The sequence below is a fragment of the Pleurodeles waltl genome, chromosome 3_1 (assembly GCF_031143425.1).
Source record: "Pleurodeles waltl isolate 20211129_DDA chromosome 3_1, aPleWal1.hap1.20221129, whole genome shotgun sequence".
Lineage (NCBI taxonomy): Eukaryota > Metazoa > Chordata > Amphibia > Caudata > Salamandridae > Pleurodeles > Pleurodeles waltl.
The window spans coordinates 225,505,236-225,649,414 of record NC_090440.1 but is presented as its reverse complement, the minus strand read 5'-3'; the positions used below and the strand labels follow the sequence as shown (position 1 = coordinate 225,649,414).

The 144,179-nt window shown below is 46.4% G+C and overlaps 1 long non-coding RNA gene across 1 annotated transcript; it reads left to right on the top strand.

Moving 5' to 3' along the window:
- Positions 1 to 46,981: 46,981 nt before the first annotated feature.
- LOC138283181 (uncharacterized) lies at positions 46,982 to 128,585 on the top strand. The gene is made up of 3 exons (XR_011201112.1): positions 46,982 to 47,278; positions 127,893 to 127,993; positions 128,307 to 128,585. It is a non-coding gene; the product is annotated as an uncharacterized lncRNA (long non-coding RNA).
- The last annotated feature ends 15,594 nt before the right edge of the window (positions 128,586 to 144,179 follow it).

Below are 144,179 nucleotides of genomic sequence, written 5' to 3'. Positions count from 1 at the left end.
TTCCTTGGCACAGGAGTGATATTCTGTCATTCACAAATGATCATCCAAAATTGAGGGAGAAACCGGTCGAATGGTACAGGCAGAGAGATAGGTTTGCAAAGCTTTCAAAATGTCTGTGGGAAGACCTGAATACTTTATTGGAGGTGGTGGTTCCAGCTGATTTGTGGGCTGAATGCAAAAGAACTGTAGACTGGCCGACAAGTGAACCAGAAAGGGATAGAACTACAGGTGCACCATCACCTGATGTAATGAAGCATTATTATAAGGTGATTGAGTTCCTGAAGACAAGAATTTCACCTAAAAATATTGATTGGCAAAGGACTGACAGGACAGTGCAGCAGGTAAAAGGGTCGATACATGCATACTATGAGAGATTGTTGAAGGCGTTCAAGGAGTACAGTGGCAAGGAAGCGATCGAGCCAAAAGACATGTTGCATTTTGTGTTCAGTTTTGTGAAAGGACTGAGATCTGAAATAGGTCAGATGATTAAGAGTCACTTGATTTGTTGGCAAGATTGATGATGTGTTGCAGTATGTAAAATACTGTAGTGGTGAAATTGAGTTGAAGCAGAAAAAGCTGAAGGAGAAAGCGATGGTGATGCAGATTAAGGCAGCTCAAACAGGAGTGTAAGGGACTTTTGTTCAGCAAATACCACAGCAGCAGGGAGCTGTCATGTTCCAACCTCAGATGAGAGGTAGGGGTCGTGGAGTCAATATAAATCGTGGTCCGGATCTGAGTACTGTAGTGGTTCAGAATGATGTGCAAGGGATGAAGAAGATGTTACTGTGTCACATTTGCGGAGCCGTAGGACACTGGAAGCGGGAGTGTTCGACGATAGTGCAGGAAGGTGTTGTTCAGCAAGGTGGTGACGTCAATACATTTAAAAATGTACGAATACCAAGAATAAAAATCATGCAGTCATGCAATATAACGGTCGCCCATCCCTTGTTATACGGGGGGCACCCTTGGGAAGTAGCAGGCCGAAAGCGGTCGCTATTGGTCTGTACCGGCAGTTCGCAGGGAAACCTACTCTGGCGTGCTGTCCCGTATATACGTTATATTTTTTGACAAACAGTGAGCTTCAATGTAAGTGACTGCATGATTTGTTTGACGATCTAACTCCCGCAAACTTTCTTCAATATAGACAGGAGAAGTTTTGTAATTTGTTGGTCCTGAAGAAGCGTCATAGGATCTTTTTAGACCACTGTACGCGAAACATGTTGACCATGTCCTAGGAGACTTGTGATAATTTCCCATCTCCAACTTTAGGTAGAAAGTGGTTGAGCATGACTTCTCATTGTCCACTTTCCTTATGTTTTTAATCTTGGTCTCAGTCCTATCCTTTGACTAAATAAATTATTTGCCTCATCAGGACTGGGAACTAATTTTATAAGTAACTCTCCTGCCAGGAATAGTGCCTGACCGTGACACTAGGTCATTGTGTGTCCTCCACTACGGCAGCCACTTAAAAAGATCTCTGGCAAAGAGCCCCCTAACGGGGAGCCCGTCAGACATTGCAGCGCTGGTCTGACGAGGAGCTACCCGATGATGAAGCATGACATCCTCCTGGATGTGTGAGGGCTCTTGCTCCTATGGTACCTAGACAGCAAATGCAGATACCTCAAACCCAGATGGAGCAGCAACAGGTGATGCTTACTCAACAGGTCACTGGTCAGAGACAAGACAGAAGTAGTAATACCATGCACCAATTCCCATTACACAGTGAGAAAGAAAGAAATGGTGAATGGATGAGTGATAGTTCGGATGAGGAGCCATGCATGCTTGCAGCCTCCTTAGAGGTCGATCAGAAGGGACCCTTTGTGAAAGGAAGAGTGATGGGTCATAAGGTCTAATTTCTGGTGGACACAGGAGCTCCACGCTCCACAATGAGGAGTGCAGAAGTTCTGAATTTACCTCTTTCAGGAAGAACAGTTCAGGTTGTGGAGGTAGCGAATAAGCATTTGACAAATCTGATCACAGATCCAGTACAAATCGAGATTGCCAACTTCCAGGAACTGCATAGGTTTGTAGTCTGTGATTCAAGTCCAGTATCCATGCTGGGAAGGGACTTAGGCCTCATTACAACTCTGGCGGTCGGTGATAAAGCGGCGGTAATACCGCCAACAGGCCGGCGGTAAAAAAAAATGGAATTATGACCACAGCGGAAACTGCCCACACAGACAGCCACTTTAAAACACTGACCGCAACAGGGGTAGCAACAAGCACTGTGGCGGTAACCGCCAACAGCCAGACGGAAGACAGTATACCGCCCACTGTATTACAACAGGTCTATCCGCCACCTTTTCCGGGGGGGTACCAACAATATCAAAAGCACGGCGGAAACAGTACATAGAAGGCAAAGAACTCACCTCTGGAGACTCAAGGAAGAACCACAACGCCATGGAGCCTGAGTTGCACATCTTCCCCATTCTTGTATACCTCCTCATGCACTACGACAAGCAATGCCGGGAAGACTGAATACTGCCGCCTAGCACACAAGGGAGGGGGGAGGAAAGAGAGAGTGACACACACACACACGCAACAACCCAACCCCCACCCCCACCCCCAACACCATACACACAAACAAATGCAGTAACATTACATATAAACCCCATACCCCTCAGGAATAATGCAAGGACAAAAGGAATTGATTAAAATTAGTGTAATAAGATAAAATACTAGAAAATCGTGCTTCAAAATCAAAACAGCATATACATATATACAAATGGAGGGACACTGCCCAGTCCTCAATGTCTGTGGGACACAGGGCCACATTCACATAGGCAAAGACCCCACTTGACTCCTGCAACAACACAGAGGGAACACTGCAGGGGCATCAGGTCAAAAATACACAGGCACCTCAGGGGGACGAAGAACAGGGGGAACATCAGCCGTAAGATGGTACAACACCACTGGTCCTGGAGGGGGCTACATGCCATGTGCGATGTCCTGGGGAGTGCAAAGCCACAGTCTCTCAAGTCGGTGCTTTGCCCACTGCTTGGTCCTGGGGAGTGCAAAGCCACAGTCTCTCAAGTGGGTGCTTTTCCCACTGCTCGGTTCTGGGGAGTGCAAAGCCACAGTCTCTCAAGTGGGTGGTTTGCCCACAGGTGGGGGGGGGTCTTGTGCCCAGTGTGCTTCATCCTGGCAAGGACGGGGTGAATGGATGGCTTCTCCACTGGTTCTGGAGGGGGCCTTGTGCCCTGTGATGCAGCACTTGGGAAGTGCAAGGTCACAGTCTCTCACCTGGGTGTCATACCCACTGGATTTGCAGGGTCCAGGGCGCACTACAGCCCATGGAGGTGGGACTACACACTGCCTGCCGGTGGTGACGGCTGCTCAGTAGGGGCAGTGGTGGTGCTGGTGTCGGGGATGCCAGTGGTGGGGGAGGCTCCAGCCCTTCCCCTGCAGCCTCAGATGGCTGCCACCTGAGGCTGCTGCTGCTGACAGTGGTGCTGGTGGCGGTGGAGGCAGTGGTGGGGCGAGGCTCCAGCCCTTCCCCTGCAGCCTCGGACGGCTGTCCACTGGGGCTTCTGCTGGCAGTGGTGCTGGTGGCAGTGCAGGCAATGGTGGGGGAGGCTCCAGCCCTTCCTCTGCAGCCTCGGATGGCTGAACTGCCATGGTTGGTGGTGGGGACTGGATAGAGGAAGTTGGAGGGGGAGGCTAGGTGTAGGGACAATGGCTCCCATCAGGGAGGAAGCTGGAGCCTGGATTGATCTCTGTTGGGCCGCCATGCCAGAGTGAATGCCCACCAGGAATGCATTTGTTTGTTGCAAATGCCCTGCCAGCCCCTGGATGGCATTCACTATGGATGACTGCCCAACAAGGATGGATTGCAGGAGGTCAATAGCCTCCTCACTCAGGGCAGCATACTGACTGGGGCCGGGACTGAGTTGCCTGGGGAGAAGGAGATGCCTACCCTCCTGGGCGAGCGGGCACGGGAAACTCGCTGAAGGGCTGCTGGGAGAGCGGTGCTGGTACAGGGGTGGCAGCTGCACCTGTAGTTGGGGTAGGCACAGAGGTGTCCGAACATGCTAATGCACATAAGGACAGGGTGACAAATCAAAAAGGGGGGAGAAGAGACAAAGGAAACACTTGGTCAATGACAGCAACAACACCACCGTTGGCGTACACGACACACACATACACATACACACAGGGAACAGCGCTATGCACTAGGCAATGCACTACCAGTCACCAGCCCATGGACAGGAATACCTAACGCCAATAGCAGCATACCTGACACTCACAGACCCCTGCCCAGTAGTGGGTGCCTACTAGCTTGGTTGGAGGTGGTTCACATAATACCCTGGCCAACATGGGACCTACCCTGGCCTAGGGGCACCCACAGGCCCACATCCCCTACCCGGAGACCACCCCACCACGCGCAAGTAGTATATTGGAAAACTGTACTTACCATCGGGGGTCAGGGTTCGATGGGCACCCCTTCCTCGTTGGGAGGCCATCTCTAGCTGGGCCTCCGCCATCTTCCTTGCCCAGTGTCTCAGGTCCTCCCACCGTTTCCGACAATGGGTTCTCCGCCTGCCCTTGACCCCCAGGGTCCACACATCCTTGGCGATGACACGCCATATACCCTTTTTTTGATGAGCGCTGACCTGCAGAAAAAGAAACATGGAAAAGGGTATCAGTTATACCGTCCGGCTTGTTACACTCATGGCCCACCATAGCCCTCACATCCCCTTACGCACAGACATTGCCCACCATACATGCAGCACGCTGCCCAGAACCCTTCGACCAACCCCCCCCACACGAGGCCCTCACACACAGCACTCCATGCATCTATACCCCTTGAATTGTGCTCACAGTGTACTCACCTGTTGGTCTGGAGGCCCATACAGCATTCGGTACTGGTGGTAGGACCCCATCCACCAGTCTCTCCAACTCCACAGTGGTGAAGGCAGGGGCCCTTTCCCCAGTGACACGAGCCATGGTCAGTTCCAGACACAGGTCACAGCAGCACTTGCAGTGTAGGTCCTCTCTTGTTGAAGGTCAGGTAGCAAGTGAGTGAACAGATAGAAAATGCCAGTCACGTCCGCGGCGGTGTGTACCATCACCGCTGGCGTACATCACCATTGGCCACTGTAACCCATAGGGCCCAATGACAACCAATGAGGAGTTGCACGGCGGTACTCAACCGCCTCCCGCAATGGCGCACAAAGTCAGCAGCATTACATCATTTCCACATGTCGATCCACACAGGACAGGTGGACACCATTTCAGGTGGGGGGGGCAGGCCATGGCACCTAACTGCGTCACAGTACACATAGGCACCATTTGGGCCTATAGAACAACATACTCTTACAGTAAGAACATGCAATGCAGTTTAGTGTTTGGAAATGTGATATACTGACCAACTCCTCCCCGTTTTGCCCCTTATATTACAACCGCTGCAGTTGAATAGGAGATGGAGACATCCGCCCGTGTACAGACCCCTGGTGGGCTTGGCAACAATAGAGGACAGGCACTCCATACTCACCTATAGACTGGACAGGGCCACAATCAGAGAGCTGTGTGCCCAATTGGAACCTGACCTGATATCTGCTATCCGTCAGCCCATCGGGATCCCCCCTCTTGTGCAAGTCCTATCTGTGCTCCATTTCTTGGCAAGTGGCTCCTTCCAAGTGACAGTTGGCTTGGCAGCTGGAATGTCTCAGCCAGTGTTCTCAATAGTGCTGACCAGAGTGCTGTCTGCTCTAATTAAACACATGCACAGTTACATTGTTTTCCCCCAGGTGGAGGATTTGGCCACAGTGAAAGCTGATTTCTATGCAATGGGACATATCCCCAACATTATTGGGGCTATTGATGGTACACAAATTTTATGAGCCCCCCCCCCCTCGAGAAAATGAACAGGTGTTCAGAAATCAAAAGAGTTTTCACTCGATGAATGTGCAGCTAGTGTGCCTGGCGGACCAGTACATCTCCCATGTCAATGCAAAGTATCCTGGCTCTGTGCATGATGCCTATATCCTGAGGAATAGCAGCATCCCATATGTGATGGCTCAACTCCAGAGTCACCGGGTGTGGCTAATAGGTGAGCCCTGGTTCCCACCCAGTGTATATTGGTGTATGGGTATGGATTTGTCCCTTGATATTTGCAGGTGACTCTGGTTATCCCAACCTCTCATGCCTACTGACTCCTGTGAGGAATCCCAGGACAAGGGCAGAATAACGTTACAATGAGGCACATGGGCGAACAAGGAGAATAATAGAGAGGATATTTGGCCTCCTGAAGGCCAGGTTTTGTTGCCTCCATCTAACAGGTGGATCCCTGTACTACTCACCCAAGAAGGTGTGCCAGATAATCGTGGCATGCTGCATGTTGCATAACCTTGCCTTGAGACGCCAGGTGCCTTTTCTGCAGGAGGATGAGGCTGGAGATGGGTCTGTGGCAGTAGTGGACCCTGTGGACAGTGAAGATGAGGAGGCAGAGGATGAGGACTACAGAACAGCTATTATATGACCGTATTTCCAGTGAAACACAGGTAAGACACTGTGGCCCTCATTCCTACCAGGCGGGAACCGCCAATTGGCTGCTACGCGGTCAAAAGACCGCTGACGGCATTCAGACCTTCCCGCTGGGCCGGCGGGCGCTAACTATGTTAGCGCCCGCCGGCCCAGCGGGAAGGAGGGCTGCAACACAGGAGCCGGCTCCGAATGGAGCCGGCGGTGTTGCGGCTGTGCGACGGGTGCAGTTGTACCCGTCGCGCTTTTCACTGTCTGCTAGGCAGACAGTGAAAAGCTGGCTGGGGCCCCAGGACACCCGTTCCCGCCTGCCTCTTCCTGGCAGTGACAACCGCCAGAAACAGGCTGGCGGGAAGGGGGTCAGCATCCCCATGGCAGCGCTGCTTGCAGCGCTGCCATGGCGGATTCGCCCAACCGGGGCTAAATCGTCGGGAAACCGCCGGCCCCGGTTTTCTGACCGCGGCTTTACCGCCGCGGTCAGAATGGGCAAGGAAGCACCGCCTGTATCTTCACTTTGCATTGACAGTTTTGTATTTGACATTGTACATGGCAGGCAGATTCTCCCAATTCTATGGCCACTTACCGTACCCTTTGGCATCTCTATTTTCAGATATCTCTGCCCCACTTTGGCACCTGGTGTGTTGACTGCAGCCAACTACAGGTCATTCCTATGTATACATTGCCGTACAGTTGCACTGCAGTGTTTAAACCTTGTTAAACAAATACATAGTTAAATCATTTGACATACTCCATACTTGTATTGTATAATAGAGGGGTATGTGCAATGGGCTGGGATGATGGGTAGGGAAAGTCCAGGATAGAGTCCACTCTATTTGTATCACAGGTGCATTGTCCAAGGGGGCATAGGAAGGGAAGAAATGGCAGTTCAAAGTGGACAGGGTGACAGAGTGGGACACAAGGGTGACAATCAGGATAGTCTTATTTCCTGGCAGGGGCCTTGGCAATGTTCTCTGGATTCTGCCTGGATCGTAGGGACCGTTTGCGGGGTGGTTCTCCTTCTGCAGAGGGCCTGTTGTTCCTGTGGCGGGGCCTCCTGTCCACTAGAGGCAGCGGAGGTGGAGGGCTGTTAATCGGTGTGGCTACGATCAGGGGCCCGGTGGTGTGCCACTGCCTCCCTCATGGTGTTCGCCATGTCTGCCAGCACCCCTGCAATGGGGACCAGGGTGGTGTGGATGTCCTTCAGGTCCTCCCTGGTCTCCAGGTACTGTCCCTCCTGCAGCCGCTGGGTCTCCTGCAACTTGTACAGTACCTGGCCCATCGTCTCCTGGGAATGGTGGTATGCTCCCAGGATGTTGGTGAGTGCCTCCTTGAGAGTCGGTTCCCTGGGCCTGTCCTCCCCCTGTCGCACAGCAGTCCTCCCAGCTTCCTGTGCCTCTGTCCCTTGAACCGTGTGCCCACTGCGACTGACCCCAGGTCCCTGATCGTACTGTGTTTGTGGTGTGCCCTGGGGTCCCTGTAGTGTTGGACACACTGCTGATTGATGTGTCCTAGGGACAGAGGTATGGGCCCACTGGGTGAGTGCTGTGGTGGTGTTTCCTGATGGGGGAGGCTCTGTGGTGGTACAGGACTGGGCCTGGGTAACCAACTGTCCAGAGATCTCTGATAGGCCAGGTTGGTCATCCAGATCCATAGCTGCTGTCATCACTGTGAGCCTATTCGGGAGGGGGGCTGGATGTTGCTGGCACCTCCTCTCTGGTGACGTTGGGTGGGGGACCTGTGGGGATGTAAATGCAGTGTTATTGTTTCTGCGTGTGACATCTTGTGCATGGGTGTGTTGCCCTGTATGGGTGTGATTGCCCGGTCAGCTTTGCCTTGTGTGAGTTGTGATTTTGTGGGCTAGGGGATTGTCTCTAATGTGCATGCTTTAGTGATGGGTGTCCATTCAGGGCTGTGAGTGATGTCCATGCATTGGTGGTGCATGCAAGGCTTGGTATTGGGATGGGTGTGTTGTGATGGTGGGGTGTATGTGAGGTAGTGGAGTGATGGGGTGAGGATAGAGGTGGGGGTATGCGATGGCATGTGTTGTGATGGGGCCACTCACCGGAAAAGCAAGATGTCTGTAGAGGTGATGGTATGCCCCGACCTCCTGGAACACCTCTCGGCACTTCCTGGTGGACACAGAAACCCCGGCAGGTGTCCCAAAAGGAAAGTGGGAGTGAAAGAGAAAGAGACAAAACACTGCCACGCCTTGCCGGTCCAGCCAGGCACCCTGTATGTTCGGGGGGGAGGAGGCAGGTCGTTGTTGACAGAGTGATAGTAGAGTTAGTGCACTCAACTTCCTTGAAACTGAATCTCTCTTTCTGATATGGGCACGGGGCAGTAGTAGAACACCGGGATGCTCCAGCACTTTTCTTGGATAATAATAACTGTTGGCACAATTACTAACACTGCATTACCAAAAAAAAAAACCTGAGTACCATAACTATAAGTACTGCAACACTAGGGCTGGCTTCACAGAGATTCACTGTTGCACACTACAATTAGAACTGTGGTTCCACTTATCATGCACAAGAAATACAAACAAGGGCATTAATTATATCACATATAACTTTCCTGTGTGGATAGGGTTAAACTAAAAGGAACAAAAACAATCCAAGAAATACAAATGTCCACTCTGGGTTCAAACAGTTAGGGTGGCACAGTTTGGTTTGGTTTCACTCTGTGTGTGAAAAACCCTTCAAAAAGCAAATTCTTCAAACCTGAAACACACGCATGAATGACACAATTTAAATCCACAAGTTATGCTATTAGAGAAAGAAAAGTCACATAAATGCTCTTTTAAAATTGCACTGTCACTTTTTGTAGTACTTGAGCGCAAACAGATTTCCTGAAGCACAATTAGGCAAGTAACTACAATAATAATGTAGAATGTTCAGAAATGCATTTGTCTCCTTAAGATAAGCACTCTGCCAAAATATGTGGTCTGAAATACACCAGCTGTTCTAGGAAAGCGCGGCGCTCAAAGAACAAACTTCCTGGAGAATAGTAGTCACTTAGCTGCCGTCTTTTCTGGAGTGCTGGAAGAATGCCTGGTGTCAGCTGGTACAGGAACGAAGAAAAGAATTGCCTCAAAAGTCCTGAATACGAGGATGACAGCAGGGGCTGGACTGTCAAATCAGATGCTGAGATCAGGAAGCAAAACAAAGCCAAGCAGGCAGGCATGCTTCACTCTGCTATTTATAGCCAATCAGGAAAGCTGTTGAGTTTTCACATGTGGATGAGTCACCACACCCAATTAGAAGCACATGTCTACACCACACCCAATTAGAAGCACATGTCTACACCTGCTCACATTAGCAAACATGCATTGGTAAAAACAAGCATTGATAAAACCAATTGTGTAACACAGCATATTATGTTTACTTAGAAACATGAAGGTTTAACCAAGAACAGAGATATGATTTAACCCTAAGCCCTGGTGATGCTGACAGATAACGCAGGAGGCACTTTGGGGATTCCTGACAGTCCAAGCGGGACTTACCGACAATGTCATAATGTGGGCCTTAATGTATAAGACCAAAGTCGATCACTTGCTTAACTGCTGGGATAGAGATTCAGACAAATAGTGATGATGAAGAAGAACTAACTCCAGAAACTGAGAGTGAAACTGGCAATGAATAGTACCCTTTGATTGAGTTTTTCCCGATGTTTTCAGTAAAAGAGCTTCATTCAGATTTGCAGGGAACAGTACAAGAAAACGTGTGGGATCTAACAGGTAAAGAAGTGGGTTTGATTAAGGGAGTGGAGACGATTAAAGTTACTTTGAAGCCGAACGTAGTGTTTCCGCAACTTCCACAGCACAATATGCTACAAGATGTCCTGATGAAAGTAGCACAAATAATTGTAGACTTTGTGAAGCAGGGAGTCTTGAAAGAAGTGCTGAGCAGCCCATGTAACTCACTGATAATGGGTTTGAAAAAGCTGTGTGTGAAGGTGCGAATCGTGCAGGATTTGAGAAAAGTAAATGACATGGTGGTCAAATGTTGTCCTGTGGTGCCAAATCCAGCAGTAATATTGTTTCAGATTCCATGTGATGCAGAATGGTTCACAGTGGTTTACTTGTCACAAGCCTTCTTTTCTGTGCCTCTTCATGAGGATAATCAGTTTCTCTTTAGTTTCAAGTTCTTAGACAGAGTCTATAGTTGGTGCAGACTTCCTCAAGGGTACATGGAGTCTCCATCCTTGTTTAACCAGAGCCTGAAAAATGAACCTGGAGTCATTGGAATTGCCGTTTCAATCGACTCTGATACAATACATTGATGATTTGCTGATCGCATCCAAAACAAGTATGACCCGATTGCCCTATTGAATCATTTGGGAAAATTTGGTCATAAAGTGTCACCATTGAAATTGCAGTACTGTCAGAAGGTAGTGAAATATTTGGGTCACGAAACTGAGAAAGGGTCAAGGAGAATTTCTAGAGAAAGGATCACAATGATATTGCACAGAAGTCCCCCGACGTCACAGAGAGATGTCAGGATGTTTCTGGGAATGGTGGGTTATTGTCGTCAGTGGATTCCAAATTGTGCTGAGATTTCAAAGCCATTGCAGAAACTGACACATAAGGATGTCACTGATCCCATAACATTAGACCAGGAACAGATGAAAGCGTTCACTGAGAGTTTGTGCAGAGCTCCAGCACTGGGTATGCCTGATTACACGAAACCATTCACATTGTTTTTTCATGAACGAGATGCATGTTCTTTGTCTGTTTTGACACAGTCACATGGAGGTGCTTATCGCCCAGTAGCTTACTTTTCAGCTACCTTGGACCCAGTTGCAGTAGCCTTACCAGGTTGTTTGCGTGCAGTTGCCGCAGTTGGTCAAAGCCTCTCACAATGTGAGGGGGTAGTGATGGGATATCCCTTGACGGTAATGGTCCCTCACTCAGTTGAGATTTTACTGACAAGGACGAAAACTCAGTATTTGACTGGTGCAGGACTGACAAGGTATGAGACAAGCATTGTGGGTGCTCCAAATGTAACATTGAAAAGTTGTACAGTGCTGAACCCGGCAACTTTACTTCGAAGTGATACTTTTGAAATTGAAAAAGAGGAAGACATTGAGCATGATTGTCTCGAGGCAACTGAGTTGTGCACAAAACCGAGACCTGACATAAGAGATACTCGATTTGAAGAAAATTAGCAAATTGTCTTTGTTGATGGTTCGTGTCTCAGAGATGGTACAGGAACATTGAGAGCAGGCTATGCAGTGTGCAAAATTACAGGTACTTGGCTTCGAGGAGTATATTCTGCATAAGTAGCAGAATTGGTTGCTCTTACTAGAGCGTGCCATGTGTCTGCTAGACTGAGAGTCATTATCTATACAGGTAGCCAATACTGATTTGGAATTGTTCATGATTTTGGTCAATTGTGGTCGCAAAGAGGTTTCCTGACTTCTACTGGTTCACCAGTGAGAAATGGTGAAAGAATAAAAGAATTGCTGAATGCAATACAATTGCCTGAAGAAATTGCCGTGGTCAAATGTAGTGCACATATAAAGTCACAGGACTACGTGTCACTGGGAAATGGATATGCGGATCAAGTCGCAAGGTTTTGCGCATTGAACTGTATATAGTTCAAAGACAAGTGGGAATTGGGTGGTCATTCCAACCTTGGCGGTAAAATCAGCTTACCGCTGTCAGAAGACTGCCAACATACCGCCGCGGCTGCGGTAAACCGCCACGGTCATTCTGACCCACAACAGGCAAACCGCCAAAATACAGACATCCACAAAAGTCCGCCACACCAAAGGCCAGCGAGAAACTGGCGATGTCCAAACCTCCACCGTCACGCCAACAGAAATACGCCCACACTATCACGACACACAAATCCACGCGGCGGTCTTTCAACCGCGGTATTCTATTGGCGGTACACACCGCCGCACTCAAAATACACACACACTTACAAAATACAACCACATTGGACAAATCAAAATACACATACCTGATACACATATAAACACCACTCCCACACACCCAAGACAATATAAAACACACACCCACATCACCCTCAAACCCCCACTCCTCCAGAATCGGGACCACGCACAGAGAAATAGAGATCCGAGCACCCAGACGCGCATTTTACTTTCACCCAGCAATATTACCACGCACTTCACACAACACACCAATACACATCACCACACTTAGCACCACACAATCCACCCCATACATCACCCACACCACCCCATGGCACCGCAAAGACACCCCAGGTTTTCTGAGGATGAACTCAGGGTCATGGTGGAGGAAATTGTACGGGTGGAGCCACAGCTCTTCGGGACACAGGTGCAGCACACCACCATTGCCAGGAAGATGGAGCTATGGAGCAGAATAGTCGACAGGGTAAATGCAGTGGGGCAGCACCCAAGAAATAGGGACGACATCAGGAAGCGGTGGAACGACCTACGGGGGAAGGTGCGTTCAATGGTATCCAGGCACAACATCGCGGTGCAGCGGACTGGCGGCGGACCCCCACCTCCTCCCCCAGAATTTACAACATGGGAGGAGCAGGTCTTGGCGATCCTGCATCCTGAGGGCCTCGCAGGAGTATCTGGAGGAATGGACTCTGGTAAGTCTCATCTTCACAACTTCATCCCCCCCACCCCACCAGCATGCCAACTCATACCCCCACCCTCACCCTCACCCCCATCACACCTACTCCTTGCAAATGTCTCACCATCACAGCCCACCCATCCCAACCCCAAGCCCTGCATGCAACCATAAAGCAGGGAAACCCATCACCAAAGCATGCCCACTGCACATCCCAGTCCCCCCCCAAACCACCGTCACAAAAGCCCCCACACAGGAATGCCAGCACTGGGGTACACGGGTACTCACCCATTGCACGCTATGGCACACACAGATGCAATAACCATCCATTTATACCCCTGCAGGACCCGAACGCCACGTCACCGCGCAGGAGGGTCCACAAATGTCCACTCCACCCCCAGAAGAGGCCCACAGTGATGACAGCACCTCTGTCGATCTGGATCTAGATGACCAGCCCGGCCCATCGGGGACCTCAGGACAGTCGGTTCCCCTCAGACAGCCACAGGCCACAGCAGACCTCCCCCCTCTGGGAACACCAGCACAGCACCCACCCAGCGGGCCCATACCTCTGTCCCCAGGACACGTCAATCAGCGGTGTGTCCACCACTACAGGGCACCCAGGTTAACCCACCACCCCAACAACAGGGACCTGGGGGCAGTGGTAGGGGACAGAGGCCCAGAGAAACAGGGGAACTGGGAGGGCTGCTGTGCGACAGGGGGGGGACAGGCCCAGGAAACCCACTCTCCACGAGGCCCTCTCCGTCATGGGAGCCTACCATCATTCCCAGGAGACGATGTCGACGGTCCTGGCCAGGTTTCAGGAGGTCCAGCTCCTGCAGGAGGAACAGTATTTGGGGTTCAGGGAGGAACTACGAACCATCAGTTCCGCCCTGGGCACCATTGTAGGGGCTCTGAATCAGGTAGTCACCACATTGCGGGACACTGTGGCACCACAAAGGGCCCCTGACACTAGCATGGACCAAGAACTGCCTACCACCTCTGCAGGCGCTAGTGGACAGGAGGCCCCGCCACAGGACCAACAGGCCACCAGCACCCCACCCCCTGCAGAAGGAGAACCACCCCGCAAGCGGGCCCTGAGATCCAGGAAGAAGACAGAGTAAGATGCCAAGACCCCCGCCAGCAAAGGATACCTCCCTGATTGTCATCCCACTGACCCACATTGTCACCCTGTCCATCCTTAAACTGCCCCTGCTCCACTTCCCACAGCCATTTGGACAATGCACCTGTGATAATACTAGTCTGGACTCTGCCATGGACAATCCTCCACCATCACCCCTCACCGATTTGCAATCACCCACCAATATAGAGCACTGAAATAAACACAGTTATTGCACAAAACAATCAGGAGTCTGGCTGTGATTTAGTACAAATGTATTAGAGATTACTGTGCCAAAATGCATATTTACATTGTGATGCCAACATACAACTGTCACACAGCTGTAGTCCATGGGGAAACAAAGCAGATGTCACGCAGTGGGGCCCACATCTCTGAAATCGGAAGGGAAAGTCACAATTCAGTTACCATACACTGGGGGAAAAGGACAGACAGTAGAGACGTAGTAGTGGTTAAGTATATGTAATATGCCGGTGTGGATTCTTACCTGTGTGTCACTGAAAATACTGCTGTATTACTGTGTTCCTGTTGTCTATGTCGTCCTCTTCGGCTTCCTCGTGTTCACTCTCCACAGGCTCCACAGCTGCTACAATACCACCATCTGGACCATCCTCCTGCAGAAAAGGCACCTGGCATCGCAAAGCCAGGTTGTGAAGCATACAGCAGGCCACGATGATATGGCACACCTTCTTTGGTGAGTAGTAGAGAGAACCACCTGTCATATGGATGCACCGGAACCTGGCCTTCAGGAGGCCGAAGGTCCGCTCGATCACCCTCCTAGATCGCCCATGGGCCTCATTGTAGTGTTCCTCTGCCCTTGTCCTGGGATTCCTCACTGGGGTCAGTAGCCATGACAGGTTGGGGTAACCAGAGTCACCAATTAGCCACACACGGTGCCTCTGGAGTTGACCCATCACGTAAGGGATGCTGCTATTCCGCATGATGTACGCGTCATGCACTGAGCCAGGGAACTTGGCATTCACATGGGAGATGTACTGGTCTGCCAAACACACCATCTGTACATTCATGGAATGATAACTCTTCCTGTTTCTGTGCACCTGTTCACTCCTGCTGGGGGGTACCAAAGCCACATGTGTCCCATCAATGGCACCTATGATGTTGGGGATATGTCCAAGGGCATAGAAGTCACCTTTCACTGTAGGCAAATCCCCCACCTCAGGGAAAACGATGTAGCTGCGCATGTGTTTCAGCAGGGCAGACAACACTCTGGACAACACCTTGGAAAACATAGGCTGAGACATCCCTGATGATATGGCCACTGTTGTTTGAAATGACCCACTTGCAAAGAAATGGAGCACTGACAGCACCTGCACTAGAGGGGGGATCCCTGTGGGTTGGCAGATTGGTGACATCAGGTCTGGCTCCAGCTGGGCACACAGTTCATGGATAGTGGCTCGGTCAAGCCTGTATGTCAGTATGACATGTCTTTCCTCCATTGTCGACAGGTCCACCAGCGGTCTGTACACGGGAAGATTCCTCCATCTCCTTGCATGTCCCAGCAGACGGTGCCTATGAAGGACAACAGCGAGCACAGAGTCAATCAACCCACAGGTACGTAACCACAGCTTGCACATAACACGATTCCCAATGCATTGAATGGCTTGTATGAGTGTTGATGCAAGGCTTAGGTATGTGTGACGCAGTAGAATGAAAGCCATGTGGGCCCCTGAAATGGCGGCTGCCTGACCTGTGAAGTGCGACAATGGGCTGTGAGGTAAATGCGCTGGCGTGGCACACCGTGGCGGTAGGCGGTCAAAGACCGCGGGGCTAAGCACCATTGGTTAACATTGAACCCTATGGGTCTCAGGAGCCAATGAAGATGTGCGCCGGCAGTCGTGGTACGCACCGCCGCGGTACGCACCGCCGCGGTACGCACCGCCGCGGGCGTGACCGCCATTTTCTATCAGCTTAATCACTCGATACCCGATCTTCGACAGGAGAGGACCTACACTGCAAGTGCTGCTGTGACCTCGGTCTGGAAGAGACAATGGCTCATGCGACTGGGGAAAGGGCCCCTGCCTTCACTGCTCAGGAATTGGAGAAACTTGTGGATGGGGTCCTCCCCCAGTATGCGCTACTCTACGGTCCTCCAGACCAACAGGTAAGTACACTGGGACCATGCTTTGTGGGCAAGGCCTGTGTTGAGTGGGGTGGATGAATGATGGTGGGGAGGGGAGCGATTGAGGCATGCATCAAACGACGGTGAGAGCATGTGCCACATTGCAAGGGTAGGGATGGGGGGCCACTCACATTGAGCATGCAGATGGTGATGACTATTTTTCCCACCCTGTACATTTCACATAGGTCAGCGCCCACCAGAAGATCGATATTTGGCGTGCCATCGCCAAGGACGTCCGGACCCTGGGGGTCCACCAGAGACGGGGCACCCACTGCCGGAAGAGATGGGAGGACATCCGACGCTGGAGCAGGAAGACGGCGGAGGCTCAGCTGGGGATAGCCTCCCAACGTGGGAGGGGTGCCAGTCGGACTTTGACCCCCCTGATGTCCCGGATCCTGGCGGTGGCCTACCCCGATTTGGATGGGCGCGTGAGGACATCACAGCAGACACAAGGGGGTGAGTACACTCTCATTCTGTTGACTTTGCGCGCAGTGGAGGTGTCTGGGTGGGGGAGGAGGGCTGTGGGTATCCCTAGGCCAGGGCGATTTCTGTAGGCTAGGCCCCTCCGTAAGGCATGGCCCTGTGCCCCCGCCCCCCACCTCTGTAGGGTGCCAAGTACAGCTAATCAAGGCCCTGTGTCATCTATGTGTGCAGATGTCTTCCATAGGCTTGCAGGCCATGTTCCACGGATTGAGTAGTCGACCCCAAGTGCGCGGCGTAGTGCAGGGGGCTTCTGTGTCTGTCCTGTCCGCCAACGGTGTCGCCAATGCATGCACTTAACATGTCTTTATTTCCCCCCCCCCTTTTTTGTGGTCTTCCTGTTCATGTGTGCATTAGCATCATCAGGCGGAGGAGAAGTGGCATCGGAGCACGAGGGAGCTGCATCCCACATGGCCATGGAGGGCCATGCAACGGACTCCGAATTCACCAGTGGGACGGAGGGCGAGGGGAGCTCCACAGCGGGGACTCGGGCAGACATCAGCGACACGGACTCGTCCTCTGAAGGGAGCTCCCTTGTGGTGGCGGCAACATCTGTGCCCCCCGCAACAACAGGTACAGCCGCCACCCACCGCACCAGCACCGCCCTCCCAGCAGCCCCTCAGCGTTTGCCCCGTGCCCGCTCACCCAGGTAGGTGGGCATCTCCTTCGCCCCAGGCACCTCAGGCCCTGTCCCAGTCACCCCTGCTGCCCTCAGTGAGGAGGTCATTGACCTCCTGAGGACGCTCACTGTTGGGCAGTCTACCATTTTGAATGCCATCCAGGGTGTAGAAAGAGAGGTGCACCAGAGTAATGCATACCTGGAGGGCATTCATTCTGGTCAGGCTGCCCTACAGCGATCGTTCAACACTCTGGCCTCAGCACTGATGGCAGCCATTGTCCCTGTCTCTAGCCTCCCCCCTCCAACTTCCTCCACCCAGACCCTATCACCTGTACCTCTGCCTATCCCTGACACACCATCAGACCAGCCTGCACACACCTCAACACCCAAGGGAAGCTCAGGCAGACATAAGCACCACACATCACACAGGCATTCACACAAGCAACATCCACATACAGACATACCAACACCCACTGCCTCCACTGTGTCCCCCTCCTCCTCGTCTCCCTCCTCCCTCCCTGTCACATCTCCACTCACACCTGCATGCACAACATCTTCAGCCACTACGTCCATCACCAGCACACACACCAGAACCCCCCACACACGTGCAGTCACCCCCCCACTACCATTTACACATCCCCTGTGTCCTCTCCCAGTGTGTTTGTGACCCCCTCTTCCAAGATACACAAACGCAGGCAGCCACCCGCCCAACAGCCATCCACCTCACAACAGCCTCCAGCCCAAGCACCTGCACCCAAAGACACCAGACTTCATACTCCTACAACCACAACCTCTTCCTCCACTCCCATACCCACTACACCTACCCGTCCCACTGCTCCTAAGAAGCTTTTCCTGTCCAAACTCAACCTCTTTCCACCAACTCCCCCACCCCGTCCATGTCATAGCACTATAGTCAGCACCTCAGCCACGACAAAACCGGGCCCTGTCATGACAGTCTGCCATGGACTGTGGAGTCCACCACCCTCCAGGGCAGCAAGTTCAGTACGGAGCCAAGGCACGGGCAGCCCACCCCCGGAGAAACATCCAAAGAAAGGCAGTGGCCGGCACGAGAGGGTGAAAACAGCAGGGACTAAAACCCTTACCATGGCTCCGGCAGGAAGTGTGGAGACAGCTGGCACACCGCCCAAGGTGGGGAAGGGCCACAGGCGATCAGGGAAGGCTGGGAAGGGCAGAACGCCCGACAACACCGCCATCAGCCCAGCTGGCCAGGAGGGCCTCGCCAGCCCCATCCCAGGTGGGCAGGAGGCCACCAACAGGCCCGGCACTGCAGCCCAGGAGGGCCCCGCCAGCCACAGGACAGATGGGCAGGAAGGCTCCGCCAGCCACAGGACAGGTGGCAAATGACCTCCACGCCATGGCCAGATCCGCTGCACTGGGCACCGCCGTCTCAAGCACCGCTGAACTGGGCACCGCCGTCTCAAGCACCGCTGAGCTGGGCCCTTCATCTCAAGCACCGCTGAACAGGGCACCGCCGTCTCAAGCACCGCTGAACTGGGCACCGCCGTCTCAAGCACCGCTGAACTGGGCCCTTCATCTCAAGCACCGCTGAACTGGGCCCTTCATCCCAAGCACCGCTGAACTGGGCACCGCCGTCTCAAGCACCGCTGAACTGGGCCCTTCATCTCAAGCACCGCTGAACAGGGCACCGCCGTCTCAAGCACCGCTGAACTGGGCACCGCCGTCTCAAGCACCGCTGAACTGGGCCCTTCATCTCAAGCACCGCTGAACTGGGCACCGCCGTCTCAAGCACCGCTGAACTGGGCCCTTCATCTCAAGCACCGCTGAACAGGGCACCGCCGTCTCAAGCACCGCTGAACTGGGCACCGCCTACTCAAGCACCGCTGAACTGGGCACCGCCGTCTCAAGCACCACTGAACTGGGCCCTTCATCTCAAGCACCGCTGAACTGGGCACCGCCGTCTCAAGCACCGCTGAACTGGGCCCTTCATCTCAAGCACCACTGAACTGGGCCCTTCATCTCAAGCACCGCTGAACAGGGCACCGCCGTCTCAAGCACCGCTGAACTGGGCACCGCCGTCTCAAGCACCGCTGAACTGGGCACTGCCGTCTCAAGCACCGCTGAAATGGGCACCGCCGTCTCAAGCACCGCTGAACTGGGCCCTTCATCTCAAGCACCGCTGAACAGGGCACCGCCGTCTCAAGCACTGCTGAACTGGGCACCGCCGTCTCAAGCACCGCTGAACTGGGCCCTTCATCTCAAGCACCGCTGAACAGGGCACCGCCGTCTCAAGCACCGCTGAACTGGGCACCGCCGTCTCAAGCACCGCTGAACTGGGCCCTTCATCTCAAGCACCGCTGAACTGGGCCCTTCATCTCAAGCACCGCTGAACTGGGCCCTTCATCTCAAGCACCGCTGAACAGGGCACCGCCGTCTCAAGCACCGCTGAACTGGGCACCGCCCTCTCAAGCACCGCTGAACTGGGCCCTTCATCTCAAGCACCGCTGAACTGGGCACCGCCGTCTCAAGCACCGCTGAACTGGGCACCGCCGTCTCAAGCACCGCTGAACTGGGCCCATCATCTCAAGCACCGCTGAACAGGGCACCGCCGTCTCAAGCACCGCTGAACTGGGCACCGCCGTCTCAAGCACAACTGAACTGGGCCCTTCATCTCAAGCACCGCTGAACTGGGCACCGCCATCTCAAGCACCGCTGAACTGGGCCCTTCATCTCAAGCACCGCTGAACTGGGCACCGCCGTCTCAAGCACTGCTGCGCCATGAGCGGCAGGGGCTGGCCCGCATCTGTGTTGGGCAGGGCTGCACGAAGCACTCTGGGCACAAAGCGCCCTCCAGAACCAGTGGAGACTGTTATCCACTTGTGAGACTGTGGCTTTGCACTCCCCAGGATGGTCCAGTGGGCAACCCACCCACTGCAGAGACTTGTGAGACTGTGGCTTTGCACTCCCCAGGATGGTCCAGTGGGCAACCCACCCACTGCAGAGACCTGTGAGACTGTGGCTTTGCACTCCCCAGGATGGTCCAGTGGGCAAACCACCCACTGTCTGGTCTTGTGAGACTGTGGCTTTGCACTCCCCAGGATTGAACAGTGGCCATGGGGGCCCCTCGTGGATCTGGCGTCGTTTACTCATCTGGCTGAGGTGCCCCCCCTTCCCTTCCCCCTGAGGTGCCTGTAGTTTTGCTATCTGATGCCCCTGCAGTGTTCTCTCCGTTGGAGTCAGATATCTTGTGTGGGCTTTGCCCATGTGATTTGGGCCCAGTGGTCCACGGACAATGCATGCTACAATGCTCGGACTTGTACATTTATGTATATAAGATTTTTTGATGTGTAGTTTTATTTTTAAGCCAGTTATACAATATATTCCAATGTTTAGAATCATTTCCTTTTGTATTTGCATTCTTCCGGGGTGTTTGGGGGGTGTCACTCTGATGTGTTGCTATGCATTGATGTGTGTGTTGTAGTGGGTGAGGGTGGGTGTGTCGCGTATGTGTGTACCCGTAATATTTTCTTCTCCCCCCTCCCCTGTGTCGTAGGTGCTGTACTCACCGTTGTCTTCTGCGCCGGCGTTCGTGCTCCTGGTAGAGGAGTAGGAAGACTATCGCTGGGAGTATGTGGAGTTCGGGTTCCATGCTGTCCTGATTCCTCGTGGGGTATATGGAGGTGGGCGTTTTCCCTTTGAAATGGCTGTTTCCGCCGTGTTTTTATCAGCGGGGCTACCGCCCCGGAAAAGGTGGCGGATTGGTAGTTTGTGATACAGTGGGCGGTACATTGTCTCCCGCCTGTCTGTTGGCGGTGACCGCCGCGCTGTTTGTTTGTGCCACCGTGGCGGGCGGTGTGGTAATGTGCCGGTCTCTGTTGGCGGTTTCCGCCAGGGTCGGAATTCCATTTTTTACCCCGCCAGCCTGTTTGCGGTTTGGCCGCAGGTTTAACACCGACCGCCAGGGTTGGAATGACCCCCTTGATGTCTGAAGAAGACACTACATGTACAAGTTTTGCATTAAAAGTCATTGACGCAATGGAAGAATTGAAGACTTTGAAAAGTAATGTTGACAAGGAGAAGAAAAGGTCATGGCTTAAGATGAAGTGTGTCCAGACACACGATGAGCTATGGGTATCAGAAGAGGGTCAAATGGTTTTGCCAAATAGTTTACTGTCACTAATGGCGAGGTACTGTCATGGTCAGGCACACATTGGGAGGGGTGCCATGGTTAGTCTGTTTAAAATTGATTGGTTTAACCCTAAGTTTAGACAAGCAGCAGAAGCAGAATGCCATTGCTGTGTTATTTGTCAGCAATTAAATGCGGGGAAAGGGACCGTGGTGAACTTGAGCCACATTGGAAGAGCAGGAGGTCCATTCAGCAGAATGCAATTGGATTTCATTGAAATGCCTGCATGCGGAGGTCTGAAATATGTGTTGGTGATTGTGTGCATTTTTAGTCACTGGATTGAAGCGTACCCTACAAGAAGGAAGGATAGCCTCACAGTAGCAAAACTGTTGCTTAGAGAGTTGATACCACGCTTCGGATTTCCGATCTCTTTAGAATCAGATAGGGGAACACACTTCAATAACGAGGTGATTAAACTTTTGTATGCAGCACTAAACATTGAGCAGAAGTTGCATTGTAGTTACTGTCCTGAAGCATCAGGACTAGTGGAGCAAACAAATGGTACTTTGAAATCAAGAATTGCCAAGATGTGTGCAGCTACGAATCTGAAATGGCCAGATGCATTGCCTTTGGTGTTGATGTGAATGAGAAATACACCTGATAGGAAGACAGGACTGTCGCCCTGCGAGATTCTTATGGGCAGAGCAATGAGGTTACCAGCAGTTCCAGCCAATGCACTTGTCAATATTACAGATGATATGGTGTTGGACTACTGCAAGGGTTTGTCTTATGTGGTTCTCTCTTTCTCTCAGCAGGTGGAGGACACCACACTGCCACCAATTCACGATCCTGGGCACAGCATGAGAGCCAGCGACTGGGTTGTTTTCCGCAAGCATGTGCGCAAAGCGAGTTTGGAGCCTCGTTGGCGGGGACCTAACCAGGTGATCTTGACTACAACAGCTGTGAAGTGGGCAGGAATCCCGAACTGGATTCATGCAAATCACACGAAGAAAGTACTCCTCCACAGAACTCCATGCCCTCAACCCAGGCCAGCACCTCGCCTGCGCCCAGGCCAACCCCAAACGCACACATGGACCATTCACATGCCACTCATGCCATTTTTCCTGCACCCACATTAACACCAGCAACACCAACAAGCACCGCAATTACACCAAACCCCGCAACCACCTTAACTGCATCCTCCTTAACACCCGCTCCGTCCACAAGCACACCATCGAGCTTTGGGACCTGTTCACAACATACTCTCTTGACATCGCCTTCCTCACGGAAACATGGATGAACCCCTCATCAGAACCCAACATCGCCATAGCCATCCCAGAAGGCTACTAAATCACCTGTAGGGACTGCATAAACAAAACAGGAGGAGGTATAGCCATAATACACAAAAACAACATAAAAATCTCCACCAACACCAACAATATCCTAGACAACGCAGAACACCTACACTTTCTAATACACATCAACGCCAACACCACCCTTAGAGGAACCCTCATTTACAGACCACCAGGACCCCGCCCCCCATTCTGCGACGCCATTGCAGATACCATCAGCTCCCACGCCCTCAGCTCCACAGACTACATACTCCTTGGTGACCTCAACTTTCACCTGGAAGGCACCCACGACTGCAACTCCACAGTCCTGCTGGACAACCTCACAAACCTCAGCCTCAAGCAACTGGTAACCTCACCCACTCACTCTGCGGGACACACGCTTGACGCCATTTTCACCTCCAGCAGCCACATCACCTTCAAACACACCACCGAGCTCCACTGGACTGACCACCACTGCGTCCACTTCTCCTTCATGAAACCCACCACCAAGAACACTCTACACCCTACTGCAAGTGGAACAAGATCTCCAAAGAACACTTGATTGCCAAGCTCACGCAAGCTCCACCTCCCATCACCAACGACCCCAACACCGCCGCTCACAACCTCACACAATGGCTAACAACCTGCGCAGACTCCCTCGCCTCATTGAAAACAAACAACAACATCCACACCGTCAAAACCGCCCCCTGGTTCACCACAGAACTTCAGGATTCCAAACGAGAATGCCACAAAATTGAGAAAGCCTGGCGCCAAGAACCCTCAATGAACAACTTCTCCGCTCTCAAAACAGTCATGCGCAAACACCAGCAACTCATCCAGACCACCAAACGGTCCTTCTACAAAGAACACACAGGAAACAACACACACAACAGCAAGAAGCTCTTTGCCATCGTCAAAGAACTCACCAAACCCAAATCCAGCACCATTGACCCTCCACACTCCCAAAACCTCTGCAACTCCCTCTCCAACTACTTTCACCGAAAAATCGCAGATATACACAACAGCTTCACATCATCAGCACCCACCATCACCACCACCGACACAACCAATAACACAACAGCCTCCCGCACCAACCAACTACACACCTGGACCCCCTCTAACGATGAAGAAATAGGCAAAACCATTAACTCCATCCACTCAGGCTCCCCAACAGACCCTTGCTCCCACCACATTTTCATCAAGGCCAGCCAAATCATCGCTTCCCAGCTCTGCGCCGTCATCAACAGTCCCTTCAACACCGCTACCTTCCCAGACGTTTGTAAGCACGCCAAAGTCAACGCTCTTCTCAATAAACCCAAAGCAGACCCGGAAGACCTTATGAACTACCGTCCCATCTCTCTTCTCCCCTCCCTGGAAAGGTCGCTGAGAATATAGTTAACGCTCAACTGTCTCACTACTTAGAAGAAAACAGCATACTCAACGTCTCCCAGTCTGGATTCCGCAAGAACCACAGCACTGAGGCCGCCCTCATCGCCTGCACAGATGACATCAGGACCAGAGTGGACAATGGCGAGACCGTCGCCCTCATCCTCCTAGACCTCTCTGCAGCTTTCAACACTGTATGCCACCAAACCCTCTGCGCACGCTTTTTTGACCCCGGAATTTGACACAAGGCCCTGGACTGGCTCACCTCCTTCCTAGCTGAAAGAACCCAAAGAGTTTGCTTCCCTCCTTTCCGGTCTCCAGCCACTAATATCATCTGCAGGGTCCCCCAAGTATCCTCCCTCAGCCCCACCCTCTTCAACATCTACATGGCCCCCCTCGCAAACATCCTCCGCCCCCATGGAATCACATCATCTCATACGCAGGTGACACTCAGCTCATCATCTCCCTCACCAGGGACCCAGCAACCGCCAAGATATACCTGCACGCCGGACTCCTCGACATCGCCAAATGGATGACAGCAAGCTACCTCAAACTAAACTCAAACAAAACAGAAATAATCATCTTCGGCCCCAACAAGACGGCATGGAACGACTCCTGGTGGCCCACCACCCTCGGACCACCCCCAACACCCACCTCCCACATACGCAACCTTGGCATCGTTCTAACTCATTTCTCTCCATGACCCAGCAAATCAACGCCATATCATCCTCATGCTTCAACACCCTTTGCATGCTACGCAAGACTTTCAAATGGATTCCTTTAGCAACAAGAAGAACAGTCATCCATGCCCTCATCAGCAGCAGACTGGACTACGGCAACGCCTTCTACGCAGGGACCACAGCTAAGCTTCAAAGAAAACTCCAGCGAATACAGAACGCAGCCGCACGTCTCATCCTCAACCTCCCTCGCCACAAACACATATCCGCCCACCTCAGATCCCTACACTGGCTGCCCATCAACAAAAGGATCATCTTCAAAGTCCTTGTCCACGCTCAAAAAGCCCTCCACAATACTGGACCGGCCTACCTCAACGAACGAGTAAACTTCCACATACCAACTCGACAGCTCCACTCCGCCGACCTCGCCCTCGCTATAGTCCCCCACATCCAACGCACCACCTCCGGTGGCAGATCCTTCTCCCACCTCATAGCCAAGACCTGGAACTCCCTCCCCACCTACCTACGCAAGACCCAGGACCTCCTAACCTTCAGAAAGCACCTTAAAACATGTCTTTTTGAGCAGCAACCGGCAACCCCTATTCTCCCCACACACCCTCCCCCAACAGCCCTTTGAGATCCTAACGGGTGAGTAGTGAGCTTAAGAAATTATATGATTGATTGAATGATTGATTGAAAGTGGCATGTCCAAGGGATCATGAAGAAGCGTTGTTGAGAGCACCAACAACTGCAAAGCAAGATGCAGCACCTGAATCAGAAAAGGAACAAGGAGAACCTGAAATCAAACAAGAGCTTGTGAAAGATGGCTCTATCACCCCTGTAAGAGACGAAAGTGAAGAATTACAGGAGGGTGCTGGAGAATCAATCTCGACGGATGCAGCAGGAGAGCTTAGCACAGCAGGGGTTCTCCCAGAAGTAGACGGTTCTGAGAAACAAACAGAGCAAGTGCCAGACCAAGAAGGGAAGGGAATAGAGCTGGATCAAAGCCAAAGTGATATAACTCCTCCTGAGCCTGGTGCAAGTCCATCAAGAGGAAACACCATAGAAAAAGAGAAAGAGACAAGTCCAATCCTGAAGAAAATATTGACAGAAGGATTAAGAAAAGGAGATAATTGGCTTGAGTCACAAGTAGAGAAAAAGAAGGAAGTGGTTGTTGACCAAACAATAGAGGAAGAAGTAGATACTACGAGAACAGAAAAATTAAGTGAAGGAGAGTTAAGTGGTGATTGAAAGTTGAACAGAAAGAGAATAGCAAGTCTAAGATACGCAGATCCTGAATGGGCATATGCAACTACAAACGAATGGCAACATGAGTTTATGTCTTTTCGTTTTGATAGGGAAGTTCTGAGTCAATATTTTGATGTAACTTGAAGATGAGCAGGCAGTTGATCTGTTGAAACTAATCTGAGATTTTTTTTTAGAAAATAGTCTGTTGGAAGTAAACTGGAAAAGACCTTGATAACTAGATTTGACATTTGAAAACCGGATGTGACAAGCTGCTTATCGATTTTGACAAACAAAAGGGTTCCTGGATGCGAAACTGAACTGCTGAAAGCAGACTTGTCCATTTTTGATTTTCGCCACACTTTTCTGAGTTACTTCTACTTTCTGATTCTTTACAGATCATGGCTGAGTTCAATAACCAGGTTAGAGATGCTAAGCGCTGTAAATATATGAACATTGGGTTGGCAATTATGTGTGGGATTTTTTTTTATAGTGGTGATTGTGGGAATGTCTGTTCTTGATGCGAAAGGGGCCAACCATACTTCTGCTTCTGAGACTACTACACTAACAGCTTTGGAGAAGTTTAAGTTAGATGAGAAATATTTGCATGATTATACTAATGCTCAAGGAGAACTTTCTGCTAACGTCTGCTATCGCTTGTTGAGTGCGTATGTTGAGACGATGGATGCAAGGGATTGTCTTGTGTGTACGCAAATTCCTTTGTCAGTTGAGGAAGGAGTTACGTACCATAGCCTTCCACTAGTCTGCTACTAACAAATGTTTATATGACCAGGAATATATTCAATATTTTTACTCAAATCACGATGTAGTGTATTAGTTTGTTCCTATTATTAGGTATTTGAGTAGAGTAGCTAAGGATCATGACAAAGTATTGGTTAGAGGATTCTTCGAACCTACACTAATGTTTAGGAAGGCTTATGCTCATAAAATTAATCTAACATGCTTGCTTATACCTTTAGAGAAGAGCTTCTTAGGTCATACTGATGATAGGAGAAAAGCATTAAAAGAGAAATTAGAAAAAGGCATAGAGAAAAGGACTTACAAGAATGATTATGCTTACACTGCAATTAAAACACAAGGTAAACTAGCTTTAGATGCATTACACGTAGGGAAGCCTTGTATTAATAGGCCAGAATCACACACTGACACTTTATTTGTGGGTACGAGTGAATGTAGACATGTGTTTCTGTTTCAGAGTAAATGGACTTTTATGCTGAATGGTCTGGACCCTGCGATTCCGGGTATCTACTATATTTGTGGACTTAATGCCTATTACCATCTTCTAAGAGGATGGTATGGGACACGTTATTTGGAAATAGTGTTCCCAAAGATTTACCAGATAGAGGACCTGAAAAAGTTTCAGAAATTGACAGAATTACATCACAAGTGACAGAGGAGAGAATCCTCTTCTGCGATAGTGGGAGATATATTTGGTGCGGTGATTCCTTCACTGGAAGTCATCCTGAACTCTATCAAGATACGAAAGTTGTATAGTATTGTGGATAACATGCTGACAAATTTTACAGGGGCAATACTCCTGATAGATACTGAATTGGCTGCGGATAGAGCTATGACTCTTCAAAATCGTCTTGCTTTAGAAATCCTTCGAGCAAAGGACGATGAAGTCTCTAAAATGATTAACTCTTGGCATTGCTGTTCATACATTCCTAACAATAGCAAGGAGATAAGAGACTTACTTACTAACCTGACTAACTCAAGTAGTGATTTGAAGGAATTGAAGGAACCAGGTGTGTGGGAAAAGGTAGGAAAAGGTTTTGTTTCAGTGGGAAATTGGCTTAATAATATTTGGAATGGGGTACTACTAAAAAACATACTGGGAATATTGATTGTAAATGCTTGCATATTAGGAATGTGGGGATTATGTAAATTGTGTCAAAAGATTAAATTAAAAAGGTCTAAAGATAATCAGAGGAGGGAAGAGCGAATTAGGGAAAGAATCTATAGGGAAGATTTAAGAAGAAGACAAAATGCTGAGGAAATAGAAATATAAAATGGTAGAGGGGAAAAGTAGAGTGATGACATATTTAGTCATCAGAGGAGGGATTGTTAACGCAAATGACAAAAATTATTAATGAATGTGTATTGTAAGGAAATGGCTCCCTGTTTCAGTTACCCCCCAGTTTTTTGCCTGAAACTGATGCTGACTTGACTGAGAAGTGTGCTGGGACCCTGCTGACCAGGCCCCAGCACCAGTGTTCTTTCACCTAAAATGTACCGTTGTCTCCACAATTGGCACACCCTGGCATTCAGGTAAGTCCCTTGTAACTGGTACCCCTGGTACCAAGGGCCCTGATGCCAGGGAAGGTCTCTAAGGGCTGCAGCATGTCTTATGCCACCCTGGAGACCCCTCACTCAGCACATGCACACTGCTTGCCAGCTTGTGTGTGCTGGTGGGGAGGAAATGACTAAGTCGACATGGCACTCCCCTCAGAGTGCCATGCCAACCTCACACTGCCTATGGCATAGATAAGTCACCCCTTTAGCGGCCTAAGGCAGGGTGCACTATAACACAGGTTAGGGGATAGGTGCATGAGCACTATGCCGCTACAGTGTCTAAGCAAAACCTTAGACATTGTAAGTGCAGGGTAGCCATAAGAGTATATGGTCTGGGAGTCTGTCATACATGAACTCCACAGCACCATAATGGCTACACTGAAAACTGGGAAGTTTGGTATCAAACGTCTCAGCACAATAAATGCACACTGATGCCAGTGTACATTTTATTGTGAAATACACCCAGAGGGCATCTTAGAGATGCCCCCTGAAAACATACCGACTTCCAGTGTGGGCTGACTAGTTTTGTCAGCCTGCCACACACCAGACATGTTGCTGGCCACATGGGGAGAGTGCCTTTATCATTTTGTGGCTAGTAACAAAGCCTGCACTGGGTAGAGGTGCTTCTCACCTCCCCCTGCAGGAACTGTAACACCTGGCGGTGAGCCTCAAAGGCTCACCCCCTTTGTTACAGCGCCACAGGGCATCCCAGCTAGTGGAGATGCCTGCCCCCTCCGGCCACGGCCCCACTTTTGGCGGCAAGGCCGGAGGAGATCATGAGAAAAACAAGGAGTCACTGGCCAGTCAGGACAACCCCGAGGTGACTATGGGGGTCATTACAAAGGGAATTATGACCCTGGCGGAAACCGCCAACAAAGACAGCCACTTTAACACTCCGACCGCCATGGCGCTACAGACAAGCAGCGCGGCGGTCACCGCCAACAGACAGGCGGAAGACAATGTACCGCCCATAGTATCACAACCCGCCAATCCGCCACCTTTTCCGGGGTGGATTCACCGTGGGGAAAAACACAGCGGAAACAGCTTTTGCAATGGGAAAACGCTCACCTGAACACATCCCACGAGGAACTAGGACTTCATGGAGCCGGAATTACAAATACTCCCTGCCCTTGCGTTTCTGCTCCTCTATGACCAACATCTACGTAGGCGCCGAAGACAACGGTGAGTACTGCACCTACTACATGGGGGAGGGTGGAGGCAAAAGTTAGGGGGACCCCCACCAAACACCCCCACCCTCGCATAATACAACATACACCCCAATGCATTCACAAAAATCACAGTAACAACCCACAATACTCCCGGAAGAATGAAAAGACAAAGCGAAATTCAGTCAAACATTGTAATGTGGCAATATACATGTCATAAAAAAATATACAAATATATATGAAAATCAGCCATAATTATATACATTACGAGAAGTAGTGCAGATTTGTACATAACAATGTCCGTGCACCAACAGTCCAAAAATGCATGGGCGAGGCCCACAAAGGATACCTGACCACAATCGGAGAGAACACTGCCGGGGCATCACATAGAAATACTACAGGCACCTCAGGGGGAATGGAAGGGGGGCACCTCAGCCAGATTACTGCAAAGCCAGATCCACGACAGGGCTCCATGCCCATTGATGTATCCTGGGGAGTGCAAAGCCACAGTCTCTTAAGTCTCTACAGTGGGTGGGGTGCCCACCGTGCCATCCTGGGGAGTGCAAAGCCACAGTCTCTCATGTAGATGCAGGTCTCCACTGGTAATTGGGGGGGGGGACTGGTGCCCAGACTGGATGAGTCTCCACGTGAAAGTTCCAGTCCTGTCAATGTCCCACCTGTACATGGGATAAGGATGCCTGATGTGGCGGTCTATTCATTCCTACCCGGTGCTTGCCCTGTTTAGCGGTGTTTTGCCATGGCGGTCTTTGCCCTGTTCGGCGGTGCTTAGCCATGGCGGTTCTGGACTGTTCAGCGGTGCTTAGCCATGGCGGTTCTGGACTGTTCAGCAGTGTTTTGCCATAGCGGTCTTTGCCCTGTTCAGCGGTGCTTTGCCATGGCGGTCTTTGCCCTGTTCAGCGGTCTTCACCATGGCGGTCTTTGCCCTGTTCAGCGGTGCTTAGCCATGGCGGTTCTGGACTGTTCAGCGGTGTTTTGCCATGGCGGTCTTTGCCCTGTTCAGCGGTGCTTTGCCCTGGCGGTTCTGGACTGTTCAGCGGTGTTTTGCCATGGCGGTCTTTGCCCTGTTCAGCGGTGCTTTGCCATGGCGGTTCTGGACTGTTCAGCGGTGCTTTGCCATGGCGGTTCTGGACTGTTCAGCGGTGCATTGACATGGCGGTTCAGGTACGGACATTGGTGTGTGGCATGACGTTCCCTACACTGGGCATTGGTGTGTGGTATGACGTTCCATCATAGCCCACCTGGGCTGTGGCAGCCGGGGCCCTCCTGGGCACTGACTCCGGGGGTGGCGGTGGTCTCCTGACCAGTGACGATACTTGGGCCCTGCTGGGCTGTGACTCCGGCGGTGGTCTCCGGACCAGTGACGATACTTGGGCCCTCCTGGGCTGTGACTCTGGCGGTGGTCTCCGGACCAGTGACGATACTTGGGCCCCCCTGGGCTGTGACTCCGGCGGTGGTCTCCGGGCCAGTGACGATACGTGGGCCCTCCTGGGCTGTGACTCCGGCGGTGGTCTCCTGACCAGTGACGATACTTGGGCCCCTGGGCTGTGACTCCGGCGGTGGTCTCCGGACCAGTGACGATACTTGGGCCCTCCTGGGCTGTGACTCCGGCGGTGGTCTCCTGACCAGTGACGATACTTGGGCCCTCCTGGGCTGTGACTCCGGCGGTGGTCTGCTGACCAGTGACGATACTTGGGCCCTCCTGGGCTGTGACTCCGGCGGTGGTCTCCGGACCAGTGACGATACTTGGGCCCTCCAGGGCTGTGACTCCGGCGGTGGTCTCCGGACCAGTGACGATACTTGGGCCCTCCTGGGCTGTGACTCCGGCGGTGGTCTCCGGACCAGTGACGATATTTGGGCCCTCCTGGGCTGTGACTCCGGCGGGGGTCTCTGGACCAGTGACGATACTTGGGTCCTCCTGGGCCATGACTCCGGCGGGAGTCTCAGGACCAGTGACGACGGTGCTGGCGGTTGTGTCTCGACCGCCGGAAATGATGGCGCACTTCTCCGCCGTGACACTCACAACAGGCTGGGCAGACTTCCTCTGGCCCTTCCCCACCTTTGGTGGAGTCACAGCTGACTCTCCAATCCCCTTGGAACCCATGTCAGTTGTTTTCCCACCAGGAGTCTTCACACGGTCCCGTCGTCCACTCTCCAATTTTAGAGCCTTTACAGGGGGTGGGCTGGTGGCCGGTGCACTCCACAAACCTTGAACAGGCACCATTGGTATTGGAGGCTTTTTGGCTGAGGCACTATGACGGGACTGATGAATTGGAGGGTTGGGGGCAAAAAGGTCTACTTTACAGAGGGACAGTTTCTGACGAACACTGGGATGGGTAGTTGGAGGGGGTCTGGGAGTGGAGGAAGAGGAGGTGGTTGTAGGAGGTGTCACTTTAGGTGTTTTGGGTGCAGGTGCAGGTACTGGAGGCTGTCGTGAGGTGGATGGATGTTGGGTGAGTGATTGCCCGCGTTTGTGTACTTTGGGAGGGGGCGTCACAGACACACTGGGAGAGGACACAGGGGACGTGTAAATGGCAGTGGAGGTGGTGAGTGCAGGTGAGCGGCTTGTGGTGCTGGGTTTCCTTGTGCGATTCGTGGTGCCTGTAGATGTGGTGCATGCAGGTGTGTGTGTAGACAAGACTGGGAGGGAGGAGGGAGAAGAGGAGGAGGGAGACACAGTGGAGGTAGTGGATGTTGCTGTGTCTGTACATGGGTGAGGCTTGAGTGAGTGCCTGTGGGTTGTGTGGTGCCTATGTTTGCTTGAGCTACCTGTGTGTGCTGACTTGTGTGCATGCTGGTCTGCAGGTTTGCTTGGGATGGGCTGGGGTACTGGAGATTGGGTCTGGGTGGAGGAGGTTGGAGGGGGGAGGCTAGACACAGGGACAATGGCTGCCATCAGTGCTGAGGCCAGAGATTGCAGGGTTCGCTGAAGGACAGCCTGACCAGAATGAATGCCCTCCAGGAATGCATTACCGTGTTGCAACTCTCATTCTAATCTGCACCCTGGATGGCATTCACAATGGTAGACTGCCCAACAGTGAGTGACCTGAGGAGGTCAATGGCCTCCTCACTGAGGGCAGCAGGGGTGACTGGGGCAGGGCCTGAGGTGCCTGGGGCGAAGGTGATGCCCACCCTCCTGGGTGAGCGGGCACGGGGCGAACGCTGAGGGGCTGCTGGGAGGGCGGTGCTGGTAGGGGAGGTGGCGGCTGTACCTGTAGAAGTGGGGCGCACAGATGGTGCGCCCCCACAAGGGAGACCCCATTGGCAAACTAGTCCATGTCGCTGCTTGGTGATACGGTGGCCGACATGAAGCTCCCCTCGCCCTCTGTCCCACTGGTGCATTCAGAGTCCGTGGTGTGGCCCTCCATGGCCATGTGGGATGCAGCTCCCTCGTGCTCCGGTGCCACTGTACCTCCGCCTGATGATGCTGATGTACAAAAGGACAGGGAGAGCAGAAAAAGGAGGGGAGACAGAAGAAAGAGAGTTTTAGTGTATGGCATACCGCTACCGTTGGCGGACAAGACAGACACAGCAGCCCCCTGCATTACGCCATGCTCCTGCCCTCTGCCCATGCAATTTCTGGGATATGGCCTACATGGCAATGTTGGACATCTGCGCACATGGATGCCACAGGGACAACTATACCTCGACTTGGCACTCTGCTGAGGTGGGGTAGAGTGCCACATGGCCTACATTACGGAGGGGCCTTGCCTACCGAACTCGCCCTGGCCTAGGGACACCCACAGCCCACCTCCCCCACCCAGACACCTCCACTGCACGCAAAGTCAGCAGAATGAGAGTGTACTCACCCCCTTGTGTCTGCTGTGATGCCCTCAAGCGCCCATCTAACTGCGGGTAGGCCACCGCCAGGATCCGGAACATCAGGGGGGTCATGGTGCGACGGGCACCCCTCCCACGTTGGGAGGCCATCCCCAGCTGAGCCTCCGCCGTCTTCTTGCTGCAGCAGCGAATGTCTTCCCATCTCTAATGGCAGCGGGTGCCCCGTCTCTGGTGGGCCCCCAGGGTCCGGACCACCTTGGCGATGGCACGCCAAATGTCCCTCTTCTGGTGGGCACTGACCTACATGACATGCACAAGGAAAGAGGAACAGTCATTACCAACTGCACCGTCGTTGTGAGTGGCCCCCTCCCTACTCTGGCCCATTCATTCCCATGCATTAATGTTCTGTGAACTGTGCCCCCTTCCCTCTTTCAACCAGCCCTCTCCACCCAGGCCTAGCCCATACAATGTGCTCCCTGTGTACTAACCTGTTGGTCTGGAGGACCGTAGAGTAGCGTGTACTGGGGGAGGACCCCGTCTACCAGTTTCTCCAACTACTGTGCAGTGAAGGCAGGGGCCCTTTCCCCAGACGCAGCAGCCATCGTCGCTTCCAGACTGAGGTCACAGCAGCACTTGCAGTGTAGGTCCTCTCCTGTCGAAGGTCAGGTATCTAGTGATTGAACAGATAGAAAATGGCGGTCACGTCCGCGGCGGTGCGCATCATCACCGCCGGCGCACCTGTTCATTGGCTCCTGGGACCCATAGGGTCCAATGTTAACCAATGCAGCATTGCGCCGCGGTCTACGACCGCCTACCGCGACGGTGTGCAACGCGAGCGCAGTTACCCCACAATCCCATTGTCCCAGTTTAGAGGTCAGGCAGCCGCCATTTCAGGGGCCCACATGGCTTGATTTACCTCAGCGTCACACATACCTAGGCCTACACTCAACACACATACAGGAAGGGTTTTGTGAGCGGTGTAGTCTTGTGTGTAACTGTGGGTACATACCTGGAGGAATAATGACTGATTCGTCGCTGTTGTCCTTTGTAGGCACCGTCAGCTGGGACATTTGAGAAGATGGCGGAATCCTCCGGTGTACCGACCGCTGGTGAACCTGTTGACAATGGAAGAGCGACATGTCCTCGTAACCTACCGGTTTGACCGTGCCACAATCCAGGAACTATGTACCCAGTTGGAGCCAGACCTGATGTCACCAATCCGCCATCCGACTGGAATCCCCCCTGACGTGCAGGTGCTGTCAGTGCTCCATTTCCTTGCAAGTGGGTCTTTTCAGACAACAGTGGCCATGGCATCAGGGATGTCCCAGCCTATATTTTCCAACGTGTTGTCCAGAGTGCTGTCTGCCCTGCTGAAACACGTAAGGAGATACATAATTTTCCCTGAGGTGGCAGATTTGCCTACAGTGAAAGGTGACTTCTATGCCCTTGGACATAGCCCCAACGTCATAGGTGCCATTGATGGGACCCATGTAGCTCTGGTCCCCCCCCACAGGAGTGAACAGGTGTATAGGAACAGGAAGAGTTATCATTCAATGAATGTCCAGATGGTATGTTTGGCAGACCAGTTCCCAGGTGAATGCTATGTTCCCTGGCTCAGTGCATGACGCCTACATCCTGCGGAATAGCAGCATCCCTGATATCATGGCTCAACTCCAGAGGCACCGTGTATGGCTATTGGGGGACTCTGGTTACCCCAACCTTTCCTGGCTATTGACCCCAGTGAGGAATCCCAGGACCAGGGCAGAGGAACGGTACAATGAGGCCCATGGGTGGACTAGGAGGGTGATCAAACGCACCTTCGGCCTCCTAAAGGCCAGGTTCAGGTGCCTCCATATGACAGGTGGATCCCTATTCTACTCACCGAAGAAGGTGTGCGACATCATCATCGCCTGCTCCATGCTCCATAATTTGGCTTTGCGACGCCAGGTGCCTTTTCGGCAGGAGGATGATCCAGATGACGGTGTTGTAGCAGCTGTGGAGCCTGTGGAGCCTGTGGACAGTGATGAAGAGGAAGCTGAGGAAGAAGACAACGACAACAGGGAGTCAGTCATATAGCAATATTTCCAGTGACACACAGGTGAGAACATTTTCATGTTTAACATTACATTAACTTTCACACGTCTACCTCTATCCTGTCTGTCAGTTTCAACCACTATTTGGTAACTGAGTTGTACCTTTCAATAACTGTTTCACAGGTGTGGTTACCAACGTGTTATCTGCTTGCATCCTTCAAGGACTTGTGATGTGTGACATGGTATGTTAGCTTTACAATAGGTAACGCATTATCACACTATCATTGATAATACATATTTTCTAAATCACAGACTGACTCCAGATTGTTTTGTGTTTCAAGGGTGTTTATTGAAGTGCTAATTATTGGAGGGGGTGGTAAAATGGTGAGGGGTGATGGTGGAGGAATGTCCATGGCAGAGTCCAGTCTATTAGTCTCACAGGTGCACTGCCCATCTGGGCATAGGAAGTGGAGCTGGGGCAGTTTAAGTATGGACAGGGTAACAAAGTGGGACAGTGGGAGGACAAAGAGGGTGGTCTCATTTCCTGGCGGGGGTCTTGCCATCTTGCTCTGTCCTGTTCCTGGATCTCAGGGACCGCTTGCATGGTGGTTGTCTGTCTGCAGGGGGTGGGGTGCTGGTGTGGCGTCCTGTCCACTAGCGCCGGCGGAGGTGGTGGGCAGTTCATCGTCCTGGCTCGTGTCAGGGGCCCCTTGGAGTGCCACGGTGTCCCTCAGGGTCTGCTGTATGTCCTTCAGCACCCCTACGATGGTGCCCAAGGCGGAGCTGAGGGTCCTGAGCTCCTCCCTGAACCCCAAATACTGTTCCTCCTGCAGGCGCAGGGTCTCCTGCAACTTGTCCAGGACCGTCGCCATTGTCTCCTGGGAGTGGTGGTATGCTCCCATGATGGAGGATAGGGCCTCGTGGAGAGTGGGTTCCCTAGGCCTGTCCGCCCCCTGTCGCACAGCAGCCCTCCCAGTTCCCCTGTGTTCCTGTGCCTCCGTCCCCTGGACCGTGTGCCCACTACCACTGCCCCCAGGTCCCTGTTGTTGTTGGGGTGGTGGGTTCTCCTGGGTTCCCTGTAGTGGTGGACACACCGCTGATTGACCTGTCCTGGGTAGGGAGGTTTGGGCCCGCTGGGTGGGTGCTGTGCTGGTGTTACCAGAGGGTGGAAGGTCAGTGCTGTGCCTGTGCAAGGGGAACCGACTGTCCCGAGGCCCACGATGGTCCGGGCTGGTCATCAGGATCCAGTAGGGCAGAGCTGCTCTCGTCACTGTGGGCCTCTTCTGGGGGTGGAGTGGTGTTGTCTGGACCCTCTGGTGTGGTGACGGTCCTTCGGGTTCCTGCAGGGGCATAAGAGCATGATTATTGAATGTGTGTGTGTAATGGTGTGCAATGGGTGGGTGTTTGTGTACCCCAGTGCAAGCATTCCTGTGTGTGGGTTTGTTTGATGATGGTTAGGGGGTTGTTCTGGGTATGTGCAGTGAGCATGCTTTAGTGCTGGGTGTCCATGCTTAGTTGTGTCATGTAGGGCTTGGTGTTGGGATGTGTGGTTTGTGTTCTTAGTACATTAGTGAGGAGTTGGAGTGATAGGGGAGGGGCTGAGGGTGGGGGTGTGTGATAGCATGCAGGTAGGGTGGGGGATATGATAGTTAAGATTTGACTTACCAGTGTCCCATCCTCCAACGACTCCTCCAAGGCCCTCTGGATGCATGATGGTCAAGACTTGCTCCTCCCATGTTGTTAGTTGTGGGGGAGGAGGTGGGGGTCCGCCGCCAGTCCGCTGCACCGCGATGTTGTGCCTGCAGACCGTTGAACGCACCTTCCCCCGTAGGTCGTTCCACCTCTTCCTGATGTCCTCCCTATTTCTTGGGTGCTGTCCCACGGCATTGACCCTGTCCACTATTCTGCGCCATAGTTCCATCTTCCTGGCTATTGATGTGTGCTGTACCTGTGAGCCAAATAGCTGTGGCTCTACCCGGATGATTTCCTCCACCATGACCCTGAGCTCCTCCTCGGAGAAGCGGGGGTGTCTTTGGTGTGACATGGGGTGGTGTGTGTGATGTGTGGGGTGGTGTATGTGGTGATGAGTGTGGTGATGTGTAGTGGTGTGTGGTGTTTGCTGCGTGGATGTTGTGTGGGTGATGGTGTTGTGTGCCTCTGTGTGATGGGGTTGTCTTTTCTGTGCTCTCTCTCTGGCCTTCTTTCTCAATTTTGGTCGTAGGGGTTTGTGGGTGATGTGGGTGTATGTTTTATATTGTATTGGGTGTGTGGGAGTGGTGTTTGTATGTGTATCAGGTGTGTGTATTTGGAATTGTCCAAAGTGGCGGTGCTTTGGAGATGTGTGTGTATTTTGAGCGCGGCGGTGTGTACCGCCAATGGAATACCGCAGTTGAAAGACCGCAGCGTGGATGGGTGTGTCGTAATAGCATGGGCGTGTTTCTGTTGGCGTGGAGATGGAGGTTTTGTTATCGCCAGTTTATCACTGACCTTTGGTGTGGCGGAGTTGTGTGGGTGTCTGAATTTCAGCAGATTCCGAGCTGTGTGTCTTAATAGCTGTGGCGGAATTCTGCAGCCTCGGCGGTGTATTGGCGGTCTTCTGCACGGCGGTAAGCGCCTTTTACCGCCAATGTTGTAATGACCCCCTATGACTTTTAGAAATCCTCCATCTTGCAGATGGAGGATTCCCCCAATAGGATTAGGGTTGTGCCCCCCTCCCCTCAGGGAGGAGGCACAAAGAGGGTGTAGCCACCCTCAGGGCTAGTATCCATTGGCTACTAACCCCCCAGACCTAAACACATCCCTAAATTGAGTATTTAGGGGCCCCGAGAGCCAAGCAAGATAGATTCCTGCAACCTGAAGATGAAGAAGGACTGCTGACCTGAAGCCCTGCAGAGAAGACGGAGACACCAGCTGCTTTGGCCCCAGCCCTACCGGCCTGTCTCCCCACTTCAAGAAAAACTGCAACAGCGAAGCGTCCCCGAGGGTCCAGCGACCTCTGAAGCCTCAGAGGACTACCCTGCATCTAAAAGGACCAAGAACTCCCAAGGACAGCGGCCCTGTTCCACAAAGACTGCATCTTTGCAACAAAGAAACAACTTTTAAAGACCACACGTTTCCTGCCGGAAGTGTGAGAATTTCCACTCTGCACCCGACACCCCCGGCTCGACCTGCGGAGAACCAACACTACAGGGAGGACTCCCCGGCGACTATGACCCTGTGAGTAGCCAGAGTTGACCCCCCTGAGCCCCCACAGCGACGCCTGCAGAGGGAATCCAGAGACTCCCCCTGACCGCGACTGCATGCTTCAAAGAACCCGACGCCTAGGAAACACACTGCACCCGCAGCCCCCAGGACCTGAAGGATCCGACCTCCAGTGCAGGAGCGACCCCCAGGTGGCCCTCTCCCTTGCCCAGGTAGTGGCAACCCCGAGGAGCCACCCCCCCTTGCCTGCCGGCATCGCTGAAGAGACCTCTGGGTCTCCCATTGAAACCTATTGCAAACCTGACGCCTGTTTTCACACTGCACCCGGCCAACCCTGTGCCGCTGGGGGTGTACTTTTTGTGCTGACTTATGTCCCCCCCGGTGCCCTACAAACCCCCCCCCCCGGTCTGCCCTCCGAAGTCACGGGTACTTACCTGCTGGTAGACTGGAACCGGGGCACCCCCTTCTCCATTGAAGCCTAAGCGTTTTGGGCACCACTTTGACCTCTGCAACTGACCGGCCCTGAGCTGCTGGGGTGATAACTTTGGGGTTGCCCTGAACCCCCAACGGTGGGCTACCTTGGACCCAACTTTGAACCCTGTAAGTGCTTTACTTACCTGAACAAATAACAAATACTTACCTCCCCCAGGAACTGTTGAATTTTGCACTTTGTCCAATTCTAAAATAGCTTATTGCCATTTTTGCCAAAACTGTACATGCTATTGTGATGATTCAAAGTTCCTAGTATACCTGAGTGAAATACCTTTCATTTAAAGTATTGTTTGTAAATCATGAACCTGTGGTTCTTAAAATAAACTAAGAAAATATATTTTTCTATATAAAAACCTATTGGCCTGGAATTGTCTTTGAGTGTGTGTTCCTCATTTATTGCTTGTGTGTGTACAACAAATGCTTAACACTACCCTCTGATAAGCCTACTGTTCGACCACACTACCACAAAATAGAGCATTAGAATTATCTCTTTTTGCCACTATCTTACCTCTAAGGGGAACCTTTGGACTCTGTGCATGCTATTTCTTACTTTGAAATAGTACATACAGAGCCAACTTCCTACATTGGTAGATCAGCGGTGGGGTACAAGACTTTGCATTTGCTGGACTACTCAGCCAATACCTGATCACACAACTAAATTCCAAAAATTGTCATTAGAAACTGATTTTTTAAATTTTAGCTATTTTTCTAAATTTGTAAAAGTCCTGCTAGGGCCTTGTGTAGGTCCCTGTTAGCATTTCTTTTAGAGTTTAATGTGGACTGTAACAAAATATGAAGATGGTGATGATATCACCAAATGGTTCACAGCTTTTAAAAGGGCTTGTGCAACCAGAAAAGTAAACAGATCTCACTGGTGAGCTCTCCTTTGGGAAATGTTGATTGGAAAGTGTAGGGATAGACTCCTCACACTCTTGTGTAAAGATGCAGAATCCTACGACCTCATGAAGGCTACCCTGAATGAGGGCTTTGGATTCTCCACTGAGGAGTACAGGATTAGGTTCAGGGGGGCTCAAAAATCCTCGAGCCAGACCTGGGTTGATTTTGTAGACTACTCAGTGAAAACACTGGATGCTTGGGTAACTGGAAATGAAGTGCATGACTATGTTGGGCTTTATAATTTGTTTATGAAAGAACACATTTTAAGTAACTGCTTCAATGAAAAGTTGCATCAGTATCTGGTAGACCTAGGTCCAATTTCTCCCCAAGAAGTGGGAAAGAAGGCAGACCACTGGGTCAAGACTAGGGTAACCAAAACTTCCACCGGGGGTGACCAAAAGAAAGGGGTTACAAAGCCTCCCCAGGAGAAAGTGGGTGACACTAGAAATAAAGTAAAAGAGTCCTCTGTATCAGACCAGACCAGGTGGGTGGGCCCCAAGACAGAACACAAAACAAAGGTGGGTACCCAGGTAAGAACTGGGGTGCCACTAAGGTATGGTGCCAAAACTGTAGACAGACAGGGCACCACACCAAGGACACTTCTTGTCCCAAAAACAAACCCCCTAGCAAAATCCCAGGGCTGACCAGTGTAGCTACTGGGGATGACTCCTCAGATGAGGAGGTCTTCATAGCCTTCAACTGGAACAGGTGAGTTGGAGATTCCAGAGGGAAGTAGACACTTCCACCACCTACTGGTGAATGGAATCCCAGCCACTGCTCTGAGAGACACTTGTACCAGTCACACTATTGTGCATGACAGGCTGGTGTTCTCAAACCAGTACATCCCAGGTGAGACTGCCAGAGTAATAGTTAGCCCAGACAGGGTCACTGATAGGCCTGTGGCTTTTGTGCCCATAGAAGTCGGTGGGACTTTTAGCTGGAGAAGGGTGGTAGTCAGTATAGACCTCCCCCTTGATTGTCTCCTTGGAAATTACTACCCAGAGGTTAGTCAGAGCCCAAGAGAGGAACTGGTCCAGTGCCAGTCCTCTCCCAAGGATTCTGGAGATGCTCCCCCTGTAGTAACTGCAAGCAGGCCCCAAAAGAAAAAGAAAGGAAAACAGAGTAGGAAAGGTGGACAACCTTTAGCCAAGGTTCCAGCAAGCCAGGGAGATTCTACTCCAGTAGGGGAGAACTCCAAAAATAGCACGGGTAAAGTCCAACCTGACCCACAAGAAGTCCTGGCTAGTCAGGCAACTGTTAAACCTGAGTGGGTGGCTCCTCAGTTAACAGAAGAAAGAGCGGAAGAAGGGTGTTTACTACAAGATGTAGTAACCCCCCACTCTTACACAGCAGACAGGCACCCTGAACCCAAAGAAGCCTCTAACTTAGCTCCTTCCCTTGCAGGTGAAGAGCTAAATGTGTAGTTCTGGGCACTGACAGCTGTCAGTGGCCTCTGCTGGGTGTTAGCCTTTATGGCTGCACTATCCTTGGCATGGTGGTCTGACCCCATGCCAAATAGCAAGTTAGGTCCCCTGACCCTGTTGGTCATGGTGGGGTTACTCCAGCTCTGGGTAACCTCTTTGGGTAAGCTAGGGGTGACCCTGGCTAAGGTAAGATTAGCAGAGGTGGATACCTCTAACCCCAAAATAGAGAGAATGGGTGAAGACATTAAAAGCACAGACAAGAAGCAATTCAGACTAGGTCCTATCACTGTGGAAGTGGGTCAGTTCCCCAGGGGGAATGACCTCAACAGGAGGATGTAAGGCAGAGTAGGCCCTGCAACAAACCAGCCTATTTCCTCTACTCTTCCTCGCCTGACAGACTAGGAAGACTCTCCCAGCTTTGGCTGAGTCTCCTGGTCTGTGGGCTGGGGGGGGATCTTGTGTAAGGAAATGGCTCCCTGTTTCAGTTACCCCCCACTTATTTGCCTGATACTGACTTGACTGAGAAGTGTGCTGGGACCCTGCTAACCAGGCCCCAGCACCAGTGTTCTTTCACCTAAAATGTACCATTGTCTCCACAATTGGCACACCCTGGCATCCAGGTAAGTCCCTTGTAACTGGTACCCCTGGTACCAGGGGCCCTGATGCCAGGGAAGGTCTCTAAGGGCTGCAACATGTCTTATACCACCCTGGGGACCCCTCACTCGTCACATGCACACTGCTTGCCAGCTTGTGTGTGCTGGTGGGGAGAAAATTACTAAGTCGACATGGCACTCCCCTCAGAGTGCCATGCCAACCTCACACTGCCTATGGCATAGATAAGTCACCCCTTTAGCAGGCCTTACAGCCCTAAGGCAGGGTGCACTATACCACAGGTGAGGGCATAGGTGCATGAGCACTATGCCGATACAGTTTCTAAGCAAAACCTTAGACATTGTAAGTGCAGGGTAGCCATAAGAGTATATGGTCTGGGAGTCTGTCATACACGAACTCCACAGCACCATAATGGCTACACTGAAAACTGGGAAGTTTGGTATCAAACATCTCAGCACAATAAATGCACACTGATGCCAGTGTACATTTTTTTGTGAAATACACCCAGAGGGCATCTTAGAGATGCCCCCTGAAAACATACCCGACTTCCAGTGTGGGCTGATTAGTTTTGCCAGCCTGCCAAACACCAGACATGTTGTGGCCACATGGAGAGAGTGCCTTTGTCATTCTGTGGCTAGTAACAAAGCCTGTACTGGGTAGAGGTGCTTCTCACCTCCCCCTGCAGGAACTGTAACACCTGGCGGTGAGCCTCAAAGGCTCACCCCCTTTGTTACAGCGCCACAGGGCATCCCAGCTAGTGGAGATGCCTGCCCCCTCCGGCCACGGCCCCAGTTTTGGCGGCAAGGCCGGAGGAGATAATGAGAAAAACAAGGAGGAGTCACTGGCCAGTCAGGACAACCCCTGAGGTGACTATGCCTTTTAGAAATCCTCCATCTTGCAGATGGAGGATTCCCCCAATAGGATTAGGGTTGTGCCCCCCTCCCCTCAGGGAGGAGGCACAAAGAGGGTGTAGCCACCCTCAGGGCTAGTAGCCATTGGCTACTAACCCTCCAGACCTAAACACACCCCTAAATTGAGTATTTAGGGGCCCCCAGAACCAAGCAAGATAGATTCCTGCAACTTGAAGATGAAGAAGGACTGCTGACCTGAAGCCCTGCAGAGAAGACGGAGACACCTACTGCTTTGGCCCCAGCCCTACCGGCCTGTCTCCCCACTTCAAGAAAAACTGCAACAGCGACGCGTCCCCCAGGGTCCAGCGACCTCTGAAGCCTCAGAGGACTACCCTGCATCTAAAAGGACCAAGAACTCCTGAGGACAGCGGCCATGATCCACAAAGACTGCATCTTTACAACAAAGAAACAACTTTTAAAGACCACACGTTTCCCGCTGGAAGCGTGAGACTTTCCACTCTGCACCCGACGCCCCCGGCTCGACCTGAGGAGAACCAACACTACAGGGAGGACTCCCCGGCGACTACGACCCTGTGAGTAGCCAGAGTTGACCCCCATGAGTCCCCACAGCGACGCCTGCAGAGGGAATCCAGAGACTCCCCCTGACCGCGACTGCCTGCTTCAAAGAACCTGACGCCTGGGAAACACACTGCACCCGCAGCCCCCAGGACCTGAATGATCCGACCTCCAGTGCAGGAGTGACCCCAAGGTGGCCCTCTCCCTTGCCCAGGTGGTGGCTACCCCGAGGAGCCACCCCCCTTGCCTGCCTGCATCACTGAAGAGACCCCTGGGTCTCCCATTGAAACCTATTGCAAACCCGATGCCTGTTTGTACTCTGCACCCGTCCGCCCCTGTGCCACTGAGGGTGTACTTTTTGTGCTGACCTGTGTCCCCCCCGGTGCCCTACAAAACCCCCCCTGATCTGCCCTCTGAAGTCGCGGGTACTTACCTGCTGGCAGACTGGAACCGGGGCACCCCCTTCTCCATTGAAGCCTATGCGTTTTGGGCACCACTTTGACCTCTGCACCTGACCGGCCCTGAACTGCTGGTGTGGTAACTTTGGGGTTGCCCTGAACCCCCAACAGTGGGCTACCTTGGACCCAACTTTGAACCCTGTAAGTGCTTTAGTTACCTGAACAACTAACAAATACTTACCTCCCCCAGGAACTGTTGAATTTTGCACTGTGTCCAATTTTAAAATAGCTTATTGCCATTTTTGCCAAAACTGTACATGCTATTGTGATGATTCAAAGTTCCTAAGATACCTGAGTGAAATACCTTTCATTTAAAGTATTGTTTGTAAATCTTGAACCTGTGGTTCTTAAAATAAACTAAGAAAATATATTTGTCTATATAAAAACCTATTGGCCTGGAATTGTCTTTGAGTGTGTGTTCTTCATTTTTCTTGCTTGTGTGTGTACAACAAATGCTTAACACTACCCTCTGATAAGCCTATTGCTCGACCACACTACCACAAAATAGAGCATTAGAATTATCTCTTTTTGCCACTATCTTACCTCTAAGGGGAACCCTTGGACTCTGTGCATGCTATTTCTTACTTTGAAATAGTACATACAGAGCCAACTTCCTACATGTATGTTTTCTTAATAATGAATTTGATAGAAAATGATTAACGTAGAAAAATAATGTGCATGTTTGAAATTGGGACCTTGGAGAATGGCCACCAGATTTCACGAAATGTACTAAATGAGTGATTAACAAATTTGAAATATGGAAAACGTATTAAAATTATGTAGTAATATGTCATATTGAGAGTTATAACCTATGTCTTGCAATAATTGTAGGCCTTAACTTAGCAAGTGTCTTGGCCTAGTCTTGCCAAGTCTCATGCAGAAAGCTGAAAATTTCTTAGCGTCTAATAGGAAAATGCTGAAGCAATGAACTGACCGTGAACTGCTCATTGTTTTAACAAAATGCTTAACTAGACTTTCTGTGAGAACCGACGGACAGGAGAGGATGTTCTAGTAAATGTAACCAATAATGTATAATCTGCATGAGGTGTACTTTCCCAGGACTCAAACAATGAAGGCACTGACTGGAGAAGAAGGTGCAACATTTTTGATACCTGACAAGCCGGATGATGAGGACATTGTAAAGCAGACCAATCAACGACATGTGAACTGTGAAATATTAGAATACATAGATTTGGAATAGTACAACTATTGGGTAGAGTCAGAGCTTGTGATTAATTGACCAACTGAAAATTGGGGGATAGTCTGGGTAACTTTGATATAACAACGTGACAAAGTGACGAGAGCTCATATGTTAGATGCTAGGGAAGCGAGACTGTGAAATTATAGAGGTGATTTGAGATTCTGTCGTTGGGCCCAAACTCTTTGATCAAGAGCCTGATGTGCTGCTGATCAACTGATGATCTGAAGATGAAGACTGACTCGGTTGCTGATCCATACCGAGGATAGGTAGATATAACAATGTGACTGAATTACATTTTTGTGCCTTTTCTTTCTAGGTACCAACTGCGCTGTCTGCTGTCTAAATAGTCTTCTTAGCTAGATGTTTTCCAAAATTCTTGTTCAAAATTATTTTTGCATGAAGTCCCACATGCTGATGCTAATCTGGGTTAGATGAGGGTTTTTCTTATATGACGAATGACAGATTCAGAGACAAATGGTTGACGGACTGTTTTGCTGAACTCCATGATTAGAAATTATCTATTGCCTTTGTTTCTTCTGTTGACCTAAGCTAATGCTTTAGAATACACTTTGATGCAAGTTTTGATTAGGTTACGTTTTTGGCGCCTTCTAATAAATTAATATGGATTTTGATTGAATTGAATTGCATTTGAATTAATCTCATGATTTAGTATTGTAACTAATAGGGAAATAAAATCACTAAAAAGTATAACGAGTGGAGGTTATTCATGACTGAAAGGTCATGGTGTGATGTTTATTAATTCTTATTAATTATGACTAATGATTATTGAGTTTTGTGTATTGACTATTGGGAACACCGACCATACCCTAGCTAGGATACTCCATGCAAATCAAAAGGTTCATCGACCCATGCGCGTCCCCTTGTAAGTTTTCTTATTAAAGACCAGGCGCGCTAACAGGTATATGCATAATATGAACCTCTGTGTCTTTAATAAAATCCTGATTTTCTGCCCATTGGGCCGTGGAAAATCTACATTGTCTTCCCTTTCATGTGCGATAGCGAGGTCTTACTGGGTGACCGTGTGAAGTGAGACAATAATATGTGACATAGTGGACCTGTGGGAGTTGACAGGTCTGGCAAAACAGGGATGGGATGTTGGGAGCACGCAACGACAATGGGAGAGAGGGAAGGTGGGTACAAGTATGAAGGAGTAGGAGGGAGGGAGTACACAAGGGAGAAAGCTGAATACACACTATAGAAAGTGCTTAAAGATAAATAAAAAAGGAGACGCCTACATAAATGAGAAGGGGAAGGACACAAGAAATAGTTCCATGCTCCAGTGGAGGAATAATTCACACAAGAAGGAAGCTGTGCAGCTAACAGAATTAGAAGCAAGCAAATATGAGTGCCAATAAAGCCAACCAATTGTAAGCAATGGGCCACTGAACAGAAGACAAAAATTTCTTTGAAAAGAGGCTAGACCTAGACCTAAAAATGTGACTATAAGCAACAGGCACTCTACTTCCAGCAATGCTTTGACATACTAACATTTCGAAACAGAAAACTGGGAGTAGATTTAATTTCCACACTTACTTGAAAACTACGTAGTTTTACGCTAGAAAAGCCTAAAATAGAGTTGATGTGCACGAGAGTCCAACAACAATTCCACGAACACTCCATCCTTATAGTTTCCATCAAGTTTCCCAACCCGACAGACCCCTGCTTATTTTTCGTGTCCTCGGAAGACGCGCGTGGGCGTCACCTGACAAAAGACGCTGACGTTTTAAGGCCCCTCACGCGAACGTGCTTCATGCAGCTCCCTCACTAGTCGCGCATTCGCGCTTGGTTTCTGTGGTTTCAGGTTCTCCGACTCGGACTGTACGTTGCACTTTTCACTGGGTGTCTCCCGCACTCGTGCCCCGCTCGCTTTTCTCTTGGGGATGGCAGGCGAAGAAGTGGCATTACCTCCTGTGCCCCTCAAAGAAACTACAGAACCTACAAGTCATCTTGGCCTCCGCAGCTTCGAGTGGTCCCTTCGACGTTATGGTCGCTTTGAGCCCGCCAAGGACGCGCGTCAGGGTAGCGAGACAACAGGTTCCACTGGCAACGCAGCCTCTTGGAAGGTGAGGGAGAACACAGCTAGAGGATAAATGGCGAAAGCAACTTGTTTTGTTTTCTCTTTTAATTTTAGACTCGCCTTGGGTGTTTTAAAACGTGACATTAAAAAAGGAGGACTTTTTTTGGTTTCGTTTGAACCTTTCAGACGCTGAGCCCCAGTGACTGCCAGCCAAGGCTGTAAGTGGGTGGGGGGTCCCTTCGGTGCTCAGCACCGGCAGCTCTTTAGGAGCAGGTACTGAGACGGGTTCCTAGCGATCTTTCCATTTTTACCTTCACCCTCTGGGTGAAAAAAATCTAGCTCTGAAGCAGTACCATCCTGTGCTGCTTTTGATGTAACTTCGAAGACACTCGTTATACTTCTATCACAGTCTAATCATTTCAGAACTGAAGCATTTTCAATGTTCTATACAATGAAGCAGTGCTTGAAATGGACATTTAGAAGTACAGGTACTTGCTTGTTTCTGAGAAGTGCCGGCGCTCTCCAATTAAAAGTATTACGTTTTTTTTTGAGAAGTGCAGGTACTCTGCCTCTCAAAATAAAAAAGTTCCGGTACTCAGTACCGGACAGTACCGGGCGATTTAAGGCATTGCAGCAAAGCCATTGTAGTACTTGTTTATGTTATGCAACTAATAACCACTGACAAAGCCAATAGCCCTGGCTTGTTCTAGTGTACTGGCAGTTGGTGCATTATATATCTTGATGGAATGACCGAAAGAAGCAGCAAAATACTGGGCGGGCTGCACACTAAGGTAAACAGATGTTTTTGGCTGAAGTGCTTTTAAGCCACACTCTTAACCCCTTAGCTGCTGGGCCTCAACTGCACCCCCCAATGCTGAGCTCTTTTTTGGCTATTGGGCTAGTTTACGGTTAGACCTTCATAACTGTTTGTCCACATAAGCTAGCAATGCCAAATTTGTGTCCTTTTTTCCAAATCCTAGGGATTCTAGAGGTACCCAGAGTTTCTGGGATCCCCTGGAGGAGACCAAGAAATTAGCCAAAATACAGCTAAAATTGCATTTAAAAAAAAAAGGGGGGGGAGGGCTGTAGAAAAATGTTTCTGCTTTTTTTTTTACTTGAAAATGGAATCAACAAATGGTTTGCAGTGCTAAAATCACCTTCTTCCCAGAGCCTGTAATGAGCTGCACCTTGCAATGTATTTTCATTGTATACCGGGTATACAGCAATTAATTTGGTGAAATATAAAGAGTGAAAAATGGGTATCAAGGAAACCTTTGTATTTCCAAAATGGGCACAAGATAAGGTGTTGAGAAGCAGTGGTTATTTGCACATCTCTGAATTCCCACCCCCATACTAGCATGTGAATTACAGGGCATTTCTCAAATAGACATTTTTTTTTACACACTCTTACATTTGGAAGGAACAAATGTAGAGAAACGCAAGGGGCAATAACACTTGTTTTGCTATTCTGTGTTCCCCCAAGTCTCCTCATAAAAATGGTACCTCATTTGCGTGGGTAGGCCTAATGCCTGTAACAGGAAACGCAATATAGACACATCACATTTTTATGTTGAAAACTGATGTGTTTTTTGGAAAGTGGCTAGCTATGGATTTTGATCTCTAGCTCAGCCAGCACTTAGGAAAACATACCAAACTTGAGCATTTTTGAAAACTAGACACCTAGGGCAATTCAGAATGGGGTGACTTGTGGGGCTTTCACCAGATTCTGTTACCTAGAATCCTTTGCAAACCTCAAAATTTGGCCAAAAAAAACCCAAACTTTTTTTCCTCACTTTTCGGTGATGGAAAGTTCTGGAATCTAAGGGGAGCCACAAACTTCCTTCTACCCAGCGCTCCCCCAAGTCTCCTGATAAAACTGGCACTTCACTGGTGTGGGTAGGCCTAGTGCCGGCCACAGGAAATGTCCTAAAACACAACGTGGACACATCACATGTTTCAAATAAAACAGACATGTTTTTTTCAAAGGGCCTAGCTGTGGATTTTGGCCTCTAGTTCAGCCAGCACCTAAGGAAACCTAGCAAACCTGTATATGTTTGGTAACTAGACACCTAGGGGGATCCAGAATCCTTTGCAAACCTCAAAATGTGGCCAAAAAAAAGAATCACATTTTGGTGATGGAAAATTCTGAAATCTGAGGGGAGCCAGAAACTTCTTTCACCAAGCGTTCCCCCAAGTCTCCTGATAAAAATGATACCTCACTTGTGTGTGTGTGGCCTAGGTTCCTGCAACAGGGAGGAGCCCCAAATGTGTATAGATTGAGGGGATAGCACAGTGAGTTGATAAACACAAGTTTTTTTTTTTTTTTTTAATTGTACATTTTTAGGCTGACTCTGCTTTGGGGACCCACACAAGTGAGATATCATTTTATGTGGGAGATTAAGGGGAACGCTGGGGGGTAGGAAATTGCTGCATACAGGGTGATCCTAAAGTGAAATGTGAGGGAAATAAGATTTGTGTTTTTTTAAATTTATTTTTATTTTTATTTTTTAAGCAAATTTTGAGGTTTGCAGAGGAGTCTGGGCAAGAAAATGTTGAGGGATCCACACAAACCACAACTCCTGCACTCCGCCAGGTGTCCAGTTTTCAAACTAATCTAGAATTGGTACTATTTCCCCAGAGAAAAAGTAGGCACACTACCAAGACTCTCACTTCTGTGATGATCCAAACACTAAAATTGTGAAAAGAAACGCACTTAGGCTATGTTAAAAACGCCTGCACCCACCAACAAAGTTGGTGGCATGCTTCATCATCGGGGTCCCACCCGAGACACCTAGCATTTCATGGTGTGCTTCGATGCCTGATTACAGCGGAGCAAGTTTTTTCATTTTTACCACGTATACTGGTTGGATTTGGCACAAGGGTGAGTGATGGTTCAGTAGATCAAATTTTATTGGCAAGAGATTTCACAAAAAGGAAATGCACTGTTAATAACCAAAAGGCCAAAAAAACAACCAATGACTCACAGCTAATGAGCTGTAAAGCCACGTTAAGGCACCAACCGCTTTATAGTCCATTCATGCACCTTTCATAGGAGACATGCACAAGACCATTCACGCCACCAGCCGCGGGCCCAGCACATTACAACACTCACATCAACAGACAGCACCATTTAAGCGCCCACCCCTTTCATACACCCGTATGCATGATACAGCAATCACACCAGCTGATGGGAGTCTGTGAACTAGCGTTTGCCTAGCAGTGTTGTAGTGGCCAGCAGCAAGTCACTATTTACACCGCCAGCCAAGCGCCACTGCACGCACACCGCCATCACTTTTTTTTTTTTCAAACAACAAATAAACCACTAACTAATTATAAATAAGTACAAAACTTCAAACGCAAAAGCTCTAAATACATGACAGTAATGCCAACAGTGAAATTGAACATATGAAAATAAAAAACCGGGCAGTTTACGCTCACAGTAGTTCCCAGTAATTCTTTTGGGTGTGGTAACTCCTGGAACAGCCAGCCACACACAGCCCAGGCTTTGAAGGACAATCGGGGCAGTACATAAGTCTCCCTCTGGATACCTCTTCGGGCATAGACTCTACATTTCTTAGCGGGAAAGTCCTTTTTGGGTGTGGGAGGAATGTGCTCAGGAAAGTGGCAGTCTTTCAATCTAGCCACAGCCTCCACCACTGCTTCTCTAGGAACTCTAGCCTGTTCCACCACAACAAGGCTCGCCATGACAGACTCCTGAAATTTCACAAATGTCTTCCTTGACTCTGGAGAACTATTCTTGAACACAACAAAAGCATTAAAAGTTGCCAAATTGAAAAGATGAATTGCACATTTCTTATACCAAATGTAAGCTTTACGAACAGCAGTGTAAGGTTTCAACCTCTGATGTACTCTATCAACACCACCAATGTGCCTATTGTAGTCCAAAATGCACGCAAGTTTGCGTACTTCGGCAACCTGACCTCAAACAGTCGCAGCGGAAGTACTCTCATCATGGATGGTAGTTAGCATGTAGACATCCCTCCTGTCTGCAAATTTCAGAGCTAGCAGCTCTTCATTCTGCTACGTACTGCACTGTTCCTTCTCATGTTTTTTACAGACATGCTCCCTTGGATAGCCTTTCCCGTTAGAGCGGATTGTGCCACAAGCAACAGTGTCCACTCTGAACAATTTCCTGAACAACTGCACTCCAATGTAGAAGCTATCTACGTACAAATGGTGACCTTTGTTAAACAGTCTACCAAGTTCCCACATAATTTTCTCACTAACTCCAAAAGTGGGCGGACAACCGAGGTTGGGGGGGTTTGGTCAACACTGGAATCCCTACCAGTGGAGACACAAATATTATAAACATATCCTGTACTACTTTTAGACAGCATACACATTTTAACTCCATACTTTGCACTCTTGCTAGGAATGTACTGACTAAAAACCAAACGACCCTTGAACAAGACTAAAGAGTAGTCCACAGCTATTTCTTTCCCACGAACATAGACCTCTGAAAACTGATCTACAAAGTGAACAAGAACGGGTCTAATCTTAAAAAGACGGTCAGAATCAGGGTGATCTTGTGGTAAGGCTAAAGTATTATCAACAAAATGCAGAATCTGAAGAAGCTCATACAGTTTGACTCGTGGTTGTAGGAAATATAGCGGTTGCCATCAAAGGATTAGTAGACCAATATGAAGACAGTAATGGCTTCCTTATCAGCCCCATCTAAAAAGTTAAACCCAAGAACTTTTTTCAACTCTTCCAGATTTGTGGGAATCCACTTGCTAGAACTAGAGTGTGGAAGAGGTCTAGCAGCGTTGTCACTCAAATACTGCTCTGCATACAAAAATGGGCAGCAGTCATGTGCCCCACCACCCCACACAAAACAACAGAAGCAAAAACAATCCCTGGCGCCTTAGTGGCTACTGCCCCCCAGAAATGGCCAACAGTTGTGTGCCCCATTTGTGTGGGTGACCGCTGCCCAAGATGCCCAGATGAGCCAAAAAAAAAAAAAAAAAGCTGATCTGCCCCGGGCGTGGGGGGGCAGAAATGCCCAACAGTTGTGTGCCCCCTTTGGGGGGCGGCGACCTTTGCCCAAGGGGTCCGCCCCTCAAACACAAAAAAAAACCACCAAATAAAATTATTCCCTGGTGTCTATGTGGTTTTTTACAATCGGCCTAAAAATAATGACCGATCTGCCCCCAAGGGGAGGTAGAAACGGCGACAGATATATTGGCCCCCAAAGGGGATCGACCCTTGCCCAAGGGGCCGCCTACCCTCCCACACAAAAATAAAACAAAACAAAATAATCGCTGGTGCCTTAGAGGCTTCTGCCCTCCTTGCGGGCAGATGGGCTTAAAAAAAAATAAAATTGGCCCATCTGCCCCCAAAGAGGGGAGGGTGGGCAGAAATGGCCAACAGTGCTGTACCCCCTTTTAGGGTGACCCTTACCCAAGGGGCTGCCCCCCCCCTCCCCCCACAAAAAAAAAACAAGTAAACAATCCCCGGTGTCACTGTGGCTTCAGCCCCTCCTCCGCCACACACCCCTCCCCCCCCCCCCATTTGGGGGCAGATCAGACTAAAAATAATAGGCTGATCTGCCCCCAAAGGGGGGCAGAAATGGTGTACTACATTATGGCCCTCTAAGTGGAGTGACCCTTGCCCAAGGGGCCACTTCCCCTGTAATGAAACTGACAAAAAAACTAAATCCCTGATGTCTAGTAGGCATTCTTGCTGGGAAAGGCAAACCCTTTCCTTTCCCTCCGATGCCCCTTTTAGAGGAATCCCCTTCCCGGCCAGAGGAGAAACTCACCCCTGTCTCCTAAGTTGCGCTGGAAGCAAATGGCTTCCAGTGCGACTGCGCGCTATCATTAGAGGGCATTGATCACTTGCTGACGCCTTTTGATGGTGGGGGTGGAAGGAGAAGTGATTCCACTTCCATCCCTTCCTGGGGGGGGGGGGGAGGAAGGGATGGGGGGGCAGAGGGATCCACCCTTGGGCCGGTCCCAGACGTAATGGTGACGTCTGCCACACACAGGTTTTCCGGGGCTGTAATGAGGGTTTGTTTGATGGTTGTCTCTTATTCTCCATCAGTGGCACCAGACACCTTGCTCTCATGGCAAAGCTAAACATGACTATTCACTTTGAAGAGGATGTATCTATGATAGGTTCTCCACCAGGAGTATCTCGTACATGCATCATGACTATGGTGTCACACTTTTTAGGCTGTGATCTGGTTAGGGCTAGATTCACAGAACTTCTCCCACCTATCGGACAATGTTGGCAAGTGACCACACCGGTGCAATGTGGGCATGTGCCATCTTTTAAGATCCCAACATACAGTTGGAGACTTATCAGATGACCAGTTGTTTGAAGATGACCCCAGAAGGACAGGGATTATTTTCCAAGACGGTATACCCCTACACACGAGACTGGAGGCAATGCCTGCGGTACCAAGAAATTTCTCCAGCCCTATCAAAGACCTTGCGCAGGTACCCTCTCATTTGTAGACAAAACGCCCACATGATGTAGGCCTCATGCACAACAGTGCCGTTTAGAATAACCATGAAGGAAGGAGCAATACCGTCAAGAGTGAGACAATACCCTCTATCCAAAGAAGCTGAGGACGGCATTGTGCCTGTTATATGGGCACTAGTGGAACAGGGACTCGTATATTCAGGTGTATCCCCCTGCAACACCCCAATTTACTCCATCAAGAAGGCCAAGGGCAACTCATGACGTATGATTCAAGACCTGCACCACCTTAATGACAAAGTGATACCAGAATTCCCAGTAGTGTACAACCCTTCTGTCATTCTTACCAATGTACCCCAAGATGCTAAATACTTTTCAGTGATACACTTTAAGAATGCATTCTTTAGCATTCCCCTGCACCCATACAGTCACTATTTGACTGCATTTTCCTATTTCAGTGCTCAGTACCTCATTCTCGATTATCTCATGGGTACTGTGAGTCCCCTAGCGTTTTTAATAGGACCATCAAAAATGAACTTACCAATTTTCAATGTGACAGCACAGTATTGCAGCATGTCGATGACCTATACTGATCTGTAGTCCGACAGAGGAGCAGTGTAGAAAATACATTGTGTCCCTGTTGTGCACCCTTGCTCAAAGAGGATACAAGATAGACGGGGACAAATTACAGTGTTGGAGGTTATTTTAGCATCATTTTATGTGCACTGTATTTTAGCCATAGGCTTGCAGCTTGTACCCTTTAGCCCAGTAGTAATTCATTTTCATTTATTTTATGAGCAGAAGCTTCATTCTGAAGTGATTTTTTTTTTTTTTATTTTTTTTTTTATTTTATCTAATACATTTTTAGCCTAGAAACTATTTTCATTTCTTAGCACAACATCTTCACTCAGTGCTTGCTCAAGGCTGTACACAATATCGTTGTCGGTACAAAGTAGAACATCAGATTCCCTGCCACGTGTCGGAAATATACATGGTCTTACATTAGGGCAGTTTTCTTAGAATACCAGCCGTTTTATTATAAAACCTGTCATTGCCCCCTATACATTAGAGGGAGGTTTCAGCCAGAAACTACCACCGCATGCTGTTGCTTCATTGCATCTGTCTGCTGAGACTTGATGGCTTTTCTGCTTACATTGGAGAGGACTCTGGCTAGGCTAACAGCCCTCTTTGCTCCTACCATATTCAGGTTTGGGGGGGATGGTGTCTTCCCAGTGGTCCTGAAAGGCGAATTAGGGCTAACACTGCTGTGCTCTAATATAGTATTTTAGCAGTATAGGTAGGAATTCCCATACTTACCAATGTGACACTATGGTGGGACTTTTCTTGTGTTTCACTTTCTTCGCCACTGCTCTGTTATTATTATGTTTCATTATCCTAATCATTGCAGTACATGCTTTTTTTTCCTTTAAAAAAAAAATTAGAATACAGTTGATTCCATAAAATACATTGAACCAAGTCCTGCTTCTGTTTGTCTTCGCATGAGTGAGACAAATGTAACTGAGAGAGAAAAGAATAAGATCTGTTCTACCACGATTTCCATGAGAATTCAAAATGTCATGCACACGGCTGCCAGAAATCACTTTTGGGTGCTGGTGAGGTACTGCTAGCTGGCCGGAAGGGTTAGGCCAACAGTTGTCATACGGGTTAGACTCGGTTCTCCACAACCCGGTGGTGCTGCCGCCCAAATCCAGCAGTCTCCTTGTACAATGAAAGCCAACACGACAACGGTACTGTCAGGAAGAAGTCCAATACTTGGGACAACTGCTGTCAGCCTCTGGCTGCTGTGTTATGCCCCAAAAAGCGCAGCATACAGATGAGAGCCGGAGACAGTGAAAGGAACGCAGAAGTTTCTGGGCTTAAGTAATTCCTAGACAAGGGTTTTTTGATCACAGTACTTTAATATCCCCACTGCTTGCATCTATCAAACAGGCTAAAACGCAGAAAGACAGGATAACATGGACTAAAGAGATTAAACAAACATTTAGCAAGTTAAAAACAGAGATAACAAATACACCAGTGTTAGGAACACCATATTAAAGTAAAGTTTTTCCTTTTTTGCCGCTGTAATCACAAAGTGATATCAACTGTCCTCACCCAAAAGTATAATTTAGGCCACAAGCCGGTTGCGTATTTAAGTGACCTACTTGATTCTGTTATGAAAGGCCATTACTCTTGTGAACAAGCGTTAGCTACAGCAACCTTTGCAGTCAAGAAAAGTGCTCCCATTGTCATGTGTGGTCCTTTGACACTGTACACTGAACATGCAGTATTTGCAATAATTCAGAAAGTTAAGATGACACTGACAACACAGAGTATCAAGCTATGAAATATTATCATTGCCATCCTTGAAGGTATCATAATGTCACTCAGTCAACCCTGCTACCTTCTTTGCACAATCTATTTCAGACACAGGCAATGTCCATGACTATGTCACATATACTTCAGATGACTTTAGACAAGCAATAGAAGACACCTCTTCTGGGTAGTATTGTATATTTTATTCTACAATAAACCAGGATACAGGAGTAAGACATGCAGGTGCTGCAGTGGTCGTAGCGATGCAGCATGATTCTTCAGACACACTACAGATACCAGAACAGATAACTTTGTCACCTCAAAATTCAGCAAAGGCTGCTGAATTAGTATATTTAGTGGCAGCCCTCAAACAAGGGAAATGAGAAATAATAACAGTATACTCTGATTCAGTCTATGTTACCACAACAGTGCACTGTAGCATCATGCAGTGGAGCAGACAAGAATTCCTTAAGGCTGATGGAAGTCCAGTCATACACTGTTCCCTCTCGGAGAATTTGATACAATCCTTAACACTGCCACATGCAGTCTCAGTGGTGAAGTGCGCAACTCGCACTAGTGCTCAGGATTTTATATCCCGCTTAAATTCCCTGGCTCATTGGGCAGCAAACGATGTGGCAAAATGTCCCCTTAGTGACACACACACACACCGCAGCTTTGGTACCTAGTGAAACATCAACACTATCTGACCATTTGGATGCATCAAGACATTATACTGAGACAACTTACCTGCACCTTGGAGAGATGCAAGAAAGTGCTTCAGAGCAAGAGAAACAGTTGTGGGAAGCCGTAGAATGCATACAGACCGGAACAGATTTAATATACTGACAGATACCAACAGGAAGGCCTTCATGCCCCAAGCAACGTTACTGATGGAAGTATTTCCTTCACGTATTGCCAGAGACTGCGTCCCTCCAAATACACAAGGATTGGTTTGTCCCCAACCTACATGAGATGATTGTAATGTACATACACGCTTGTACGGTGTGCCAGCAGTAGTCATTAATTCCCACCGTTAAGGTAATTCTTCCACAATACCCCGACCACAAGGACTGTTTAAGGAACTGCACATTGACTACATTCATGTGATTGACAGATGTAATAATTATCGCTACCTCCTAGCTGTAGTTTGCCCATTCTCAAGGTGGATAGAAGCAGGACCTTGTGTCCACTGTGATGCCAAGTCTGTTGCTAATTTTCTGATCCGCGAGGTAATACCTTTGTGTGGTGTTCCTAAGGGGATTGCATCCGACAACGATACCCACTTTGTTAGTAATATCTTCTCCCATTTCACCACCTTGGGAATAATGCGCAAACTGTCCTCAGCTTATCATCCTGAAAGCAGTGGCATTGTGGAGCGCCTTAAAGGCCTCCTCAAGAATAAAATAAGTAAACTGTGTGACATTGAAAAAGAAATGGCTATTCTGTCTCCCAGTGGCACTGTTGGCCTTGAGAAACACCCCAGGGTAAGATGCACATTTGTGCCATTAACTAGGCATAAGCTGGAGGCAGAGAGTTCACCTAAAGTTGTGCAAAGGGAAATTAATGTATATACGTTTGAGTTAACAAAGATTCCAAAGTTCCTCTTTAGCCATGTTACAGGTACAGCCGACAAGCGCGCCCACGCACCTCCTGTTAATGACCAACAGACTCCATTGACATTGGGAACATTAGTTTACATCCAAAATTTCGGGTGCAAGTGGAAAGATGACAGATTTCATGGACCCTTCCCTGTGACTGAAAGCACGATTACAATGGTGAAAGTTCAAGTCCACAAACCATGGATCCATCTGAACAATATCTGCCTAGCCCGAACAAGCCATCCATCTCTTCGGACACGGAGCAGGAAGAAAAGAGGGAGAGAACAGGAGAAGCAACCAGAGTAAATCCTCCCTCTATTGTTCCAACAATAGACAATACTTCTTTTACGCTATATATTTCTTATTTGTTTTTCCTTCTGGGTACACTAATACTGCTATTCTTAGTCTTAGTGCATTTTTAGTCCTTTGATCCTACATCAACCATTACACGCATGTGCAGAACTGTTGATAATTATATTGACCATCACCCTCTCCATACTGCGTTATCGGAGAATATGCGGCACCACCACATGCATATCCAACACCAACTGTTATTTATACTCCCTCATCCTCTATGCTACTGTAGTAGACCGACTGCATCTCCCTAAAGAGGTATCCCCGAATATTACACGCTTTCTCCTGCCCCTCTTTTTTGTGCAGAATAAAAGCACAGCTACAACCAACTCATTTTAGTCCTTTTGTCATATAGCCATTTTAGTTCTTCTTATAGGCACGTTATTTAAGCGACTAGGCCTGCCGCTTGAGCTCTTTAGCACATTTACATCATATTCTGCTTTCTTTTAATATTTTAGTATAGGACACATTTGCGGTGCTGTTTTATTTTCTTTATCTAGTTGTTCTTTAGCTGAGGAAAGCACTGCGTTTCTAGTAAGGCTGTCGGGGAATCCGGATCCTCTGGGTTTGCGCCTGTTTCCAACATGTCCAATGCTTGACAGCTCCAAACTCTACTAGCTGTTATAGCACAGAGTTAAAGAATGGCCGAGTGGGGGAAGGGGTTTTAGGTTGGGAACAGGGGGAAGGAGACCTGTGGAAGTAAAAGTTAAGAACACAATAATCAGATTATGCACATTGACTTTCAAAAACTTTGTTCATAATAGCTATGTACTAATAACATGAATGATCAAGAGCCTTCCTATATCATAACCTTATTAGCTCTGAGTACCTGGAAAATAAATAAGGATTATGCAAGCTTTCATATGAGCGTTTCATTAGAATACAGTCTGATACTCCGAACCTTGAACTGACTCAAGGCATTTCTTTGAATAGAAACTACTTAATAACAGTGATCAATAAACACATTAGTTTTCAGGAATAAACTTAGTTAGGCTCATGAATGATACTGCAAAGGCACACTATAACAGTAATCAATGAACACATTGGTTTTTAGGAATAAACTGAGAAGCTCATGAATGATACTGCAAGGACACACTCTATCTAGACTTTCAAGATTCAATTGCTTAGGAATTGAAATATCAAAACTGTGCATCAAGATTTCAATGTCTAGAAATGATTGCGCTTTCTGACGAACTGAAACACAAGGGTTAAATGCCAAGAATGACTTGTGCACTCTGCCATTGATTCAACCATCACGATTTAAATGTCAAAATACAATTGCGCACTCTGCCGATCTGAGTTGCAAGTTTTAATTGCCAAGAATGAATCGCGCACACTGCTGCCGATTCGATCATCAAAGTTCAAATGTCAAAACATGATCGAACACACTGCCGATCTGAACTACAAGCGTTAAATGCCAAGAATGAATTGCGCACACTGCCGCTGATTCAACCATCAAGGTTTAAATACCAATATATGATCGTGCCCACTGCCGATCTGAACTACAAGCGTTAAATGCCTAGAATGAATCTTGCACTCTGTTGCCAATTCAACCATCAAGGTTTAAATACCAAGATACGATCGCGCACACTGCCGATCCGAACTGCAAGAGTTAAATGCCAAGAAAACCATTGCACACGCGATGTCACCAAAAGGCCCAAAACTCGAGTATTTCTGAAAACGGAGTCGGGGGCCTAACCCGACCTCCGCCTTACCGCCCTGCTTGAAGATCACCAAGGAAATGAAGACAGGCCCTGGAAATCCTAGGTAGGCCTTTGGAACAGGTGCTCAGGAAAATGCTGCTGCTCTGCACCAGGACCTCTGAATAGTGAGCACGTGGAGCTGGGCTGGGTTCCTTAAATAGACCCAGGCCCCCGCCCACGTGCCACACCCAGCCAGGCTGCAGGAAGGGATCCTACAAAGGCTTAGAATAGGGACCACACCCTGTAATACTGCAGCAAAGCCTTGAAAATGAGCAATACATTGCAAACCGCATAAATGATGTTTCAATATGAATCTCTGCAATGCAAAAGGTTAACATACTGCATTAACACATAATGCATGAATTATTACATTTCATCAGAGTTGGTTTATTGTATTACGTCGCCCGTAGAACGCGCACTGTCCTGATGTTGACAAAGGCTTTCTTTTCACTTTGTGCTTTCCTCAAGGCTGAAGTGAGATAATTTCCTGCAAAGTGGTACTCTGCGTCTCCAGTATTCATGGAAACATACACATTCTTATGTGGGGACATTTTCCCAGAACATTACTTGTTTTATTATAAAAACACTTTCTGTCCCATACACGTTAGTGGAAGATTCCCACCAGATGACCATGACTGCATGCTGATTGACTTTGCCACAGCTGCTTGCTGAGACTACTGGTTCCCTGGCCTACATGTGGATTGTGTTTCTCTAGAGAACAGGCTTCCTTGCTCAGGTATGAGGGATGATGTCTTCCCAGGGGGGAAACCTAAAGAGCGGATTAGGCCTTATCACGCTGTGCTCTAACATAGCTTAGGGGGAACCAAATCTATTATGCATAGAGACAGTAGGGTGGGACTTTTCTTATGTATCACTCCTGTCACCATTTTGCTTCTAGCGTGTTTTATTATCCTAATTATGGCAATTCATGCCATTTTATCTAAGATGCAGTTGTTTCAATAAATCTTATTGAACCATTCTCTGCCTCTGTGTATTTACATGTGAGACTAATGTAACTGAGAGAAAATAATGAGATGTAATATACCACGATTTCCCTGAGAAGTCAATCTTGTCATGTGCCCGGTTGCCAAAATCACCCCTGTCTTGGGCAGGGGTGAGGTGCTGCTAGTTAGCCGCAAACTGGATTATGCCGACAGTTGTCATATGGTGTGGGATTGGACTTCGTTCCCCACAATTCAGGTGATGCTACCACCCAAATCCAGCAGCCTCATTAGGATACTAAGATCCCAAGCAACACTATAACTGCATTAGTTAATATAACTAGATTTGACACCACCCCTGAAGTCCTACAAATCATTACCAAAAAACAAGAGATAATGGAAGAGTTGTGATGTAGGCAGGGCAAAAGAGGGCTTACACAGAGTGGGGAAAAAAGGGTATTACACAGAGACGTTTTTGGAAGGTCTTACCCATCGTCCTAATTTAGTAACTATTTAGCTAAGTCTCTACCCCCTGTTTGTGTGAGCAGACCAGGTCTTAGCAGTACGGGATCAGTATTTGCCCATGACAAATGGCACACTAGAGCCAAGTTTACATGTAGAGCAATATTCTTATGGGATGGTATCAAGACAAATGATCACCTAAGATTTGATAAAATAATAGGCTAGTTTCAAGAATAATAGGATAACGAACATACAGAGATCTACTTGGACAGGACTTACCATGCACCCTAGAATAGCAATGAAATTAACAGTTTTATCTTTCTTCCAGAGGAAATGGGATAGTAAGGATGGGGAGTAACCTCAACTGCAAGATCACCACCTGGAACGCCGATATGCAGGGCGGCACCTCCAGCCCGATGGATCACTATCAGATGTGTGGGGCTCAGCTCCACATGCAACTACCCCCGAACTGGAATGGCCTCTGCTCCTTTGTGACTTTATAACCCCCCTCCCTGTTGATAACAGCTTAGAATATCTTCCAGTAACATAAACATCCCATGGGCCGCCCAGCGACCTTGCTTCATCAGCAACGGACAAAAACAACTGTGGAATATTATGGTACTGCAGTTTGGAAAGATGTCCTACTGAAATATAGACTATTCAATGATGGCCACTTCTTTTTTGGGAGCATTGTATTGTTTGTTCTAGCAAAAGCAACTGCCCTCTGGGTCTAAGTCACACACTGGGAGTTAATGAAGACTGATGGTAATGCAGTACAGATATGTATTGGATTTAATGCCTGCCATGGAAGGAGGGGTGTGTAAGAAGATTGGGTTGGCAAATGACGTGGATTATGGGCCATTCAGACATAGCATGAAAATAGTCGCCGAAGTGAGTGCCCCTGATGGGTGGTTCGAGGGCTGGTTTGAATGGGTGCTGTCCTGGATGTCAGGGTTGCTGAAGGCCTTGTTGCCTTTTATAGTGAAATGGCTCTTGACGTGTCATATTTTTCAGGTAATAATAGCATGTTGTAAAAGTATGACCGCTAGAATGTGAAGAGCCTTTTTGGTTAGGAAAAGCACTAAGGATGTGGAGGGATAGAATAGTGAGCATAAGGTGATTCCCCCTAGTAATGGGAAGGTTGGAAAGATAGTTGAAGACTCAACTAGAGGGGGGACTGAACTAGGGAAATAATAGAAATATGTGTGAGACATATACACATATAAAAAATCCCAATACAAACATTTCAGGTGAGGGATAGTTTTAAAACCTATGTTAGCAGTGAACCGGCCTACGTGTCAGGAGGTCCAAGTCCTCGGGATCTGCACGATGCTGAATACGGGTCCCACTTCCAGGCAACACCAAAGTCAGATGCTGTTATAGCGCTGAACTTTAGAGGGGCCCAGCCGGGGGAAGGGATAATCGGGAAGGAACAGCCAGGAGGGAGATCTGAAAAGGAAAAGGTTAATACAGAAGATACAAAAAATGGCTTTCACTGTAATGATTCACTGTCTCTCAAAGATCTCACTAATTTCTATAAATGGCTTTCAGAAGAAACAAATTTCCTAAGAATATATTTTTGAAATTAAATTCTGCACGATTCTTAATCCAGAGATCCAAAAGGCCATAAGTTGAAACATTCCACCAAAATATCTTGCCTCATAATCATTAAACGGAAGATGACACTATAGGTTCCTTAATGTCACTCATGCAGGAGAAACAATAATATTTGTCTTTTCTTTGAATTTTAAATCACTCGAGTTTCAATAAGACAAGATTGATTAAAGCACAATGTCACTTTCTTCTTGATAAAAAATAGCACAGAAAATCCAATAACACTGTGGAATGAAATCAGCGCATTCAAAGCCTAAAACGATTACACAATTTTCGAAGTGAAACATCTATTAGCAAACATGTAACCAACTTCAAAAGAAAATGCCCCGGAGAAAAATGGTTACTTCGTATCACAGTGAATACAAGAACTGAAAGAAACAATGTTGATAAGCAACATTCTTGTAGCGTTTCACTTGTTCAAATAAACTCCGAATTCGGAGTTCACAGAAAGGGCAGGAATACCTTGAAGGAAATTTCTCACCGCCGCGAGCCGGCCGCTCGCTAAAGGAAAAGACAGGTTCAGAGAAATCTCGACAGCTGCGTGCACAGGACCCGCTCTCCAAAGACGCTCAAAATAGGAAGCATCGGTTGAACGGGTGTGGCAGGTATTTATAGCCTGACCACACCCAAAAATAATTAGTATCAGGGGAGGCTGGGAAATGAAGTCCTCCCTGACTTCCTGGTTCTTTTGGTACGGTGATGTGTGCTCAAATGAAGATGTAGGGTCTTCATTTTAGTGTTCTTGAGTAATGATCAGGGCAGTGATACCACCAATGACCCAATCATTTAGGCAGATGACTTTTACCACACAAGATGTGTGGTTTCATAGAACTGGTGGCTGCAACATACGGACAATTGCGTCACTAGGGTCCTGACATAAGCCTAATAGATGGATGTGCTGAAAAAGATCTGTGGGTTCTGCAGAAATATATAGATCAAAGTGTACATTAGTTTTAAGAAATGCACTGAGAGGTTGACAAAAGAAAATGGTTTTGCATGGTCACTGAGCACAGGGTGAAAACGGGTGGATTCTGCCTAACTCAGGCCTGTTGAAAATGTTAGTCAGGCTGGGCCCAATGATGTCAAACAAGAGATAAGCACTCACAACCCAGAAAAACAAAAATGTTTTTCTAGGTTATCCCTCCCTTATTCAGAGAACTACAATAAAAAAAAAAAAACAAGAGGGGGCTTTGGCTAAACACCCCCCGACCCCTCCGAAGCTATGACCCTGCTGCTCATTCAGCCACAGGCTCACATTGTGCCCTAGATAGACCCCCTTGGACAGATGGCACCTCAGCCTGAAGCAGATAGTGTTGCTCTACACAACGTGGAGCTTTAGTGTCCACCCAACATTAGCAGAACAGGAGCTGCTGGGTCTGATGTATTCGTGACTGCCTTGCCTGGTACAAGGCCTCATTTGTAACTAGGCTGGCCTACTTCAACATAACAATAGCCACATTGAGCAGCAGAGCAGAACAAGGCTACAAAAGGTCCTAGTGTCAACATCTGCTTTAAAGTATCCCTCAGCTTCACAGTTGGAGGGAGAGGCAAGACCTGTGATTGTAACAAGTACCTCACCAGGGCCTCAAGCCCTAATATGGTGCATCTAGCCCCAAACGCAGACATGTAGTCTTACATTTCGATACTCTGACAATATCATAGGAATCCAGTGTCTACTGGAAAACAGTGCCTGACCGCTAAAAACGATCTCACAGATCAGAGTCTGACCTAGCTAATCGTAGGTTATATGTAAATATATTCCAGGTTAGCTAATGTGGAGTTAAAACAAAAACTGTAATTAGTCAACAAAAATAAATAAAAACAGCCTTGTTAGTAAATTTTGAAAATATCTTTCAAAACGTTACTGGTATTTCCGATACTTTGTAATGCTAATAACATTCATGTTGTGACTTGTAGATCTCTAGTTCAAATCACCTAACTTTGTTATTGACTAGAGCATACAGGGAGTGCAGAATTATTAGGCAAGTTATATTTTTGAGGATTAATTATATTATTGAACAACAACCATGTTCTCAATGAACCCAAAAAACTCATTAATATCAAAACTGAATATTTTTGGAAGTAGTTTTTAGTTTGTTTTTAGTTTTAGCTATGTTAGGGGGATATCTGTGTGTGCAGGTGACTATCACTGTGCATAATTATTAGGCAACTTAACAAAAAAAAATATATACCCATTTCAATTATTTATCATTACCAGTGAAACCAATATAACATCTCAACATTCACAAATATACATTTCTGACATTCAAAAACAAAACAAAAACAAATCAGTGACCAATATAGCCACCTTTCTTTGCAAGGACACTCAAAAGCCTGCCATCCATGGATTCTGTCAGTGTTTTGATCTGTTCACCATCAACATTGCGTGCAGCAGCAACCACAGCCTCCCAGACACTGTTCAGAGAGGTGTACTGTTTTCCCTCCTTGTAAATCTCACATTTGATGATGGACCACAGGTTCTCAATGGGGTTCAGATCAGGTGAACAAGGAGGCCATGTCATTAGATTTCCTTCTTTTATACCCTTTCTTGCCAGCCACGCTGTGGAGTACTTGGATGCGTGTGATGGAGCATTGTCCTGCATGAAAATCATGTTTTTCTTGAAGGATGCAGACTTCTTCCTGTACCACTGCTTGAAGAAGGTGTCTTCCAGGAACTGGCAGTAGGACTGGGAGTTGAGCTTGACTCCATCCTCAACCCGAAAAGGCCCCACAAGCTCATCTTTGATGATACCAGCCCAAACCAGTACTCCACCTCCACCATGCTGGCGTCTGAGTCGGACTGGAGCTCTCTGCCCTTTACCAATCCAGCCACGGGCCCATCCATCTGGCCCATCAAGACTCACTCTCATTTCATCAGTCCATAAAACCTTAGAAAAATCAGTCTTGAGATATTTCTTGGCCCAGTCTTGACGTTTCAGCTTGTGTGTCTTGTTCAGTGGTGGTCGTCTTTCAGCCTTTCTTACCTTGGCCATGTCTCTGAGTATTGCACACCTTGTGCTTTTGGGCACTCCAGTGATGTAGCAGCTCTGAAATATGGCCAAACTGGTGGCAAGTGGCATCGTGGCAACTGCACGCTTGACTTTTCTCAGTTCATGGGCAGTTATTTTGCGCCTTGGTTTTTCCACACGCTTCTTGCGACCCTGTTGACTATTTTGAATGAAACGCTTGATTGTTCGATGATCACGCTTCAGAAGCTTTGCAATTTTAAGAGTGCTGCATCCCTCTGCAAGATATCTCACTATTTTTCACTTTTCTGAGCCTGTCAAGTCCTTCTTTTGACCCATTTTGCCAAAGGAAAGGAAGTTGCCTAATAATTATGCACACCTGATATAGGGTGTTGATGTCATTAGACCACACCCCTTCTCATTACAGAGATGCACATCACCTAATATGCTTAATTGGTAGTAGGCTTTCGAGCCTATACAGCTTGGAGTAAGACAACATGCATAAAGAGGATGATGTGGTCAAAATACTCATTTGCCTAATAATTCTGCACTCCCTGTAGTTACTATGTAGCTGGGTTGCTTCAATTAACCTATGTTTACAGCTATATAAATAATATCCTGCAGTACACGTGAAACTAAAGACTTTATCCTGTCTACCCTACCTTTGTCACAGCAGCAGAGGCACTGTGTTTCTAAAGCGACATCTGGGTGATTTCACAGGCCATTTAAACCATGCTTTGAACAGGTGTGGCACTATGATAGTTGAAGGCGATCTAAAGGTTTGAGAAATAGCAAAGAATGAAATGTTATATAAAAATAAATGTTGGGACGGAAAAATCCCTCACATAGTGACAGACGTGCATCCTTGCCCTTGGTGCCCCACCTGCAATGATGTGTGCATCTCTGGTGCTGATTTTTGTTGTCAAGGGATAACGCACATCATTCTTATGTGCCATGACATAGGCCTCTCTCCCAGATTGTCTTTTTTTGGACCTGGAGGGGAGCCCAAAGTGCTACCCTGATAGTAGTGAAAGACTACTGCTTTTGCCAGGAGTTCAGTAGCACAAGCAAGGTGGTGGCAGCATACCGTATAATGATCAGTAGGAGAGATCAACCCTTCTTACTTGTGTCACTGGAGTGAGACCTGCAGACTTGCTCACTTAAAGGTCTGCTGCTGTGTGTATAACTCACCATTGGCCTACATCGAGTTAGTATGTAGTGCTGTGCACTGCATGTGTGTTGTTTGCCTGTGAATTATGCAATACATAGAAGATTCTTGGTTCCTTTTTGGTAGACTTAGGGCTGACTGTAGGTACAGCAATCCTCTCAAACATGAGTTGTAGATGGGACACATTGGATTAAGAGAGGAGGCTCTAAAGTACACTTCAAAATGTGCTCTTTGATTCAGAGACGGGTCTGCCGGAAAGGCAGTCTGTGCAGATCTCAGGAAGGACATGAAGCTTTAATAATGGTGTCCGATGGAATGGTTAAAAATGTATGTCAGTGGTAACCATGAGTAAAATGACTCCGCCCGTCTTTTAAACTGCCAACATTTTTCTGACCTCCTATTGAGCCTATCCTGGTCTAGGGCATTCATCAGGGCTATGGATCCCTAGTCAAACGCAAGTGGGCCGATACCTTTCTACCTCGCAGTGAATTTGTTTACACATTCAGGTAGGACCTGAGTGGGATGTAGTCTTTTGAACACCTATTTGAGAAAGATAACGTGAAAATTCATAGGGCTGTATTGTGCCTAACATACACAAAAAACTCAATGGTGAACATGTAAAGTGGAGAACACTGCTAACACAAGTGCTTATGTTGGTGCAAATCAAACACAACATGCGTCCTATAATTAATTAAACTAGATGCTATATTTTAGCAGATCGCTATTAATATGTATCCTTTTGTCCTCAAAGTGATCATTCCCAAACTGATGAGACACATTACAACTATCATTGTTAAATGTCCTTACCTTAGATTATAGGAGTACGGGCCTCTGCTTTGGGGCTGAGACGATGCCCCTTTTAGTCACACACTGCGGAAGAAAGAAGCAAATACATATACACACTGTGGGGAGTAGCTAGTACTGTGTATGGGTAGGAAATCCTCATCCACTCATAGTGGGATTGTATTTTATAAGTTGTGGGCTGTGAACATGCAGGCAAGGAAGGGTAAAAAGAAACAAAGAATCGGTCATACTAAGCAGTCATAAGCAGTCACCTCAAATGTTAGCAACCTCAAAATGACCGGTATGCCATTTTTACGCAGGGGGGGAGAGAGTCCAGGCCTGGTTGAACCATACTGGTCCATAACCCAGCTCTCAAAGTACCAGGAAGAATCTCAGCGGGCAGGTCCAATCTCGCGAAGCCCACGCCCACTCTTTCTTAGTCAAAGGTAGCATCGTTCCAGTGCACCTAATACTTGCTGCTCCCAGCTGCTCGTACAGTGGCTAAGAGGAGAGTGCACGTATTTCAAGGCCCTGCAGTAGTCAGTGCACGTAGAGGAAGCGTACTGAATGGGTGCTTGAAACCACATAATCACTATGTGGCAGCTCGCAGTGGTTCATGGGAGCTGTAAGTCCCGGGGCCAGAACCCCTCTGTGAGTGATTAGGTAGTATGTGTTCTGGACATTCCTCTGAGGAGATGTTGTTCTAATATAAGACAAATGAAAAAAGGGGAATGGTGGCTCCCATACTATGTTAGCAGGCTGCTATATGTATTTACACGTGTGTGACGGCGACCTCCCTCCTCTGAGATTTGCCCTTCGAAAATTATCATCAGACTCCACAGATGCCATTAATAGCACCTTTCATACATTTTTGGAAGAATTATGTGAGATTAATTTTGGTGCTTACTGCTTCAAAATCTGTATATTCCAGTAATTACTAGGCATTTTTTCCCCTCCAGCAAATGTCGGCACATGTGCCCTGCTGAAACTTACCTGGGGGAATAACCTTGTGTAGGGTAGACTTCCAAAATTGATATAACAAAGGATTTGTTAATCACCTCCTTAGAGACCCTCTGTTGCCTCCAGCTTCCAAGCATAAGACTCCAAGAGCTTTGGATAAGCCCACTAGCACAAAAAGAAGGTGCTGGTGACAGAGAGATCCTGAGGATGAACCATGTAGTCTATAGTTGGCCTTCTCCATTTTTTTAAGAAATTCAATAAAACAAAAACAAAAAGTTCAGCTATGCATAATCTCTAACGGTATCACATGCATGTTAGGATCCTTCGAGCACAAATTGGGTTTTTATTCGAGCCAGAGCCAACAAGTCCCTTTGGTATTTTGATATTGCTTGATAGTGAGGCAGCAATTGGTCAGGCTCTTACAAAATACAATTTCTATCATTCCCTCATTTGTGGTTGTATCAAATGGTGCGGAGCGGTGGATATGGACTTGCGGGAACCTCGAGTGCAAAGTGGTAGAGAAGTTCCCTGGGAACAAAAAAGTGGCCTGTTACGAGTGGGCGCAGTCACCGGTGAACACAGGACGCGCTAGAGACTTCCAAGTGGGACTACATATCCCAGACTGCTTTTGTGACCCCCTGAGCCGGCCATTTTTCTCTGCACCTGCACCCACTTGACCAAACAAACAAGCGCTATATAACGCGTGGGGGCACACCATAGCGCGGGATGCACGATCCACACCCGTCGAGCTCGAAGGAGGCCGGGCTAGGCCACCCCCCTGACATTTTTTAAACAGACTTTGTAAGTGCTTTTACTTTTTGATAGACTCTGGTTATGGCCATATTGTCTTATTCTGTCCCTAAGGGATCACTCTCTGGTGTAAGTAACTACGATGGGCAAAAGGAAAGTGAATTAGGGCGGGGCTGGGGTCACACAGTAAAAAACACAAACGGCCTAAGCATGCAGCAAGTAACTGTGTAATGGATAAGATAGACTACCTCTTAGTTGACTGTGAGGATATTTTGACCTTCTCTCAGAACAAAGTCCCTAAATGTATTCAGAGTGAAGGTTCCCCAGTAAGACCAAGGGAGGGCCGCAGGAAAATCCCAGAGATGTTAAAAATAAATGTGGGGCCCCAGTTTTATCTCCTACAGGGCAGTTCAAAGCGAGTAAGGCTAATACTCATTCACCATTGTCACCAGCGAGTGCGCCTACACCTTCCGGAAGTGAGGCCCTTCATTGCACCAACCGCTTCAGTCCCTTAATTGATATATCATATGACGGTCCTGACCTAAGTGTTTTAATGGGTGGGACAGCAGACACAGGAGCAACAGACACAAGCTCAGACCTGCCTAATGCTCAGTACATCTCATGTATAAAAGACTTACAAGATGAGGTATCTGAGCTCAAATCCACGGTTAAATCCTTAATTATAATGGTCAAACAGCTAACATCCGTAGACGTGACACCCTGAATCCCACAGGGTCCTCAACACTTCTGAACAAATTGCCCTCGAACACCGGTAACAAGACTTGCAATTACTGTAAACCTGGTGCCCGGCACTGGTCACCCTATATCGGCCGGTGGGATCATGAATTCTAGCCAGACCCTGACGTACAAATACCTAAACAGGGGTGACAAACCAAGTCTTCATCATCAATTGCCTAGATTAATGAAACATAAAGTTCCAAATTACATTGGACAGCCTGCTCCCAGTCGGGCCATTTCTAACAACACTGTCCTAATGGTTCATGTCCCCAAACTACGCCTACCAGCCCACAGGGAAGGGGGTGATTCTGATAGAAACAAGGCGATCTCCTGGATCTGTCATGTGAGGGGCATAATTAATGCAGTTAGAAGGCCAGATCCGGTTACCAGTCTTGACACTATTGAGCTGACACTTTGCGAAAGGAGCTTAGTTGATAATTTGGTGGCCTTAGATGCAAGGACAAGCACCCCAGGGTACTCACACATTTAGTTCAAGTAGCACAGTCACCCTAACCCCCTCTCTCCCTGCGTGATAGGACCGGGTTCACCAACGTCTTAGCAGACACTTCTTCTAATCTAGATAAGAATGACTGACTCAGTGCACCCCGACATCACTGCTGACCTACTATCCCTTACGTGCAACATAACTACTCCTGGTTTGACTGCTTCTCCTACTGCTGACTCTAAAAACATCCTTCCCCCTCATCCTAGACATACCCAGTCCACTGATTCAGGACCACTTGTTTAATTCTGAACGTACCGCTCCTTAGGGGAGTACAAGGATAGCATTCTGGAGCGTGGCAGTCTACTATCTAAGGTTGTTATAGCAGACTGATGTGATTTTGTTAATAGCTTTACCGTAGTCTGTGTACAAGAAACATGGGCAGTAAACTCAATCCACCTAAATGGTTTCAGAACCTATCATATCCCGGCGGAACCATCCAACTCTGGGAGAGCAAAGGAGGGTGAAACTGTACTTGCGTTTCAAACACCCTGAGAGCAGCTAGTATAATTATGCTGGCTCCGCAACCCTACCATCACATCGTTGTTGTTGAAATATCAGCAAAACAGGCGCTGGCCTTAATTAACTTCTATAACAACATCCCAAAAGCTGAGTTAAAAAACGTTTTGACTCTACTAAAAAGGGATATGGAAGCTCTTGGGAATAAAAACAATTCCAGGATTTGGTATTTCTATGGGGGGGGGGGGGGAGATTTCAATATGGAAGTTTGCTCTAGGGCTTCAAAAAAGGCCTGTGGTTTAAGCGAAATGGGGAACGCTGGGCACTCACATTTTACACACTCTGCCTGTGGGGAACAACTGAATGATCTTGTATTCCATATTGACCTTGCATTCAGTAACTAGATTTGCTGCCCGCCAATCCTATTCACACCTTCATTCAATGGGCATGGGAAAAACTCAGTGATAGATTACATATTGGTCACAAACCGACACGCCCCAAGGATTGGACATTTCATTACCCACACAACTGCATTCAGTGACCATTTCCCCCTAAGCATAGACCTGGATATGGAATCAAGAGATTTTTTTTATCCCAAGCACCACTTCCTACCTATTGTACGGTGGGAGCTATGGACATTAACAGGCTCAGGGAGTACACCATGTGCTGGACAAAGATTGATCCCCAAGAGTTACAAAAAAAAAAAAAAAAAGTTGATATGTGGTTGTACGCAGGCTTTTGAAAGTTGTCTAGACCTGGGATCTGACCTCCAGGAAATCATTGAGAGTTTCCAAAAGATTGCTGGGTATGTTAAGGAGGGACTAGTAATTACAGGTAGGGACAGCAGCAACAACAGGATGAGAGGGTGGTTTGAAGAACATTGTACCAAGGCCCATAGAACGCTGAAATTAGCACTACAAAAACAACCACGTTGTGCAAACGAAGTCAGGGCGGCTAGGAAACACTACCAGCGTGTTTTAACACAGAGGAAAACGGCTTTAAAAGATGATCTATGGGAGAAACTGCGTGAAGCAAGCATGAGTAAAGACCCTGAAGCTTTTTGGCGGGCAATTAATTCACCCTACCTCTTGCCTGATACCGGTCCACGCCTTGAAATAGCCATTAGTGAGGGAGACTGGATTAGTCACTTTTCTAATATTTATTCCAATCCTACTAACAGGTCAGGACTGACAGTAGACGCTGTGTCTGATAGTGATTCTCCCTCCCAACCCTTCCCCCGTTACCTTTCCTATCAAGTTGGCATTCAGCTTGGATGAGATCATGGCTGCCTTGAATGCTAGCAAAGTCGGCAAGGCGCCGGGCCTGGACTTCATCCCTGTAGGTCTGTTTAAAGCCAACATGGCCCTCTGGAGGCCAATGCGTACTGAAGTCCTGAATGCACGTTGTCAAGTTGGTTTATTGAAATCCTGGAGGAAATCAATTATAGTCCCAATCTTCAAAAAGGGAGATAGACATAGACCAACTTGCTACCGTCCTATCTCTGTCCTTGATTTGATGCTAAAAGTAGCAGGCCACGTTATCTTGAACAGATTACAGGAATGGGCCCAGGACAAGAAGTTTTTATCAGACCTATTGTACAGGTTCCTAGAGGGAGTAAGCACTGTGGAACAGTCTAAACCTAAGCATGCTGATCGAGAAATACACCACTATCAAACAAGGGAGATTGTACCTAGTTTTTGTTGATTTAACTGCTGCCTTTGACTGCGTAATTCATAGCAAATTGTGGGCTATCATGGGGAACATGGGTGTGGAACTACCGATCATACAATTTCTCAGGGAAACTTATGGATGCAGCGCCAGAGTGCGATAGGGACTCCAGGGCGAATGTACCCAGCTGTTTTGAACAGAGAGGGGTATAAGGCAGGGTTGTGTTCTGGCACCCTTTCTCTTCTCCCTATACATTAATAGTCTGGGTAACGTATTATCTGCCAATTGTAACAACCTGCCCCAAATAAGTTCCCGGACCGTCCCTTTCATATGCTGATGATGCAGTCCTAATGGCACGAACCCCCCTTGCACTGCAATAATTACTAACATGTTTTGTATCCTATATGGAGGAACTGGGGCTATTAGTTAACAAAAGCAAAACATTTGCTATGAGGTGCGGGAAAGTGTTACTGAAAACTCCCAGTCTCGTGATAAGACACCAGAATGGATTATTTTACGTCCTTTTCCTACTTTGGGATCATGTTTGACGCAAAAGGGACATGGCAAATGGCAATTAGAACCAGATGGCCTAATTTCCAGAAAACTATTGCAGCCTTACGCAATTTTGTTTGCAAGGTTGGTAAGAAACCCCCTAGGGAGCTACATTTGGCCTTATACACTGTTAGTATGTCAACAGCCATGTATGAGGCAGGCCTTTGGGGGCATGTAAACAATGTCTCCCTACACTTGATAGAGAACGCCTTCCTGAAGTATCTTCTTTCTCTCCCACAGAGTAGTCCATCACACGTATGCCACTTGGAGTTAGGGGTCCCGCTAATTTTAAACCTAGTTAAAACCCAACATATTCTGCTATGGCACAAGATATGGACTTATAAGTGTACAAAGCTGAATCAAGAGATTATACGGGATTGCCTTAGGGCCTCTAATGCTGGGAAAGTTAAATGGTTGGGCTACGTAAAAAGATTTATGAGTGATCTAGGACACCCAGACTACTATTATAAACCAGGAACACTACAAGCTGTCACAAGAAAAAACCTAAAGAAAGACTGCTTGTCACATTTAGAGGAACTAACTCTAACCGCTGAACTGCTTAAGCCAAGTGTTCTTAAAAAACAGCTGATCTTAACCTCACCTGGGATGCAACTATGTCTAAAGGAGGTGAGCAACGAACAGCACAGATTTGTTTTGACCAGGTTTAGGCTCGAACGTTTCCATCACTTGGTGAGTTTTCCAACCATAAACGACTGGTTGAGGCCTATAGCCAAACGCCTGTGTGACACAGCCACTGAGCGAAGTTCTTTCCATACAATTCTATTCTGTTCATTGCATAACTCGCCAAGAAAGATACTATTGCTGCCATTACTGAGATCCATGAACTTGAGACCATGTCGACCAGCTTATGTGTTCCTGCAGTCTTTGCCAACCATATACATCTGTAACATCATGTCTAAATTCCTAGGGCTATTCTCAGACACAGAAAAATAATACATTTTGCCAGCAGCTGAGAAGTAAATTCCATAACTAATGTCATATGCAACCTGCTCGGTGATCTTAATCATTTTTACTGTTTTATTCCTTGCTTTTTCATGATATTATTCTGAACAGTTAGGAGAGAGAGAGAGAGACAGAGATTTTATTTTCCTTTTAATATTTTTTGCACAGTTTTTAATTACAAAACCCTGTATTTTACAGTTTTATTTTCTCTCAACAACATCCACTCTACCTGAGTCTTAATGCTTTACTTATTTGTTTGGTTTATGGTTAATGTATTGATTTTGTTTTCTGTATATATGCTTTTATGGCAAACTTCTGTGAATAAAGCTTATTTGACTTGACATGAAATGGTGCACAATTCCCTCATGGAAGTCAAAATTCCTGCAAAATGAAATTGTTCAATGGACAAAAAATTGCAAAATGTGTTGATGTGATATCTAGTATTTCCAGTAAATGGGAGATTTTGTACCTGTAATCTATTAGGAGGCTGCCAAGTGATCACTCTCCCTGTGCGGTACTTGCCAGCACTCCAGACTGAAAAATCATTTTCTGATTTTGATCTTAGATCTTCTACTTTTGACACAGTCTCAACGTTTGTTTCAGAGCTTTCCTCCACTGTTTAAAGGCTTAGTCATCCATTGAGATGCCATCTGTGTTAACTCTCTAAAACCGTATTCCACAAATACTGTGTGTTGGGTAGAAATGTCAAGACATGGAGAATGCTGTATATGATATGAGCTGATAGTGAGATTATTGTATAAAAGTCACAAAGCCAGCTACATTCTTTAAAAACTAATCTGTCTAGAGATTGTTTGCCACTCTTAAATAAAAAAACTAAAAAAAAAAACTAAAAGAGAATATAAAGAAGAAAGCTACTTCCTCTTGCAACACATGCGTAAAGCAAACTATACTGTAGTGAACTGAGTACGAATGAGAGTGATACAACCAAATAGCAATGAAGATGGCTGGCTGAAAACCTCTGTAAAACACATCTATATATCTTACCCAGTGATGGATACCATTGGGTAGTTATAGTTAAGGCCATGTTTTCACAGGGAAAACAGTTTTTGGGTTTGCTTATAACTTTGGCTCTGTTTGACGAATCTTCACAAAACTTCCCAAAAAGTCTAATTCACCTTGTTTCCTTCCTACAAAATCCAAGATGGTGTGTCTCGTGTGGATCCCATAATGTTTTGCTACACGCATGACCCTGTACCCTGTAAACCTCAAACTTTGCTGAAAATCGCACATTGTTCTTCCATTTCTGTGACGTAAATGTCTGCAATCAGCAAGAACCAACAAAATTCCTACTTGTCTCCATAAAAACGCCGCTCCACTGATATGGCTGGGTCGGATGTCTGTGACAGAAACGGATCAAACCAAGATCAAGGAGAGTCCCCTGCAAGACCTTCTGGGAGGTTTTTTGTCACAGAAAGATAAGAAAATTGTTTGATTTTAGGTAAAGCCTGAGGTTTGCAGGGCACTGGGGTTAAGAGAACTTTTTGGAATTATGCAAGGCACACCGCCCTGGACTCCTCCAGGTGTCCAGTTTTTAGAAATGTGTGGGTTTGGTAGGTTTTCCCTGGAGCCCACAGAGTGCAGGCACAAATAACGCAGTTACCCCTATAACCAATGGCTCCACTTTGTGTTTTATGGCAGTCTGTTTCACAGGCATTTGGCCAAACCACACAATGGGGGTTATCATTTTTATAAGGACATGGTTGGAAACGCTGTATAATAAGAATTTAGTGGATAGACAGAGATTAGATTCTGAAAGTGTCCATCACAGAAATGTGAGTAATATGTGATTTGTAACAACTAGAGAAATGTGAAGGGCACTGTACATAGGTGAATGGGATTAATGCATGTTACACCACCCTACACACCTCTGGATATTGCGTTTTCTAAAATGTGATGGCATATAAATGTTCTATTAGTCTATCCCCAGCTCAAGCACAAATCCATACCTGTTGGTTTTGGCACTACCAACAGTAATAAGGTCCCAGCGCCAACAGTATTGGAATATTTAACCCATCACTTAGTGTTAGTGAGCCGTAAAGCTGTGAAAAGGCACCATCTCTTTACGGTCCATTCACATGCCTTTCATGCACGCTACACAAAGCCATTCATGATGGTAAACGCGGGGTGTACTCTACTAAATTCCGTAAAGAGCGCCTTTGGAAAGACAAAACGCCTTAGAGTTTGGTGGAGAGAATACTCCCTCAAAACACGGCACGTGTCATGTTGACCATTATGTGCAGTCACTGAAATGCACTTGTGTTATGGTAGACAGAACTTCCACAACATTTCTGATAGGAAATAAAGGTGGTAAGCATCCAAAAACAAGACCAATGTGTGCCTCTTTAGTGGAGTCAGTAAATACGTGGTGCTCAAATCTAATTTAGAAAGGAAAACATCTTGGATTAGAGGTCTTCTTTCAAAATTAGATGACCTTTCCAAGGCTACACAGCTACTGAAGTAATGGCACATGGACAGTTATGTATCCATAAACAGTCATTTGGGGCAGATAGTAACTCTTAATCTATGTGCCTCACTTCAATCAGTTTCTCAGAACGTCACTTTTGTGTGTCACAAAGTGAAGCAAATTGGCAAACACAGATCAGGCTGAGATGGGCACTGGGGGCAGTACTATTTACTCTCCTTCTTACTTTGCCGAGGACAAACTGTTCATCGACAACTCTTTTGCTGTGTTGCAGTAATGTGGTCTGCAAAGTGTCAATCCTGCAGCCTTGCAACACCCTCCACAACAGAGGAAGTAAAGGCTACTATCTACAATACCATACAGCGGAAAGTCAAGGAAGGACATCAGTCTTCCTGTGGTGGTCTACCAGTAGACAGTATACACATTGATGTCACCTGCTGAATTTGGTGAATAACCAACTTTTTATATCATGTTCAAGTTTATGGTTGAAGAAACTGGTCGTTTTTTTCCCACTCTACCCATGTACTTGTTATCAAGTATACAGGTGGGCCAGTGGACTTCTGCCATCTGTCCCCAAACCGTGATGTGTGAAGTGCTCTCATTGTGAACTGTAGTAAACACATATACTCCCTTCTTTGAATACTCAACAGTGAGCAGTTCGTTGTAAAGCAACACACTACTCGACATCTTTTTTTGGACTGTGTTGCAAACACTTTCCTAAGGTAACCTTTTGTCATACCGCAACACACAGAGCTAGCTTTGTACAATTTACTAACCAGCTTCTGAGATCTCATGTCAGTTTCCATGTAAGATAGTGTGCAAGTACTGGCTACTTCCTTCCGCCATGTGTGAAAATTGCCAGTCACTTCCACTCATTCTGCATCGACGAGGCACAAAATATGCGTTAAATGTCATCATAGTAATTAGTGGTTATGGTGTTAAATAAAAACAGAAACAGGATGTCATACCCATGCTCTTTTGCTCAAGAATGAGGTATTGATAGCTAAAAAAGTGCTTACTTCCTAGAGGAGACTGTCCTGGAAATAATGAACCAGTAAAATTCATGAACAAATACTTGATACACTTGCATTGCTAACGTGTTCTCTTGAGCTTACCCTCTTGTTCGATCTATTGACTTTGCTTATGCTGACACTTCAGGTTAGATTTCAGAGGCATTAATTGCATTCTATATATGTGCAGGATATGTGCTTTCTGGCAGTGCATTGGTTTGACATATTTACTAGGTTTCTCTGAAAACATATAGATGTCTGAGTAACTGCTTTTAAACTTTTACATAATATGTGCGCTATAATTAATTTTAAATGATTCAGTCAATCAGTATATTTGTAGAGTGCTTCTTGTCAGCCATGTGGGTATACAGATGCTGACAGTGTGCAGTTGTTTAGCCAAATTTCCAGGTCGTTTGGAACTCTGGAAGTGATGGGTAGGTGCAGAGATGAAAGAGTAGCTTGTTCCATGTCTTGCTGCGAGGTAGGAGCAGGAACAACCTCTGCATCTTCTACGTCAGATGCAGTGGTTTAGGGATACAGAAAGGGAAAGGGAAGGGAAGTGGAGAGGAGGTGTCTGGTGGGCTGATGGAAGGTCAGGCGATGGTTCAAGTTGGTGGGTCTGCTGTTGTGTAGTGCCTTGTATTGCGTGGGTGAGGAGCATGAACTGGCAACTGTCCTGTACAGGAAGCCAGTGGAATTCCCTGAGGTAGGAGGTGATATGAGTTTGTCTAGGGAGACCCAGGACGATTCTGGCTGTGGCTTTCTGTATGGTCTTTTCTCGGATGAGGTGAGCATTGCTGTAGTCCACGTGGCTGAAGATGAGGGCCTGGGTGATAGCCCGCCTTGTGCTTTGGGTTAGCCATTTGAATATCTTATGAAGAAGCAGGAGGAGGAGATGAAGTTGACCTGACCTGGTTAGCTTGTTGTCCAGAATGATGCCTAGGTTTCTAGCATGGTCAGTGGAGGTAGGAGTAGATCAGAGGGCCACCAGGATGCATCCCATGGGGAGCTTTTGTTTCAGAAGATTACTATCTGTCTTCTCCGTGTTGAGGTTCAGGCAGTTGTCCTTCATTCAGTTGGCAACATCTATCATACATTTGTGGTAGTTGGTGTTGGTGGTGCCTTCTCAGAGGGTGAGTTGTGTGTCGTTGGTGTGTGATGTGATGTTGTGTCTGTGGTTTTTTATTATGCTTCCCGGAGGAGTCATTTAAGTGTTGAAGAGGGTGGGGCTAAGCAAGGATCCTTGGAGTGCTACACAGATTATTTCCCTGGGTTTGGAGGTGAAAGGTGCAAGGTGGATTTATTGGGTCCTTCCGGTGAAGAAAGGACCGATCTATTTCAGAACTGCTCCTTCGATGCCTGTTATGCAGCCTTGTGATGAGTGTGTGGTGGGAGACCGTATCGAAGGCTGCCAAGAGGCCTTGAAGGATCAGAGTCTCAATCTCTCCTCAGTCGAGTAGGGCTCATGTCATCTGTAGCCGCGATGAGGGCTGTCTCGGGCATGCTGTGGTTGCTGCATGATCCGGTTGGGAGGAGCCATGTGAAGTTCCATTCAGAAGTGAGGAGAGTTGATGGCTTTTCCTAATACTTTGGCTGAGAATGGAAGCAGGGAGCTCAGTTGGTAGTTGTTGAGTTCACTGGGGTTTGATGATGGTTTCTAAAGTAGGACGTTGACTTCTGCATGTTTATAGACCTTGGGGAAGGTGGACGTGGCAATTGAGGTGTTGAAGAAGGTGTTGAGTATGTGACAGATTTTTGCTTTGCCTAGGTGTAAGAGGTGTTGAGGGCATGGGTTGGTTGGGGCCCCTGAGTGAACAGAGTTCATGATGAAAGTGGTATCCAGTGGAGCCAGCTGGCTTCATTCGGTTAGTCTGATGTCTGTGGTGGTAGCGGGGTTGTGGTGTTGCTTGAAGGTGTCTGTGGCCTATGGCTATGGTTTGAAGTTTCTGTAGATGTTGGCAGTCTTGTCATGGAAGAAGTTTGCAAGGTTTTTGCAGAGTTCTACTGAGGGTTTAAGGTTGTTTATTGCAGCTGAGGGGTTGGAGAATTTTTTTATGTTGAAGAGCTTTTTGCTGTTATTGGAGCTTGATTTGAAGCATGAGGCTAAGGCCCTTTTCTTTGATTCTTTCGACCCTGTGTTTGAGGGCCGTCTTGAAGGCGGTCTTATCGGTTGTGTCCTTTCTAGTGGGTCATCTCTTTTCCAGTTTGTTACAGTGTCATTTAGCGCTTCTGAGGTCTCAGTGTACCAGCTAGCCTGCTTAGTGGGCCTTCTGTGGGTGTTGTTGCCCATGGGAGCGATGCTGTCTGTGAAGATGATGATGCAATTGTTGAGGTTTCTGACATTCTGGTCTAGGTTGTTGGAGGAGGTGGAGTGGGTGGTTTTGAGGGCATTGATCCATTTGTCTGAGACTTTGCACCAGTAGTGGGGGGTGGGGGCAAACTAGGAGCAGGAGGTCGGTGAGTTGGTGATGTTGAAGTGATCAATCCTGGTGAGTTCTATTGTTGGCTGTAACTGATGCGGTCTCGGAAGCAGAAGATGGGGGTCTAGTGTGTGGCCTGGGGTGTGCGTTGGGGTCGTGGGTGAGTCCAGTGTTGTTTATGCTGTAGAGGAGATTGGTAGTGTTGATGTAATTTTAGTCATTGAGATAGAAGTTGAGGTCAACGAAGAAAATGTAGTTGTTGGAGTCTATGGCGAGGGGGACAATGAAGTCTGAGATGAAGTTGCAGAAGGCTGGATGTGATACTGGAGGACAGTAGGCGAGGGTGGACGTTTTGCTGTCTGTTTGGAGTTGAAAGTTGAGGTGTTCCATGGCTGGGGTGATGTCGCCAATTTTGGTGGTTGCACACTGCATGGCAATCCCTCTGCCAGGCTTGTTGATGTGGTCGTGGTGGGTGATCTTGTGTCCTTTGGGTGTTGTGGTGGCTGTGTCTGGCGCGGAAGTGGTGTTTAGCCATGTCTCAATGAGGATGAGTACATTGGATGTGAGAGTAGAGATGAGGTCTCACATCTCTGTGGGTTTGCATAGAGAGTGTTGAGGAGGGCCTACGCAAGTTGTTCAGGTGGTGTCTGGGGTGTTTTCGGGGTGGGCTGGTTAGGGGGCTGATGTCTACTGTGGCAGGTAAACTAGCAGTGGGTGCAGATGAAAGGTTTTACTGTGGAGCATGGGTTGGCTCAGTGGCAGTGTTTGTTGCCTGAGTCTGGGGTCGAGGGTGTAGAACTCAGCAATGTCATGTCTAGGGGTGTGGGAAGACCACAGGTTGTTGCCTTTGCTGTGCCTGCAGCCTGCATTAAGTAGGTCCTGGGGTGGACAGGGCTTCTGTTGGTGGGAATAAAAGGTAAGTGCTAAAGCCCAGGCAGGAACACCCAGGCAGCGATGGTGTCGCATGTCCAGTCAGCGGTAACTGGATCAGGCAGGCACAAGTAGGAACTGGAAGCCTGCTAAATTATAACTCCCCTCCCTCCTAAACCCCCCCAATTAGTCATACTGAAAACTAGGGACCTAATCTGTTAATATTAGTAAATTTTCTAAGCAGTCACGGGTCCAAGAGGAGGCTTCATGGACCCTAGGTGTCCCCGGACCACAGGTTGGGACTCACTGCCGTAATGAATGATAAGACCATTAAAATGTTCTAAAATGCAAAATGTTAACCCACTAAGTCAAGAATTATAAATATGTATTGCAGTGTTTAATGACAGCTAATGGTGCTGGATTTTGTTATAACGTTTCTAGGTTTGGCTATAAAACCTTACAGATGGGTAGGAATATGATTAGTGCCATCAAATACAATTTTGCAAATTTAGTGACTTGCCTCTCAGAAGGAGATAATTAAGGGAGAACAGTCTACTTTAATGAACAATAATAATGTCCCCTGGTTTATTCTTTTCAGCCTGGAAAAGATGGTGCAGTGGGTGATAATGTGCATGTCTATGGCTTACCCTGCTGTGAAGGAAAGCAGGTTTAGCCATTGAGTAGAGGTAACTGAGAGAGTGACTCAACTTAGTTCATTACTTTGAGATGAAATGTTAACTGCATTAAAACCAGTAGAATGTAGCATTTTGTCAGTATGGGTTAGTCCCAATAGCACTAATCTGTTCTGGTACTTCTGTCTCTTTTATTTGTTGAGAATACACACTGCAGGTAGTGACCAAGTTGTAGCTTTCCCTGATGGGGGAAAAATGCTGGTTTTGGGATAAAAAGTGTGGGGTATAGGAAAATGGAGACACCTCTGTGTGTCATTATAATAAACTGAAGACAATATGCATGATAAACTGAGAATTTCTACTTTCTACATCTGCCACTCAGCCTCTTTTCAGTATATTCTAGCAAACAGAAGAAAGCTTCAAGAAATTGAAGAATCATTGAGGAGAACAAGTTACAGACCTGGGACCTCTGTGAAGACTATGAAGCTGAAAGAGACAGAAAAGGTGAAAAAAAGAAGTAGGAACCACTTTATGCTGTAACAAAAGGGGAGAAGGCGGTGAAGGTCTGAGAGTCTATACGAGAATATTCAGGACACTTGGAGTCTTGATTCTCTTTCCGTTCAGAAGGACCTTCGCAAAGAAGCTAAGGGGTAATTGTAAGCCTTCAGACTGATCAAACCATCAGGAAAGTGTCTGTGACCGAGGCATCCACATCTATTTGCCAACACACAAACACCTGAAGGTTCATACACAACATAAACAGATCTGTGTGGAATCGTACGAGGTGCCAGCTCACAAGCTGGAGGACTTGATCTAGCATCCAGTCAGTCATATCATTCAAATACCTACAGTATCAATGTACCTCATAGTTACTTTGCTATAATTTTAAAGTAGTTCCTCAATCAGTTCTCACTATTCAATAGGCAGGTCTGAAAGTGCTTTGGACTGTGCTTCCTGCACATTTTATCTGCATATTATTAGTGATATAAAATGAGGAGGATGCAGAGATGGGATCCCTTGTCCACCAGGCTCTTTAAGACAAAGGTTCCCACAGTCTGCGAAGGACCAGCTGGTCCCAATAGAAGAGCCAATGGTATGTGCATCCTAGCCTGACAGGCTTATATCATACTTCACAGTGACTTCCGAGTCTGTTTCATAGGTAGCATTGCTGTTGCAAACTTCCATATTGGCTTGTTTCTTGTGCTTCTTTGTTAAAGAATTCCTGGTCAAGAAAGCTGTGGTCTAATTGAGAAACCACTCTTAAAGGTGACTTACTCACCAGCTCTGGAAGGCACAGTAGTGGAGCAGGGCTCTACAGAGGGAGTTGAACTGAAGCAGCATGGAAGGTAATCGGTCTGGACAGCCTCCTCAGAGGCAGCAAATATGCCCTTTTTCTTCTGAGGACCACAGTCTTTTTGAGGGGAACCTTTGGGGTGCAAGACTATTTTGATTGTGCTATCCATAAATTCTGTTACCTGCACAAGGATTCAGGAGTTTTTTTGCATTACAGGATTATGAAGCTAAGTGTTAGACCTGTCAGCTTTAGGTGGTATTTCCCTAAATATTTTGCTTGTTGGTGTCACCTTTTTGGTATATAATTTTGTTGGCCTTATAAATCTACACACTCTACCACTGCTGACCAGTGCTAAAGTGCATGTGCTTCTCCCCTAAACATGGCCACATTGGTGTATCCACAATTGGAATATTTAGTTTAGTTGTAAGTCATTTCTAGAGTGGTATACCATATTTCAGGGCCTGGAAATTAAATTTTAATGGGCCTGCAGCATTGGTTTTGCCACCCACACAAGTAGCCTTTTAAACCTGTCTTAAGCCTCCCATTGCAGAGCCTGTGTGTGTAGTTTCACTGTCACTTTGACTTGGCATTTAAAACCTCTTGCCTAGCCTTAAACTCCCCATTTTTATTACAGTAAAAGGCAGGACATGTGCTTTCAGGTTTTACATGTCCTGGTAGTGAAAAACTCCCAAAGTTGTTTTTCACTACTTTTAGGCCTATTCCTCTCATAGGCCAACATTTGAAGCACCTTCATTTACTTCTCAGCTCTAATTCCTGATCAGAAAGGAGTAGCTATATTATATTTCATATCATGGGAATGGTAATGATAAATCCTCTTTAATGCTAAAGTCGGATTTAACATTACTATTTTTGAAATGCCACTTTTAGAAAGTTGGCATTTCTCTGCTCTTACTGCTCTGTGTCTCTTGCAGCCTGTCGCCAATACAATTCTGGGGTAGCTGACAGCTACACTTTATGCATTCCCTCTTGACAGCCACAAACACAAGACGGGTAGGTATGTCTGAGCACTGTTCTACATTCATCTACATTCTGATGGGCGTTCCTGGGCAGGACTGGTGGAAGGGACCTGAAACACTTGAATAGGGAAGTGCCTGTCCCCAAACAAAAGGCTGATTACCCCCTACTGGTATTCTGGAGCCGGGGCTAGGAAGAAAGAATCTCTGTGTACTTCAAAGTCACCCCCACTTAAAAGGCACATTTGAGTATAAGAACTGTCTCTTACTCCACCAAATCAGTACACTACTGGACATGAAAATAACTCTTCTTGGAGTAAGGACTGCCGTGCTACCAGGAATGCCACGCTGCTGGGCTGCTTTCCAAGAAGGGCTGCCTCTGCCTTGATGAGCTACCCTGCTGATGTCCACCCAGCTGAGGAAGGATTGGACCCCCTCGTCTGAAACAGAGTGACCCCCAAGGGCTTTTCTGTGCCTGCCCTGCTGCCCTCCATGACTGGCAGTGAGAAGGACTGAACCTGAATCTTCACAGCCCCAGAAAAAAAGTGACTCTAAGGGCTTGCCTCCTGTTTCTGGGGACATCAAAGACTGCCTGCATTTCTGCTTTGGCTGCTGGACTCTGCCACCTATGAGTCCTACCCTTGCCTGAGGTGCCCCTCCAGTCCTGGCCCTCAGAAGTGGGTTCTGCTGCTGTTTTACCACAAAATCAACAGCTCATCACCTATGCAGCAATCTGAACCAGTGCACTGCTGTTCGACGCAGAGGCTGCCAGACAGTGTTTCTACTGATTGTGTGGCCCAATGACGATGCTCTGGGAGGCTCAATGACAACGCATTACCGTTATCTCGGAGTTCAACGCTGACGTGGGGCCCGGCTGTGCAGATCAAAACCAACTCATCATCTTTGCATTGCTCCTTAACATCAACGCTTTGCTCCATCCAATATACTCATTCAGCGGTCTCTGCGAGAGCCCTGTAGCTGGCCTGCCCTCCATCATTGTTTGCCTGAACTTTAGATTTACCTCAGTCTGGCGCAACCTCGAGTAACCTTCTAGCGCTATTGACCTATAAGAGCTATTTTTGATTTATTCTTTCAAAAAAATCATAGCTCCACGTCTACTGATTGGATGCTTTTCAATTAAGTCTAATTTTACTCATAAATATTCTCTATTTTTCTAAAAATGTGTGGAGTCTTTTTGTGGTGTTTTCATTGTGTTACTTTGTGTTGCACAAATACTTTACAAATTGCCTCTTTAGATAGCCTGCCTGCTCTGTGCCAAGCTATCAGAGTGTGAGCACAGGTTATCTCTAAGTATGTATCTAGCTTACCGTGACTAGACGTGGTGGTACCTACTTGTACAGGGGGCATACTCTGACAACCAGAAACCCCAGTTCTAACACTAAGTGATTGTCATGTCGGTGTGCTGCATCAGTTTGGTGCTTATCAAAAGATTAGGCCCCCTTTGCTGAGCATTTGGTTTTTACGGGCTCATATGTCTTGACTATTCTGCTTCTTCTCCTTCTACTGGTTTATTTTGTTGTGTAGCCATTTTAGCTATAGTTTTATACACGTTATTTAAGCAAATGAGGCCTGCCGTTGTGCACTTTAACCTAGATATATTGTATTCAGCTTTGTTATATTATTTTAAAATCAGCCACATTTGCCGCCTTGTTTTATTTTCTCTATCCAGCTGTTCTTTGCTCAGGTCAGCACTGCATTCTTAAACAAGACATTTCTTTCACTCTGTGCTTTTCTCAAGGCTGCAGTGAGATAGGTTGCCGGCAAAAGTGGTACGCTTTGTCTCCAGTGTTCATAGAAACATACATACTCTTATGTGGGGATTCTTTCTTGGAACATCAGATGTTTTATTAGAAAAACACTACTTTGACCCATGTACGTTAGAGGGAGATTTCAGCCAGATGACCATGACTGAGTGCTGATTTCTGATCACTTCACTATAGCTGCTTATGTAGCCTACAGGCCTCTTGCTCAGGTATGAGGGATGATATCTTCCCAGGGGGAACCTGAAGGCAGATTTGGAGCTTAACAGGCTGTGCTCTAACATAGCTTAAGTAGGAACTATCCTTACAAACCTTAGTAACAGTATGGTAGCATTATTCTTCTGTTTTACTTTCCTTGTCACAATTTTAATCTTATTGTGCTTCATTGTCCTAGTTATTGCAATACATGCTTCATTATCTACGATGCAGTTACTTCAATAAAACCTTATAGAACTTTAATTTGCCTCTGATTGTCCTTGCATATATGAGACTAATGCAACTGAGAGAAACGGATGAGATCCTAGTGATCATGATTCCCCTGAATCATGTATGTCATGCGCCTAGTTGCCCCAATCAGCCCTCCTCCTGGGTGGATATGAGGCACTGCTAGTTAGCCGGAATAAACCCGGATTAGGCCGACAGGTGTCTCATGGTGCGGGATCATACTCAGTCCCCCGCAGTATAGGTGGTTCTGCCGCCCGAATCCAGTAGTTTCATTAGGATAATGAGAACCTGCATTACAGTTTGTTTTGTTATCTAATCAGGCGCTGAAACTACAAGACAACAAAGTAACAGCATAAGTGACATTTAGGGACCATTACTTTGAGCGCAAAGCAAGTATTGTGTAGCCATTTTAGTTATAGCTCCACGCACGTTAGTTTAATACACTAGGCTGCTGTGCACCTTGTCCTAGATATATTTTATTCAGCTTCACATTGTTATTTTTACAATAACCAGTTTCACGGTCTTGTTTTAATTTCTTCTATCTAACTGTTTTGCTTAGCCCAGCACTGTGTTCTTCAACAACGCATTCTTGATCACTTTGTGCTTCAGTCAAGGCTACAGGTTGCTACATTGCCGGTGAATGTGGTAGAAGTTTAGTCTCCAACATTCGTAGAAAATACACATCTTTACGTAGGGCCATTTTCTTAGAACATTAGCTGTGTTATTATAAAAACACTTCCTAGTCCCATTACACGTTAAGAGGGAGATTCCAGCCAGGGAACCATAACTGTATGCTGAATGCTTCGCTGCAGATGCTAACGCAGACTACAGGCCTTTGCTCAGGTATGAGGGTTGATGTCCTCCCGGGGGCCCTGAAAGGCAGGATTAGAGCTTAACATGCCGTGCTCAAAATGTTGATTCAGATAGAAAATAGTCCCTTGATTTTAGTAACAATATGATAGCATTATTCTTATGATTCGCTCTCATCGTTACCATTTTAATATTGTTATGTTGTGGTGTTCTGGTTATTGCATCTCATGCTTTGCTGTCTAAAATGCAGTTGTTTTATTAAACCAGTATTTAAAACTTATACTGCTTTCATTGTCATTTATATATGAGAACGAATTGTGAATGAGAGAACCGGATGCGACCTGAGTGACCACGACTTCCCTGAGAAGTATATGTCATGTCATGCGCTCGGCTACCCAATCATCTCTACCTTTTGGGAGAGATGAGGCACTGCTAGTTAGCCAGAGCAAAACCCGGATTTGGAGCGACAGGTGTCACCCACCGGTGGCCAGACTCAGTCTCCCACACTGTGGACGATCTTGCTGCTCAAAATCCAGTAGTCTCATTAGAATAATGAGAGCCTACGTGACAAGGCGCCGCCAACGTTTGGTCAGGCTCTAATTTTCAGGTCCTCCGGAGTATCTCTGTCTCACTATATATGACACCTCAATGCCGTATGCGTAGACGTCCGTGGTACTGAGGATCTCCACCACAGCTGTGTAGGTAATCCTATTACAACTGGCGGTTGTTCAAGCTTTAACTTTAAAGGGAAACCCCATTTTGGTGTGCCTTCTCTGAACTCATAGTGTTACTATCATGGCGAATCCCCAACATGTACAAGTAGCTGTTAACATGAGACAACCTCTCACAGCACACTTGTTAGCAAACGGCCTAACAGCCCAGGGAGGTCCAGTCACATTCGTGGTGGATGCCCACGCAGCTTATAGAACAGAACTTTTTTACTCTTGGGTCACATTTCCAGCAGTTGATGGGAACACAAATACATTTCACCAATATACACCTGCGAACGCGCCTGGACAATACAGAGCGTACGCATATTTAGAGATACCTCTATCTTATCAAGAACATAATAATTGGCTTGATGGCGCCCTACCCCATACAATATTACCAGTAAGGTTAGGTCCACTAAGTAATGAGGGTCCTACCTGGCCTTTATTGGCCACCTATACACCACATCCTGTGGTTGGAAATTTAGCAATAGCTGCGGTTCGTTGCTTATACATTGAGTTAACAGCAATATATAGACGATTAGTACAATTTGTGATGCAAACATTAAATACAAACCCAGCATGTGCTGCTCCAGCACACCCACATGCAGTAACGCCAGGTATAAATCCTGCGACTGTACATTCGATTATGGGTAAAGTACCCGCCAAACGAGAAGAAACTCTGTTTTGGTTAGCACAAATAATTAATATGCTGGAGGCAGTATTTCCCTATACGGGACCTCAGGATAAACATAGAATATTAACGATGTGCTTGCCCTTTGGGATGGTCCCTACAGTAGAAAACTGTAATACCCGGGGTATGGTATTTGCCGCGCTCTACACAACCGCAAACGGTACACCGACACTAGCCAATTTACCGGAAGTGCTGAAACAAATTCAAGATGAATATGGGGCTGCCCTGGCCCTAGATTTGGGGATGCAATTGATGGGCAATTTTGCCACAGTGCCCTCGATCATTTTAATTAACCTTAAAGGGGAAGCAGTTGCACTTGCAGTGCGCACGCGGCCTTGTGATGTCCCGCAACAAGATCAAGAACGAGAACTGCCTAAAAAAATAGCAGAAACCTATTCAAGTATCGGTCGAGATAGCCTGGGGGCCAGACCACAAAAACCTAAATTCCAGGGTATATCAAATAAAGAGAACACCAAACAGCCTGAGGGTAATGAGAAACGCTGGGATAAAAAGCAACAAACGCCTAAAAAAGAAAGGGGAGAAGCTCCACGTATGGAGTCCCCACAGAATAGGTATAATCTAAGAAATAGAGATAATATCAAAACGCCTGATAGATATCAATATACTGATACACGCCAATCTCGTTCCTTTCAGGACTCATCGGAAAAGAGGAAGGAGAGAGGTGGACGTTCAGAGCGGAGAACAGAGTACGTGAAACCGAGACCGGAATCTCAACGCTCTTCTGAGGTTTCTGTTAAAAAGGAAAAGAAACCTGCCCAACAAAAACAGCAATTGAAAAAGAAAAAAGTGGCAGCAGTTGCAGTCCGACATGCCACACAGGAAGAGGGTCCTCTTGAAGAACAAGAATTGGGCTCTAGCATTGCTAGACAGCGCGGCAGAGGTCACAATAGTTCGCCGGAATCTTCTAGCGCATCAGGAGGTGAAAGCAACTGATGACTTTATACAAGTAGAAACAGCAGACATGCGTGTCTCCACCCCTGATAGGGTGTACAAAGTAACGCTGCAATTAGGAGACATTGAATGCACAATAGACGCAATTTTTTGGGATCACATAGTAAAAGTGTATGATGTCTTGTTGGCCGAACAAAATTGGCCGCCTGACTTTGTCCGTACCTGCCCATATGGATAAGATGTCATTAAGCCTTCCTTCTCGCTCCTTGTTCCAGAGGAACTAGCTGAATTCTATTCCATTGAAAGGGCTCTAGCACAAGCACTTGCATTATACAGAAATCACGTAGGGTGGGATAAAGACTCCCCCTACTATGTAATTCCCTTTAAAAGTGAACCTCAGCCTCAACCGCAGTATCCTATAAAACATGACGCAAAAGCACCAGTGAGAGAAATACTCATGCAATTAGAGTACCAGGGTGTGATTGAACCCTGTGTCTCGCCAATGAATAACCCTTTATTCCCCGTAGCTAAACCGGACCATTCATACAGAATAGTCTTAGACTACAGACACCTAAATAGTCATACACGCACCTGTGCTATACAAAATTCACATATCACTGCACTAATGAGCAACATAGTGCGTAAAAAATACAAAACAACACTAAACATTTCCAATGGGTTTTTCTGCCAGAATATAGTGAATGAAAGCATAGACTTAGCAAGCTTTAGCGCACTAGGCTCTCAGAAAAAATTCTGTCGTTTACCTCAGGGGTATAAGAGCAGCCCAGGACTGTTCGCGGCTCGTGTCCCTGCCATTTTACACTAGATCGACCCTGAAGCAATGTCCTACGTAGATGATATATATCTCGCGGATGATGAATTACTACAACATTTAATACGGGTAGCCCGCATTGTAGGGTTTGCCAAATTTGGCTACAAATTTAACTTAAAAAAAACTAAAATTGCCTTCCTCGGCGTCCTTTTTCTAGGATATGAGCTGTCAAGTGAAGGGAAGAGCCTAGCGCCACAATTCTTACAAAAGTGCACACAGTTACAACCACCGAGTACGATTCAAAAAACGCCACTCATTATTGGGTTTCTTAAATTTTGGCAGAACGTACATTCCAGATTATGCTACGTGCATAAAACCTTTATATGACTTAATACGTCCCGATTTTTCAACTAAATTCTGGACAACTGAACATACATGCATCCTTCGAGAATTGCAGACAGACATGCCTGCAGCACAACATTTACACATAAGGGACAATAAAACACATTTGGTCATCAGGGTAATAGCTGGGGCCATCGGTTTCACTTATGTGACATTTAATGAAGGTGAGACAGTCCCGATTGCATACAAATCACATTTGTATTCAGCAGCTGAACAACGCTTTGCTCCCACAGAAACAATTCTCACTGCTGTACAGATGGCTGTTATTAAAGAAAGACCTCTTGCCCAAGGAAAACACATTATTGTCGTTTCTCCAATCGCAGCCCTAGAGGCTGTTACAAGAGCTAGCGTCCCGAACGCAAAAGCACTACATCCACGTTGGATACAATGGGCTACGTCTCTAACAGCCACTGATGTAGACTACATTTTTGACCCAAAGTTACAAACTCAGGAATTCCTACAATATGAAGTAGAATATCCAGTTCCAGCAAATACCTTGCATATTGATCAGTATCATAGAGTCATGTACACCGATGGCTCTGCACAACCTGCGATTGGAACTAAACATCAATATTCTGCTGCTTGCGCAGTCGTAAGTGGCTATATGGAAGGGGATACATTTTGTCCTCTACATACCTTTACACAGACCCTAGGGGATTGTACAGCACAATTGGCTGAGCTAAAAGCTCTGCTGATGGCACTGGAACACATGGATCCGGCACAGCCTACGCTGATTGTTTGTGATTCATATTATTGTGTCCAGTCCTTTAATGAATACCTGCATTATTAGCACCAGAATGGGTTCAGAGATTCCAAAGGCAACACCATTAAACACAGACTACTGTGGGGGAAAGTAGCTGACCTGAAAGAGACGCTACCGAATGTCCATGTTGAACATACACTTGGACGCCAGCGCGTTGGAATACACGTTGCTGGAAATACATTGGCTGATGAAGCCGCAAAGTCAGCAGTGGCAGTAGCCACTGTAGCTGCAGTGACTCACTCAAGTTCTAAACCAGACGCAGACATCTGGGCTGCCATGAAAGCTACGGCTGATGATACGCACCATCCTAAAGGATTTCCTAACAAATATCATTATCATATGGGAAGTATGCTGAACGCTGAAGTTAAGATACCAGGTTTAGGCGTACGATACATCCCTAACAAAGATATAAGACCACAATTGATTAAAGCAGCGCATGAGGGGGTAGCACCTGCACATGCTGGTGTGGCGGCTACAATTTCAATCTCACAGGCCCGTTATTGGTGGCCCAGTCTCTACAAAGAGACTAAGCAGTATGTCCAGTATGTCCTTTGTTGACAAATCAAAGTTTCCACGGCCAAGCGCCCGCCGCAGACACCCCTCTTAATTTCAAACAAACTTTTACAGTGTGTGTATTTGGACCACTGCGGTCCCATATCACCTGATAGTGCATACAAATACATATTAGTCGCTGTTGATTCATGCTCCAGATTTGTATGGGGGTGGTCACAACGCTCGACTGACGCTCGGACTGTTATTAAAGATTTGCAAGTCTTTATCGGAACATATGCAGTTGTGGCCTTCCATTCGGACCAGGGCCCTGCTTTTGCCTCAAGGGCATTCAGGGACACCATGGCTTTGTTGGGGGTCCAACTACAGTACTCATCTCCATTTCATCCTGAGGGGAATAGTGTTGTGGAGCGATTAAACCGTGATTTAAAGCAATCGTTAACAGCCATAGTCTTAGGTACGGGTCGTAGTTGGCTTCATCACCTGTATGGAGTCCAGAGAGCACTAAATAACCTGCCTAGAAGCTCCCTGGGGGGTCATACTTCATACGAGTGCCTGTTCAGAACTCAAATGTATGTTCCCGATCTTGATGGTCCTGGCTTGGAGGCAGCAGAAACACCTTTTGACATAAATGAACGTGTCACTGTCTTACAGGAATTCCAACAGTTCCGTGATGATAATTCTTCCAAAAGTGCCGCCTCCACAGGAATTAAGGATGTGCCAGTAACATCTACCGGCTGGATTCCCAGAGTTGGGGATCTTGCACGTGAAAAAGTTGCAGTGAAGAAGGAATTTGGCCCTTCTTATTGAGCAACAGTCCCTGTACTAGGGATACACAGTACCAGAACTGTTGTTCTACCACCGTTGGCAGGTGCCAAAGAAAATAGTTTTGTCTCAATTGACAATGTCAAATTACACCATGTGGCCAATACTGCACAGCCGACTAAGAGGAGCATCCAGTAGTTCCCAAATCCCTCTCACTACTGGCGAAGAAGTTCCACTACAAGTTGTTTATACCAACACTGATACCTCTCCGTGCTTGGGGAGGGTGGAAGATGATCTTGCCTTAGTTCCACTAACTTCAAATAACTTAAAAAAATTTGACCAAGTCAATTCGACTACAAGCCAAACGAATGGTGCGGTCTATAGTGTGCCACCACGGGAAACACCAACTCCACCACTGACAACGGCTACGCCATTTGCGCAAACTGCCTCTGGTTATTTTGCCGACTTCAACGATGATTTCTCAGACTTTCGCCTCTTCGACAGCTGATTTGTCAAGTGCACGTAAGCTAACAGAATGGCTTAAAGAAACATATTTCATGGAACTATATATGGCTTTTTACGACTCTCCTAACCTTCTACTTTGGATTGGTTTGGTTAATACCTTTTTCTTATTAATACATGGTCATTTTCTTCCTGAAAGATCAACAGTTGAACAGGTGGAGGATGTTTTGAAACCACATTTTTCATCACACAAAGTCCGAAGAGATTTATTTTTTATGAACATTTCCGCAGTGACTATTCCTGATGGGATTGTTTGGGACAAAGTCATGTTTGATATATATGGTCCCACGGAAATTATTCAAATATCCTATGTGTTCAAATTATCAATGAATGATATAGTGATACCAGGCATTGTATCTGATGATTGGGATGTGAAAACAGTTGATTCTATGATGACAGAGTTGCAATATTATACTGTCTTTGAAAACGAAGATGTTTACCAATTTAATGAAAATTATGGTGATATGTTTTGCTATAGTTATTATGGGCACCACTTCATCCATAGAGTGAGCAGTCACAAAATGGTATTTAATTACACACAATGGGAACATTGTCCAACTCCACTGCAAGGGAGTTCTAAAACATATTCAGAAAAATGTGCATATTTTTCTGGGTACTACTTTAAGGTACCACCTACTAAGGATATAAACATGTTATTGACTAATACGAAATGTATATGTTCGGAATCTTTTGTTTCCCAGTTATCAATAGAAGGTTATGAATATTGGTCCAAATCCATTGATCTGAAAAGTGTCTGGGGAACAAAAAATTGGCAGAGAATTAAACACGCCCAGTATACCTGCCCCTGCAAAATTTTACAAATGGCAAAAATACACGAATGCAACTAAAGATGAGCTCGATGAGTGGGTCCAGAATGGTACGTTTAATGCTTCACTGACACGTCCAGGCGGGTGGTTATTTTGGCCAATAGAGACCAATGGGTGTCATCAACGTTTTATTAACTCCTCTGGGGTTTTTAGGACGAGTAGGCCAGACCCTCGCTATATATCTCCAGAACATGCAGATATCATTACAACATATAGTGTAGGAAAATTATGCCAACAGTGGGTAAAATCATCCTCGCTAAACGCGTTTAAAGAACACCTCAATCTCCTGTCTAACCCCACTGACTTAGAAGATTTCTTGTCAGGCCCCAGAACACCACGTAGGAAGCGTTTTATTATATGCAGTATACAATGAAATATGGAAACTTTCCGAACAAGATGTTTCTGCCCCGTTAAGGCAAATAGATCAGGAAAATCTAAAAAAGGCATTAGCTGTTGTGGATAATGGGATTAACACCTTGTCAGACCGGATATATACGACTAACAACATTGTCTCTTCTGCTATAGACATTATACAATCTGATTTGTCTTCTTTATACCATGGACAGAGTCAGATCAGGTCCATTATGCAGTTGGGTTGGACGCTTCAAACATTGAAGGGGGGTAGCGTTCCATGGCAGCACGTCAGTGAAAGGGAGATATTTTCATCTTTTAATTTGACGCGACAACAACAGCTAATGGCTAAGAAAGAAGCAGCTTATGTCCTGCTTAACATCGAGAAATTAGAAAAGTTGCCTTTTACCGTGGCCGAAATACCATCGGCAGAGTGGTTAATACACGGGGTTATTAATCTGCCTATTTCCACACTACAATTCACCTCCTGTTTGAAACACATTCCGGTAGGCAGATATGAAAAGCTGGGAGATAGTTACATCCATGAGGTGTGGGAGCTTCCCTTCTCGTACAAAGGCTTCAATGGCATGAAAGAGGTCTTCCTTAGTGGTAGTGAATGCAAGATTTCTGTCAGCCATTCGATGATTTGTAAACAGCTGTCCTTGCATGGGGCGTGTACCTCCTCAGTTGCAAACTTGGCTTGTTATCTTAAGGGAGTTCCAGTCCCCTTGATTAGAACTACATTCCAGGTACTTTCAAACGGCAGCTACGTCCTTCTCAATAGTGAAGACTGTTGTGGCATGCGAGCTGGAATAGTTTCCGTTGTTTCCGTCTCAAAGGTCGTTACATGCTGCGGGAACATACTATTTTCCCCGACTAAATTTAAGGAGGTAGCTGATATCTGGCCTTACATTGCTACTTCAAGCGTGAATTTTGACAAGTTGAGTAGACTCAAGGCTTTATTGTTTCAAAAGCATGTGGCCCTTACATCTGCACGCGAGGCCTACGTACTTCAAGTGGCAAGGTCATAAGCAGAAATACAGTCCCTGTTAAATACGAACTTTCCAAGACACTTTGGTGAACTTGTGGGACGAATATTTAATGCGTCCAGCACGACTGGAATAGCACATTTTTTCAAAGCTGTTGGTTCTGGTTTTGTTCTCACCTTCTCCTCCATATTCGGTTTGATACCTTCAGCTATCCAGTCAATTTGCGGTAGTATTTGTGGGGGATTTCCGATAACTTTGGCTTTATTAGCTGGCATCCTGCTGTTGCTTAGGCGCAATGGCTGTCCCGCCGCAGCAAGGGCAAATGACGGTGCTCCCATCAGTGCAGCTGTGTTGTGACTGTATGATGATGCAGCATTTTGGAGCAGCACTCTTGGGGTATTTGGAGTGTGACTGGTCTTTGTCATTCAGACCGGTTTTGTATTGTGTGTAGCCCGTGTTCCGGTGCCTTTGGTGCTCTTTTGAGCATGCCCTGGAAGTTTCTTTCACAGCAGCGCCACCCAGCAATAGATGCTGATCTATTGATGTTCTCACTGAGGGTTCATTACCAGACCTGCGCACTGAGGCTGCGTTTGCGACATGAAGCTAATTATGAGTTACCCTTCCTGGAGGAAGTGCCATCAACTCCTCAATGGGCACTCCATGGGATGCCGCCTTGGTTGATACTGGGGCTATGAAACACACTTGCTACTCGATCATTTCTGGCGCGAACTTTCCGGTTCTGTCATCTGCCGAAGTGGAAGATCTACTTTCCATGACTCATACTTAATTCGGAACTTTTCTAAATTGACTTTATCATTGAATTCGGATATAAGCCAAATACACATCTTTACGTAGGGACGTTTTCTTAGAACATTAGCTATGTTATTATAAAAACACTTCCTAGTCCCTTTACACGTTAAAAGGGAGATTCCAGCCAGGGAACCATAACTGTATGCTGAATGCTTCGCTGCAGATGCTAACACAGACTACAGGCCTTTGCTCAGGTATGAGGGTTGATGTCCTCCCGGGGGAACCTGAAAGGCAGGATTAGAGCTTAACATGCCATGCTCAAATTATGATTCAGATAGAAAATAGTCCCTTGATTTTAGTAGCAATATGATAGCATTATTCTTATGCTTCACTCTCGTCACCATTTTAATATTGTTATGTTGTGTTATTCTGGTTATTGCATCTCACGCTTTGATATCTAAAATGCAGTTGTTTTATTAAACCAGTCTTTAAAATTTATACTGCTTTCATTGTCATTTATATATGAGACCGAATTGTGAATGAGAGAACCGGATGCGACCTGAGTGACCACGACTTCCCTGAGAAGTATGATATGTCATGCGCTCGGCTGCCCAATCATCTCTACCTTTTGGGAGAGATGAGGCACTGCTAGTTAGCCGGAGCAAAACCCGGATTTGGAGCGACAGGTGTCACCCACCGGTGGTCAGACTCCGTCTCCCACACTGTGGACGATCTTGCTGCTCAAAATCCAGTAGTCACATTAGAATAATGAGAGCCTACGCGACACGAGTTGGTTGCTGCTATCGCTGACATGGTGAAAAACATTCTAATGCTTGTGGTTTCAGTAGGAAGGGTGCTATATTACGGGCCGAAGGAAGAAGTCTGCTAGCAGGGCTTATGCTGTTGCTGAAGGGAGACGGTAGGAAAATTGTTGGTGGGGGATGAAGGAAAGAAGTGGGGCTGTTTTAGAGGTTATAAATATTGATGCAAGAAAGGAGGAAAATGAAGACAGATCACCTAGCTTACTCAATAGGTTCTCACCAAAGGTAGGGGTTGAGTAACAACTAATTCTAGCACATACAAAGGTAGAGATTTACAACAGGAGCATGCATAAAAACCTATCCACAGTTGCTGCGAGAGCAGTAGTAAAGCAGTTCAATCTAAAATGTGTTCAAATTACTGATGAACAGCTGTCTCTGTGACAGGCTTATTTAATGCTGCCATGAACATCTCATATGTCCTAGTGCATGATTGACGATGTTCGGATTACAAGTTTATGTGGATGGCGGTACGTCCTTCAACAATAAACATAAATTATTCAAAATGGTCACATGTATTGATTTTTGTAACTTACCTCCAGAATCTAGATGATTTATGTACTTGCTCCCCATATAGCTGCTTCCTATGCCAGGCAAACAGGGAAACAATTGTTCCTAATACTGATTTCCTCATAGTAAAAAATTGTAGAAAATATGATAGCATCATTGATGACTTCGGTCGTCCAAGGAAGACACTACAGGTCAGATTTCATACGTGGTTGATGACTACTATACAGTGGGAGAAGATTACTCACCATATTCTACCAAACCCAAACAGATCAGTGGTGAAAACTGCTTTAGATGCCAAGAAAAGTATTTAGCTCTGCAGAATGGCATTCCTACGCAAGACCCTTGAAAGGTATGGATTAGTCTTACTTTGAAAGTGAAGCTATTCTATCCAAATAAAACATTTTCTTCATAGAGTGCTTCTGTGGTTGAGTAGTAGCATGGTACAAAACAGAACTATAGCCATTGACAGTAAATTCAAGTTGGATAAGAAAGACTGTCTTGTCTCAGTGGAAAATGAATGACCCGAGTTCAGAATAGCCATAGGGATGTTATAAAAATAAAGTCTGTGAAATTCCCTTATGATGCTCAAGAGCAAAATTGTTAGGTGGATCATAATACTACCATCAGTGTTCAGCCGCTCATCCTCATAAAAAGGGTGATAATATCAACCTAAATTTCCCATAAACTTTAACTAAGCCAATTTTTTACTTGAATGAGCTAGAAGTACCCTCTATGGACTGGTAAACAGGCTTGCGTAAACATTGAGGCACGTGTATTTCTGTCACAATACAGGGGTTGTGGAATTCTTATCACCTGACAAATGTCACCTCCCAGGTGTCAAGAACAACAAGTTTTAATGTTTGCCTTTGGACATCTAGGCCCAAGCCTCTAAGTCACAAATCCTTTGGCTGTCAGTTCATAGTGCCACAGTCTATGAAAGAGGATTCTTTGCCATTAAGATAAGGTTTAAATCCACATATACAAGTTGTGCAAGCTTGTCTGCATGATTCATTAATGCAAAACCGTTATTATTAGTGCAAGCACTCTAAGGGAATGAGCTGCCAGCTCAACCTGCATTATCAGGCACAAGCGTGAGGTACCATTTTTATAGGGAGAAGTGTGGGAACCCTGTTTTCTAGAAATTTTGTGGCTTTCTGCATATTCCAGAGCTTAACCCTCACAGAAGAGTCCTCAGTAGGTAGTTAGAAGTTAGTTAGGACCCAATTCCCATAGACAAAGCGTTTTGTTTTGCCAGTATCTTTGGTGCCGTTTAACGAGTCTTCACATAATTTTCAAAACTAGTGTACAACTCACTTCAGGTGCTGTCCAGAAAATTTGGGGGTGGTTCGTCAAGGCGGATCTGTCGATCGTTGGTAAAAGCAAGACCCTCGTTCGCTGGCCACAAAATGAAAGGAAATTTGCAGCCACCATTTTTTTTTTTGGTTGGCAGTGGGAGTGGAGGAGGGGTTGGACAAATGTCAAAAATAGAGATATAGTGTGTCATGACCCCACGGGTCACATGGAGGAGTTCTGAGGGGCCCCTTGTCGGTAAAAAAATGTTTGTTTTTTTTCGTCCGAAACACAGATCTGTATATCTTCCGCAGGGCTCAGTGTGGCCCACAGTGTAAATCTGCGATGGATCCGTGGATCTGAAACCCAAGGGAACAAAAATACACTGGTGTTGGGCGAATGCGGGAGGTTGGCTGGGGAAGTGCTGCAGGGCCTGCCTGCTGCCAACCCCCGCAACGAGTGACCATTGGCCCTGCGCAGCAGTAGTTGTATTAACATACAGTAATTATATATTTCTTTATGGTAAAAAAAAAAAAAACACAAAAAACAAACAGGTTACAGGGAAGTTATACATTCAGCAGTTATACCTGTAGTTATACTTTTGTTAAACTATAACACGTGGTCTGAAGTTAACCAACAGCCCAAGTTATAGTTTATTAACATAAGTATAACTATACCTGATTAATTTTTATGGTTTTGTGTGAGTAAAACGTCCCTCTAACTTTTCTTTCTCGGAGAGGGAGAGGGAGGGGGAGAGGGAGGGAGAGGGGGAGAGGGAGGGGGAGAGGGAGGGAGAGAGGGAGAGGGGGAGAGGGGGAGAGGGGGGGGAAGAGGGGGGGGAGAGGGAGGGGAGAGGGAGGGGGGGGAGAGGAGAGGGAGGGGGGGGAGGGGGGGGAGAGGAGAGGGGAGGAGAGGGGGGGGAGGAGAGGGGGGGGAGAGGAGAGGGGGGGAGGGGAGAGGGGGGGTAGGGGGGGGGAGAGAGAGGGGGGGGGGGGAGAGAGAGAATATATACAAATTTGGTTCAGAAATGCCAAAGTTTTGTACAGTTTTCCTGCTTATTAGCTGACTCTGAGCCCAAATAGTGCAGCCTTCACCATGGCAGGTGAGAGGAAATCGGGATTTTCCATTCCCCACCGATCAGTGGTCCATATGCCAAAACTACTCCTAAAAAAATACAAATTGTCACCACTGGGATGGGGGTAGTCTAGCTCCCAGGGGTTAAAAAAAACTGTTGTGGCCTTTAGGTGTGGGCCTGTGGCATGATGTCAAGATGAGCCGGCCAAAGGCCATTTTCGTTTTCTTTTTTTTTTTTTGGAGCTTTTGAAAAACTGCATGAATTGGGCTTTGTCTCTCCAGGGGACAGGCTAGGGCAAATTCTCTTGTCCCTCTGGGTGGGGTAGGGTGGTCAGAAGATCACATCGGACCATGCTCATATTGGCATTTATTTTCTCAAAATAAAAATATACCTGAATGTTGTGGGATCTGCCATTGCTAAAGGACAGCTAGAAAGTAGACATCGTCTTCTGCATGGATCGGTCCTTTGGTGGCAGAAGTATGCACCGATCAAAGACCAGTCAGCACCCTGGTTTCGAGTTTGTCAATGTGATATCACGCTGACTGGAAAAAAATGATCTTGTGAAGGAGGATCTGCAGATGCAAGTATTCTAAAAGAGCCTTATTAGTAGATTATTACATTTGTGTGTATATACCTTAACAGGCATGATCGCTGGCTAACACAAAAAATTCACAAGGGTTTTTCAGGCTATTTACAAGTCACAAATAGGGGAAAAGCGTGTTAGCTGTTATTCTCTGATGCAAAAGAACAAGATTAAAAGATTGTCTTCAAACGTCTCTGATTATTATTTACCCATATCTGACAAACTGATATGTCTGCCCTTTGTTCTAGCTTCTGAGCGACTGTATTGGAAATAATGACAATTTAGTGGATATAGGAGAGCCCAGGTGGAAAGCCCCAGTATTCCACCTCCAAAGGAAGAACTGGGAATCCTAACCCACACAAGGACTGTTTTATGATGCTAAAGAAGCATTTCTTAAAGTCTGTGTTCAAGTGACTAGTTAACAAGGCCACCTGAACTGTGATCATCAGTAGCAATAGCATCTTCCAATATTCAGAAGACCAGTTAAGTGAAGGTCAGTATGTCAGCTGGAGATGCAAACTTTAATTCTATTTATATATTTCTGTGACAGAAGCATCCACGGGGCCTGGATCAGCCGACGCCCGCATTGAAGGGGTTAAACTCTGTTTTTGTTGAGGTTGAAAACCTAATCAACAAAAACAATGCAGTTCAGTGCGTATCAATGCAAGATATTACAGAATCTATTTAATCATATTCTTATAGAACGGAGCAAGCATACCATCTGAAACAAGAATCTATGGCATCTACTGCAGCAGGAATTACCCTCCACGCTCCCACCCAAGGAGGATCCACATAAAACCAGGCCGTACATATCTCATGCATCGCATAATTACAACCTCAACACTGCTGGCCGTCACTTCTCTAATCAACACAAGGTTCACTTAATTAGTCATCATTATCCGTGTTCCCCTCTGTACTTCTCTTCTACACCAGTGAACCGTTCCAATAATGTCCCCCATGCAATCACATCCGTTAGTGCCCCCTCCTCTCTGTGTCATCTGCATATATTGTTCTTCAGCAGCACCCCATTCCATTAAGTCTCGGATACAGCAAGGGATAGAGGGGCTCCGATCGCTCATCCAACCAATGGCCACCCTGTGCTTGCCCAGCACCAAGGCCAATTGTGTGAGTTTATATTGGATATTCCTGTCCTGTGGCCTCCTCACCACCCCTAAAAGACATGTCACAGGTGTTACTTCTAGCTTCAGGCCGGTTACCTTCTCCACTCTCCCAACCACCTCTCTCCAGTATCGGTGCACCGTCTTACAGGACCAAGCCAAGTGTAAAAAGGAAGCATTTAACACGCAACATCTCGGACACCGCGCCCCTCTTGCTGGGTCAATTTTATTAAGATGATCAGGTGTGATATATGTCCTGTGCACAAAGTTGAAGTGTAATAGTTTGAATCTGTTGTTGCAGGAAACCTTACGCACCAGCGACAGCGCCATTGCCCGGTCCACATCCCACATAGGATTCCCCCAGTTCACGCTCCTAGGCCCTACGCTCAACACTCACAGCACCCGGTTGATCCTCCTAGAGAGCCTTATAAAACCGAGTGATCAAATGGGTCCTCTCACCCCAATTCAGCAACCCACTCAACACCATCAGTGCCCTAGGGACCACCAGGAAACAACACCAAATCTTTCTAGCCACACTCTCCATTTTGTCGTATTGCAAAAACTGACCTGGGCCCAATCCGAACGTGTCCCGTGCATTTGGGAATAAACTCTCCGTTGGGGTATAAGCCCCCCACCACTTCACTTCCTCCCAACCTCGACCCTTCCATTGACATTAAGTCGTCGATATCCCTAAAGGGGGCTAAGTCCCAGATCTTTAATTCCCTATCAAACAGGGCATGTCGAAGAACTTTCTTGGCAGCCTGCTCCCATCTCCAGGCAATAGTCTTGACCAGATATGGAACCTCTGACTCAGACTGGCCGCCTGACATGTGTAGATGCGCCAGTGCCTTTCCACCCAGCATTCCTACAAACAGTCTCTTCTCCCAATTGTCAGACTCAGTCATCCACTTTGCCGCATGTTGTAAGTGCGCTGCATATTAATAATATCTAATGTTAGGAATAGCCAATCCTCCCTCTTCCGTATCCCTCTGCAGCTTCAACAGTGCCACCCTACTACACCCTCCTGCCCACACCAGCGAGATCAACAAGCTGTCTAGGCGTTCAAAAAGCAGAGCAGTTAACGAAAACAGGGAGTTGTCAACCAGGTAAAGAGACAGTGATAGGAACACCGTCTTCGCCACAGCCGCTCTCACCATCACCGAACTACGTGTTCCAAAACAAAACTGAGCTCTCAAGGCCAGTCACCACTCATTCCACATTATACTTTTCATGCGGCGCCACAGTATGAGTTACCCAAATACCTAAATATCGAAAGCTTTAAAGCTCCCACCGGAGCCCCCTCCTCATACCGCCCCCCACCAACTGCTCCAGGGGGCCACCACAGAGAGAACTCAACGGGAACAGAAGTGACTTCGTCCTATTCTCCTGAAGACCGGACACAGCCCCAAAAGCCACGAACAGATGCAACATCGGCATCGAAACACTAGGCTCACGGAGATATACCAACGCATCATCTGCATATAGGGAAACAATGTGGGTGGTCCGCCCCACCCGGATACCACAAGGCTCCAGTTCCTCTCTGAGCCGGATCACCAGTGGATCCACCGCCAAGGCAATAAGGAGCGGAGATAGCAGACAACCCTGCCAATTTCCCAGGATTCTGAGAGCTCTCAAACCACCCCCCAATCCCCACCACCCGAACACGCGTGGAGGGAGCAGTGCATAGCAGCTTCAACCACGCACAAAATTGTGGGCCAAACCCCATACCTCGCAACACTGCCAAAAGGTAGCCCCATTCCACCATGTCAAAGGCCTTCTCCAGACCCAATGACACTAGTGCCAGTTCCTCCTCCTCACCCTCAGATTCATACAGCACATGTGCAAGGTGACGTAAGTTATAAATCGTGCTACATCCGGGAATAAAACCTTATTGATCATCATGCACCAAGCACTGGACCACTCCTCGAAGCTGCGTGGCCAATATCTTGCAAAGGATATTCACATCACTATTCATCAAAGTAAGCATCAAACGGACAATGCCTTGACACATGGTTTCCAGCAATATGCCCCGCTGCCGCGCCTTCTCAAACACCGACAACAATTTCTCATGCAGGAGGAGGGGAAACACTTGATAATAGCTCAATCGGGAACCTATCTCCCCCCAGGTGACCTAGATTTTGTCATTGCTTCCACCGCCTCACTCACTTCCTCTACAGTTATCGCAGCCTCAAGAGTCTCTCTACACTCCGACTCGAATCGCGAGAGCTGCCTGAGCTGCAAAAATCCCCCCCAACTCCTCATCTGAGAGTAAAGCCCCAGCCTGCGACACTCGCTGCAGATGATCCACCAATACCTGAAGGATTTTCTTGCGCTTGGTAATCGTTTAACCTTTGACATTCCGGATATGCAGGATGGGAGGATTCTTCACGTTTTAGGATCCATGCCAATAATCTACCAGATTTATCCCCCTCCCTGTACAAGCGCTGTCTAAAGGCTTTAAGCGTTACCTTACTTAATGTGTCCCAACTGTTGTTCACTGTCTTGTACAGCTGGAGTTGCTCCCTCTCAACCTCCTGGGTTGTTGGTGTCTCACACTGCAGAACCACTAACTTGCCCTCCCACTCAGTGAGTTCTTTCTCCATTTGTTTACGCACGCCACATGCTGTACCTATGCAGACCCCTCTCAATACAGCCTTCAGTGCCTCCCATTCTGAGCCCCTAGAATCTGTAGTGGACCAATTCAGGTCCATGTAATCTTTAATGGCAACCGCCACCGTATCACGACACCCAGCATCTGTCAAAAAACCCACAGGCATACGCCAACTACATGTTAACCCAGTGCTATTGGCTCCCCACTGCAACTGCATCAACACTGGTGCATGATCAGTGAGAAACCTGCCCAGATGTCTAATGTCCAGAACCTGTGAGGAGTTTGGTCCCCCCAAGAGGAATCGATCCAGCTGACTGTATGTGTTATGCATCTTAGAATGACAGGTATACTCCCTGCCCTCCTGGTGTAGTTCCCTCCATTCATCCCATAGTCCTAAATTACGCATTACCTCCACAAGAGACCTTGGCATCAGGGGCTTAGTCCCAATCTAGGCGGGAGATGATCCTTCTCCCATTCAGGATGCAATTGTAATTGCCGGCCCTTATGATTGGCGTGTCCACCCCATCCCCCATAATCTCAGGCATACTATCATAAAAGGAGTGATCATCTATGTTGGGGGCATAAATGTTCAGACTAATGAGGGGCGCCCCATCCAACTTGCCCTGAACAAGTACAAATCTCTGCTCAACATCAGCTTCACTGTATACATGAGTGAACAGAACCCCAGGGGCAACCCATATTGTCACCCCTCTAGCATTGGAGTAGACGGATGAGGAGAACATTTTTTGGCTAACGTTTGAGTTTGTTCCAGTCATATGCGTTTCTTGGAGACAGGCTATACGAACCTTATGACGCTTCGAAAAGGAATGCAACCTGTACTGTGTAGTGTAATTCTTCAGCCCCCTGACGTTCCACGTCAGTATGTTAAGCCTTCGACCCATGCCAAGACTTCATTGCCTTCCGCACCCACTGGGCCTCCAACCCTCACCACCTTCCTTGGGAGAGAAAGCAGGAAGAGTGCCTGTTGCACCTCTCGCATACAGACATGCACTTCTGTTGTAAACTGCAAACATTTGCAAACCTGACCAACCAGATAACCCAACTCCCCATTACCCACCCCAGATGAACAGTATAACAAACACATCAAACCATACTGTAGATCCATATTTGTGAATGCTGCCAGGACAACAGCCTAATCCCCAGCTACGAGTTTCAACCACAACTGTGGAGTAACCATCCCAAATGCAATATTCTTATGGTGGAATACCTACCAACTGGAATCAGTACACATTTTTTGTCCCTCCCCCTCCCCCGGTACAACCCACTTGCAAAATAAAAGTCAAGTAGTACCCCTGCAAACACCTGATTTACATCACCATACCCTGCCAGGAGCCACTTTGTCCCATATCTCCAGCCACCCCCAAACCTTGTCCGGTCGTTCAAAAAAGTGGGATTTCCCCCTGGAGAGCACCTTCAGACGTGCCGTGTATAGCAACATGCACCTGATGTTCATGGCATGGAGCTTGGCTTTCACCTCCATAAACCCCTTTCTAGAGGTCTGACCCTTGTTTGTGTAGTCAGGATAGATGAAGATTTTACCGCTCTCAAAGACCACCCTGTCTGATTCACGGGCTGCCTGCAGGATACAGTCTCTGTAGGATACAGTCTCTGTCTTTATAGTTCAATAGTCAGGTAATAATAGCCCTCGGAGGCGCCCCTGGTCGAGGAGTCGCTACCAAGGCCCTATGAGCTTGCTCCACCACGAACACCCTGGACAACCCAAATGGCTGCAACACGTCCTTCATCTAATTCTCCATGAAGACTTCCACCGTAGCCCCTTCCGCACACTCCGGGAACCCCAGCAAGCAGATATTGTTCTGGCGGGACCTGCCCTCTGCATCCTCCAATCTTGCCTCCAGCCTTCCGACCGTGGAATTGACCTGCATCATCTGTTTATGCAGAGCGCCCACCTCAGTTTGCAGTCCACAATGGAACCCTCTGCTACTGTGACCTTCTCAGAAACCTTTCTGAGGTCCACTCGTAGGAGATTAACCTCCACCGCCACCATTTCTATCTTCCCCTTGAGGGCCATCCTTGAGCCCTGTATAGCCACAAGAAGTTCAGCTTGCGAGGTCTCCTCAGCAGATACTGGTGTGCTCAGAACATCCTCGGGCCCCCCAAATTGAGTCTGACGCTGTGGGAGAGGCACCGGCGTTGTGTATTGTTCCATGCTATTCCCCTGCGATGCCGCAGTCTGCCGATGCTGCCCCATCTCGCAGCTGGCCAGAGGCCACTCAGTATCAGCACCGCAAATAACCTGGAGGAAGTGCAGAAGTATCTGAATGGCGCAACACCACTCGGGTAGACAAGAGTTGTTGCTTAACTTCACTCCAAGCCCAGCCTTGCAGCGCCGTAAATTTGTGCAGGCAGCTTCAGGTGCACTCAATCCGCGCACTGCTAATGCCTTTAAATTGTAAAGCATTGATTGAGAGATGGGTCAGACTGTTATGGAATCAGGACAATCACCTTAGCGTGCAGGATTACTCTTAGGTGAAGTGAAGAGTGGACTAATGTGAGCTCTTATTAAGTCAAACAAAGGGTAAGAAAGGCTCAAAATCAAGCACAGCTTGACATTTGAAGCACATTCCTAACCCTCCGATGAAGTGGATGGCTTAAGCTTATTAGAGACTGGAGGTTGGAGAAGTGACTGGATATAAAGCATGCCCAGATCTCCTTTGATACTGTATGCTTGGTCTCAGCTTTGATAGAAGATAACATGCTGTGTATTGGATTAATGTGAGCTCCCATTAAGTCAAACAAGGGGCAAGGAAGGCTCAAAATCAAGCACAGTTTGACATTTGAAGCACATTCCTAACCCTCCGATGAAGTGGATGTCTTAAGCTTATTAGAGATGTAGTGGAAAACTTGATTAGCTCTAAAGTGTGCTCAAATCTCTTTCGATACTGTGTGCTTGGTCTGAGCTTTGATAGAAACTAACATGCTATGCATTGGGCTGGCCAATTTGTATTGCTGGTAATTACCCAGTATGGTGTTGGCACTGAAGGCAGGTTTAAGATCTTTGCCTGGCTGCCACTCGCACTCCAGCTTGTGGGGGATAATTTGGCTGCTTGTACACCACCACAAAGGTTGCATGTTGTAGTACTTATTCTGACTAGATCCCCTTCTTCCACTGCCCTGGGTCTTGCACCCATGCAGCACCTCTATTCTAGTTGGTCTGTTACAACACTGCAGCACAATTAATAATTGTGAAACCTAGTGACCTGAGCCGTGCTAGAGATTGTCAATGTGCACAGACCAGGTATGCTAACAAAACTTCTTAAAGCGCCATCATTGTCTTTTAGACTGGACAGCGAAGGCACCAGCTTTGCTTCCAGCACTGGAGCTGGCTGAGCATGTTAATGATTTTGCCAGGTATGCCTGTGTAATGTGTTGGCTGAGCTGACAACCCTCACACCTCGTATGCTGCTGCCCATGTGCTCTTCTTTTCTCAACAAGTACTGCCAGTTAGCCACATTCACGCACTGGCACAAACACATACCACACATTACAAACACCAGTAGCAGGACTTACTTTTGTTTAAAATAATTTTTTATGCTTTTGCATTTATAACACAAACGTGCAACAGCTACAACTCCAATTATTACAGGCTCAAAGTGCACACACAACTTTAGATCAGTCCCATAAATGTAGACCATGTACCATCAGCGGGCTTGAATATGTTGTTACGCTACAATATTGACATCTGGATTGCATCCTAATCGTCCCAAATACTTTGTTGTGTGTTGCTTGATCACATTGGTATAAAGCCTGTAACACATTGGAGAACAAGCAGTTGATCTGCACAAAACACACCCAGCAATGCCGCTCACACATTCACCCTCAGGTAGCAGGACTTATTTGAGCTAGACTAAACTAGCTAAACGGTGGTCCTTGGGTTAAGCAGTATTGAGAGTGGGAAGAACCAGCTTCAGCCAAATACAGTGACAGTTTTTCAAGTGACCCTGATATAATCTACAAAGGTAATATTCTGTCCAACCTTTTGCCCATTAAAATTGGATGTCAATGAGCTGTCAGCTTTTCAGATTCCTTATTTGTCAAATTTTTGTGTTTTCGGGCTAGCACTGATATTATCCTAAGAGAAAATCCTAAATAACTCCATGTTGCACAGCATATTTGTCTGGAAACTATCTTTAAATAGCTGCAGCACTGCTAAAGGTACTTATGCAGTGTAACTAACCTGTTGCTTTCTGGTGTGTTAAGGGGTCATCTGGCAGCTAACATGTTTACCCATCATCACAAAGGCATCCCCTTTCTTATCTGAATTTACAGATGCCCTCGAGCAGCCCCAGTGTTTACCATACATTCTTCACAAGTTACCCATTAGTAGCTGTAGCACGCCTGCCTCATTGTTTGCTCACAATGTGAAGTGAACCTTACAGACGATTGGGATTTTTTTTAGGGATAATGCAAAGAAACAACTTGAGGACCCTAACCCATCTGCTATGGCAAATCAGACACTTCTTGATGGATAGAACTTTGTGTATACCAAAAAAGACCTTTGAAAGGAATTACTTCCTTAGAACTGTAGAAAGTCGAGTTGGGTGCAAACTGTATAAGCCAAGTACATGGGCTATATACTGCGCCTATGACATTGGTAAATTGTGGGTGCTTATTCTCATCAGCCTCCATGGGGAAACAAGATAGGATTTCCCCTCATCCCCACTACTGTTTTTACAAGCTTTAGAACCTCTTGTTTCAGACATACAACAGTTCACCAAGCTCAGGGGCATCCACACATGTGCAGGGAAGATGAAGGCTTTACTTTGTGCTAATTACCTTTTACTCAGTCACTCAAATGGACAGCTCACAGACCTCCCCGGTGGCTGAATTGTTTGCTTTCACAGTGTAAAAAGTGAATTGGAGCTAGACTGACGTATTTCCTACGACTAAGGCAGTCTTAGAGTTTAATTTTCAAGGAAAACAAAAGAGCCTCTTACCTTTACGCATCTGAAAAAGCAGAGGCATTGACCATATAATTGCGTTTTAACCCCTTTTTTAACTCTTGTGTAAGGTGGTTGCAGCTGCAGTTATCGACGGGGTACTGCACAGGCACCAAAGATGATGGTATCACTATGCTTTCATTACTTATTTGGCAAGTTACCGTTTCTTATGCCGAAAAACCACGCCTCAAAAATAGAAAGTGACATGCTATAATTTGTGTGGGATACCATCAAACTACCGGCATGTATATGTTCAGGTGGCATATGCCTGCCACATACAGCATCATATTTCTGGACTTGAGTGTGCACAGTGTTCCTTCCTTTGTATGATACTGAACTCCCTTTAAGCCAAGGAAGGCACACCTGATCAATTACTCTACATGTCTGCCCATCCGGATTACGACCTTCTGCTTGTCTGGTGGACATGTCCCAGTTTGGAGGCATATTGGTCAGTTATTTGGACGACTTAGCATAGCTTGTGTGAGCTATTCTTTATCCCACTTGGTAGACTTGCTATGATACACAACATGGAAAGCATGGTAGAAATCGCCAGCCATCAAAAACTGTGGCTGTGAACAAGATTAATCACTGCCAAGGTCTGTATTTCCAGACACTGGCTATCACCTTGCACCTAAAGACTGACTAACCAAAATCTATTGGGAAGCCTCAAATGAAAAAATAAAATCTATAGGCTCCAGGAGCAAATGGGGTTATTTTTTTTTTTTTAAGCTTATGGTCCCCCTTGTACAAAACAATAACAAAGAATTGGTTTACAATAGACCACAAACACACACACACACACACACACACACACACACACACACACCCTTACACACCCTTACACACCCTTACACACCCTTCCCCACGACAATAACATTATCGACCCCAACACTTTTAACATAATAGGGCTACATATTTACCATTGACTGTCTTGATGACAAATCCCCCATGTCACTTTGATTAATGAGATGACAGTTGTGAGGGGGCTGGCTCACTTCCATGGTAGAGTAATTCTACCTGGCTGAGGAAGTGCGACAGTCTGTTTATTATGCTACTTGGCTCCAAGGCTCTCATGCCAGACTGGTCGTAGCTTGCATCTGGTAATCCCTTTCGATTGGTGGCTTGGATCTCAGTCTTTAGAGATCTAGAGCAACTGCCATCACTCTCTCAAGGCCCATTAAGCCCGCTTCTTCTCTCATGCCTGTTAGTCTAAAGTTTTGAAGCTATGTCGCAGTAACAAAATAGTACATACACACTGTGCATGTCACACAGTGTGGATCAAGAGGGCCGTGTGCGGTAATAACACTGTAAAAGGCTGAGCTGGGTTCACTTCCTTGGAGTGCTCGCACTTGATTCTCTGTGTTAATGTGTTCTCGCTAAAGAGCCTAAGTGTGTGCCGCCGGTACAGGAAGAACCTTGAGGTTGGCTTTGTTCTCTTTCCTGCATTGCACAAATGGTATCGCAGTCTGCTCTCTCTGCCTATGATATAAATGTTGCAGGCATTACCACAGTTCAGAGATGTTTAAGCACCACAATCTACTAAGCTTTACTGGAGGTTGCTGAGAGCATAAAGCAACTACATACTTTGAAGATAGCAAATGAAAAATCGATAACCACACTGCCTACTATTTGTATGTCAAGCGCCTCCTTTTTTTTGTTTTTGTTAAATCTCTTTATTGGTTTTATATTTCAAATATGTGATACAATTTGTGCAATTATCAGCATCAGGATCAACTAGAACATTTATGAGCGTTGAAACCCTTTAACAGCCCCAAAACCCCACACATTGGACGCGTCTCGGAACACTACCATTCCTTCAGTATCATTGCTTGCTGCAATTGCTAAAAGCTTTAGCGTGTATTAAATAAATGTCTGAGGGGGTACTCGCGTGTGACCAGTGTGGACCATTTTCTGTTGAGCCTGCGACGCTTGTCACCTATTAGTGGCCCCGCTTAGGATGGTGATATCGGATGAAGACGAAGGTGGAGTTTTATCCTTTGTGTTGTAGATATTCTAGCGCAGTTAATCTAGTGGTTATCAAGGCAAGAGGGAGAGGGGGGTGGTCGGTGCTGTTCTATCATGTTTGGCCGCGCTTCGAGTTACACTACTGTGATAAGGTATGCGGGGGAAATTATATTGTGCTTGTTCCTATTGTGTGCTCCCTAGGTCAAGGGGGCTTGTCATCGTTTTTTGCCCCCAGTTTTGTTACCAACGCTTCCCAGATGGTGCTCCCTGTGTGGTGTTGCCCCTCTTGCGTCAGTTTCTTTAATACCCGGTGTTCCGTGCGAGTCCAACGTAATGTTAAGCTGTGCCAGGTTTTCTGATTGGGAGCTGTGGGGGCTTTCCAATGCATTGCGATCAATCTTTTATACATTAAACAGGCTAGGTCTACAAATTTGTGCAGGTGTCTTTGTTTTTTAGGTCTTAGCCTCAGCCCCAGTAAACAGGACTTAGGGTCTACTGTCAATGCAAGCCCCGTTATTTCGGAGATCCCCTGTATCACCTCTGTCCAGGCTTTTTGTATATGAGGACACTCCCATACCATGTGGTAGAAGTGTGCTAACGGCGCTTTACATCTGGGGCATGCCGGTTCAGATTCGGGGAACATTCGCTTTATCCTGGCAGGGGACAAGTAGGTTTGATGTGTGAAGTTGAACTGGGTGCCCGAGCGTGATACAGGGCTTTCGGCCAATCGGTTTGTAGGGTCGGGGAGGACGGCATTCTATCTCTCCCAAGCTTTCTCCGCATGCGGCTCGGGGGGTTTATTAAGGACTTTATACAGGCTTGATATTATTTTTATTTGAGCATTGTATTGTAGGAGATGATGAATTACCGGAGAGGTCTCTGGTTCTGAGGTGCTTGCCCCCCACGTTTTTTTAATTGTGTGGCATATAGCGTGGTATGTCAGGAATTGGCCCGGCTTCACCTCCGTGAGGGCGTGTAGGGCCTCGAATGACATTAATTTAATTTACCATCTTCGAAGCAGTCGCCTACTGTCTGCACGCCTGCCTCTATCCATGCCAGCGGCGTTTGCGTGTCGGGTGCATTCCACCCCGGTAGGTGGACCAGTGGGATGTGTGGGGAATAGGGGAGCTTATCGCCTCCACTTTGCACATATTTAGCCCAACACGCATGCGTCACTGCTAACAGTGGGCTCACGGGCTCTGCCCTGGAGCGTTTGGATGACAGCCATTTTAGCAGGGGGGTCCCCTTCAACCAGGGCTCCAGGCACACGTACTCTACCAGCGTTGGTCTGTGGAGCCAATTCTGAACCCACTGCAGTTGTGCGGCCGCATAGTAGCATTTGAGATTGGGGGCTCCCAGACCACCCAGGTCCACTGGATGCTGTAGCGTGGCCAGAGCCACGCGTGCTCTGCCTCCGCCCCAGATGAGCCGCAGCAGGGCTGTGTTTAAGTTGCCAAAGAAACTCTTGGGGGATGATTATTGGCAAGGCCGCAAAGTAGTATAACAGCCTAGGTAAAATTAGCATGTTCGCGATCGCCACCTTGCCTGGCGGCGAGAGCGGGAGTTTATTCCAAAATTGCAAAGAGCCTTTTATGGAGGACAGTGCCCTCCCCAGGTTTCCATCTCTGAGATCTTCTGTGTCATGGTATACATTTATCCCTAGGTATTTGAACGTCTCCGGGCACCATTTTAGCCGCCCCAACGGAGGGGGGCCCGGTCTTTCGGGTGGCCACTTTACTAAAGGGAACGCACATGACTTTTCCCAGTTCACAACTAAACCTGATAGACCCCCAAACTCGGCCAGTAAGGATATTACTAAGGGAGCAACCTCACGGCTTTTCCGGATATATATTAGAGCATCATCTGCATATAGCGAGATCGTGTGGTGGAACCCGTTCCTGAATATTCCCCAATCACGTTCCATGAGGCGCACTCTTGCCGCTAGTGGTTCCATTGCTAGAGCGAACAGTAGCGGGGATAGGGGGCAACCCTGTCTCGTGCCCCGGGAGATCGAGAAGCTGTCGGAGATCACCCCGCCCGTCTTCACCCTTGCTTGTGGGCTGGAGTACAGTGTATGGATCCAGCGTATATAATTGGGGCTTATCCCCATGCGGGTCATAGTGGCCAGGAGGAAGTCCCACTCGAGCGTGTCGAATGCCTTTTCAATGTCCAGTGAGAGCACCATTTCATCATGTGCATCTGGGGGAGTGCCTCCTATTATGCTCAGTAGTCTGCGGATATTTAGAAAGGTGTTACGCCTTGGTATAAAGCCATTCTGGTCGGCGTGCACCAAGGTGTGCATAAGGGGGGGCTAGTCTATTTGCTAATATTTTGCCTAATATTTTGCAGTCTACGTTTAGAAGCGATAGTGGTCTATAGGATTTAACATCAGTGGGGTCGCGACCCTGTTTGGGGAGCACCACTATCATAGCTTCTCTCTGGGAAGTAGGCAGGCGTTCGTTAGTCCATGCTTCTACAAACACCTTCAACAGGTGAGACTTTAGGCAGGGTAAATAGGTGGTATAATATTCCGACGGGAGCCCATCTGTTCCAGGCGCTTTATTTCTGGGCATCTGTGCTAGGGCTATTTCTATTTCACCCATTGTCATGGGGCTTCAATTATTTCCCTGTCTGTTTGTGACAGCTGCGGCAGGAGAGAGCCAGCAAGGAAAGCCTCAAGTTGTGGAGCAGTGCATGAGGTGCGTTTAGTATATAAGTGTGAGTAGTAATCTCTAAACGTCTCGTTTATCTCAGTTTGTGTGGTGACCATAGCGTGTGGACCCACAGGTATGGCCCCTATTGGGGAATGCTGTCTGTCCTCTCGGAGCAGCCACGCTAGCATTCTGCTCGATCTATCCCCTTCTGTTTGCAGCCTCATTAGATGATAGTTATAATCGTGACAGCGGAGTTTGCTGTCGGCGTAGTTGTATTTTAAGCGCTTATCCTTTAGGCCGGTGTGGGGGATTTCACCTAGCGCTGCTGCTGTTTCTGCTGTTCTGAGCTCCTTCTCTAGTTTGCCAATTTCCGCCTGCAAAGTGCGTCTAACTCCCCATGTGGAAGATATGCATACTCCGCGGACCACTACTTTGTGAGCGTCCCACTCATTTGCCCGAGTTGTTGCTGTCATGGCGTTTGTCTCCCAGTACTGACTTATTGTAGATTTCAATGTTTCGGCGAATGCCTGATCTTGTAGCGCTTCCACTTGGAGCCGCCAAGTGGGAATCGCCTGGCGTGCCCTACCCCAATTCAGTGTTACTCTTACTGGTGCATGATCCGACAGTGTCTTCGCTAGGTATTCTGACTCGCTGGCTAGTGCTCCTATATCCCGGGTGCCCCATATTATATCTATTCTAGTATGGGTGTTATGTGGAACTGAGTAGAATGAGCATTCCCTCTGCTGTGGGTGCCCCAAACGCCATAGGTCGTGCAGACCCATATCTCTTGCCCAAACCTGCAGGGGGCCGGGGATTTTCCTATTTGCCATCAAGTTCACTTGAGCATGGGATCTATCCAATGTTACGGTAGGTGTGCTATTGAAGTCCCCGCCCCAAAGGGCCGGTACCATTGGGTTGGACAGTAGAGTGGGTGTTAGGGTGTCCAGGAAACCTGCAACCCCGCCATTTGGGGCGTATATACCGACTACTGCTAATTGTCTGCCATCCAGGCTGCCCTCCACTACCACATATCTGCCTCCTTGGTCTATTTTATGTGCCGACAAGAGGAATGGAACTCCTGCTGCTATCCAGACCAGTACCCCTCTCGCGAAGGCCGAGTACGCAGTGCCTATCAGTTGACCACCCCATTTCGCGCGCAGCTCTCGTAAGTCCGCCTCGAGCATGTGCGTCTCTTGTAGGATGGCTATGTGCACTCCTAGTCGCCTAAGGCGTGCGTGTACTCTGGTCCGCTTGCTCAATGCTCCCAGGCCCCTTACATTCCATGTTACTATGATATACTGGGTTTTGTTATATCTCCCGTAAGGCGCCATGTGGGGATAATTCTCTATTCTTGAGCACCGACCCTTGGGGTTGGCCCACCTGGTCACTGCCCCTCGGACAGTGCTATTTGTTAAGAGTAGCAGGTGCAGCTGTACACTTTGTGTTTTGAGTGATTCCGGCGCGTGCATTTTTACTAAACTACTAACCCCACCCACCACAAATGAGTCCCCCAACACTACTTACAACTTGTGTGAAACAACTAAACCCATAAACATGTGAAATAACCCGTATCCGATTGGATTTCCATAATGGAGTTATCATATCTACCTGATGTGGCTCTTATGAGGGGCTCACATCATTCCGCAGACTTAGTCTGCTAATACCATTGGGTTCCCCCGGGATGTGGATCTATTCCGCCCCAGTGCCACCTGCTCACCCCCCATCCGGTAGCTTTACATTTATACCAAAGTTACTCTTTGTTGGAGGCGGATGTCCTCTGGGCGCCCCGATATCCCAGTAGCTCCCCGAGTACAGATTGCGCTGGGGCCAGCGGGTCAGCGAAGTAGATGTGTGTGGCTAGAGTTCATCTGCTGACCTGGGGGTGACCCGCGGCCTGCTCAGTTCTCCTGTTATTGTGGATGTGGAGCTGGCCGTATCAGAGTCCGAGTCCATCTCAGGGGGCTTCCTAGCGGTCGCGAAATTGCTTTGCATATGTAAGGGCGTCTCTTTGAGCACTCTTGCTCTTTCTTCTGCTGCTTGCAGGTCGTCGGGTTGGCCCCTAGCACGCCTCTTGGACCGCCTCTTTGGGGCAGGGGTTTGCCAGTCCTCATCTCCTTCCGCTTCTACCCACGGGCGAGCGAGTCCCTTGGCGTGCAGCCATGTCCAAGCATCCTCCGGGGTGGTGAATATGTGGATGCGGTCCTCCGCTACCACCCTTAGTTTCGCGGGAAAAAGCAAGGCGTACTTTGTTGTGTTCACGCAGGCGTTGTTTTATTTTAACATAGGAGTTGCGTTGATTTTGCACCTCCTGTGTGAAGTCCGGGTATGCGTTGATAGTCGAATCCTCGTATTTGAATGGGCCTCTGTTGCGGAATTGTTGTAATATAGCGTCCCGGTCTCTGTGGTTTAGGAATCTAATGATCAGTGGTCTAGGCGGTTGGCCGGGGGGCGGGGTCTGCCCGGAATTCTATACGCCCGCTCCACGGAGAAGAACTTGGATGGAGCACCATTGAGCACCTCCTTGATGAGCCATTGCTCCAGGGGAATTTCCGATTCTGACTGCCGCATACTTTCTGGAAATCCCAGGAATCGTACGTTGTTGCGGCGCGCCTTGCTTTCCATTTCTTCCGACCTCCTCCTGAGCACTTTCATTTCTGCGTCTAAGCGCTGAATCTGTTTTTGGTTGCCTTGAGCCATTGGGGTTAGGACGGTGAGTTCTTCTTCGGCCGTTTTCACTCTTTCAGCTAAGTTTCGGTGGTCCACACGTAGAAGATTCAGGTCTTGTGAAACTGCATCTATTCTGTTTTCCAGAGAGGATTTAGTGTCCATAATCGCCTGTAGTACTTTCTCAAACTGGGCAGAATGCGACATGAGGGTGTTTTCTAAGGACTGTAGGGGCGGGTTGGACTGCTGGTCCTTGGGTGTTGTTCCAGGGGTATTGCGGTCCGAGTTCTTTGATGACTTGGCTCTGCCGGCCATTACAGCTGTCCAGGGATTACCTTGTGATGTGCTGAAACGCTCAATTTGGTGCTGTCAACTCGACGGACTGGGCTTTTGTCTGCTGCACTCGGTGTATCGTGTGCTTTTAACTCTTGGGGTACAGGACTGACTAGTGGAGCCAAGTAGGAGCTTATTCTTTACTTTAAATGACCAGTGCGTGTGGCTGTGTACTCTCTTCGCGGTGCGGCAGCCGCCGTGTCTTCCACCGGTCTCGGCGTTGAGTCGCTCCTGGGCTGTTTGTAGTACCCCTATTGGGGGTGCTTCCCGTTTGGGCTGTAATGGGGTGCCCGTGCTCCCAGGAATTCCGGCGGGGTCCGGTGGCGGCAGCGCTCCCGGAGGGGAGAGGGGGCGCGGCTGGAGGCGGAGGGGGGGGGGGGGGGGGGCGCACCAGGGCGAAACCGAGCAGGGGAGCGGACGTCTGGCCCTCAGGCGGGGGCCAAGTCGGCTCCCGTGAATGCTGGTGTAGGTCCACGGGGAACAAAGGACAGTCGGTTTCTTGTTTGGCCCACACGCTCTCGGTCCTGGCCAAGCGCCAGTGTGGAGCCGTCTGTCAAGGTGAGGTCTGTGGGGCCCCTGTGGTGCACTCTGGTCCTGGGCCACCTCCTGGGCTCAAGCGCTGCGCGTCACTATTTTAAGGACGCGGGTTAACCGTTGGAGTCGTAAAGCGACCCCCTCGCGTGTTTCCAGTGTCCCCCAGCAGGCCTCCTCCTCACCTCAGTGTGTTTTTCTGCTTCAGCGTTCCCGGCTCCCTCCACAGCCCGCAATCCGTGGTGCACTTAGATCGCAGGCTGGAGTGTCCAATCAGCCCAGTGTGGGGGCGCCTTCTCCCAGCGCCGCTGCACGCACGTTGCGTTGCGGCGCTGCAGTATTATGGTCCCGACTTGGGCTCCTGTCTTTGCCCCTCTCTGATTGTTTTTGTTTTTATTGTTTATTATTTCTTTTTTTTCCCTTTCTTTTTTTTTTTTTTCCCCTCTCCCCCCCCCACCTATTTTTGTTGTCGGGTTATAATAGCGCCGCTCTCGATCTTCTATCCCCGCTGGTTGATCCTCGGTCAGCGGGGCACTAGCAGGCGGCAGCGCCCTCGGCTCCCCGGCTCCCACAGCCTTGAGGGAAGCCAGGCTGCATGGGCGATGCCGGGCGGGGGCGAGGTCAGACCCGCCGACGCCGCTCTACTCCGTTGCAGCCGCGTCTAGGTCGGGGTCCGCGACTCGTGACCCCCGGCCATGCAGGCTGCCCGCAGCGCCGCGGACTCGCTCGAGTCAGCGACCGGCCCCCGATCGACGCTCCGGGCACCGCAGCCACGCCCGAGGCGGCGTACGGCCCGCGCTCGATACTCCGGGCGCCGCGTCCGAGGCAGTGACCGGCCCTCGCTCTGTGCTCCGTCCCGCCCCAGGTAGTCCTCCGCTCCCGGTGTGCCAGTGTGGGCCCGGGGGATGCCCTTCAGGATGAATTTGGCGAGCCCTAGACGGAGCGCACGCTTCAGGCGTCCGTCTTGGCCGCCATCTTGGCTCCTCCCGTCAAGCGCCTCCTTAATTTCCACAGGAATTGAGCACTGAGAAATGGTCAACATCAGCAGTGGATGCTCACCTTCTTATGATACTGTGGAAGATGGGGTGCTCTAAAGATCAATAGAAGACTGAGAAATAATGGTACAATGTAGGAAGTGTGGGAGGAAGGTGCAGGATGCGTTGGAAAACAGGATGAGAAGAGAGAGGAAAAAGACCGAAGGTAGAAGCAGAGAGAAGGGGAGCAATAAGAAGAGAACAGAAGAAAGGAGGTGTGAGGATGAATGTTAGACCTGTCAGCTTTAGGGTGGTCTTCCCCCATATATTTTGCTTTCCTTCTCCATTTTTGCTGACCTGTTTTGCTGCCCTTAGAACTCTGCACACTTTCCACTGCTAACCAGTGCTATAGTACATGTGCTCACTCCCTAAAAGCTGGTAACATTGGATTATACCCAATTGACACATTAAATTTACTTCTAATTCCCTAGTGGAGTGGCCGTACACGTGCGTAGGGACTCTAAATTAAATGCCACTAGTGGGTCAGCTGCACTTGTTATGCCACCCACTCAAGTAGCCCTTTCACATGTCTTACGCCTGCCATTGCAGCCTGTGTGTGAGCAGGTAACCAGTTCTTGTTCGGTGTCTTTGGAATTGTAACGGGAAATCCTAATTTATGGTGAAGTCTGATTTTTAAATTAGAATGTTGAAAATGCCTCTTTTAGGAAGTTGGCATCTAGTGCCTTTTAACCTTTCTTTGGTCACATGACTGGGGATAGCTGGCAGTTGAACTTTGTGCATTTCTCCTAGGCAGCCATACACAAGAGATCTTAGGTGTTCCTGTGTGGGGCCATCACTGGCAGGATGGGGTGGCACAGTTGGACACAGCCTTACTTAAACTTCTTTGTCCTGCCCCCACATAAAGGGTGCATACCTCCTTTACTTCTGATCTTAGAAGTAGAGGACCAAACCAGGTACACCCTCACGAAAGCCATCCTGTTAGCTAAATTTGGGCTGACCCCTGAAAAGTGTCGCCAGAGGTTCAGGAACAGCCACAAACCCCACAGCCTATCTTTGGTGGAGTACAACTTGATTCTCAGGGAGCACATGCAAAATTCTTGCTTTACAGAGCTGCGTCAGCACCTAGTAAAACCGCAAGCTGACTGAACCCAGGAAGCCTGCTGAGGAGGCAGACTTCTAGGCCAGCACCAGACTGTCCCAAAAGGCATCTGGGGAGAGGGTGGAACTCCCTAAAGGGTGGTCAGGGGTCCCACGAGAAGAAAGATGGGGGAGAAAAACGTAAAACTAAAAAATAATTCCCGCGGGAACAGTGGTAAACAGTCCCAGTATGAGCCTAAGAAATATTTTTTTTTTAACAAGCATACAGGGAGGTTTGTCCCCCAGTGTACTGAGTGTTACAAATATGGGCATTCAAAGTTAGATTGCAAATGCCCCAAGAGGGCACTGCCACCCACAAGTGTGTTGACACCTGGGTTGGTGAGTGTAGTTCTCCGGGAGGAGGTAGTCATAGCTTGGGTGGGGGGCGGGGCAGAAAGAGGTGACCCTAATATCCCTGGGTGATACGAAGATGGTGCCAAAAGCCCATGTCCCTGCCAGTATCTCTAAGCACAGCCAGCGGGTCACCATCAATGGGCAACTGGTGGAGGCTCGGAGGGACACAGGAGACATTATAACTACAGTGAGACGACAGCTGGTGTGCTCTAAACAGGTCCTCCCTTAACACATTCTACCAAGTCATAGTCACAAAGGACTGTACGAGTCCACCTACGCGTGGCTCTGGTTCCCTATGAGTCGAGTGGAACTCAGGATCTCTAATTGTAGCCTTACGATGCCTGTAGATTATCTGTTAGGCAACAACCTTGAGCTTACCATCTGGACAAGGGTTAGAGCTCAGGTCACTTGGAGATACTGGGATTCTGTGAATAAGTCTATATGACCACAAGGTCCATATCTGACCAGGAAGGAAGTCTGGAGCGCCTGGAACAATGACTCATAACATTCCCCTGGCAAGACATTGGTGGCTGACAAGACCTTAAAACCTTTGCAAGGCTTGTTTGGCCCCGGATGAAGTCTTCCTCAGATGCATTCTGTAGATTCTGTCTCACCTGCCGGGCCAGTCGGAAGTCAGGGAAGAAGCTAAAGGCTCCCCTGAACGCATTACCTGTCGTTTGCACTCCCTTGGAGAGGGTGTGCATCAACATTGTTGCCTCCTCACTGCCAAGAAGTCATCCCTCTGAGTTTGGTGACTGCATCTGCAGTGGCCATGGCCCTGATGGTGATCTTCACCCATGTGGCGTTGCCCAGAGAGTGAGTGTCTGACAGAGGGACAAGCTTCTGTCACCTTACATAAAGTCCCTGTAGGATGAGTGTGGAGTAACTTATAAGTTCTCCACACTCTATCCCTGTCAAACAAACTGTCTTGTGGAGAGATTCAACAAGAGCCATCCTCAATGTCGGTGGGGATGGGAAATCCGATGCCAAACAAGCGAAGCTACAGTTCGGGGTCAAAAGATTGACCTGGATGCAGCTGGATGGTATGGACAACAACAGACACAATCGGCAAACGCTGGGGGAATCCTCAGAAATGGGAGATATGAAAGCTCTTCTACTAACAATGCAATCCAGCTTCACCTCAATAAACAGTAAGATTGATAACGTGTGTCAGATTGGAGTCGCTTACCAACAAACAGGAGAGTCACGCTGGGCGCTTATCTGAGGCCGAGCAACAAATTTCTAGTATTGAAGACACAGCGCAAGTTAGAAGTGAACAGCTATTGAAAATGGACAAGGTTTTGAAAATCATTGCAGCCAAAAAGGAGGACCTTGAAGGAGGAACAACCTGCGAATAGTGGGGATCCCTGAATCCCTCGACACTGGGCTGGGCGCATGGAGCAGTATATTGAACGTTTGCTCACCACTATGAAGCGAAGCATTTTCCAAGATATTAGTGGTGGAGACTGCGCACAGAGCCCTGATGACGAGGCCACTGCTGGGTGCTCCTCCTCATCTGATAATTGCACATCTGCTGTACTACAGGGACAGAGACGTGGCGCTAAGAATGGCTTGTGAATGACTGAAATATGAAGGTAATAAGCTATCACTTTATCCTGACTTCACGCTTGCGGTCAGGAAGCTCGTTACAAATATGCACGGTCAAACAGAAAATTAAACCAGCAAATATTCCCTATGCATTGCTATATCCAGCTCGCCTGAAGATCACCCATAAGGGAAAAGATTTGGTATTTGCCACCCAACAGCAAGCCAGTGAATATTTAAAACTCAGCAGAGAGTGGGGGGGCGATTGCCACAGTGAGGGGTCCACGCTGGGCCGGATTCATCCTCTGCTATGTCAGATTAAGATTGAACGACTAAGTAGCCGGGACTGTGTATAGCTGGGTTACAGACTGACGGCACTCCCTGAGCGGGCTGTGGGGTTGATACTCCCCGTTGAGTTGCCATCTGCACAGGGGTGGTAAAGCCCAAAAACTGACAACATGGACTGGCGTACCGTGCTGTACACTGGAAACATAAGAGGACATGTCAGCAATTGTTTCCCCAGGGCATACTATAGGTCACCTGGGCACTCTTTCTTCTTAGGGAGGTCTCTGCACGAACCTCTGCATGACCCCAATTGGTAATACCCCTTCACCTTTTGAGATTCTATGGTTAACATTGGCTACTATGGATTGGGATTTTGAGGGGAGGGCTTTATCTGACTGAATTGGGTCATCAGCGTGGGAGGGAGGGACAGTTTAAAAGTTATCTAAGGTTGCATACCCACCCACCCACCTCATTCAGGCACATGCGATACTGTTGACCCCCTCTGCCATCGACCAGACAGCACACTCATCATTAGATGCCGTTAGGCGGGATGGAGAGTCAGCCATATAAATCAGGCTGTACCCTTCATTCTTTGATAGCATCTGGGGTTATGTAATGGATATAGGTTCGACATATTTACTCTTGGGTGGGGACTTCAACCTAGTTCTTTACCCGCTCATGGACAACCATACCAACACAGCCTCCTCCCGCACCAGAGCTGTAGATCACCTGCACGCTGATATGGCTGCACATGGTATGATAGACTGTTGGCATTGGTTGCAGCCACACGACAGGGAGGGCTCATTTTATTCTCCAATACACTGTAGTTGGTCCAGGCTGGATTACTGGTTGATTTCCCAGCCATTGGCACCCTGGACTAGAGAAGTCACACATCTGGCCCGCATTTATTCGGAACCACTCTCCGGTCACACGCAAGCTAGAATTACCTGCCACTACACCCCCACTCACTAAATGGCGGCTATCCCAACTCTTATTTGATTACCCTTTTCGTAATGAACTCAGGGAGAGCGTTGAGTTTTCGGACAGGAATAGGGGCAATGGTATCCAAAGTTGGCACAGCATGAGAGGCTTTCAAGGTCACTGTGCGAGGTCTTTGTTTGGCACAGGGCACTGTTATCCTAAGTGACATTTGGTCCACTTTGGCGCACATAGAAGCAGAAATTAAAGAACTAGAGTCTGCTTTGGCTTCAACACCAACTGCAGACATAGCTTGGCACCTTTGGCCGATACTGATGGACTATCAGGAGACGGCAGAGCAAGAGGTCCTATTCGGGGACAAATATGCACCTGCAGGTTCTTGTGGAGAAGGGGAGAGACCAGGCCCCGTGCTAACCACTACTATCTGTGCGACACGCTCGGACAACACCATATTGGAAATATGTGACTCCTCTGGCCACATACTCAGAGGCACTCCTGATATACTTAAAGCATTTGCAACATATTATGAGCAGCTATACTCCTCGACTAGAGCAACACCACCAAACATAGACAACTACCTGGAAGATGTTGCGCTGGGCTGGCTCAGTGACTCGCAGCGTGAGTTTCTTGCAGCTAACTTCCAACATAATGAGATAAAAGAGGCCATATTGCAGCAATACAACAAAGCATGGACCCTGACGATGTAACATATCTCAGAAAATCTGCGTAGAGTTTAAACCCAGTACTAAGGGAGTTTATCTAGTTTGGACGTATGTCCGGGTTCCAAATAAACTGGGGAAAATCGCATATTTGTCCACGAACCGCAAACACTTCCATGTTCAGTCCGGACTTCCTTTTACAATTGACTGACACAAATCTTTGATACCTGGGCATCGAGCTAACCTGAGAAAGGGAAGAGCTAATGCTATTAAATTATGGAGTAGCACTGGAAAATATAAAGTCAAATATCACTCCCTGGCTCACCCTACCTATATCAATGGCTGGTCGTATCTCACTAATGAAAATGGTTATACTTCCTAAATTACTCTTCTTATTCCTAAATATTCCTTTCCCACCATCCGGACACTTTTTCATATTCCTAAAAACACAACTGATCATGGACATAGGCGGGTAAAAAGCTGCATTTGAAATGGGAAATCCTCACAACCGTTTGCCTGAGGAGGCTTCGAAGCCCCAGACCTGGAATTCTACTTCAACTGCGCACAGGTGCATTTCGCACATTTGTGGTACCGCCTCCTCTATACATGTCGCATCTGGCAGTGGAAGAGGGTTAAATGGCCTCAACTCCCTGCCCAACATGGGAATCGCCTCTACCCCGGGACTCTACGGTGGCATGTATGCAAAAGGCCTGGCTCAAATTAGTCAGCCGGACGGGAAGGAGTTTCTTATATTCACCGGATATGCCACTTTTGAATCATGGGGCTATCCCAGTCACATGCACAAAACTCGGCATACACACATGGGGCGACTTATATAAAGAGGGTTAATTCCAGGAACAGGATACACTCTTAGCTGACAAGTTGAAGGCCCCACTTGACAGTTTTTTGTTTATCCGACTTCAGCAGAGCATTAGAGATAATACGCTGCACTTCTCATCAGAACCACCCAGGGTGAACACCTTTCATATAATGCTACAAGCAGACTGCCCATGACACTAAGGCCCTCATTACACCTTTGCAGTCTTTTTTTAAGACAGCTGAAGCCGCTGCAGCCAGCAGACCGCCATATTACGAGTACTGAAAGGGCATCCACCTGTTTATGGGCAGAAATCTGACCGGAGTTGAAGAGGCGGTTCCACCACCAGCACCACCGCGCCAAAACAAGACTCCATGGCCCGTATTATGAGCTGTAATATGGCACAGGAGTGTCCTGAAGGCAGTGCGATGCCGATGGTGGAAGCGCCGGGACCCATCCCCTCCTGGACGACCTCCTCGACGGAGAAGGTAAGTGATCGTCCGACAGGTGGGGGGGAAGAGGGGTGTATGTGTGTGCGAGTGTGTGTGTGGTAGTTTGAATGCAGGGGGGTGTCTGCATGTGTGAGTGCATGAGCGTGAGTATGCAGAGGGGGGTGTAGTATGAATGCGTGTATGTGGGAGGGGCGTATGCGTGCCTGTATGCGGGGTGTAGTATGATTGCATGTATGTGCAGGGGGTGGTGTATGCATGCGTGTATGCGGAGGGGGTGTAGTATGAGTGTGCGTTTGTGGATAGGGGTAGGGGTGGTGAATGCGTGCATGGATGTGGAGGGGGTGGTGAATGCGTACGTGTATGCAATTGAATGTGTGCACGTGAATGGGGGTGTTTGTGTGCGTTTGCATAGGTGTGCCTGAGTGCATGTAAGTGTGTGAATGTGTGTTTGAGTGTGCATGTTTGAGTGTGTGTCTGCGAGTGAATGGGGGTGTATGTAGTGAGTGCAATGGTTAGTGAAGTGCATGTTATTAAGAGTGTGGACATGTGTGGGTGCATGTGTGTGGGTATGTGGATGTGTGGGGGTGTGTCTCCCAGCGACAGGAATAAAGATTCCTGTCGCCGGTGCTTTACCACCAGGCTTTTTGTGATGGCGCAACCACCGCAAAAAGCCTGGCGATATGCTGCCTCCTAATACAGCCGGCGGTCTGAGGCCTGCCGCCGACCAAGAGGAGCTCGCTGCCGGCCGTGTCGGTGCGACCACACTGACGGGCTGGGTGGCATTGTGGCAGTTTGGCTTTGGCCAAACCAGCTAACTGGTAATGTTGCGGTCTTCACCGTTGGGTCTGCGGCGGTAAGACTGCCACACCCGTAATCAGGGCCTGAGTATCAAGACTTTACCAATCTATACAGCAACAGCAGCCAATAACTTGAGGCGGAGCACGGGTGGGATGGAATGGGGAATTTCAAACCCCACTGTTGGATAAGCAATGGGTATATTGCTGCCAACAGACTGGCAGGATCACAGAAAGCAGCAGATTGAGAATTATACACTGTAAATTCCTACACAGGCTCTATTACGCACCCAAGAGCCTCCATAAATATGGCCTGCGGCTCAATGACAGATGTGTGCGGTGTAGGGTGGAGTGCGCAGGATTTCTCCACCTGGCTTTGCTCTGGCCCCAGATGCTACGGTTCTGGGAAAAAAATGGAATGGAAGGCACTTCGTCCCTCATGATATCTACATCACTAACGCTTACACCGCAGATGGCTCTCCTTGGTTACACTGAAGAAATGGAAGTCACTCATCGTAGATACACAAATTTAGGTCTACTACTGGGCAAAAGGAGGGTGGCTTGTAGGTGGGTAAGAGGGAGAGTGCTTAAATTCAAAGATTGGATATTTGGATATTTGACTTGGTATATTGTAAAGATCAGCTAGAGATCTATGCCGAGTTGTTGCCTCCTAGCTAACGCCCTAGAGATATCTGGGGGCCACTAAATGCATACCTGCTCCAGAATCCAATGGACACACCACCTACAACCACTTAAAGGTTCGAGACTGGGACCAAAGACAGAGCCAAAGAAGCAAGTGTGCACACACCTCCACGGTTGCAAGTTTGCGGAGGCAGGACCTATTGATTGGAAGAAGTCAAGACTCCACAGGGGAGAGGGACAGGTTTTATCTGCAACATACAGGTATTTTGTTGATGCAAATAATTGCAGCAGCGTGGCGGGCGTGCATTGCCAACTTGGATATTCACCTATTACTGTGTGTATAAACACTTGCACAATGATGTAACGGTGTGGTATGTGGGGGAGAGGGGTTAACCTGTAAGTATTTGCATTTTTGCAATGAATTTCATTTTTTGTTTTTTTTTAAAGTGAAGATTAGCTTGCTTGTGAACACTAAAAGTGCTGTGTGGGAATCAATAATAAAATTGTCAACAACCCACAGAGAATCTGGACTTTCCAGCACCTGCAGTGCAAGCTTCACTTTAACACATCAATTTTACTGCCAGGGTTTATAGTTATAGACATTGGTGTACTAGGTATTTACTTCAGGTGCCAAGTGAAGAGAATGCCAAATTCAAGAGAAAAACTTTCAAATTAAAAAAAATTGAAAATGAAAAAAAAAGTCAGTAAGTGCCAAATAGAGCAAGGCTCCATTGAGTATCTGGGACATAGAGGCAGGGTACAGACTATACCTTAGCCTGACAACCCCTAAAACACTGACTGAGTTAAGGGCCTTCCTGGGTCTCACGGGATACCATAGGAAGCTTAAGGGGGATGGCACCATTTTTTCCCCCTTAACTGAGCTGACTTCAAAGAAGCAGCTCAGAAAGGTGAACTGGACAACAGCCTGCCAGAAAGCTTTTGATACCCTGACTTCTATAAGGAGTTCATAGTGCACACATACGTTTCTGAGCATTGCGTAGGGGGCTTAAACCAACTGGGAGCCTTCATTAGTAGGAGGTTACCTCCAGAAGAACAGAGGTGGAGTACGATTGAAAGGTAGGCCTTTTCTGTGGTCTGGGAACTGAAGAATGTTGATACCATAAGTCTTTGGAACTCACTTCAGGGTTTAGGGAAACCACAGGCCCCTCAGATGGTTCATGTAAATGAGGGGTGAAAGTCCCAAACTGTTGAGATGGTCCATTTCCCTTGGGGGGATGGACATCATCTTGGACCACCATCCTGGGTCGATTGAGCATTTTGGTCTTAACTCGTTTGTATTATTTATGATTTCTAGCCCTGAAGAAGTCGTAAGGGATGTAAACTATTCCTAAAGACGAAACACGTGTTGGCTGGAAAGCTGCATTTGACTCTATACCTACATGGTGCAATTTGGACTGACCTGTGGAAATATTTCCTTTGTCTAAAATACATCGTATTGTTCCTGATGTTTGTTTAGGGGCCCCTCATTGTGTATGTTTTTGAGTTTTGAGGTTGTTTGACCTCTGAGGGTTGGGTGTTTCCCTTGTGAGGCTCCCCGGCACTTATATAGGTAGATTGGCACCCTGAGCGCCACATATCCTCAAATTACACCCCGTTCTTTGATTTCTGTTTAGTGAGAGGAGGCTGCTTGGGTGCGACCTTATAATTTTGATTGTAGTACTTCACTATGGATAGAAGTAAAATAGCAGAAGAACTATTTGATAACTTAGCAAAGGGAGGTACCTTTCATAATGTTTCAAGTGTTAACTCACAAAAGGAAGGCCTTAGGAATAAATTCATTAAATTAGAGAAGATGAAGAAAAACTAATTATTTTTTACATGTTGCTGTCAGGAACGGACGTTTCTTTGTTTACTAAGACGTTATTTTCAGATGTGGCCGATCGGTGGTCCGTCCTTGATTTTGCTGCCCTCGGGACTGAGAGGGAACCCGGAAGTATATTTAACTTCCGAGTTCTTGTGCGTGCTGATAGCGCACTCGCTAGGCGTTCTGGCACTAAGACGCCGACAAGTTTATACGGAGACGATATTTGTGGAGTATTGGGGTGAGTCTTGAGTGTTTAGCTGAATAGGTTGTTTGTGACCTGTACTATGTACTCGAACAAGATTATATTAGTTTTCTAATGCTTGCGATATAAGTAACGGTTTGTAGGCACTTTAGAATTATGATTCTTGTTACAGAGGTACTACTAGTCACCACTCCTGTATACTTCACTATTCATGCATAGTTGGCATATATTACCACTTTTGTGGATATAAGTGTGTGAACTGCAGGTCTTTGAAAGATATTTGTTCTTTCTTGACAGTTCATTGAAATTCTACTCGGTCAATTTATATATTGGAGAATATCGGTTTGGGATTAACCAGCATTACTGGATACTACTTAAGTGTGTAATGGACTTATAAGGTATTGCGTTTTTTTACATGTGTATTTTTAATATGGCACTATGGGTTACACGTTGGTGGTTGAGACTTAGTTCATAAGTAAAACTATCACATATCGGTAGCATGCGGTTGGCTTTTACTCTCATAGTGGTTGTGGGTTTTTGTTGAAGTTTTTTTCTAGTAGTTGTCAGTGGGTGTTCTATTTCCCTCTCACCTAGTTTGAGGTGATTTAATTTTTGCATCTCACCTCCCTTTGGGCTTTGACACATACTTATTACTAGTTTGACGATTGAGCATTTTGGTCTTAACTCGTTTGTATTATTTATGATTTCTAGCCCTGAAGAAGTCGTAAGGGATGTAAACTATTCCTAAAGACGAAACACGTGTTGGCTGGAAAGCTGCATTTGACTCTATACCTACATGGTGCAATTTGGACTGACCTGTGGAAATATTTCCTTTGTCTAAAATACATCGTATTGTTCCTGATGTTTGTTTAGGGGCCCCTCATTGTGTATATTTCTGGAACTGTGGATACTCTTCCAGGAAGAAGGACTGCTGATGTATAAAAGTAGTTGACATAACAAAATGGTAACTATGTTTTGACCAAGTAACAATTTGGCTATCTTTCATTGGAATAAAAGACTGAGACAAGTAGAAAATCCCTGGTGTTTTATGAAAGGTGTATACAACTGTACATCACATAGTGAGCCAACATACAGCGATAATGAAATACAAATCTTAGGGTCTCCTTGCTCTCTTGTCCACGTCATGAGCTACTCTGGATTGAAAAGAAACCATGAAAGCGAGTTCACCATACTATGGCTGCATTTGTGAATACAGATCTCAAGGCAATGGCCTTTCTTCAGTAAAAGGAACATGAGTAATGTCCTCCATATGTTGGAAAGTAGCTTCAAGTTCCTCTTGGACAGTCGTGGGATTTTTACTTATATTTGCATTAGGCCCTCACATATTGCTAATAGCACTTTCTTAAATAATATAGGAACTACTTATGACAGGTGCGAGCAGAAGAATATCTTAATCACTTATTACCTCTAAATGTCTGCTCACCAACCACTGCTTGCACATACCTCAATATATATTTGCGAAGAAAATAAATGTTTCCTAACAGAAACCTAGAATAAAGAAACCTCCAGGAAATGTTGCCAAAATATCAAGTACAGCGTAAAACCTAAATATCGTAGAAAAAATATAGCGATACAATATTTTTCTATTATAGAGTATCGTCAATAATACCCCTTTAGGTGTTTTTTGTAAGTAATATTGTTTTTAAGAATAGCAATTTTAATATTTTTTAGTAATATAGTTGTAACAAATATTGTTTTTAATAATTTGAATATTTTATTAATTTTCAGTGGCTGTATTGTCGCTATATTTGTTTTTTACTATAAAACATGTAGTTTGTGATTTTCTTTTATTTTTATTAGTGCTTTGTAGTGCTGTACCGGGGTGGTGGACTTATTGGGGGTTAGGGTGGGAAGCTATTGAAATTAGTTTTTTTTTGTTGTTTTTTTTTTTTTCAGTTTATTAATTTTTTCTTAATATTTTTTTAATTGATTATTATGTAAATGTTTGTGTCATAGAAACAATTTTATATAAAATGTTTAATTTGTTTAGATTTATTATTAGTTTTAGTAAGTTGTATTTTAGTAATGGATTGTTGGGTTTGCAGGGTTATTGTGTAGGCAGTTAATTAAATAATAAAAATAAAATAAAATATTTCATTTTCATTGTTAATTATTTGTTAATTTAAATAGTTTAATAGTGATTTATCTAAATTATATTTAGTAGCAGGTGTTTGGTACGTACGGTTATAGATTAGGAAGTTAACTTACAAAATTAACATATTTAATCTTTTTATATTTGTTAATAGATAATTTATGTAAATAGTTTAATTCTGATTTAAGTTTTATTTAAGTTACAGGTTGCTGGCTTTGTTGGGGAATATGCTAGGACTTGAAATTTAATTATTAATTTTAGTTTAATGCTATTTCTTAAAATTAAAAATCTGTTTAAAATGATGGATATTACTTTATTAGTTATTGTATAATTCTTATACAGTTTTATTTATTTTATTATGTATTTTAGTTTGTATGTTTATTAAACATTTCATTTTTAGTGCTCTTATTCTTTTAGGTGAGTAGGTTGTGAACATAAAAATGTTATGTTTTATATTGCTATGTCTGTAATTTATTTGATAATTATGTATATATTTGTTTTATTTAATGGTATTATTAAAATTTTGTTTCTGACATTTACTTAAATTTAATAAGTTTTTATGGTAATTAAAATAAATTGGTAATTTTATAAATGTTTATTGCAGTTAGGTTATTGTGTATAATTTTGTTTTATTGTGTCTTTTTTAACTTATTTACCATTTTATAATTTTTGTTATATAAAGAATATATGTATGTATACTGTAATTTAATAATGGTTTAGATTATGTTCAAAATGCTTAACTAAATGAATAAGATTTGTATTCATGTATATAATCCATTTTAAATCAGTTTTCCATCTGTTACTCAGTGAGAATACTAAAGCTATTGCCTCCAAAGCCCAACCTTTTCCTTACTGTTGTTTGGATTGGAATGGGAATAGCAAATCTAACCCCTCGGAATAGATTGGAGTGGGAATAGTATATCTAATATTTTCATTTTTAACATGTTTGCTAATGTTGATTAAATATAATTTGTATTATTTGTTTCTTTTTTTAATATATTATTTCTTTTTATTGGTAATTTGTTCATATTTATTTTATTTTTAGTAAATGTGTTTTGGGAATTTTAATTTCGTAATTTTATGTATTGGCTATATTAATATATTTTGTTATTGGAATGTTTATATATTTTTGTATGCATGTTGTGTATGTTTTAGTAATGAGTTTAAAATATGAAACAAATTAATATAGTGTACAATACATATTTTTGTTACACTCGGTATTAACATAAACGTGCACACATGGGTTTATATAAATATACATTTATGTATAGTATTATTCTGTAGTATCATGTATTTACTTTATATTACATGCAACATTTACTAATTTAAAGTGTATGTGTATATATGTGTGTATATAATATATATACATACATATCCACTGGCGGCTGCCAGTAGTTATAGTTAGGACCATGTTTCCCAAAGGAAAACAATTTTTGACTTACCTATATCTCTGTTGCCGTTTGATAGATGTTCATGAAATTTTCCCCAAAAAAGTGTGCCGGTAATTCTAGTTGTGCTTAGAAAGGTTAATGGTGATCTGTCAAGTAGGGGATGAGGAAAAAGGTGAGTCAAAAAAGTGTTTCCCATGTTAATTCCCACATGAGTTTTGAACACGAGTACAGCTTGAACTGCTGAATAGAATTGCACTAAATTTGGCTTGGATTCATGTTATAACATATTTCTGGATAAAGATTCACCAGGAACGATCACAAGGTCACTAGTAACATATCCTTGTGATCTATTACACAGTTGTAGTGTAGAATAAGAACTGGACATTTACCCAAGGAGGCAGAAGTAACTCCAATTCCGTAGATATTTCGTTAAAAAACTGTGGGCTTTTGTTGAATAAAAGGGCAGTCATTTACACAGCTACTGACACACCCACGGAGACACTCACACACCCACTCACAGACCCACTTAGTGACTCTCAGACTCCATTACAGACCCACTTAGACACTCGCACACCCATTCACAGACCCACTCACACATTCATGCACCCACTCACACATTCATGCACCCTGTCAAATGCCCACATAGACACACACACCAACATACAGACCTACTGAGAAACGTATGCACCCACTCACACTGTCAAAGGTTAGTGGTTACAATAAGGAAATAAAAGTCAAAAAAACTTTAGAAATTCACTGAAATAGCCAAAGGTTACAGGGACATTATATTTAGGAAATAGAAAGTACAAAATAAAGAAAAAACTTAGAAATGCACTGAAAAAAGGTTACAGGACGTTCTAGTTCGGCTCACATTTCACTTGTACGTTGTGTGTGGGTATTCTAGTGCTTCTGTGAATGATGTCATCAGGGATGTCACTGACCGTGTCGTGAGTGATGTCATATGTGAGGTCATAAGCAGTGCATTGAGGGTGCGTAAGTTATACTTAGCTCAGGTAACTATGATTGCTGACTTTCACTAGTTTTGTATGGGTGAAATGTGAGCCTAGCTATAACATCCCTGTAACCTTATTTTTTTTTTGTGATTTTTTTTAATGTGGTTTCCTAACTATAACATCCCTTTGGTGTTCTAAGTGAATTTATGAATGAATATATATATATATATATATATATATATATATATATATATATATATATATATATATATATATATATATATATATATATATATATATATATATATATATATATATATATATATATATATATATATATATATATATATATATATATATATTCAAGTCAACTTCAAATGCTCGAAATGAACTCATTTGGTGCAGAGACCGGCACGAGCAAGCCGGTAATCATAAATCCAACAAAAAATATATATATATATATATATATCAGCACACTCAGGATTCAGGTAAAGTGAAAGACAAGTTTAATCAAAACACAACACGTTTCGGCTGACACAGCAGCCTTGGTCACGTGATATTCATCACCCATCCACCATTGCTAAATACTAACCAGTCATGGACATAAAAATGAGACAAACAGCAGATACCAGATAAGAGAAAGAAAAAGACAGAACCTCAGACTCAAAACCTCCTAGAAAATTACAACCTCGTAGAAAATTACATCTGGGTTAACTAATCAGATTTGTACCAATATACACAATTGTCACATATATAGATAAATAAATAAATATGTATAAATATATAGACATATAAATATATAAATACATAATTATACAACCATGTAACCGTAAAGATATATATATAATGGGGTAAAATGACATGCATGGACGGAGGGTAAAATTATATCATAGATTGAAAGTCCACCAGACTAATGTATCATAATTAAATATTGTTACTTGTAAGTCCAATGGTGAACTACAACCACGCGGTGTAAAAATGTATTAAAAACCTTAACCATACTAGCTGCAATAGTAAAACCCCTATATCACTACTTATACAGTTGATGTTAATGGGACAGATCAGCAATATCGAACAGATTCTTTTGTCATTTTCCTATCTCATAATCAGCACTGACAACACCCAATAACGTGCAATGTAGAGAGAGCGCGGTGGCAGGTGGAAAGCAGCATTAGTTTCATCCGACCCATTAAATCTGAAAGAACACATAAATACATTTAATAAATGACCATTTATCCCCAAGTCTAAAAAAACATCCTCTTAAAACTATCCCAATTATAGAAAATGAAATAAAAATACATCCCCTGTTAACACACACTATTAGTATTCAGAACAGTTGTTAAGTTCTTTTAAATACTTTTAGTCATTAGAATTCATTAAAGTTAGTCACTACACACTGTCCTGTTGAAAATACCATACCCAATTATGGTTAGTTCTCAATTATCATATAGATGGGTATTCAATTCCTCCCCAATATTCAATCCTTTGGGTATCTTTGTCTCTAAATCTAAAATATATTTTTACTCTTTTTTTCCTCAGTTAGTTCCCTATTGCCCCCTCTATGGAATGGAGGGACATGTTCGATGCCAAAGTAAGACAACTGAGTCCAATCGGAATTGTGTTTTTCTTTGAAATGCCTCGCTACAGGATAATGATCATCAACTGAAGTTATGGCTCGCATGTGTTCCATAATCAGTTTCTTAACACTATGTTTGGTACTGCCAACGTACCATCTTTGACAAGGGCACTCCAATGTATAAATAAAAAATGGAGTACTACATGTTATAAATTGGTTAATTAACCTGTTTTTACCGGGTTTACATAGTGCATATTGTTTACGCATAACACTGTTACGGCATGCTTTACAATGCTCACAGGGAAAGAAACCTTGTAAGCCATGTTGTTTGATTTGTGACATGGTGGTAATATCATTAGATCTTAACATGTCCTGTAAACTACATCCTCTTCTGTACGTAATCTGAGGTCTATTTAGTATTAAATCACCAATAACAGGATCACTTTTTAGTATCTTCCAATTTTTTGCAATGATATTCCTAACTTGTTTTGTATCGTCATAATAAGTCTGATGTCATCATTACTATCCATCTTTTGTTTGGGAGTATTGTCAAAAAGGATGTCAGTTCTTTGTATAACCTTGATTTTATCAATTGCTTTTTTGATAACCCAGTCAGGGTATCCCTGTTGTTTGAATCTCAAGATCATCTCTTTCTGCTCAATTTCAAAAGCTTCATTAGTGGTGCTAACTCTTTTAGCCCTTAGCAACTCTCCATAGGGGATACTCCACTTAAGGCTTTCTGGGTGTCCACTAGACGCATGTAATAGGCTGTTACCTGCTGTGCACTTTCGGAAGAGTTCAGTATTAACCTTATTTTCATCAATCTTTATCAGTGTATCCAAAAACTCAATAGAAGACCTACTCATTTTATATGTCAAACCTATATTCAAATCATTGTTGTTTAATTTACAAACAAAATATATATATATCACCTACTGACAGTCGCCAGTAGGTAGTTATAGTTAGGACCTAGTTTCCATAGGAATAGTGTTTTTTGTTTTCCCAATACTTTTGATGCTGTTTGACGAATTTTCACCAAATTTTCGTTTGACAGTCATTTCAATTACTTCAGCTGTTGTGTTGAAAGTTGTGGGGTGATTCATCAAGCAGAGGCGGAGAAAAAGGGAGGGTCCCAAAAGGCTTGTTCCCCATGCATTTTCCCACAGTCTTTAGACAGAACTACAGCCTGAACCGCTGAACGAAATAACACAAAATTTGGCAGGAAGCTAGATCATGGTGCACAGATTGTGTTTTTCATTTTTTGGTGTACATTCTTTCATTAGTTTTGGTGTTATTAAAGGAAAAAGAAATACACATATCTGGGTGGAGCCTAAGCCATGGTGAGATCTGATTGGTTGTCAGCCATCTTGGGACCATTATAAATGATAGAACCCCATTGAAATGCATTGTAGTGAGTGGCAGGTTTTGAGGGTCACAAAAAGAACAACGTATAAAGAGTGATAACAGATTTTAGTTCTAATTTAAGTAATTTGTTGATAGTACCATACTAATTTTAGGAATTGTGGTGTGTTCTAAGGTGACTTTACCCTTACGTTTGATAGAAAACCGCTATCTCATGATTTTCCCAAAGAGGTTATAGCAGGTGCTCCAGAAGCTAAAATTGGAGCATGTTTTCTGTAAATTCACATTATCTTTTTCAGCCATATGAGAATGAAGTCTGACATTCTCAGTAAAAAAATGTTCTTCCATCAGGAGCAGCCTGTCAGGTGATTCCCTTGTGTTCTATTGCAGCCTGCTAGAGTATTCTGAAGACCAACTAGGGTGCTAACAGTATTACTTATGCAACAAATGTGATACACCTGAAGCCATCTTGATTAACTCAAACTGGTAAAACTTAAAACATTTAGGGCCTTATTTCCAGTTTGGCGGACAGAAAAGCCTGTCTGCCAAACTGCCAACAGAGTGGCTGCCGCCTACCTGGTGACCTCCTCACCTGATTCATATTGAGTTTCCTGCTAGGTCTGCGCCCGCCTGTCTAGAGGAAAACAGGCTACAGGCCGCCACCTATCTGGAACCTTGTATTGACTCCGGCATGGAGGTCGCCACATAGGCGGACACCCTGTTGGAAGTTTGGCGGATGGGCTTTTACGTCTGCCAAATCCGAAACAAAGCCCCAAATATTTTTGTATGTTTTTGGAAGATACTAATGTCCACTATATATTTTTTTAAAATATTTTTCTACTTCCCGCTATCAGTGTATGAGCACGATATTGTGGGAAATAATATTTTTTGGCACAATATTTTCTTTCAATGATATTATTTACCATCTTTGAACCACCTCCAAACCCAAAATGTCTTTAGCCATTTCTGCTATCTATAAAATTAGTCATGTTCATCGACATGCTTCACAATAGGTATTTATAAATATTTACCATATTTTAAAGTTTACCAGACTGATGACTATTTATTTGCTGGATGCTGAGCAGCTTGCCATTAATCTGTATTTTTACCCCTTAGCCACCTGGCCTTTTCTTCCCCAGTGCTGAGCCCTAGTTTGGATATTTGGGGTAGTTTGTGCTAAAGGCTCCATAACCTTTATTCCACATAGGGTATCCACACCAAATTTGTGTCCTTTTTTTTTTTTTTCCAACATCCTGTGGATTCTAAAGATACCCAGGGTTTCTGGGTTACCCTGGAAGGGACCGAGTAAATAGGGAAAATATAGCAAAATATTAAGTTTTTAAGAAAAAGTGCTCCAGCTAAGTGTCTGTTTTCCCCCTTAAAAAATGGCATGCACGAACAGTTTGCTGTGCTAAAGTCACCATTTTCCCACCTTTCAGGAACATGCAGAGCTGAATCAAAAAATCGAATTTTGTACCACAGTTTTGGCATTTTTCTAAGCGGCATCCTATTTTCCCTATGTTTTTTGCTCTCAACCTACCTCCAGTTTGTGGTGTAAAACAGTATGAAACCCATGGGTGGTCCAGAAAAGCTATAGATTTCTGAAAAGTAGACAACAATTTGGAATCCAGCAAGGCTCATATGTGTAGATTCTTCAAGATATTCCCAAGGAAAATAAATCTTGAAATAAAGAAATATTGAATATGAATATGAAAAAAACTGCCATTTTTGACATTTTCATCTGTAATGTTTTGTCACAGTTGCCGATTTACAAAAGCAATATACCATTATGTCGGTTGGACCCTTCTGGTTGCAGGTATGTATAGCTGTAAGCTGTCCAAGATACTTAGGTACCCAGAGCCAACAACTGAGCTGCACTGTTTTCATTGAGTACCGAGTATTGACCAATTCATATAACAAAATCGGCAGAGTGAAAAAAGGTTTTCTAGGAATCCTATGTATTTCTGAAATGGGCAGAAGGTATGGAGTTTAGGAGCAGTGGTTATTTGTACATCTCTGAATTTGTGGGTAGCATATGAATTGGAGGGTATTTTTCTAAATGTCATCTTTTTTATACAGTGGCTTACATTCGAAAACCGCAAATTCAGCAAAATCCAATTGGTAATAACAATTGATCTAGTATTCTGTGCTCCCACAAGTCTTCAGATGAAAATGGCACCTCACTTGTGTAGGTAGGCCTACTGGCCACGATGGGAAACGGTAAAAAACGCAACATGAACACAACACATTTTCCCACTGAAAACTGACCCTTTTATTTCCATTCTAGGTAGCTCTAGGTTTTGGACCTTGGCTTAGCTGGCACCTAGGGAAACCTAGCCAACCTGTACATTTTTGAAAACTAGACACCTAGGGATATCCGGGGTCCCTTGCAAACCTCAAACTATGATAAAAAACATATTTTTATCATATTTCTGTGATGAAAATTTCTGGAATTTGTTGGGGAGCCACTAGCTTCCGTTCACCCTGATTATCTATCACAACACAACGTGGTTTTACATGGGGGGACCTGCGTTTTTGGTCCTGGGCTTCGCGACCATTTAGGAAACCTACCGAACCCAGACATTTCTGAGTGAGCATATCTACAGTTGAAACTAAGGCAAACGTGCTAGAGAATACTGCCTAAGGTCCCTAAAGTAATAAGCCAAACAAATGTCCTGTGGGACTCATTCACCAACACTTCTACTTTTGCTTTGAAAGTGTGAAACCTCAATAACTAACTTGTATCATACCCAGGTTTTTAAAAAAAGAATACAGGTTACAGTATCTTAAATGATTATTGTTTTCTCATCTTATATTAAAGTTGTGAAAAGATTTTGGGGTTATTATGACCCCAGTGGCGAGTGTTAATGTGGCAGGAGCCATCCGCCACATTATGAGAATGTCGGGTTGGCTGCAGCCAACCCTCCACTTCTCCACTCATACCGCCATCCTGGAGTCAATCTCCAGCCCGGTGGCTGGCATAGTACTGCTGGTGGCCTTTTGAGCCTGCCTACCACCATGGTTTTTGTGGCGTTAACAACACCATGAAAACAATGGCAGAAAGCCCTACTGGTGACAGGAAATTCCTTCCCTGTCACAGGTAGGTGGCTCCCGCAGCCCCCCAACACACACCTGCCACCCCCAACCCCCTTCTATAAAAACTCTCCCCCCACCTCCTCTGAGCCTCTCATTCCCCCCCCCCATACATGCACACACCCAGGGACATGCACCACGCATACACCCAATCACTCACACTGGCATATATGCTTTCATACACGCATACTTCCAGACATGCTAGCACACGTTCTTACACACAATCACACTGACATGCAGACATTCACTCACATGCATACATCCACGTAAACAACACAACACACAGACGCATTCACACACGTTCATGCACAGAACCAGACACACACACACACACACACACACAACACTCCCCACCCTCCTCCCCTGTCGGAAGCCCGACCTACCTTGTGCTAGGAGGTCTTCCGGCAGGGAACGGAAAGGGGCGTTGCTACCGCCAGCAGAACACCTGAAGTGGCGGAAGTCCGGCAGTGCTCATGATATGGCGGACAAATGGTAGCCGCATTGATGGTATTTTGGTGGCCATCACCGCAGTAGGTGGGTTTTACCGCCAATGACGAAATTAGGGCCATTGTGTCCTTTACCCCTTTTCAGTAACACTGGTTATGATCCAAGTTACTGGTTCAGTTTGCTAACTTTCTAAGCAAGTAGAAATGCTTGTGAATTAGTCCCACAGGACATTTGTTTGCCTTATTACACTTACTCTGGTTCTCATGGTTAATCAGGGTGGTCCTTGTTTAGTATACATGAGTTTCGTAACAAGCATCAAAATCCAGTAAAACCTTTAACATTTTGCCACACAGGGTATTTTGTGACAAGGTGGCATATGTTCTGTTTACCATTATGTGCAGTGTGGGGACTATAATACAGTTGTCAATCAGCGAGCAAAGCACCACCCACATTTTGACGGCTGATAAAGGTGTTGAGCAGGCCATAAGGAAGTCCATGATTTCCTGAAGTACAGGAACTAAGATTCTGCGGCTGCTTGCCTAGCGATGTAGTTGTCCATAGATAGTCATCCCTGTAAACATTCTCAAGCTGTACACGTAGAGCTCTTTTGCTTGCAATGACTGCCTGAACAGCAGCCATCCTTTGTACAGGACAAGGACTCATCAATGGCCATTTTCTTTCCAGGAGTGTACAATTCTGGAAACCTGGCAGACAACTGTTCCACGACAGGCTGAATTTTGAACAGCCTGTCCTGGTCTTTATGGTCCCAGGGCAATGCAGCAGAATTGCCTTAGAAATACAGCATGCTCTGAAATAGTAAAAAATTATCTCTGCTCATGTACCATGCGAAGATGAGCGTTACCCAGATCATTCGAGTGGACCAGTAGCACTGCAAGGTTGGTTTTTGCACTAACCCCATTTTTAGCGTAAGGCCCCCAAAATATCTTTAACTCCTCAAGCGAAGTGGGAGTCCACTGGCGTGCCCAACAACGAGGCCTTAGAATGTTCTTTCAGGAATTGTTCACCACGCAAATTTGTTTGCTGCACAATTTGCTCAAGGAAGTCAACATCCGCACTGCTAATCACCCCAGATATTACATCACGCGTGACATCTTTTATGAAATTGATAATATCACTGACAGTTGGAGTAAAAGTATGGATGAGAAACTGCATGGTGAGGGCACAAGCTTTGGTTACCTTAGGGCATGATTTATAATATTTGAAATAGCTCTATAACAGCTGAATTTATATGGTTGAGTGTGTGTAAAATCTGAACCTAATCATAAAGTCCCTTTAACTTTTAGTTTTTTAGTGAGTACATATATATATATATATATATATATAAAATAAAATGTAGTTGGTGATTATCATGTCACATGGGTTATGAATTAAAAGCACTCGCTTTGTGGACACCTGTAACTACTCTCCTATGATTAAGGCATTTCAGCCGAAACGCGCCATGAGGACTTTGTGAGAGCTGCTTTCACATTGTGAATAAATGCTTGGATGGTTTGGAACTTAAGCGTTTCATCATTTTGTGCTATTTAATGTTGAACTGGATACTTCGTCCTCAGAGCTGAGGCTGCCCTGCAGGGTCGGTGGCCCCCTTGCAAAGTATGCTCTTGTGTGTGAATGAATTTGTGGGGGCATGACCTGCTTGCCACTAGGTAGTTATAGTTAGGATTTAGTTTCTATAGGCTGTTTTTTTCATGCCTATATTTTTAGTGCCTCTTGATGAATCTTCACATAATTTTCTAAAAACAATTTGACAGTCATGCCAGCTGCTGTCTGGAGAGTGTCGGGGTGATCCATCAAGTGGGCATTGAGGGGAAAAAAAGGGGGTTGAGGCAGTCAAAAAAGGAGTACATCCAATGTTAATTCCCATAGGGATTTTGAACAGCGATAGCGCACGAACCACTGGACGGAATTACACCAAATTTGGCAGAAAGGTAGCTCTTGGTCCAAAGTGCACCCTTTTGTTATTTGGTGAAATCTGTTAAGTAGTTTTAGAGAAATTAAAGAAAATCCAAATTTTTATAAATAGGGCTGTGAAGGATTCACAGCCCCTTCCGGTTGCGTGCTGAGATCTGATTGGCTACCAACACCTCAACAGGGAAATGTTGGCAGCCATCTTGGGACTGGGAAAGTAAAAAAAAAAAGGAAAGGGGCCAGGGTAGTGACACCTTGACCCTTTAGGTCTGGTAGGGGGGTACCGCCACCCACCCCTCCGCTAAAAAAGCACTTAAAAAAAAAAAAATTTGCCACAAATTCATGATTGAGTCAAAGTTCCACTGCAAACATTTTTAGAAACCAAAGCACGGGCTTCTGTACTTTTTAATACCTAAGCTCCTGGATGTGTCAAGACCCGGGGTTTGTAATGCCCCCCCCCCCCCCCTCCCTACACCCCTGTGGGACCGCCACCTCCCCGGTGCTAAACACATTGTGTGCGGAGGTCCACATGGCCCCCCCGCAGTCGGGCCCACCACCTCCCTGGGTCAAATATGAAAAAAATCAAAAGGGAGTATATTTTCGGAGCCCAGGGGACCATCATCTCCCCTGGGCTTTCTTTATGGGCCGGAGGCTGTGTGGCCCCCCTCGAGGAGCCACATATGGCTCTGGGGGCCACCACCAGCCCAGGGTTGACTCCAGCTATGTCCCGTTGTGCCCACCCCAGGACATAGCTGTTTGCTGTGACTTGGGAGCTGACAGCTCTTAACAAGTCAAAGCAAACACTCTGCTTAGATAAAGTAAGAGCTGTCAAACAGTTCTCACTTCATGCAAGCAGAGGTTTCCTCTGTTTCCCTGCCCGCAGTGATGCAGGCAGGTAAACGGAGGAACCATTGCTCTCTCAGAGAGGGAGGTGGGAAGCTGGCTGGTACCACGGGCCCTACAGGCCCCCCACGGTCCACAACATTGTGACTGGGTGCTGTGGTGGGCACCCAGGTCACATGACCAGGCCCCGGGGTAAGGGGTCCCAAAGGCTGTGATCAGCCTGGAGAGGGGGGCTGCTCAGCCGGCCACTTAAATTTTTTTTTTTAAGGTTTAGGCCAGGCTCTGGGTATGGTGTCCCCAGGGCCAAGTTCGGCCCCCCCTCCCTAAAGAAATAATAAATGTTTAGGCTGGGTTATGGGGGATGGACGGATAGGGTCCCTGGGGCTGAAATCGTCTGGAGGAAGGGGGCTGCGCGACACCCTCCCCCCCCACCCCCCAAAATAAAAGTTTAGGATGGGATCCCCTGGGGGTCGAAATCACGTTGGAGGTTGGCGAGCGGGGGCGGCCCCCACCCCCCAAAAAAAATTGGATCTTTAAGCTGGGCTCTGGTGGATGAGGTCCTCGGTGCCCAGATCAGACTAGGGTGGGGTGGCAGGGCAGGGTTTAGTCGTTTAGGGATTGGCCGCAGGGACTGGCCTGGGCCAGGCCCTTCAGCCAACACCCGCTGTGCACGGCCGAAGGCAGTGCGCAGGGTAGGGTTGCATACTTCTAGGGGTTGGCTGCGGGGTTGGGTTTTTACAGGGGTTGGCTGCAGGTCCTGGCCACAGGGCCAGCCGCTGCCGTGAACGGTCGAAGGCCATGCGCAGTAGTGGTTGGATTAACATATAGTAATGAAAATCACTTTACGTTAAACATAGAAATTTACTGAAAAAACAAAGCTTACAGTGATGTTATAGTTAGGAAATAGAATAGTAAAAAAAACAAAGAAATTCACTCAGATTAAAAGTTACAGGGACATTATAGTTAAGCTCACATCTTAAACATACCAGACCATAGAAATTCACCTGTTATAGTTAGTTATCTCAAGTAACTACAACTTGTCCCCTAAGGTAACTATAACTCGCACCCTCACCATACACTGCTATTTACCCCACAAATTAGGTCACTGATGACATCTTTGATAACATACATTTTTTATTTGCAGTAAAAATTTTGCTGAAAAAACTGTGCATGGCAGGGGCACAAGTTATAGTTACTCTAAGGTACAAGTTATTGTTACTTGAGATAACTCTAACGATAACAGGTACATTTCTATGGTTTGGTATGTTTAAAATGTAAGCCTAACTGTAACATCCCTGTAACCTTTGGTTTTTTAAGTGAAAATATATATATTTATATATATATATATATATATATATATATATATATATATATATATATATATATATATATATATATATAGAGTCTCTCTCTCTCTCTCTCTCTCTCTCTCGCTCTCTCGCTCTCTCTCTCTCTCTCTCTATATATATATATATATATATATATATATATATATATATATATGGCATTAATTGCATGTAATCGAAATGAAGCCCAGAAAATAAAGAAGCAGCATATACGGCAACTTTGGAGTGCGGTTTATTCCTTCAATTTGATAAAGGAGAGAGAGAGAGACTCTACTTTTTTTATATATGTGTGATTTTCTGGTGGCCGCTCGTGGCCCCCAGGAAACCACACGTGAAAAAAAAAGAAAATCAGCCCCACAGTGGGTAGGGTAGGCCAGTGTGTACGAGGGCCGAACCCCTGACAATTTCATTATTTATTTTTAAAGTATTATTGCGATCACGCCTCAAGGGGAAAGAACCCCCCCCTACAGATTTCATTAAAAAAAAAATCCCAGGTGGGGGGCTGGCCCTGTTTCTGCTCGTTTATTGCGGTGTGCGACGATCCACAAGCAGGAGTCAGTTTGTGAGAGGCATCGCTGGAAAGAGCAGACTCTCCCCTTTACTGAGATTCCTCCCACAAATTTGAGGAGGGGCATCCAAACCCCCCCCCCCCCTCCCCAAAAAAAACACCAGACGCAGGAGCATTCCTCACCTGCTCTCCATGGCTGGTCCGATGGAGGTTTGGGACATCGGATGTCACAGATGGGCGAGAAGGGGAGGGATGCAGAAGCGATTCCGCGTCTTCCCCCGAGGTGGGGGAAAAAAAGGAATCCTCTAAGTTTTTGCACAGGATTCCTTAAAGCCCTCCCTGGGTATGGCCAGTAGCCATCAGACGCACCGGGTGAGGGGCAGGGTGTGTGTGTGTGTGTGTGTTGGCAATTGGCAGACAAACGCACTTATTGGGTTATGGGTTATGACAACACCATCTTGTAAGAAATTGGATTATTAGTTGAGAAGAGTGTGAGTCCTTCACAAGTAATACGTCTGCAGTTGTCTCTTTACTGAGAATCCAATATCTGATTGTTGAACTTGATTCTTTCAAGTAGTGTTAAAGATCTAATTTCATTTTGCTTTCAAGCACGATTGAATTGTTTTTATTGCATGTTTAATGAAAGTTTTAAATATCACTAATAGGTATTTAAAACTATCATTGGACACATTAGCAGTTTTAATATCTTTGTCCTTTCTAACATTGTGAAGACTAGAACATTTCATTCCGCAATAAAGTGCAATCGAATAGTGGATTTGCATGCATAAAGACATTTTTGTCAGTGTCAGTAAACACGTTCACTCTTGAAAATACCTTTGTAATTATTTCTTACACCTTTTATCCCATCAAATGTTGTTTTCTTTTTGTTTTTGTGTTGATTGCCCCATTTGCTACTAATGTGTGGGAGCCATTTGATCCCTCTATTGGTTGCAGATAATTAACTTGGCTCAGTAGCGGGGGCAAAGGCCTGGAATCAGATTCTGAGCTGAGCCAGGGAAATAT